At 37.3% G+C, this 120016-nt stretch overlaps 6 protein-coding genes, 1 long non-coding RNA gene and 1 other non-coding gene across 8 annotated transcripts; 3 read left to right on the top strand and 5 right to left on the bottom strand.

Moving 5' to 3' along the window:
• The first annotated feature begins 2029 nt into the window (after positions 1–2029).
• On the top strand, positions 2030–7465 carry LOC129279037 (muscarinic acetylcholine receptor M1-like). Its single transcript, XM_064095854.1, has 2 exons — positions 2030–2161; positions 4407–7465. Exon 2 carries the CDS (start codon positions 4428–4430, stop codon positions 5694–5696), a length of 1269 nt encoding a protein of 422 aa, XP_063951924.1. The 5' UTR covers positions 2030–2161; positions 4407–4427; the 3' UTR covers positions 5697–7465.
• Positions 7466–12273: 4808 nt separating this feature from the next.
• On the top strand, positions 12274–13404 carry LOC129279045 (5-hydroxytryptamine receptor-like). Its single transcript, XM_054915159.2, has one exon. The coding sequence runs from the start codon at positions 12274–12276 to the stop codon at positions 13402–13404; it is 1131 nt and encodes a 376-aa protein (XP_054771134.2).
• Positions 13405–20291: 6887 nt separating this feature from the next.
• LOC129279057 (5-hydroxytryptamine receptor 1F-like) lies at positions 20292–21587 on the bottom strand. The gene has a single exon (XM_054915171.2). It carries the CDS (start codon positions 21585–21587, stop codon positions 20292–20294), a length of 1296 nt encoding a protein of 431 aa, XP_054771146.2.
• A 3972-nt stretch (positions 21588–25559) lies between these two features.
• On the bottom strand, positions 25560–39637 carry LOC129279087 (snake venom 5'-nucleotidase-like). The gene is made up of 9 exons (XM_064095660.1): positions 39271–39637; positions 33827–34040; positions 33327–33474; positions 32862–32902; positions 30426–30632; positions 29281–29514; positions 28614–28769; positions 26357–26554; positions 25560–25714 (listed from the first exon to the last, which is right to left on the bottom strand). The coding sequence occupies exons 1-9, from the start codon at positions 39628–39630 to the stop codon at positions 25560–25562; spliced, it is 1713 nt and encodes a 570-aa protein (XP_063951730.1). The 5' UTR covers positions 39631–39637.
• TRNAS-GGA (transfer RNA glycine (anticodon UCC)) lies at positions 34489–34575 on the top strand. The gene is given in 2 exon segments: positions 34489–34525; positions 34541–34575. It is a non-coding gene; the product is annotated as a tRNA-Ser (tRNA).
• Positions 39638–50399: 10762 nt separating the features above from the next.
• On the bottom strand, positions 50400–62204 carry LOC129254171 (2-Hydroxyacid oxidase 1-like). Its single transcript, XM_064094910.1, has 8 exons — positions 61722–62204; positions 59516–59667; positions 56655–56922; positions 56076–56251; positions 55076–55167; positions 54462–54623; positions 52235–52304; positions 50400–51077 (listed from the first exon to the last, which is right to left on the bottom strand). The coding sequence occupies exons 1-8, from the start codon at positions 61886–61888 to the stop codon at positions 50980–50982; spliced, it is 1185 nt and encodes a 394-aa protein (XP_063950980.1). The 5' UTR covers positions 61889–62204; the 3' UTR covers positions 50400–50979.
• Positions 62205–66927: 4723 nt separating this feature from the next.
• Positions 66928–81033, bottom strand: LOC129271459 (neurogenic locus notch homolog protein 2-like). The gene is made up of 8 exons (XM_054908811.2): positions 79972–81033; positions 75739–76006; positions 75091–75324; positions 73856–74230; positions 73012–73128; positions 72300–72431; positions 70053–70103; positions 66928–68651 (listed from the first exon to the last, which is right to left on the bottom strand). Exons 1-8 carry the CDS (start codon positions 80038–80040, stop codon positions 68281–68283), a joined length of 1617 nt encoding a protein of 538 aa, XP_054764786.2. The 5' UTR covers positions 80041–81033; the 3' UTR covers positions 66928–68280.
• An 11020-nt stretch (positions 81034–92053) lies between these two features.
• LOC129271432 (uncharacterized) lies at positions 92054–99173 on the bottom strand. The gene is made up of 3 exons (XR_010292616.1): positions 99024–99173; positions 95986–96105; positions 92054–95621 (listed from the first exon to the last, which is right to left on the bottom strand). It is a non-coding gene; the product is annotated as an uncharacterized LOC129271432 (long non-coding RNA).
• Between the last annotated feature and the right edge of the window lie 20843 nt (positions 99174–120016).

Below are 120016 nucleotides of genomic sequence, written 5' to 3'. Positions count from 1 at the left end.
GACTTATATAAAGCAGTTTTTTAGCACATGTGCTATACTGTGCCCCTGGTTTTTTCTTTTTACTCTTCACGCTATACTGCCGCAAAGAATCCTGTTCACAGTGGCGTACAGACCACAAAAAAGAATGCAAAGAGAGAAGAGTGAAATATATTATTCTTCGGATATCATGTCAAAATCTATCACAAAATTTAATTTTTGTATTAGAAATGTCAAAATTATTGCTCGCTCGCAACTTTTAAAAAAATATAAATTCTGCCCGATATACGCAATATCTGGCCATCTCAAAATAGTCGCCTCCTCATTTGATTACGCCTGTTCATACCATGATATTACCGGGTAATCTTTGGCTCTTGCCCCCCACCCCCTCCCTCTCTGGCCACCGACCCCTGTTACGCCGCTGGGGTTGGGAAAATGTGTAACCTCATGGAAATGACGAAATAGAAGGGAAAGAAACCGAATAGAATGAAATTGAAATGAAAGGAGTTATATTATAGAGAGGTAAATATAATGGACATGGTAAGGAAAATGAGAGAGATTGATGAAGATGGTAGTGTATGAGTGATAAAGAACGAATGATACATGATTGACATGTTTACGAGATTACATAAATTATAATGAGGACTGCTGATTGAAGAGATTTATATTTCATCACGTGATAAAAAAACTGTCACTATCGAAAAGACGTCAAATCTATCAAACATAATGACTGGGTTTAGCGAACTGTTAGGACAATTTACACCTTGGGCATGGTACGAGAAAGATTTTGTTAATTGGCATAAGAAAAATACAGGGATACGAGGATACAGATTGAGATGAGAGGAGAAAGAGGTGACAGGTATTTAGTAGTCTGCAGGCACAGACCCTGATTGGAACTTTGATCAACAAGTGTGCCACCACGCAAAGACTAGCACATACAAAACTTGCTGTTCCTGAGCGAGAGGGCCTTCAGTACACAAGGCATGAGTAGGCTCAGTGGCGTACCTAGGATTTTCCACAGGGGTGGCAAAACCGTCCGCCAAAAAATATGACAAGCCCCCCCCCAAAAAAAAAAAAAAAAAAAAAAAAAAAGTTCTTCAATCACAAATAAAGGCTTTTGTACCAGAAAAAAATTTGACAAGCAAAAAAAAAAAAAAAAAAAAAAAAAAAAAGGTCTTCAACTTAAATCACAAATAAAGGCATTTGTTCCAGAAAAAAATTTGACAAGCAAAAAAAAAAATAATAAAAAAGAAATAAATAAAAAATAAATAAAAAGGTCTTCAAGCTCGTCAGGGGGGGGGGCAGGGATACGTCCTTTGCATGGGTTGTGGCTCGTCAGGGGGGGCAGACTGCCCCCCTGCCCCCCCCCCCCCGTAGGTACGCTAGTGAGTAGGCTGCAATTCAGACCCTTTACTCGAGTGAAGGGTTTGCCCAGCAGACTATGTATTTAGATAGAAAGGATGATATATATATATATATATATATATATATATATGTATAAATATACACACACAAAATTAAAACACGGATAGACCATATAAAAATTGTTTAGGTTTATTAAAAACTTGAGATGTATAAGAGCACAATCTTGACGCAGCACTTCTAAACCAAACAGTCAGTTTAATAAAAGCAAGCTCAATTAAAAAAGCGATTCTTCTTCCATTTTTAATTTCACCATAATGCCAATCAATAACTCCCCGACTTCGCTAGATTGAGTTTCATCAGTCATTTAATACTTTTATACTCCCAGATTCATTATGTTAGATTTTTGCTCATTCATGTTCACTTTTCAGCATGAAAACGAGATGCGCTAATGATAGCGATGTGTCAATAGAATCAGTGTTGGAAGCTCCTTGATAGAATATTTGCCTTCGCACAAAATCATGGTAGTCGGGAATGAGGGTGGGGGACATTACAATCAGATATCATATTCTGCAAAGTTAATCGCCTAATCATATCCGCAAAGGTTATGCCCCTTTTCAAAAAGGCATTGCGACTTTTCGACGAATAACTAGTATATAATACCTCTGTTTCAGCTCTCGAGCCAGAAGCTGAGTCAACGTGTGCTGGTCTTAAAACTTCATCTATTTCGGCGCATGTATTGCTATATAGCTTTCCGGCGAGAAGTTTTAAAGCATTAATAGGAAACCCCCGAAATATAAACAATATAGTGCTGCATCAAAAGGTAAGCTGTTATTTATTTGTTCAAGGCAAAATTCATATCGGTTTATTCCAATAAAATTGTGTTTTATGTTATGTTATCGATGTTTTGACGTTGCCGCTCGCATTTTGATCAATAATAACCCAAATTCACAGAGGTGGTTTTGTAAACCGTTGAACCAGTGGTTTATGCACATTTATTGAAATGTATGAATTACGCATACTTTACATCTTAAATAAAAAAAAAATATCCAATGCTGATGCGCGCTTTTGTCACAGTGTGCTTTCGATCTTTGCGTTATCTAATTTTCAAGAGGCACTTTATAAATCTGTGTCACCATGGCCGTACGCAGAATTAATTTTTGCTTTGGAGGGGGAAGGAGCAGGATCCAGGATTTTGCTCCCCGGAAGCCCGACCTGTGAACTTTTCGAAAAATGGCACCCCCCGCAAGGCAAACATACGTGTCTTATAAGGCACGTATGTTTACCTGGCGGGAGGGGGGGGGGGCATTTAAAAATGCGTGTTGGATTATCTTATTTCATTATCACGTGAAAAAATACAATTGAAGACCACGAAGCACGTTGTGAATATGTTTGATATTCTGACCTAAAAGTTGGACATTCGAGTAAGCATTTTTGGTAATCATGAACAGGATGAGTATCTAACAAATATTTCGACCGAAAGTTGGACATTCTAAGCAGTTATCTAGGATCTTCACCTTACTAAACACTTGATGCGAGCACGAGGAGCGAGATGAAAATTTATGATATTCTGACCAAAAATTTGGAATTTCTAAGCACTTTTGGTAATCATGAACCAAATGGGCGTCTAAAGGCCACCGCACACCTTACGATTGGTCTGCGACCCGATTTTGGAATAAAAACGTAGTCATGGTAGTAGTAGAATTTGATGCTAATATTGAGACATGGAATAACTTACTGTGTAATGTTTTAAATCATCGTTTGAATACCTATGTTCAAATCTGTGACTATGGTATCGTCCTTGCTAGAATAAAAGCGAATTTAATATTTAGTCGTAATGACGTCATTGCAATTGTACGATTGGCTTCGATTTGAAACTACTGTATTTTGGCCTTTGCTCCAAAATAAAGGATTGAAATAATTCAAAATTGCTATATTAGTATTCTTTCAAACAATTCGAACCTCAAATGAAAAATACTTTTCATTTACATTTTCAGAAAATCAGCAAAATGCGATTTATTCCCAAATCGAATCGTGGCCCAGACGTAAGGTGTGCGGTTGCCTTAATTTTGCATTTGATGCGAGCTCCAAACTCATGTATAACAGGAATTTGGTGCCCCCGGTCAGCCATCAATTTGCCCCCCCCCCCCCGCCCGCATGTGAAACTTGAATTTGGCGCCCCAGGTCAGACATCAAATTGGAGCCGGAAAGGTCGAATATGAATTTGGCGCCTCCCTTCCTAGGTTGACTATGAATTCGGCGCCCTAGGACAAACATCAAATTCACGCCCCAAAAGTCAAATATGAGTTTGGCGCCCCCTCCCTAGGTTGAACATGAATTTGCCACCCCAGGACAAAGATCACATTGTCGTCTCAAGGGTCAAAGATGAATTTGGCGCCACTCCCCCCTCCCTAGGTTGAACATGACTTTGGCGCCCCAGGATAAACATCAAATTGTCGCCCCTATATTGAACATCAATTCGGCATACCCCATCCCTAGATAGAACATCAATTCGACCTACCCTCCTAGGTCAACACAGATTCGGCGCCCAAATGTTAAACTGCAATTATGTGCCCTTAGATAGAACATCAATTCAACCCCTCCCCTAGGTTTAACTTCAATTCGGCGCCCCTAGGTTGAACTTCGTTTCAGCGCCTCTATGTCGAACATCAATTCGGTGCCACAAAGTCGAAAATCAATTCGGCGCCACCCTAGGTCGGACATCAAGTCGGCGCCCCTATATATGTCGAACGTCCATTCGGCGCCCCCTTCCCTCTCCTTTCTCCCTTTTTCTCTTCTTCTTTCCCTCCTTTTTTCTCCCCCTTTTCCCCTCTCTTTTCTTCCTCTTTTTGTCGCCCCCCTTTTCGCCTACACGGGGGGTTGGGTCCCGAGGGCCCCCCAGAATACGCGTATGAGGAGGGTTAACTTTTTGGCGACCGAGTAAAATAATTATTGGATTTCATGCATACTTTTGCTAAATTTTGCTGCGTACGGCCATGTGTTTTACCATCGTATCAAAATTTGAGAGTCGTTCAACTTGCATTTTCACGTTATTCCTTTACTTGCAGAATTTCGTGAATAAAGTGGATATGGAAGAAACAACAACGAACATCCCTCGTGGCTGGTTCGATGATACGACTATGCCAGCTTCTACACTATGGCATTTTCACCTATCCCCTAATTCCATTATTATTTTCTGCGTCCAACTGTTGTTGTCCGTGATGACCGTCGGCATGAACCTGTTGATTCTGAGGGCGTTTCACATCGACAAACGGTTACGTACCTACTCCAACCAGTACATCCTGAACATCACCATCTCTGACCTTCTAGTGGGGTTCGTTATGGCCATTCGGTGCTCAATTATCCTGAGCGACACATGGATCTTTGGGGATGCCCTCGGAATCATATTTGTTGGTGTCCAGAATATAGTTCTTGGAGTATCAGTCTTGGGAATTATTGCTATTTGCTTGGACCGTTACGTCGCGACGTATCATCCGATTCGCCATTTCCAACGTAAGAAAAAGAGAGTAGCATACATGGTCAACGCCATTATCTGGATGGTGTCAATGGCCTTTTGGTTACCAATTTCGGTGATCTGGGACTTTGTCCAACCACCTGCACCGAAGGATGAAAATGACCACTTTGCTCCTAATTACGGTAATTACATTTACTCTACTGTGGCGCTTGCAGTTTGTAGATTGGCAATTCCATTCATCATCATCGCGACCCTTTATCTCAAGATTTATATCCGAGTAAAAGGATCGGGAAGCAAGTATCTTTCAAACAAATTTGAGTTAAAGACAAAAGAGGAAACAAGGGAAACGAAAGGAAATACCGTGGCGACGATACAATGTCCACTAACTATAAATGCAAAGAACTGCGTGGCAAACCATGAGAATAACAAAATTGCAAACGACAACGCAGTCGACGATGCCAAAGATATATGCAGCCGGAAAGCTTCTGCAAGAGGACAACCTTTTACGTTAAATGATACCGCGGTTCTTCGACAAAACAATGTCCACTCGAGTTCAGCTAACCAACTAGAAAAACAAGGCGACGCCACATCAATGCCATCGCGTTCAAAGGGCTTCTCAAGAAGCCGAAAAGATCCCATTTCCACTCGTGACAACCATAAGATCATGCGGACACTCACCTTCATCACGGCTGCCTTCTTCATTACTTGGCTACCCAACAGTATTAATGTTATTTATATCTATGTGGCGTCCAACAATCCGGTCTTTGCTGAAATTTCCCGCTGGGTGACTTACCTCAACAGCCTTATTAACCCGATCTCCTATGCTATGGCTCAACCTCTTTTTCGTGAAAACATTCTACGGATTCTGAAATTTCGACGATAACAAAAACCAACAATAAGTTCTCAAGAAATGTTCTGTTATATAGCAAAAAATACTAAATTGGTCTTCAGAACGCCAAATTAGGAAATTAGCATACCTAAAAGGGGTGTGATTTTTCTTTTTCATGCTGTTAAAATTTGAAGTTGTAAAGTTGAATAAAAGACAAGATACAATGAATTTCTTTGACACTATAATTTGCGAACTGCAGTGTCCAAATCTCACGCTTGAGAGTACCCTGGACGTCAAAACTTGTTTCCTCCTTTTTTTGTTTTTTAAGAGATATTCTTTTAGGTTTATTGTTGATCAATATTGACAAGTTATTTTAAAGCTTAGGATGTCATTTTTCAAGCTTAAACATATATTTGTAAATAGTTGATGTTTCTTTTGGGGGTGTCTGGCATCCAATTTTCTTTTCGCATGCTTATATTAGATGGCGTATGATGGGGGTGGGCTTTGGCTATAAACCCCAATTATATATTTTAGCAACCACTGTATTTTTGGTGACTGGTAGGCCTATCGTGTTTTCGGAAAAATAATGAAAAAAGTTTGGGATTAAAGAAATAAGGAAATTGAATCATGTTAATGAATATGATAAACGTTTGGTGAATAACATAATTGTGATTTCTTATTTATATGTTGTGACTTCTCCAATGGCCTGATAAAAGGCAACATGAACTCTATAAATTGGCATTTACTTAGAGCGTTTTGAAAAATGTTGATATACGCAAGGAATGTAATGTACCATCAGAATATTTATCATCAGATTATTTTTGGTAACTTGCCATTTTGTCTTCACCCACTTTGTCTACTTTCGGTTTGGTCTCATCCCACATGGTCTAATCCAAGTTTGCTTTTCAACCAGGGGCATGTTGCATAAAACCTTTTTACCTTAGAAAACTCTGGTAAAAACTGAAAACCAAGGTTAGTCTGATTTTTGCCATTGACTTTAACACAGGGCAAAAACTCCGGTAAAATCAACCTGAGTTTTCTCAGGTAAAAAGTTTTATGCAACAGGCCCCAGATCATCTGGTAATGATTCGATAGGAGCAGCCCATGTACCACTTCTCATTTCCAGCTATAATATTTGGATGGCCGCGATGTGTTTAATAATTCACATGGCCCTGTGAAGCGGGGGGTGCTGCGTGTATTATTATCCATTATCGAACATCTGTCAAACTTTTTTCCGAGTTTTGTTCAGCTTGTCTTTGGTTATGCTTAATACCAGGGGTAAAATTCGACTCAATCTTTACATCAATATATTCTTCCCAAGGAACGAATCCATTCAATATTACTTGTATTGCATGTGCATTTGTGGAAAGATGGTTCTGAATTTTAGGAACGTTTTTGGTTACTTTTACAGTTTAATTTCCGATCAAACCAAGAAGTGAATACTTATATAAAACAAAACAATTACATACAGTGGTGCTCAAAAATTAGTGAACCCCACCAGAACATGTTTAAAGTGTTCAAGTTCTGCCATATTTTACATATTTAATTGTGAAGTCAGGTGAAACATTATATTCAATAAAGTTTGTTCCTTTGGACTCGCCAAACATTGTACATGTAGTGTTGTCTACATTCAACACTCAGCATGAAGGAGTGCATTTTGTGGTGGGGTTCACCAACTTTTGAGCACGACTGTAGCTGGATTGACGTAGTGCTCATTCGAGAGAATAAATAAGTGCAACTTACAAAATAGAGATGGTGGCTTTCTAGATATTTTGAAAATGAGAGTAATCAAAATGTATTATAATAAACTCATGCATTTGCACAAGAAGATCAAAGATAAAAAAACAAAAGATCGCTGTTTGTGTATGGATAGGAAAGGATAAGGAGAAATAAGATGGGCATGAAGAGCAAAAAAGAGAGATAGAAAGGGAAGGGTTGGAAAATGTGTAACTTCATGGAAATGACGAAATAGAAAGGAAAGAAACCGAATAGAATGAAATGGAAATGAAAGGAGTTATAATATAGAGAGGTAAATATCATGGACATGGTAAGGAAAATGAGAGAGATTGATGAAGATGGTAGTGGATGCGTGATACAGAACTAATGATACATGATTGACAGGTTTACGAGATTACAGAAATTATTATGAGGACTGCTGATTAAAGAGGTAAATATTTCATCACGTAATTAAAAAAACTGTGACTATCGAAAAGACGTCAAAGCTGTCAAACATATCAAAGACTTAGGTAAGCGGACTGTTAGGGCATTTTACACCTTCTTGCAAGATTTTGTTCATTTGCATAAGAAAGGTATAGGTATACGAGAATAGAGGATTAACCAGGGATTGAGATGATGAGAGAGATAAAGAGAAAGGGGTGGCAGGTATTTAGGGAGAAAGAATGGTATAAATAGACAGAAAAAATACAGAAAGACCTTTTTAAATTGTTGAGGTATATTAAAAAGTTGAGATATATAAGAACACAATCTTGACGCAGCACTTCTAAACCAAACATTCAGTTAAAAGCAAGCTCAAATAAAAAGCGATTCTTCTTCTCTTTTTTAATTTCACCATAATGCCAATCAGTAACTTTGGCATCTCCCCGACTTTGCTAGATTGAGTTTCATCAGTCAGTCGATACTTTTATACTCCCAGATTCATTATGTTAGATTTTCGCTCATTCATATTCACTTTTCAGCATGAACACGATCAGTCAGTCGATACTTTTATACTCCCAGATTCATTATGTTAGATTTTCGCTCATTCATATTCACTTTTCAGCATGAACACGAGATGCATTAATGATACCGATGTGTAAATATAATATTTGCTTTCGCATCACGGTAGTCAGGACGTGGGTGGGGCAACTGAGAATCAGGTATCATATTCTGCAAAGTTAATCCCATAATTACATCTGCGAAGGTTATGCCCCTGTTCAAAAGGGCATTGGGATTTTTTGATCAATTTATATAATACATCTTTGTTTGAGCTCTTGAGCCAGAAGGCGACGTGTGCTCAGGCCTTAAAACTTCATCTATTTCGGTGCATGTATTGCTATAGCTTTCCGGTGATAAGTTTTGAAGAATTATTAGGAAACCCCTCAAACTATAAACATAGTGCTGCATCAAAAGGTAAGCTGTTCTTTGTTAGTGTATATATATATATATATATATATATATATATATATATATATATATATATATATATATATATATATATATATATATATATATATACAGGGCGTCCCACACAAAAAACGAAACCGAGGTTTATCGATGATTTATCACAACTTAATCACAAATACAATAGACAAATGACCTATCATAGTAAAGCTTAGAATCTCCTCTTTCATCTGCAATTACTTATATTATTTCTCATTCAGGCATGAGTGAGCAAAAACAATTTGAAGAGGGGATACCGAAAAGTCATTTGGCGGGCTGTATCTGGGTTTCAAAAAGAAACCACATTTTTAAAAAGTTCAATATCTGCTTTTTAATTTGATACCTCAATTACAGAAAATGGTCAAGAAATAACAAAGTTCTGGTTATTTGAAAAAAGGCTTGAATTTCAATAATTTCATAAAATTAAGAGGTTCTACAGGCAAGCGTCCAAACTCACTTGACACTCCGATTTGTTGACGATCAGCCATGCAATTAAGTATTTTGTTAACCATGCGACAGCTTCTGTGGGAAACCGGTGAAAACACGTTTATTTAATGAAATTATGGAAATACAAGCATTGTTTCGAGGGAACATAACTTTTTTTACTTCTTGACCTTTTTTTGTGATTAAGGTATCAAATAAAAGAGCAGATTTTGAACTTTTTAGGCATGTGATTTTCTTTTTGAAATTCAGATACACCCCGCCAAATGAGTTTTTGGTATCCTTTCTTCAAATTGTTTTTGCTCACTCATGCGTGAATGAGAAATAATCTAAGTAATATCAGATGAAAGAGGGGATTCTAAGCTTTAAATTGGTAGGTCATTTGTCTATTGTATTTGTGATTAAGTTATGATAAATCATCGCTTAATCTCGGTTTCGTTTTTTGTGGGACGCACTGTATATATATATATATATATATATATATATATATGTATATAATATTATGGTGAAGGCAAAATCAATCTCGGTTTATTCCAATAAAACTGTGTGCTATGTTAATATTTCTAATAGCGTGACATGAGTGTGACCATAATCACTGGCGTACAAAAGGTCGGGGGGGGGGGGCTGGGGGTCACACCCTCGTCCCTCAAAAACGTTTCAAGACCAAGAAAATAAAATGATGGTGGTAATAAAGTTCATAAGGAAGAGTTGATTTATCGATGTCTCGGCATTGCTGCTCGCAATTTGATCAATTATAACCCAAATTCACAGAGGTGGTTTTGTAAGCCGTTGAACCAGTGGTTTATGCACATTAATTGAAATGTATGAATTACGCATACTTTACATCTTAAATAAAAAATAATAATATCCAATGCTGATGCGCGCTTTTGTCACAGTGTGCTTTCGATCTTTGCGGTATCTAATTTTCAAGACGCACTTTATAAATCTGTGTCACCATGGCCGTACGCAGATTTTTTTTTTGCTTTGGAGGGGGGAGGAGCAGGATCCAGGATTTTGTTCCCCGGGGCCCCGACCTAATTTTGGCGCCCCTGTGAACTTTTTCGGAAAATGGCACCCTCCTCCCGCCAGGCAAACATACGTGCCTTCAGGCACGTATGTTTGACTGACGGGATAGGGGGGGGGGGGGGGAGGGGAGGCGCCATTTCAAAAAAATGCGTGTTGAATTATCTTATTTTATTATCACGTGAAAAAACACAATCGAAGACCACGAAGCGCATGGTGAAAATTTTTGATATTCTGACTATAAAAGTTGGACATTCGAGTAAAATTTTTTGGTAATCATGAACAGGACGAGTATCTAACAAAACATTAAATGCGAACGCGAAGCGCGAGCTGAAAATTTTTGATATTTCGATACAAAGTTGGACATTCTAAGCAGTTATCTATCCATGAACGGGATCGTCACCTTACTAAACAATTGATGCGAGCGCGAAGAGCGAGATAAAAATTTATGATATTCTGACCGAAAATGTTGACTTTCTAAGCACTTTTGGTAATCATGAACAGGATGGTCATCTAACTTATCAATTGATGCGAGCAGGAGCGCCAAACTCATGTGAAACAGAAATTTGGCGCCCCCGGTCAAACATCGATTTGGCACCCCCACGAGATTAAGGTCATTTTGGTGCCCCTTTACTTCAGGTCAATTTGGCGCCCCTTGTTTCAGGTCAATCTAGCGCCTCCGGTCAGGTTTAATTTGTCGCCCCCCGCCCGCATGTGAAACTTGAATTTGGCGCCCCAGGTCAGACATCAAATTGGCTCCCGAAAGGTCGAATATGAATTTGGCGCCTCCCTCCCTAGGTTGACTATGACTTCGGCGCCCTAGGATAAACATCAATTTGACGCCCCAAAAGTCGAATATGAGTTTGGCGCCCCCCTCCTTAGGGTGAACATGAATTTACTGCCCCAGGACATAGATCAAATTGTCGTCTGAAGGGTCAAAGATGAACTTGGCGCCCCAGGAGAAACATCAAATTGTCGCCCCTATGTTCAACATCAATTCGGCGCCCCCACCCCTAGATAGAACGTAAATTTGCCCCCCAGGTCGAACACCGATTCGGCGCCCCTATGTTGAACTTCATTCGGCGCCCCTAGGTAGAACATCAATTCGGCGCCCCCTAGGTCGAGCACAGATTCGGCGTCCCGTATATCGAACTTCAATTCGCCCCCCTAGGTTGAAGATCAACCCTGCGTCCCTATATCGAACTTCAATTCGGCGCCCCTGGGTCGGACACCAATTCAACGCCTCCCCTAGGTTTAACTTCAATTCGGCGCCCCTGGGTCGGACATCAATTCAACGCCTCCCCTAGGTTGAACTTCGTTTCTGCGCCCCTATGTCGGACATCGATTCGGTGCCACTAGGTCGAAAATCAATTCGGCGCCTTTTATGTCGAACATCAATTCGGCGCCTCCCTAGGTCGGATATCAATTCGGCGCCCCCTATATATGTCAAACATTAATTCGGCGCCCCTATGTCGGACATCGATTAGGCGCCCCTATATATGTCGATCATTAATTCGGCGCCCCTGTGTCAGACATTGATTCGGCGCCCCCCCCCCCTTCACTCTCCCTTATTATTTCCCTATCTCTTTCTTTCTCTTCTTCTTTCCCTCCTTTTTTCTTCCCCTTTTTTCCCCCTCTTTTCTTTCTCTATTTGGCGCCCCCTTTTCGCCTACTCGGGGGACCGGGCCCAGAATACGCGCATGAGAAGGGTAAACTTTTTTGCGACCCAGTAAAATAATTATTGGATTTCATGCATACTTTGGGTGAATTTTGCTGCGTACGGCCATGTGTCTCACCATCGTATTATAATTTGATAGTCATGCAACTTGGGTTTTTCGCGCTATTCCTTTACTTGCAGAATTTCATGAATAAAGTGGCCATGGACGAACTAACAAACATCCCTCTTGGCTTGTTCGATGATACGACTATGCCAGCTTCTACACTATGGAATTTTGACCCATCCCCAAATTCCATTATTATTTTCTGCGTCCAACTTTTGTTGACCGTGATGACCGTCGGCATGAACCTGTTGATTCTGAGGGCGTTTCACATCGACAAACGGTTGCGTACCTACTCCAACCAGTACATCCTTAACATCACCATCTCTGATCTCCTAGTAGGGTTCGTTATGGCCATTCGGTGTTCGATTATCCTGTACGGCACATGGATCTTTGGGGACGACCTCGGAATTATTTTTATTGGTGTCCAGAATATAGTTCTTGGAGTATCAGTCCTGGGAATTATTGCTATTTGCTTGGACCGTTACGTCGCGACGTATCATCCGATTCGCCATTTCCAACGTAAGAAAAAGAGAGTAGCATACATGGTCAACGCCATTATCTGGATGGTGTCCTTGGCCTTTTGGATACCTATTGCGGTGATCTGGGACTTTGTCCAACCATCTGCACCGAAGGATGAAAATGACCCCTTTGCTCCTAATTACGGTAATTACATCTATTCTACTGTGGCACTTGCAGTTTGTAGATTGGCAATTCCATTCATCATCATCGCAACCCTTTATCTCAAGATTTATATCCGAGTAAAAGGATCGGGAAGCAAGTATCTTTCAAACAAATTTGAGTTAAAGACAAAAGAGGAAACAAGGGGAACGAGAGGAAATACCGTGGCGACGATACAATGTCAACTAAGTGCAAAGAACTGCGTGGCACACCGTAATGATCACAAAAGTGCAAACGACTACGCAGTCGACAATGCCAAAGATATATACATTCGGAAAGCTTCTTCGATAAGACAACCTTTTGCGTTACATGATACCGCCGGTCTGCGACAAAACAATGGCCACTCGAGTTCAGTTAACCAACTAGAAAAACCAGGCGACGCCGCATCAATGCCATCGCGTTCAAAAGGCTTCCCCAGGAGCCGAAAAGATCGCCTTTCCACTCGTGACAACTACAAGATCATGCGGACACTAACCTTCATCACGGCTGCCTTTTTCATTACTTGGCTACCCAACAGTATTAATGTTATTTATTTCTATGTGGCGTCCAACAATCCGGTCTTTGCTGAAATTTCCCGCTGGGTGACTTACCTCAACAGCCTTATTAACCCGATCTCCTATGCTTTTGCTCAGCCTATTTTTCGTGAAAACATTCTAAGGATTCTGAAATTTCGACGATAACAAATAAGACCAGCCACATCAAAACCAACAATAAGTTGTCAAGAAATGTTATCTTATATAGCAAAAATACTAAATTGGTCTTCAAAAAGCCAAATTAGGAAATTGGACATGATTTTTCCTGTTCATGCTGTTAAAATTTGAAGTTGTAAAGATGAATAAAAGACAAGATACAGTGGATTTCTTTGACACCATAATTTGCGAACTGCAGTGTCCACATCTCACGCTTGAGAGAACCCTGAACGTCAAAACTTGTTTCCTCCTTCTTTTTGTTTTGAGATTTTTTTGGGGGGTTTATTGTTGATCAATTTTGACAAGTTATTTTAAAGCTTATGTAATTTTTCAAGCTTAAAATATTTTTTAAATCGTTGATGTTGCCTTTGGGGGTGTCTAGCATCCAATTTTCTTTTCGCATGCTTATATTAGATGGCGTATGATGGGGGTGGGCTTTGGCTATAAACCCCTATGTTTTAGCAACCACTGTATTTTTGATGACTCTGTGTTCTCTGACTGGGCCGATGTAACCAGAGGAATACCAGAAGGGAGTGTCCTCGGACCCCTGCTTTTTTGTAATATACATCAATGATCTGCCAGACCAGATTTCGTTGTAGTTTCATCATGACTTTATTCAAGTTCAAAGACACTGATATAATATATATAAATAAAGAGACCAGGTCCACCGTTTCCATTCCAAACAAATGGCAGGTCAATGCATGGATTACAAAACAAGTAACACGTATATACAAATATAGAAAATTATTTAGAGTAACATAAATGCAGGAAAATAATCGTTTAAAGCTGTCGTTAATATCACGTTGAAAGAAAAAAAAACTTCATCAAATTTCCTAAATTAGAGTTGGATATGTAAATGGAGTTAATCAATTATTACGTATAATTTGAAATGTACAGATAATATTATGAGAGGTGTTACATATCCAATTTCCACTACGATATCGTCTTAATTATTATTATTATTATATATGGACGTGATCATAATATGTCTTTGTGTATTCAGATCAACTTAATTAGCTTTTGACATCACAAAGTTATGAAAGAAATATTAGTAAAGTACATTTGCTTTACGCTAAAAAAACATAACTAAGCAAATTATCTTGGGCCCTTGGGGATGGTTACGGGTCCAAGTGTCGTACCTTCCCCCAGGTTCGCTCTTTTCTTGCGTAAAATATCGAAAAAGAGGAGAGTATGGCGAGTTCAGAAAGGGTATGGAAAATTCGGTTGGTCGGATTTTTGAATTTGTTGTTCTGAGGAGTTTTTGAAGGCGGTGTTTATTATTCCGGTTTACTAGGCCCCTTGCCCCGACTTCTACAGCGTAGAATGACACTGTGTACCCCTTTTCCTTGATATCCCTAACGATCGAGTCATACTTTGTGACTTTCCTTTTCCAGTTGATTGTTTTCGTGACCATTGTGACTCTCTTTCAATAGCAGAGTCAATAGCTTGATTAAATACTGAATCCGCTTTTAACTCTCGATCTGCTAAAAGCGGTGGATTGGGATTGGCGGTAAATGTCGGATAGTCTAGGGATATTGAGACCTTGAGGTAAGTGGACCACAGCAATGCTGGCACCTCGAGAAGGGATACCTATCCAATTATTCAGGTATTTATCGGTTAGCACGTCGAGTTTATCTAAGTGGGTCTTTTGTAATGTATGAACTGTGAGTAAATGGCAACTTCAAACTCAGGACGTACGGATAATTCGTCTACTCTTTGGATTCTGTCAGCAATTTCCTTATTGACAAAATCATTTACTTCAGCTGGTTTGCCACTGAAACAGATATTTGACCCCAGAAATTCGTGCGGCTTTTCTCTGATTGAACGAATACTTTATGTGCCGATTGAGAACTTAATTTCTTTCGGGGTACCTCCACAGATTGACAGACTGCAACATTTGGCAGTGATATTTATTTATTTGCAGACGACACTGAGACATACAGGCTTGTAAAAATGACAATGATGCTGACCTATTACAAGCAGACTTAGATCGTCTTCTTTCATGGTCGGACAAGTGGCTATGAAAGTTCCACCAGGATAAATGTTGTGTACTTGCAATTGAAAAAAGGTGAATTTAATGACTGTACACTGACACATGATAATGCCACACATACTTTGTCACACATAATTTGATGCAAGTAAAGATTTATGAGTGATAGTTTACACAAAGCTTAGTTTTGGCCAGCACTGTCAGTAAAAGATAAATAAAGCCAATAGGCTAATGAATCTAACAAGAAGAACATTTGTTTATCTTCACAAGAACTTTTTACTCCTGTACAAAGCATTGATTAGACCTCATTTGGAGTATACTCTTGCCGTGTGGAGTCCATAACAAATGCACAAAGAAGGGCCTCTAAAGTGGTACCTGAGATAAAGAAGCTTCCATACGAACAAAGATTGATTCACCTAAGACTTCTTACATTGACATATCGCCGTGCGAGAGGAGATATGATTGAAACATACAAGTTATTTCACAGGTATGACCAGGAGGTAGTCCCAGATTTGGTTGAGGCGCATGGGCCAACTAGAGGTCATAACAAAAGAATTGTACATTCCGAGGTCAGTCACTAACAAACGTAATAATTTTTTTACATAAGAATGAGAAAACCTTGAAATAGAGTAATGAATTAGTTAATGCACCCACTGTCCACATCTTCGAGAAAGGACTGGATAAATATTGGAGATGTGGACCAGTTTGACGCTGACCTACCAGGACATGATCCAGCCAACCTAAAGAGGAGAAGGAATTAGAGTTGAATACAGAGACTTCGTTCATTATCATCCATGGGTATCCATAGGTATATGAATTTCGGCGCTGGCGCGTTGTGGTGCGTTGTGGCCCAGTGGATTAGTCTTCTGACTTTTAAAAAGAGGGTCGTGGGTTCGAATCCCAGCCATGGCGTAATTTCCTTCAGCAAGGAATTCATCCACATTGTGATGCCTCAACCCAGGTGAGATGAATGGGCACCTGACTGGAATTTATTCCTTGAAATGCCACCGAGCTGTAAAAGGCTTTGGGGCTAAAGCCAGGGTATATCCAAGTCCTTTGGAAGCGCATGACATAATGTGATATGCGCTATACAAGAACTGCGTTATTATTATTAAAACATCTGATGACGTCACTTCACCCACTAGAAGGAGTCAGGGCGTTACCTGCCAGGATCTTCGAACAGAATCCGAAGCATACTCAACATTTTGAGAATCATTACATTTCGGGCATTCAGACCTTGACATATGCGTAATCGTCGTATAACGTCGGTGTCAATGGGAAGCTGGCCCCATCCGCAGCGCATACGCATGTGAAACAACGCCCTCTTGAGTACTCGGGAAGGATTGTCCAGGGCCACTGATCTAGTGTCCAGGGCCCGTAACACAAAGGTCGCCGATTATTCGGTAAATGAAACGGCCTATCAAGATAATCATTGCGGTACATTTGTTGCTCAGCTCACTGAATAGGAACCAATTAGAATTACTCTTTCAAATAAGCGATTCATCGCTAACCTTTGTGTTACGGGGCTCAGGTGTTACTGGTTAACGCACTCATGTGTGACAGTCCCATTTAGGCACGATACGAAAGTACCACCTAACCTCTAATTTACCTTTTATGTCAAGAAACTTGATGTATTGTTTTCATGGTATTATTTGCATCTATTGAAAATAATAATAGTTATATAGCGCTTATTACACTTTGTTTCTAAGCGCTTTACATTGCAATTATTATTACCCCGGTCATCGGATCCTCACATCCCTGCACACAATATATGCACTATCTCCACTCCCGGGGTGGCATTACTACAAGAGTTCCAAGACTCAATTGCTAGGCATACTACATAGGCTTTCGCATCCTACCGGGTACCCATTTAACACCTGGGTAGAGAGTGGCAAAGTGTGGATTAACGCCTTACCAAAGGGACACTGGGCCGTGGAGGGATTCGAACACATGTCCCTCTGATTGCAAGGCGAGAGTCAGAACCGCTACACCACGACGCTCCTATTGATGCGAATCTCTGAAAACAAGGGATTTTGAGAAACAAAATTTACCATGTAGCCCATTACGGACGACAAAAAAAAATCCGATTGAGGGTAATTGAAAAATGTGTCAGTGATCGAACCTAATATTCCATAATTCAGAGATGTACCTATTCATGCACGGAAAATGAGTCGGAAAACATGTATGATTGATTTTTTTATGATTTAATGCAAACTAGAAAATGGCAAGTCGTACAATGATTACATTGTATTCCATCTATTCTTGATGTCATGCTGTTTATATTATGGGCCGCATAAAGATCTGATTGATTTCGTTTATGTATTTGCAAATCGCAAGTCTCATTATGTGTGTCCATCATACCATCAGCAACATTCCCATGACTACCACCACCAGTCCATAGATAGGCATATAATCTATCAATATCACCACCACCACCACCATCATCATCATCATCCTCATCAACAACACCACCATCACCATCTTCCTCTTCCTATTTTTTTCTTTTTCTGCGAGAGGTTTTTTCTTTTCTTATTTTTCATTGTATCATACATGGCATTTCATCTTTCTATCATTGAACCCCGTCATCTCTCTCTCTATCTCTTAGCATTTCTTTCTTCTCGTCAATCATTTTCATCTATTATTCTCCGGGGATTTTATCAATCTGAGAAGTTTTGGAACGATTTTAGGTCTTCGTGACTAGAGGTCTGAGACCAATTTGGGCGAGGATGGGCATGATTGATATGTCTTATGTATTACGTGTCCTGTTTCGTTTTGGTAATCATTATAAATTATTTGCGTTTTCAAGATGCACAGGTGTTGCAGCACTAGCGTACCTAAGGGGGGGGGCAGACTCCCCCCTGACGAGTCACAACTCATGCAGGGGACGTGCCCCCCCCCCCTTTTGAGAAGCGAAATTAATAATTTTTAATGTAAAAATGCAATAAAAACAGACGTGTACCCCCTCTTTTGAACCTGAAGACCTTTTTTTCCGGTAAGAAATCATTTTATTTGGTTGAAGACCCTTTTTTTTTTGCTTGTCCAATTTTTTCGCGGACGAAATATCCTCCAAAAAAATTTGCCCCCCTTCTGGAAAATCCTAGGTACGCCAGTGTGTTGCAGGCAGAGTTGTCGAAAAATACGTGAAATGTATATCTTCTGTTACCTTTATTTACGACAAAAGCGCTATTCAACCGATGCAAAACAACAAAACGTATTAATAAAACAAACAAGGAAATTACACAATTATAAAAAAGAATACATGTTTATGAATAAAAAAAAACATGAACGATGAGACAATTATTTCTAGTCAGTCCTTTTGCCTTCCAGCCTCCGGCAAAGTCAACTGGCGAGATGCGAGGGTCTCATTTTCCATTATTCGGTTTGACAGACACGACAGGGTCAATACTTGTCTTGTAATTTGACAATTTTATTTGATTGCGGGGATTCAGAAGCAAAGTCAATATTATTATACGTAACAAACTAGCACGATCTGTTTCGCCATTTATTATCAGGATGTCCCAAAAGGACGAGGGGCCCCCTTAACGATTCGCGCGATATTCTCGGAACGCGAAATCTTATGACCTTTTTTGTTTGAAGTCTTGTGTAAATTTTTGAACCGAGATGAAATTCATAAAATGATCATTACTCTCTTTCTAATTGGTTTGCTGAAATAGTTTAAGATTGAATTAATTGTTAAATGGTCTGTAATAATTTTCATTAAAAAACAATGTAGAAGAAACGATAGAAATAAATACATAACAAAGTTTAAAAACATAAATACAAAGGAAAAGGTTGTTTCTTGCAAATTTTTTTCTGTAAAAAGACATGTAAATAGGATTAGAACGATGACATATGGACAAAAATGAAAATTCAAAGTGAAATTGAAAATTGAATATGCCAAAATTGTTTTCACGAATAGATTTTCATATATTTTTCATAATGATAATAAAAAAAATAAAACGATTAAGATAAGAAAATTTAATGATATGTTAAAATTCAAGGCATAGTCTTCGTTGCACTGTATGGGGAAAAACTTCCCAAACCAAATATAAGAAATTGCAAACATTACAAAATAGAGCATTGAAAACTGATTACAGGTTGACTACCTATATCCATCGAAACTCCTTTATTCTTCGCTTAATATAGATAATCTAAAAATTCGTTGGGCCAAACACTTGGCCGTTGTCATGTTTAAATCCGTACATTGTCTTGGTCCACCATATCTTAGCGATATATTTATTTCCCATAAATCTATATACAAAACAAGGTCAGGAAAATAGCAACTGGCCTTGAGCTGCCCCAAAACTGAATATGGCACATTAAAGACGTTTCTTGTTTCAAGGCGGAAAGCTATGGAACAAGTTGATATCGTACATCCCTCCTGAAACTTATCTTTCTACCTTCAAGATAAAGCTTCGGACCACATTAGCTCAACACCTATTATGATTCCCCCTTACTGCATGCTACCATCCCCCCCCCCCCCCACCATCCCCCATCCCACTTAAAAAACAAAACATTTGTATAAGTTGTAATTTGTAGTCCTAACTATCTTGTATAGGATTGATTTATGTTTTCTTTAATATATGTATTTGTTTGTATATTGTATGTTTGTATTTTTAAACGTGTCCACTGGACCCCTCTGAAGAACAGCCTGTGGCTGAAGAGGGCTATCCAGCCCACGAGTGGAAAAAAATATAGAATCCGTTAATTCACATTCATGATAATAATTTCTTGTTTATGCTTAGACCAGTAAAATATGATGGATTTCACCGTACAACTGTAATTGTCACGAACACTTGTACCAAATCTACATAGTTACATGTATGTAGGTAAGTATCCAACGCAAAAGCAAATATTCGGAATCATGAAAGTTCTTAAACGTTGACGTTCATTTACGACATTTTACAAGTCTCGCGATTGTGGTACGGAACAACGGCTGTGCCATAGCGTAAGCAACTGGATTGAGCAAGCTGTTGCTGAAGGTGATCCAGCGAGTTACTTCATTCAACACGTAGTCACTGGTCAACACGTTATTATAGATTAAACTAACGGCGTTAGGTAACCACGTTACGAAGAAGGCTACTACTATGAATGTCAGGGTTAACATAACTTTGCTGTTTTCTGAAACTGGTATATGACCAGCATTGTTGTTTTGTTGATGTTGCAACCTTGCAGATATGGTCGTTGATACCCCATGATCAGTAATTTGACGTGCTGGCTTCTTTTCAGATGAAGGCGCAACAATAGAAATGCCAGAATGATCTCCTCTCTTACTTTCCTTAACCTTGATCTGTTCTCTGATACGACGTTGACCGAAATTTGAGGAGCAAGGAATCGTATGGTCGTGAGAAGAATGATTTACACCGTTTCGAGAAGCATTATTTCTTAAATCAATATCATCTCGTGGTTTCGTCCACGAATTTTTCATCTTATACTCCTTTACCGCAAGAGGTTCAGTCCCAACTCCAACTTTCGAAGACCTCTTGAATCTCTTCAAAATTCTTTCCCTTCGTCTAGTTCTGACTCGAACACAGATCTTCAAGTAAAGAACCAGGATCACAGCAAAGGGAATGGCCATGCGGCAGAGTGTGACACCAACAATAGAATACACGTGGTTACCATAATTTGGGCTGAACACAATGCTCTTTGACTTAGATTTTCCTCCGCTAACCAAGTCCCAGATTGTTGCGATTGGTATCCAGAAAGAAATGGACAAGACCCAGGTGATAGCATTAACGACATGTGCGACCGTTTTGCTTCTTCTTTGGAAATGATGAATCGGATACCAGGTTGCGAGGTAACGATCTATGCAAATTGCAATAACACCGAGAACTGAAACTCCAAGAAGAGTGTTCTGAACGCCGACAAAGACATAGAATAGAGCATCACCAAATACCCAGGTTCTGTAGAGGGCGAAGGTAGAACGAATCAACATGATGAACCCCACAAGGAGATCGGAAATGGTGATGTTGATGATATACTGGTTGGAGTAGGTCCTCAACCTTTTCTCGATGTGGAAAGCTATCAGAATAACGATATTCATTCCGATGGTCACAGTGGCCAGCAACAGTTCTACGGAGAAAACAACCTTGGATTTTACTGAAAACTGGAAAGTCGCCTCACTCGATTCTGTCATTCTTAGGTCAGAAAGATTGCGGAGAATCGACGTGGTTGTATTCTCCATCTTGAAAATCTAGACATAGAAAGCAGTAGGCCTTACATAAATTACGGAACAATATCGAGGGATCGTTGAGGTTAGAGTACCCGGTATAGCACTGTGATGGGCATGACGATTGATGATATGAAATATCCAAGAACAATTCAAATTTTTGCATCCGAAAAAATACTACACGCTTTCGTTAATTTCACAATGTCAATATCAAACGTGAGTGGTTCATTGTTCAGTGCAAACACCTAATTGTATAATCCCGGATCCTACTTCAGTGTATCAGGGGAATAACTTTATTACAAATGAGAATGGTTGAGAATCGAAAATTACTTGAAATACCAATTTACGGCGACAGCAGAGCTACCAAATAATTATTTGCCCAACACTACCATGACTACACGACACGTCTTCCAGTACACTGTAATTTGATGCTCAACTTTTAATGATGTCTTCGATCTTTATTTCGTCTGAAACATGTCGCAAAATGACGAACGTGCCTGTTTCTAGAGAATCCTAGACACCCAACCTCTCATTTGATTGACTGTAATTAAACGCAAACAACCCATGGTCTGTGGCAGAAAAATTGACGATGAAAAAATGAGAGATTGAGGAAAAACGTCGTGGTTTTTTGTAGGGGTACATTTTTACCGTTACTAAATCAAAACAAAACAACAACGCAAGTCTTGAAATGTGATTCGTTTTTAAATCTTAAGAGTAATTTCCAATTCCATACCATGCTCGTACCTTAAACATGTTAAAAGGAATACCTTATTAAATGTACGTCCATTTTCAACAGGATTCGAGCCATCTTTTGAAAAGCAGTCGGCCATCCATCCACCCACCTTGAGAAAATGTCAAATGCGCAGAAGAATAAGCGTCCAAGCATGATGTCCATCTTTTCTGTTAGGTTATGCATATCCTGCCCTTAATGGAGTGTATTTATTTCATGTTTGCACAACTCATCTTATACTCGGTAAGAGCGATACTTCTTATGTTTTAAAAGTTCTTTGCCAGACCATTTCTCCTAACAATTCTAAAATTACATGGTCTTCTTCTTGTTTGTTCAAATATGATAAAAATTGAATATTCTACATGTTCTAGAGAAAGATTTTCACTACATTCAACCTCGCATTATCTTGCAAAGTCACGTAGAAATTACATATACTGAATTATGGCCTAACTATATTTTATTCGGTTTCAACTAGATCAAGATATTTTCTCCTCTCTGTGCTCTTCTTCGTATTCTTCTAGGTCATTTTTTATAATTTAATGAAACGTTCCTGCAATTCTCAATATGAAAGTCGAATGATCAGCATGTTAATAAAAAAAAAATCGTTTGTTATTCCGAAGGTTATCTACTCCAACAATAGAATAAGGTTCGTTATTCTGAAGGTTCGGTAATCCGGAAATAAAGGTTCGTTGAGAACAGGAACTATACCACGTTATACGAAATACAATTTATGTAAACTTAATTTTTGGACTATCAAACCTTCGGAATATCGAACTGTATTTTCGGAATAATAAACATTTTTGATCAAGGAGCCTTCGGACTAATGAATATTCGGGATATACCGTATAACATTCGGAATATGACCTTCAAAATAGATAACCTTCGGGACAGACTGCAAAACAATAAATGTCTGTTTTATAAAAGGATGATCCTGATGCACAACAGCTCTGGATATTCACTGTTCGCGAAAGCTCATCGTAGTTCACTTCATTTTAATGATAGACAGCATTGAAAACACAACTTTCTTTCAGCATCATAAAAAAATAACAATGCTTTGCTCTTTACAAGAAACAGCCGCAGTTCTAGACTAACAATTTTGAAGGGGCGTCTGGGGGCTTGAGAAATTTTCGACGTTGGTTCATTAAAAACAATTGAAATGGCGGCCTATCGCGGGGCAGCATATACATGGGAGATTATACTGATCTGACCAAGCAGCCAGTTCCTCGTCCCTGGCCTTCAAAATGTTTCTAATATTATTATGCAAAGAAGCGTAGCGACCGAAAAAAATATCACATATGATTGAGAAAGTTTTTCATAACCATTTCATCTACATGATTGTATAACACCCATCAGACCCGACTGGTGCATGTAGAAGAATAACATAATAAATGTAAATCTACATCTTTAAATTCCTGAATGTGATACACAACATGAAGATCGGCGGCAAAAGAACATGACCCTAAGATCCTTGCCCTGTATAATCCTTGGGAGGGGAAGGGATTATCTTACCTATAAAAATATTGGGGACAAACATATTATTTGACAAATTAAAAATTTATAGTATTCAATGCAAACAAATCTTTGAAAATGCATCGGAAAACTCTACAAAACCATTATACCTGACATCAAAATATTATTAAACGTACAAAAATTGCCAAGGTTTGGACACTCTTCATGTGCAAAAATTCTGTGTTGAAATTTGGCGTGCAGAACGTATTAGTGTTGGGGGAGGTAGGGAGGTAAATTTGAAGAAAAAAAAAAGGATCATTAATGTATTCTGCATTTAGATGTTATTTTGTAAGGGAGCGAATAGCGACCGAGCGAGAATATTTTTAAATTGAATAGTAAAAGCTTTGATAATGAAATACTGCATTACTCAATACATATACACGCATATAAGGGCCTATATACATTTGTATATCTATTTTTTTATATTTTTCGATTTTTTTTTTTTTTTTTTTTTTTTTTTTTGGGGGGGGGGCTTCAGTCCCAAAAGCTCCCCCCTAGAACCGTGCCTGACAAGAAATTTCTCATTTGACACTATATTTCTCACACATCTTCGAGGATGTGAAAGTATCATCCATTCTCACGACAGTTAGTGTGGAACCATGTGATGAGCATGTGACTATGCCTGTCCGTTATTATCATTGGACCTCTTAAAACTACCAAGATCGTTGGATTTAACAATCACGGAGAGCAAATTTGTGATAGAGATTCCAAATTTGTTATTCAAGATGTCATGAAGGTGGACACATTCTCTTCTTGTTGATGGTAAAGTCAACATAAAGGGGGATGATGAAGGCAAATATATACACATATATGTCTTTGCCAACAAAATTTCTTCAGATATTAGCTCGTGAAAAGTGTGTGTGTGGAGGGGGGGGGGGCTTCAATGCAAAAACAAAGATAAGGAATGAAATTACTTCGAATGAAGATAAATAACAAAGGAACTGAAAATGCACCTCAAAGTTTTGCATTTTTAATTATTACTACATTACTTAAACAGTTGATAGTTAGATGATGAACAATTATCATCGTGAGACTAATAATAGAGATATACTATTTATAATAATAAATGATATATAATCATGATTATAATGCCAATAGGTGTTATTTAGATATTATCATCATAATATATCATAATTATCATCATTATTATCAGTATATATACCTCAACACGCATAATGCGTGCTCAGTTAAAGATAAATACCAGTTGTGATAACGATCTCCAAAGGAGTAAGAACAGAATCCAATGAAATTACTACCCAAGTGTTTGTTTGTACAAATAAAAACTATGTGCCAAGTGGATCTGGAAAAAAAATGTGTAAGTGCTGAGAAATGAGCAAAGTAAGCAAGGAATTTCATAAAATGTCGGGCATTTTTCCTAACAATATTAATACACTGTCCCACGTTTGTATTTTTGTGTAAGTTAATCATCAGAGTGATCTGTTATTACGTAATATTTCATGATTTCACAAACTAAGATAAGTTTATTTCAATGTACCAGAACTAGATATATGATAACATGGTGGCAATCAATCACCATGATCATGAAATAATTGCTGCAACTACTCTTACCTTCAATAATTGCTTTTAAAATGTGAATAATGATAATGATAATAATAACAACAATAATAATAATAATGATGATGAGGATGACGATGATTATACTAAAAACTGTAATTATTTTTTCATTAAAAATATCAATAGAAATATCGTTCTCATATTATGCAGCCAACGTTCGTAAGAATCTGAAATCAACCCGTCAAGCTACATAAACAAAGAAGAAACAAAACCCAAGGGATTGGGGCTTTGAGCATGCTCGATCCACTGAAAACGATACGAGGAATGCTGCTTTTGAAAGGATAATTCTCTCTCAAGAAATCCGCGGCTACGTCTACGTCCAGGTTACCTAAAGAATCCAATGATAGAATTGGTTGATGGTTTAAAACATTTGAGATCGTGTTTGCACCATTTTAGTAGTTTGAATATTAGTATAAAAAAACAAAACAATATTAAACACTTCTATTTTAAACGATTATATGAATGACTTGAGCGATATATTTAGTGGTGTACTGGCATAAATTAAATGTTTACTGCAAAGTCGATATTATCATTAAGGAGTAAAAGCAAAAGGATGGATAAAGTTAACTTAGAATCATTACCATGATTGTTACTTTTCTATGAATGTAAATGAAGACATGAAGAAATGTTATTTGCTATTCCCGCTTATCCCACCAGCTTGCAAAATACAGCATGTCTAAGGACGGTTTCGATAAATATTATTTGTGATATCGATACATGGGAGATTGTGTAATTAGTGGCTGATCATCGCTTCCAACAACCATTATCATGATTAGAAAATGAAACTGCAAAATATACCTACTTTAACATAATACCGAACAATAAAAAAATACAAGTTTGCCTAAGTCGCATCCTTTGGTACACAGGAATGTGTTCGACCTTAAGCATCTTAAAACACTTACTTCGACTAGGGCGAGTGTACGACTTTACAAACGGTCGACTTGTGAAAGTTTAATTGAACATTGCATACCTGTTTCTCGACTGATAGTTCTATCGAGGATGATCGTGTATCCCTCTTGACCCCCTGCAATGTAGCTATTCATGGCGACAAGGTAGACGCCATCGACGTCGATGTCAGTGTATCCTCCCTCACAAGAGTCACAAAGTAATTCGACACTCTCAACTCGCTCGCCGTTTCCACGATCAAGGTTAAATTCGACCTTCACTCCTTAATGGAGATATCAGTTGATAATAATAATAATAATAATAAACATTCAGTTTTATATGTTTACTTGTACTACAAGCGGTTAGCCTACTTCTCAAATACCACATGGGACTTACCCATTGCCATTTGGCTGGCACTTTACCTGGCGACGGACCGTGGAGGAACTTCCCACAGACCTGGGGATCGATCACTCCAGAGACTGGCCAAAGACTGACGGTAGTGGAAAGCTCTTGTTGCTGCCCTGCATACCAGGGGGCCGTTTCATAAAGCTGTTTGTAAGTTAAGAGCAACTATAAGAACGACTGGTGAACCTTTCTTACGCGCTAAATAATAAAGAATGAACATTAATGGTGAATATCATTTACCTTAAAAAAGGATCACCAGTCGATCTTAAGGTTGCTCTTAACTTACGAACAGCTTTATGAAACACCCACCAGGAGGTACTGTATAACGGGCAGTAAGTAACTTGCACTGCACTTAGTCTAATACTTAATACGAATATTATGTTTTTAATTTTGACTTACGCCCCGATGATCTAATTTCTACTTAGTCTACTGATTTTTGTTTATGGTTAAAAACTTGGATTATAAACAGCTCATCTAGTCACAATGCACTAAGTGGTGTTACACCCAGCGGATATGGGACAAAATATGTTGAGCTTAACTTTGGAATTAGACAATGTGATAAATGGGAAATTTACCGGCTTCTCTTCTGGATTCACCACCGAATAATATCAAATAATAGAATAGGATTTATATAGCCCACGTATCCACCTTTGATAGGTGCTCAAGGCGCTCCTATATTACCCGTGGTAAGCTACACACTAAGAAATTCGGGTTCAATTTTACACCCCTAAGGGTGCACAGGCTTGTCCCTATACGAGTACCCCTAGCGGTGTGCACCCCTATTTTGGGTGTCCATCTGCACCTTAGTACACTTCTACCCCTTAGGATGCATAATGAACCGCAAAATAAATGATCGTCGAGAATTCCGGTCCATTCACTTTCTGTATCGCTTTTTTTAATTACCTTAGTTGGGACTCGAACTCACCTCGTTTTATCTGTAGTCAAGATTCTTTCCGCTATGCCAGCGAGAAGCGCTGACAGCGAATGAGGTATCTAGCGATATGATCCGATTCTTTTCTTGATTTGTGCTTATAGTTGTGGTTCAACTATAGCTCTATTTACTGTTTCTCCAAAGGTATACGTACATGACGTAATCAAATGTGTTTTTGAAACAATCAACATCACATAAAAAAAAAAAAAAAAAAAAAAAACGATTTCACTTAGGTAAAGTGTGGCGTAAGTGCATTGTTATTTTGGGTAATCTTCGATCACAAATCAACTCTATCTATACCATACGTCTATCAGCGAGACTGGTGGAGTGCACGAAAGAGTACATGGGTGTACAACAGACACGGACTCTCGCAAAAGAGCTAACTTGCACCTCGATGGTATTTTGAGGTGTACGCATATGGGGTGTACGATACGTACACCCCATTTGCACTGGGATTTCTTAGTGTGTAGTCTACAGGATCTGGTGCTCACAGCTTTTTGAAGAATTACTTCAAGGTGGTACCCATTTACCTCAGCTGGGTCGAGTGCAGCACAATGTAAGTAATGTTTTTGCTGAAGGAAAACACGCCATGGCTGGGAATCGAACCCATGTCCCTCAGATTTAAAGACGAGAGTCTTACCGACTAGACCACGACGCCCCCAAGGGGTTCAATCCCTCTTCTACCACTTCTAAGGTACACATGCCTTTGACGCTGCCATCAGCAGTATTAGTTTTAAAACCCACCTGACGCTTTGGTAACGGGTCAGTTAATATGAATTATACTCGATTATCATCTGTCTAACATTCTGATTACAAAAGTAAAGTGATTTCAGAGAATTCAAATTCGGGCTTTTTTATCTGTTACAATTAAATTTGACACCTAATTCCCTCTTTCGTTAATGTTCTTATTCTTATTTTAAAAGGGCCTTTGAGCAATTACAATTTATGACGTGATTCGCATTTCAGCAATCGGACAGAATCATTCAAAGTATGTGGAAGACGATACCTGATAGCTGAAGGAAGGCAGTAGATGGAGTTGATATATCAAAATCTTCAACAGATCGTTCCAGAATGTCCATGATAGATCGACCAGTAAGAGAGAGAATGTCGATTGTGTCACCGTACGGTAGGGTACGCGTCAGATCACTGATAGTGATGTTGCCTAAAAAAGGGGTTTTAGATTAACAAGACAAAAACACTCATATATTTTGTTTTGATCGGGCTCCCAATATAAAAAAAATATGTATGTATGATGTAAAACCGGTAGGCTGCGTGGGCTAGCTGGAAAAGATTTTAGGGAGACTCATATAGGTGCACTTCACCCATCACGTTATGCTTATCAATGGGAATAAATAGCTCATATACACCATAACCTCATTTGACTGTCCATCGAGTGACCGTTATTTGAAATAAGTCAAATTTCTACTAAGTCGCGAGCTAATAAATAAAATGAGAGTTGTAACACGAAAATTTAGTTTTAATATAGATTATAGATTCTGACACTATATTTAGAAAATTATATATAAAAAAAATCTTACAATTTTAATTTGCTTTTCTCTATTTTTAAGTTTCCTTTTTTTTTCTTGGTCGTGAGATTTGTTAAGCCCCCTCCCCCAATATATACGCCAGTGACTAATATCAATCTTCGTAAAATAGAGTGAAACCGCCCTGACCCTGTTCTATCGATGAAGCAAAACTCCCGGCGGAGGTTATGGCGATGTCAAGCTCATTTTCAGTCCCGTGAAAGAGCCTCATTGAGTCCGAAAGCATGTTCCCCAGATTGCATTCACCGACACCGCATACACTGACGCGTCCACTTAACTCCACATCTGATGACCCGACTACTGTGGTTGAGATTTTATCCACTAGGACTTTGTAGGTTTCCACTTGTTCTAACACAAAAGGATCTAAGGTAAGAAACGATATTGATCATAATATGCCACATCTATAAAGCGATTCCTTACTGGTAAGAAAGCAATGTCCAACAGTGTGTGCCACAGTGTGTTCACAGTGTGGAACACAATGTGGAATCCCCTTCACATTTCAACAGTATGAATCACATATTCACATATAGTTGACCATGTGAACACGCTCTGAACAGTAACGCTGTCGAGGGGACCACAGTGTGACAATACCTTCACACTGTTGAATTTGAGCATTTTAACAGTGTTAAAATATTAATATTTTCACGTAGTCCACTATGTGAACACACTGTGATCAAACTATGTGTCACTGTGTTCTTTCCAGCACGATTAATACAATGTTTTAAGTGCTGCGGCTGGGTTGAGAGTGGCAAATGTAGATTGAACCCCTTGCCAAAGGGACGCACTTGCATGCTGAGGTGGGATTCGAGTCCCGGACCTCGTGGTTCAAAGTCCGGAGATTCATCCTATCACCTCTTCGGAAAGAAGCCAATTAAATAACAGAGGCTTGGTCGCAACTGCTTGAAATTCGCTAGCTCAAATATCGATCATAGACTTTGTATTGAACGTTCTGTCAAACTAAAATCTATATTAACGGCATTTTATGGTTTTAAGGTCTCAAAAACAAGGGAAACCCAGGTGTTTATATAGGTTAGAAGGCTGAAAAAAAATTCTGAACCACCTATGGTAGCTAACACTTGTTTAAACGGTTAAAAAACTACAGTCAATTGATTTACTAAACAGCGTTGTATAAACATTATAAATATCATTTTTACTGTCTATTAATTTGCATTCAGGCCTTAAGTTACAAGAGACTATTAATGCATTTTATACCCATGGCAGCAGCATGAAATTATGCAACAGCATGCAGCATACTAATCACAACAATGACTTGCCTTCCTCGACGTTTTTATCCAGGACAATTGGATTCCCCGCATATGACGTCACAACACCATCATCGTCGAATGTGACTTCGAGATAACCCAGGTACTTGCCCAAACGGTAGGCGGTAACGACGAGGACCTCAAGACTGTCATTGTAAGACGGGTTGATGACCAAAGGGTAGTCGCCTTTCTTGGCGTTGTCGTCGTAAGGTGGGTCACCTGAAGCCAGAAGACACATTCGGATAGGAAATGAGCTCCTTATGACGTTCCACGGTTAAAATGAAATCCATGTCATTTCCTCACCAAACCTTTATCATGTATTTTGTAAACCTTTCTGAACTAAAGTGAAAATGGAAAATTTAGCGAACTGGGCATGGGATTTGAACTCAACGCTATGATCCTGAGGGTTCTAATGGACCCTAAATCTCGTGATTGCGTTATTCTACCTTACTTTCAATTTGGCAAATTTGATAGAAAGCAAATAGGCTAAATAAATGAAGTTGTATCGATATGTTTCACAGAAACTTTGTGCATAGTGTGGTGAAATTACATGGATTCAATTTTAACTGTGGGTCGTTCTTCAGTTTTGGTAAATTCTCCAAACATTACTGCAATTATTCTAGTTTATTAGTACATTATGTTTATAAATACTTAAAACTGCTATACTGTGGGTTAGGCCTTCTTACGATTTGGCTGCAAGGTGCATTCTAGCCGGGTTCCCGATCAATATAAAATAATTGTTTATTATTTTTAAATATGTATATACAGTATATATATATATATGTATATTTATTTATATATATATATATATATATATATATATATATATTTATTTATATACACACTCACATACACTTTACACTATATATATATATATTAAAAGAATTTAATTGTTGGCATTGCAAAAAAATGCATTACTCGTGAATTGGTTTCGCATTTCTGATGTCTTATTATTATTATTGCCAATACGTGGAAAACCAAGATATATATATATATATATATATATATATATATATATATATATATATATATATATATATATATATATATATATATATATATATACATAAATATATGTATGAAACCATACCTCAAGTTTCATGGGCGGTGATTCCGGGGGGGGGGCAGGATTGTCCCTCGAATTTATTATATTCTGTTGTATCTTTTTAAGCTTCTATATCATGTATACGAACCGCCTACATGTAGCTGGTAAAAAAATGATTAAAACGGCCGTTTTTTACTCGCTGTACGGCAACCATGTTCCTGGACTAAAGCTCGGTCACAACCCGCTGCGGGCTAAAAACACAAACGGTGCCTTTACAGAACGGTCATTCTGCACTTACAGATGCAAAAGCGGATGTAAAACATTTAAAAATCTTACAATCCGTAGGAAAACGCTATGCATCCGTTGTGTACTCATTGCTTACGTGTTATATAGGCTCTATCTATTTAGCACCCGTCCACTGTGATTTCATCCGCTCAAAACTTTCCGCCGTGTACGATGTTAATCCGAAACATAAACGAGCACCAAACGTTCCATGTCCGTTATCATCCGTTAAAGTTAAACGTCCGCTGAATCCTCTCTGCATCCTCTGGGCATCCTCGCAACTCATATTTACTGCAGCTGAACGATGGTTCGAGGGAGGAAAGATAAGGTACGTGGAACGTCTAGACATCGTTTGTAGCGAGGAAATAGAAAGGATGTAAGCGTATGCATCTCGAAGTATTCAAAACCCCCGGTAGCCCTTTCGGAGCTGCCATCCACTTCCATCCGCTAGGCTCCCGATGAACATCCGTTTAACATCCCCGCTAAATACTACCAACGTCCGTTATTTTCCGTTATGTTTTCGAAAATTTCCCCCTAATTTTGTCAATTTCTGGAGCGGATGGAGCCACCCTCGAAATTGTGCTCGTCCGCTGTGTCCTTTATGAATACATTTTGCGTCCATCGGCCAGTGGGACCAGGCCCTTATATAATCTCCATCTTTCCGTGTTGTCGCTGGAGTGGATGTGCGTTGCGAGGATGCCCAGATGATGCAGAGAGGAAACAGCGGACATATTATTCTGTGATGCTAAAAAATTATTGCGGATGAAATCACAATGGACGGATGCTCGGTGAATAGAGCGTACGAGGCAGTTACACAACAAGAAGGCTACACAACGGATGCATAGCGTTTTCCAAAGGATGTCAAGAATTCTTTTTTTACGTTTTAAATCCTCGACCGGGGCTTGAAAGTGCTACGTCGTGTCTGCGTGCTCCCTGATTCGTACGGAGGTGGTACTCAATACTCGCCACTCACGGATACTCAAATTTGCTCTCGTTTTTGCATTGCCAAGTAGTCAGCCTGCACTTGCGAGTGCGGCCGGTTGGGACCAAGCCTAAAGGGAAATGTGACTGCGCCACTCGTCTCTGCATCGAAACTAAGTCTTTTGCATGGGATATGTTACCTGTGTAAAGAAAAGTATTGAAATGGCCGCCGACGACAATAGTGTGTTTTCGCCCAGCGTCGTACGACGCTATCAACGACGTAGAACGATCTCTTGGTTCGTGCGTCCGTCGCGCTCAACTCTCGCTTGTAAGCAGTTTCGCAAATCGCTGATCGCGGCCGGATCGTTTTGAAGCTTTCAGCTATCAGTGCAGTGTAGTCAGAGTAGAGTACAACATGTGCATATGCACGCGATGGGCGAATGTTTACATCGGCTCAGCTTGCTCACTCTACAAGCGATCTGATTGGCTGTTGACGGCTGTTGACAAATCCTACGTTCTAATGCGGACGCCCGCTAATTTGCGGAAGAACCGTCCGTGATTTGAGCTCAAGATCGCTTGGGCCTCTGTTTCCATGGAAGTTGGCAATTTTTGCACACGACCCTTACGTTCTACGTCGTACGACGCTGGGCGAAAACACCGTAATGTCGACTCCCCGAACGGACCTCGCGATCTCCTGATCAATATCAAAGCTAGAGTCACTGAGTGCGATGATCTTATTGACGCCCTGATCGTCTACAAGATTGTCAACGGCTGCCTGGACGGATTCGATGACAGGGAGGAATGTGAGGTTCCCTGGAAATTAATAAACGGAAATTTTATTTATTTTCGCTGTGTTTTCAGCAATCATCATCCAAAATTGATGACAGTGAACTACCTACGTCCCAATCATTTCATCATAAATTTCAAATTTACAGTATACGTGTATCAATTTTTTTCAATAAAAAACCAAGACTGTATCCCTTGAAGGGTCTTTATTTTTTACAAAACGATCTCATTGCTTCAGTATTCCCACTACATGGGCCTACGTGAAGGTACAATATTCCAACAGAGAGAGCGTAGAGAAGGTATCTATGTTGAATGAATACTTGTAAACGTCTAGAATATCAAAATAAACATTGATGATAGTAAATGACACTACCAATACCTGTGGGTGTCAACTGGGGAGTATCTGGCTTGGTTACTCCTACCACGCCCACTTTCTCTCCCCCTACAGTGATCACACGACTCCGGCTAAGAAGCGACTGCAAGGCTGGTTCGTTGGACGTATCAATATTAGAGCTTACGGCGGGAAAATCGATTAGATTTAAAAACGGTATCAGTCCCGGAACACCCCTGAGAAATTCATTTTTTGACAAGCCCTGAAAATTGAGAACACAATGAGTTCATAAAACAGAATTAATTCATCGCCGGGCATGGGCGTCAGCGCAGAGGATTGTCTTTTTTTTGGGGGGGGGGGGGCGCAACAATAGATGAACCCCCTACTGACGCCCTTGTCGCCGGTACATGGTGAAACTGTATGCCCGGCAACATCAAGGTCCGTCAGAAGGAATTTTGAATTGGGGTCGGGGTTTTTCATAATCATGATAATCGGATAAAACATTAGGTCGCTCGTCGTAAAAGATAAAAGTGCCAGTTGAAATCAAAGAAGATGGACTAGCGTCTCCTTTCTTTGAGTATGTCTAGCGACCATTTTCTGGGAATCAAAACTGTTGTGTTTTCAATCTACTGATACTTGTAAACAGATTTTCGACACTATACCACTTATCTGACAGTCAATCGGATCGGGGTCGCCCTTGCCACTAACCCATCTCTGTGGTCTAGTGGTTAAGGCACCAGCTTGGAACGCCGCGGCGTTCCAAGCTGGGGGCCCGGGTTCGATTCCCGGCAGAGATTTCGGCATCGCCAATTTTTCCAAAGGGCAGATAGCTCTGGGGAACCTTGATTTAAGCTACGCCTACCATTGTTCTCTTCATCCATTTCTTTCACAGAATATATTAAGAGTTGCCAAAGCTGTTGTACATGTATAATTTCACACACACACACACACACATATATATATATATATATATATATATATATATCTCAGCAGGATAAGGAGTATAAGTACGTCCATTATCCAAAGCGTCTGTCTTGTCTGTGGAGGCATCTAAGTCAGAGGGTCGTGGGTTCAAACCCACTAGAAGTGTTAATTTCCTTCAGCAAAAATTTAGCTAAATTGTAGTGCACCCTATCCAGATGATGCGGGAATTTATTCCCTTTACAGTATAGATTCGACAAGAAAGTGAATCCTTTACTTCTTTATATCACAAATCCAGTTGCCAAAACCAAAATAATTCAATTGATTTACAGACCCACGCAATGGCAATCTAAATCATTTTGTGAAGATCACAATATCTTTTTATCTTTAATGGAGGAGGAACAGAATTCTATTGTACACGTGACTTAGATGTTGCAGGGAGATGTCTTAACTCTTTACACAGATGTTGAAATTCTAGCCGCCACTAAAACACTAAGTTCAATTCAATTCAAATAAACATTTATTTTCTTCCATTTCAAAACATTTTTCTTAAACATTAATTCATACAAAAATCAAATTGTTATGAAGAATATAAATATGTACATGTTTGGTTTAAAAAAGAAGGCGTATACCCTAAAAGCCGAGGCTTGTGGCGGGATACGCCTATATTTTATATTCTATATGTAACTACAAGGATATTTATTAGGAGGCTGCACTCTACAAGCTCCGCTTTTTAACATCCTCCTCCTTTTCAACCTGATGTTATGTAATAATCTTGAATATAATTTTTGTACAGTGATACTTGAAATATGTTTTGTTATTCATATGTCAAAATGTACAAAACAAACTGTAATTGTTGAAAATGGAAATGAACGAAATGAAATGAAATGACAAAAATACAATACAATAAACAATAGGCCTACAAAGGAAAGGGCAGAGAAAAGAAGAGAAGGAAAGGGAACGAGAGAGGGAGACGTGAGCGGGGAGGCGGGCATGAATTACTGTATAAAATAGAATGCTCAACAAATGTATCAGTGGGGACAAAATATAAATGCCGCAACAACAATTGTCCATGGTTCATATTATCATGTTATTATCATGTTAACTTAAAGTCAAAAGGAAACGTAAGGTGGAAAATATTCATATATAAAATATAAAATATTCATAAATATAAAATGAGGTCAGTGCTGTCGTCGTGACGTCACTCCGCCCCCGCCTATTGAAAAGCCTACTAATTTAACAAGTACTGAAATGGAACACATCAATAAAGGGTATCAACAAAGAGTCACGGTGACCTGACATATTTAACTAGTCAAACGTAAATATAGCAAATGGAATTTGAACAACAATTTTCATTTTCAGCTTACATGATCAGTAAACGTCCTAAAATACCATGGATAGCAAAAGCATCTTTAGAATAAATACGCACACAAAATTACGATATAAAAATTATAAAACGAAGCCTACTGTACGTAATAAATACAACATGTATACCATCACAAAACCTAGCATGATTCGAATTTCTCGTAAAATGTATTATACGCCGACAAAATAATAGAATGAAATGAGATATGAAATCTACCTAGGATACTATCAATAATTCAGTCTGTAACAAAACGATAATACCAGTGATATTTTTCCTCTTGAATATTATGCCATTAAACTTGGAGATGTTGAGAGTGTCATTTCATTATTACAATTATCATTATTATTATTATTACAATTATTATTATTATTACTATCATCATAATTATTATTGGTAGAGAGATTATTATTATCATCATCATCATCATTTATTCTTTAGGGGACCAAGTTTTTTCTACAACCTTCAAAATGATCTGAATAATGAGTATTCAGATCAGTGTTTAAACCAAGGGGCACTTCCATTGACGAGTGGTTACCATGCATGACCACGGGCTTTTGAAAAGCACCCTAATTTTTTTTTCCATGTTCTGAAAATGCACCCTTTAACAAATACTGGCGTGTGAAATCCTACCCTTAACAAGTATTGGAAACAAAGCGGTACCCTTGACAAGTATTCCCTGAATTGGCCCCCTAAACAAGTACAACGATATCTTAGTTATGACACGGACACCGGCTTGACCTTTACTTTCATTGGCCCGTATTCTGAAGTCGGGTTTAACTTAGACTCAGGTTTAAAGTTGTGGTTTAAGTATGGACAGCCAATTGTTACATAATCACTAACAGTAGAGATATCATACTTTCAGCTCATTCGGCTCTCAAATCATTCATAATTGTGTAGGAAGTATAAATAGATGATTGTCTTCACCATCAATGAATCAGGAAAGAGCACAGTAAACATAAGAAACATACAACTTTAAAAAAATTTGGTACTTTTTGCTTCCCATACTTAAACCACATCTTTAAACCTGAGTCTAAGTTAAACCCGACTTCAGAATACGGGCCATTGGGTTTGGTACCACCCCACACACCTCGCTCAAATCGGACCCTAAACACGTAGTGCTGGAGCAAATAATACATCCTTTATGATGTATCTTAGTATTTTTGTACCCTCGCAAATTGGACCGTAAACACGTAGTTTTTCTAGCGAAATCTATTTACCTTTTTCATTATTTTAGTGTTTTGACGCCCTTATTACGTTACGTACGTAACGTAATAAGGGCGTCAAAAACCCTATCTTGAAAAAGAGATCCTTATACGTGTTTTTGGGTCATACATGGTATCCACTCGTCAATGGAAGTGCCCCCCGGGCTTTAAACATACTCTACTAGAATGAATGAATTACTAAAAATGATTACGCGAAGTCGTGCTGAAATAAGCACATTGTAAACAAATTATGCAATATATTGTTTCTCCTTAAACCCACATTTTAATATAATGATTTTTACCAGGAAATGTGCAGAATCTCTTAAAATTGCTGAAGGAAATTATATTTATACATAAGAAGACCACCATGACATAAAGAAATTACAGAACTATATATATTTTCCCACCATATTTAAAATCTAAGAAAAAATATATCAAAAAAATATCACATGTTCAATCCAAATCAATATGGTTTTAGAAGACATTACTGGCTCTAATGAAATTGTTCGATACACTAACGAGTTCGATAACCGAAAATGAACACAAAATACTGAGGAGCTTTACGCATATTAGGCCTATATGTCAATCCAAGGCGGAGTTCCACAATGTTCAATATTAATTCCTTTGCTGCTGTTTAATATATATACGGAAATGCCTCTTGTGAATTATTAGAAGTTACAATTTGACATTTAACTGGTGCTAACGCATGAATTAAAGGATCAATTTGATTTTTTCTACTTATTCATTTTGGCCAAAATCTTTTTTTATATCCCATTGGGATATTTTTTAATGTTTAGATATAAAGAACCTTCCGCCACATATATATATTTTTTACTTAATATTATAATGGCAGGGGCGCCCCTCCTATTGTTTCGCCATTGTTGGCCTACTCTATCTACTGCTATCAGACTATCTACTGTATTATCGACAATTGGATGGGGCCATCTTTGACTGGAGAGCAAGGATCCCGGGGCAGGGATACACCAACGATATCCATAAGCGGGATGGAGCTTGTACGCACACTCGCACGCACGGCCTTTGAGGCCGGAGAAAAGTACCCATGACAGAATAGACAGTCAGTATTATGCATAGAGATGTATACTAATTAGGCGTTATTAGTATATATCTCTATGGTATTATGGGACCATACCAACACATAAAGTACCCCACGTACGCACACGCAGGAGAAAAAAGTGTGAAACTTTTATGCGCGCTTGACCTTTAGGTTTTGTTTCCGGTGGTCTCAAAAGAGCGCGTGGAAGCTCTATCCACCTATTGATATCGATGGATTACACTTGTAATACCACACAAACTGACCGATAGTTAACATTCGGGAAATATCGTAATTTAAACTTTGGTCGGCCTGGAGACGGTTTCGCAGGTGCGACCGTAGCGAAAAGAATTTGACAAAAAGATATATATATATTAAGACTGCAAAATAACCAGATAACAAACGGTGTCTGGTCTGAAATAAAACACATAAAGCAGGGGATTGTAGACCATTCGAAATGATTAGTGATTAATGGTTTGTTATCTCATCAAACACTACACTTTAAAGTACTATCAAAGTTCATATGGTTGTGGCCTTTATTCGTTCAGTTGCATCGCTTATTGCCGTTCTTATTTTACAAATCTGATGTGACACTTTGCCTTTACCGTTTTTAATTACACGATCAAATATTCAAAGGTTGATGGCAAAGAACAAAAACAATAATGATTATAAAGATACTGATAAAGAGACTTTTAAATGTTACTATTGGTCTTGCAACTCTTGGTGACCGTTTCGTAAAAGTACATTTTGCACGCGATTGCAATGGTTTTCAAAACGGTCTTCACTTTGTAAAGGAACCTTTTTTTTTGGTCAAATTTACTTTATCACCCTCCAGCCCCAAAAAATCGTTATCATGGCCCTGATGAATTCCTGTAAGTTGATTAGAAATTCCATATTCCCAACTGTCAATTAATGTTATCATTTAAAAATTCAAAGCGAGTTATCAGCTTACCATGACGTCGTATTCTAATAAGTTCATGAAATGAGCGGTGCTGTTTCCTTTGTACACGTAAAACCAGTCCGTGCCTTGGAACTGGTCCCCCGTATCCAATAAAATGATGCTTTCATTACCGGTGCCCCCCTCACGAATGTCTTTCAGCACCGTAGATCTTCTGGCTACCCCTCCAAAGCATCCGTCGTCCGCCCTGATCTCTGGGGTGCATGTACTGCCCGAACCACTGAATTCTTCAATTCGATCTGAACAATCATTGGTGTGTAATATTGTCAGGTTAAAGAATCCAAAAGAAAGTTTAACTCGGGAGATCAAGATCCACAGCAGAACCAAAGAAGCACTGCGAAATAACAGAGACATCTCACTTGATTTCCTTTTCAGTATAGACACTGAACCGGTTTTATATCCAAAGGTATCTACACCTTGCACATCTGACGAGTTTTGCTGGAAGTAAATGGTACACAGCTAGCATAAGCATCCAGCGTCCAAATCACGAAATTAAAGTTTCGCAAATGAACCAAAGTCGCAAACAATTTTTTGTTTGCTGAATTATGTACGTGACGGTCTTCATTCTAGACTAAAAGAAATAATATTTCAGTGCTGCCGGTACATGGAAGGAATAACAGACAGTAATAAACCCGTTGAAGAATATGCAGGTAAATAAAAGCATGAGCCAATGATATTTACATAGTCAATAATATAAGATTTACAATGATATAAGTTTATGCCACAGCAAAACAAACGGAAGATAAGATCGTAATTCATTTGGTTGTTCCGGACCTGTTTCCACTGATGAAAGAGATTACATTGGGCAACGTTAATTCCACCGAGTCCGATTTTTTTTTTTTTTTTTTTGGGGGGGGGGGCGGGGGGGGTGATGTTAAGTATTGTTTTCTAGAAGGGTACATTCAGAAAGCTATCTTGCTCCTATACCTACAGAATCTCATTTCCAAGTTCCAATATCTCTCAGGTTTATCTACTCTACACACATTACTCAGTCTCCTTCGCCTTGTTCATCTATTCCATTAAGGTTAGCGTGCTTTTACAGACTCTTTGGAATAGCCTTGGCTAATAATATCCGTCCATACACTTCGCTTGAATCCTTCATATACCTTTAACATACTTTTTTTAATCAAGGGAACGGTTGGCCTACTTGATTGAATTGAATAACTTTATATGTTTATTGTCCAAAAAGGGGAAAAATCCACTGGTTTACACACATGTAGTGTACAATATGCCTATACTCAGAACAGAAAAAAGGTGATAACATGTCAACATAAGGAAATTATTTTAACTCAGTTAAACATGATTCATGTAAAATTACAATACAAAAGGACTAGAATAACGAGTCAAAGTTAAAGTCTGATTTAAGAATTATTCATTTATAAATTACTTACATTTGGTTATACACTGCAAAAAATCTATAAAACTGTATATGTCCACACCAGAGAAGTATTGAAACAACACCAGTTAGGAATCAAACCGATGCTGTTTTAATACTAATTGGTGTTATATAAACACCAAAACGAAACTGGTGTTGTTTAACACTTCTCTGGTGTGGACATACATGTATATAGATTCCGGGCTGATGTTAAATCAACACCGGAGTTTTTGCAGTGTAGTTATTGGCAAAAGATTAGTCAAGGATCGAAAGCTGGCATGCATGTGCAATGGTAACTGTAGTTGGGAGGAAGGGATGTGTATAGTGTGGTGTGTCTATTTCCATAAGAGAACCTCTCATTAATAGAATTATAAATAATCAATTAAAAAGAGTAGGTTAGACTTGTGGTCAATTATTGACCACAAGTCCGTCAATATAAGAGGCGGCCGTTCTATAAAACTTTTACGGAAGGGTTTGACTTCAATACTTTTGTTCTACTCTAACATTTGAAGGTCTTTTGTATTCATGGAAATGTTCGAGATTTTTTTAAAAGTCAATATGGCGCTGGGTTTTCGTGAGCAACACAGTACAATGTATTTTCCATTTTACAATATGTACTCAGGGCGGATCCAGCCTCCGCCAATAGGGGGGGGGGCCGAAATTTTGTTCACCCATATTTTCCCCGATCGGCCGCTCAAAGTTGATTTTTGTTTGTTTCTTTGAAGGGGTTGTCCCAGTGGCGTAATGAGCAAAAAAAATTGAGGGGGCTCGATATGGCGTATCGCGTAAAATTAATAAGATGTTACGAGCGAGCGAAGCGAGCGAGCAAAAATTTTGACATTTTATTACAAGAATCCAAATTCGTGTTAGATTTTGACATAAAAAATTAGATTTCAAACCTAAAAGAGGGACACTCTCTTCATAATTGTTTAATGATGAAAAACATTTGGTATAATTTTGTATCTTCCTACATTGATAATGCGAGCGCAAAGCGTGAGCAGAAAATTGTTGATATTCTGATCTGACACTGGTTATATAGGCACATAATGATTTAAATAGAGAACAAGCGGTGTATCTGAATAAACGTGCGTGCGCGTGTTTCAGATTTCGACCTAGAATCTGGGCATTCTAAACACCTTTTTTCATCATGAAAATCAATAAAGCGAGCGCAAAGCGCGAGCTTAAAATATTTGATATTCCGATCTGAAAAAAGGGTCAATTTAAGCTCTGTATTTCCTGCTTTGTAACAAAATTGTGAGGTGGATATGAATCACAGTAAAAAAAAAGATCTGATATGATTCATTATTATTACTTTGAGTTTTAACATAGGACAGGGACATTCTAAGAATATAATATCTTCCTATTTCTCTTCCTAAGCGGGAGATGAAACTTGTCGATATTCCATTCTGAAAAAGGGACAATTTGATTATTAAATTAATATCTTATTTATTAATCTAATAAGCCTAATGAGAGCCCGAAATCTGTTAATTTATTATGGCCTGAAAACCGGATATTTAAAGCACTTTTGTAATTATAAATAAGATGCATGAGTTAATAAATTTTCAACAATCAGTGCGAGCGCAAATCGCGAGCCGAAATTTTTGATAAACTCTCATGAAATGGGGCTAGAATTAATGTTGAGATATACATATCTAATGACCAATCGAAATGCGAGCGTCAGCGCTAGCTGTTACGTTTTGACAATTTGACCAGAATAGGGATATTTGAGAACTTTATGGAATACAGGAAAATAATAGGTACCTGACAAATCAAAGGTTGCGAGCGCGCAGCGCGAGCAGAAAAGGTTAATATTCAGAAGATAAAACATAATTTTTTACAGAGCACTTTTTAAAATTATATTTGTAAATTAAACAAATTAATGAAAGTTAGATTTCTGAGCTGAAATATGTTTTGTATATTAACTTCAAAATTTGATATTTAAGCTCGATATTGAGAAACATATATAAATCACCTAAAAGGCAATGCGAGCGCGAGCATAAATTTTATACTGTATAGTGATATGAAAGATTTTAAAAATTATTTTCCAAGTCTCCCCCTTATCTTATCCACTCGTCTTCCTCCTCTTATGTTTTCCCTTTTTTCTCCTCTCTTTTCCCTTCTTTTTCTTCCTTCCCCCTATTTTCTTTTTTTTTTTCGCTCCGCCATTAGGGGGGGGGGCGGGCCCCTCGGCCCCCCCCCTTGATCCGCCTATGTGTACTGTTTTATGGGCCTACATACCTAACGTATATATCTCATACATCATGCACATAATATGGTATGGCATACATGATTAAACGCCATCAAATGCTTTCAGTGTATTAATTTAATTTTTGAACAATTTATGAAAAAGTATTTTTTTCTTGTTGCCGGGGGCGTTATTTCTATTTTTGTCTCTATTAAATTTATTTTCTCAAGAAATCTGAAACCAACCATTTCGGGGTGTTACTTCTTTTCTTTATTTTAACGTGAATCGCCCTGTGTTTTCTGCATATTTTTTGCTGGTTTGTTCAATATTCCTGTATGCATATATCCATTTTTGTCAAGCCCTCGTTTGAACATGCCTAATTTTAGATACAAAAGTTACGGTTGTGAGGGAAATAGTCGGGTATTATTGATGTTCTTTCGATGTGAGTAGTTTTAGCCAGATCCTTGAGCGTCAAGGTATTTTTGAAATTCCCATTTGTAAAATGGGCTAGATCCACTTTTCATCAAAATTGATTTTGTTTTAGTAGCTTTATATGATACCGAAGAAAAGTTGAAATTCCCATCAGAAGGGGTTGGTTCCATTTTAGTTTGTTTGCAAAAGGGGCTAGATCCACAATGGTAATTGTTTGAATATAAAAATACTTTGATAATATGAATACAATTTTTTTAAGTTCACATGGTTCACATGGTTCACATTTTTTAAGTTCACATGCGAAACTAAATGTTAATGATATACTCTCATTAACATTTAGTTTCGCATAAGAATATTGCAATATGGGAAAAAATGATTTTCTCGGAACGGTGTAAAGTGGATCTAACCCATTTTGCAAACAAACTCTTCCGAATAACTCATTTGCAATTGGGGTTGGATCCATTTTTCATCACATTTGATTTTTTTTTTGTCTCAATGGATAGATTTTTAGCATGTTTAGTTTTTTTTTTCTTTTGGATGTGATTGTGTTTTCTAGGGTCAAATTATGTTTTTGGACTAGTAACAATGGCAAACAGTTGTCAATTTTTGCCTAAGAATCCGAGATAGCTTCCAATATGGCGTCTAAATGGCTCCCATCATTTCATCATTTCAAAATGGTCATTAATCATGCAATATTAGCCTGTGAAAAAAATAATGTGGATGTCTACGCTTAAAAACATTGGGAAAAGAAATCCTGTGTTTTCAGGAGTGGGTAACAGAAGCATTTTTACGCAATTTCAGATCCACCTTGGGTTTTTGGACAAAATGGACAATTTCATATCATTGTGAACAGTCCAAATTAATTATTTGACCCTTGAAAGTATAGTATAGACACCAAAATAATATCTCTCAGGAAGATATAAAATGAAGTATATTATTTTGTAACAGCAGTTATTTTATACTCCATTTTAGAAGCTGTTTTCGATTTTGATTTACATAATATACCACTGAACGTCCTTTTAACCTGTTCTTATGTATTGTTTGACCCTTTGAACCATGGTTTAGACACCAAAATCATATTTCTTATAGGCGTATATTAAGCGAATTGTCAGTTTTTAATCATCAACAGCCATTTATTTAGACTTCAGTTTTGGAAGCCATCTTGGATTTTGGGATATACTTACCATTTACCACTCCTTGTAACTCGTCCCAATGTAAAATACTCAACCTTTAAAACCGTTGAATAGAAACAAAATAAAAACGACACTTAAGTAATGGATTTTTAGACTTTGACAGCCATTTTTGGACGTTATCTTGGATTACGGAAAAAGCTCAAGGAGGTTATATGAGAATTTTTAGTATGTTACTCTAGACATATTCCTAGACCCATTCCGAGAAAAAAAAATCAGCTTATAATCAGACATTTCCACGTTTAAACCTATTTTGACCTAACGCTTTTGGCCTATATGAGAAAAATTGTAATTCCTGAATATTCTTACGTAAAATGTGTCAAAAGGATCTTGAAATACGGGACAAAACGGTGTTCCTGGAGCGAGTCGAAACTACTTTCTTGAAATTAGCTGTAAAAATAAGTCAAAGGACCCAAACCTTACAACCTGATTTCGAGGGAAATGGTTGCAATGCTACGGTGAGGCAGGCGAGTTATAAGTACAAATAATTATTAGGAAAACTTGAACATGTTGAAAGGTCTAACTTCAGGCCCTTCAGGCGAGGGTATACATCCATCATGAGCAGAGCAGATTAAGGTTCATTGTTTTCGTAAGTAAAGTTCATTTGGTACTGAACTTGTTACAGTGCCTGCCTGGCATACTGTCGCATTTTAGTCGGTTATAAGCTGATTTAATTTCTTGCAATAATTTTATATAAGATTTGAGAACTCACTGCTCTCCTGTCGTACTCTGTCAGAAAAAATGATTTCGTTGAGTATTGTTTTTATTGGGCATAATAGTTTTAATTGTGATACAACGATGTTTTGGAAATTTCTTTATGTATCAATATCAGAATCCACGACAAACCACCGGGTAGAGAAAATCGTACGATTCCAAAATGTATTTGTGACAGAGGCCTCAATAACAAGATAATAGAGTACCGAAGTGTGGCGTCACCAATTTTCCATTTTTGGATGTTAGCGTTTGTGATACCATATTGATACAAAATTTGGTGGGAATCGAAATGTTACTAACCAGGCCAATAATACACTGACTTCAATGGGGCTAATTATGTATTCATGAGGTTATATCTAAGGCCCCCATGGACAGATTTCCACCAAATATTGGTAGTGGGGTTTTTCATCATCCTCTTCCAACATATACTATAAAAAACGCTGATATGCAAAAAGCTTTTTGTGACGTCATCACTTCGGTACTCTTTTTCGTCGATGAAAGAGATTTAAAAAAAAGGGTAATGGGCAATTCGATCAAATATGTACGTCCGACCCCCTATATGTGGAACCTTCATGTAATTTTCTGTCATTGATTTCTGGTTCTTTTGACAGTCTGTAATGCTCTCAAATGACCATCATATGGTCAGTTTATGAAGTGAAGTAAAAACTTGAGAAAAATGGGGTCGGACGTACAAAAAGGTTGATCATTTTATGGAATTGCCCTGATGAATTTCTTGTTATGCTAACGGTTTTATTCCAGCATGAATGACTGGAGAAAGGAAATATAAATTGTTTGCATGCTTGCAGGGAGACAATGAGATTCCTTCTCGATCATTGTAAAGTCACCATGAATATCGACCGGTTCACAGCAGAATGACAAAAGGGGCACATGCTTGGGAACGGCAATATTTTGTGGGACAAATGGAATAGATTTATAAAACAAAAATCTTGACAGACAGTACAAAACAATACCGCATATGCCTTTGTGCCTCGTGTTTACTCTCTTTTCTAAAGTTTGTTAGAAGTCGCTCTCATGCATGTCGTTCGCTGTAAATTGCAACTCCATTGCTTCATAAATGATAACTTTACCCGATCAAATGGTTGAGTCGCATCGATAGCAAAAAAAAGCAAAACATTTTTTTTCAATAAAATCGCATGTTAAATGAATGATTTATGACATTTAAAAAAAAATTGTTTTTCTTATTGTAATTTGCACGTTATTGACGGTATGCGAATGAGGAATCCGATAATAACATACAGTGTCGTACCGTGGGTCACGGCATTGGGGGGGGGGCACCAGCAAAAACTTTGAGTCACTTTGTGAGCGCGCGAAGCGCGCTCAGTTGCCAGGTATACTGACCTAATAGAGACATTTTAAGAACAGTGCCATTAAATGGATATGTATTTCACTGGTCACATAATGCGAACGCGAAGCGCGAGCTGAAATTTTTTGATATTCAGACCTAAAAATTGACATTATAAGCCAATTTTAGTAATCATGATACGTACCTGTCTCGATAAATGAAAATTTTGTATATATTGACCACAAAAAGGGACATTTTAAGGACTATATTTTAGGAATCCATTAAAAGTATACATATCTTATCATAGTCATCTAAACACATGAAGCACTTGTAGTCATTGTTATCATGATTAACATAGCATCTCACTAATCAAATATTGCGAGCGCGAAGCGCGAGCTGAAATTTTACGAAATTCAGACCTGAAGAGGGACATAATTCTTGTTTGTAGGAATTCACGAAGACCATACGTATTTCACTAACCAAATGATGTGAGCGCGAAGCGCGAGCTGAAATTTTGTACATATTGCCCCCAAACAGGGATATTTTAAGGACTTTTATTTTTTAAGCAATCCTTTAAGAGTATACATATCTCACCATAGTCATCTAACGCGAGTGCCAAGCGCTTGCTAATTTTTTGACAGAATTACATCCAAACACATGAGCCCCTTTTTGTAGTCATTGTAATCATGATTATCATACGCATCTCACTAATCAAATATTGCGAGCGCGAAGCGCGAGCTGAAAATTTAGGAAATTCAGACCTGAAGAGGGGCATTCTAAGGCTTGTTTGTAGAAATCTACGAAGACCATGCGTATTTCACTAACCAAATGATGCGAGCACAAAGCGCAAGCTGAATTTTTTTTTATTCAGGTCAGAAAAAAGGGAGATTTCAAGGACTGATTTTAGGAATTCATGATGAGCAGACATATCTAATAATTCGAAATGCGAGGAAATATATTTGGTATATATTGACTTGAAAACGGGAGGTTTTAGTACAACAGGATTATATATCTTGTTAAACAGACAATGCGAGCACCTGGACAATGAAGACATATATAGACCCTGAGCAAATAACATTATAATGAACAATATTTCTACATTTCTCTCCCTTTCTCGCTCTTTTTCTCCTTTCCCCCGTTTTTTTTTGCCAGCCGATGGGGGGGGGGGGGCGTGCCCCCCATTCCCCCCGTAGTTACGCCACATATCTGAACATTGTTTTCTTGATTCTTTAATATGAAATGTCAACTATTTTTATCATTTTCCATTAATTTAAGACGTAGTTGGTTCCTCATGAAAAAAACTTTACGTCATCATTATTCAGCTTATCTTGACTCAGTGGTCCAGCAAAATATCATGACGGAGCTTTGACATATAGATGGGCTTTTCAATGTTTACCTGATTTTTTATCATGATCTATATACAAATCACATGACTTTCATTGATAATCATTTTACCAGCACAATTTTTGGAAAATTAGTAGATTTTGGTCAAATTAATGTGCAGTTATTGCAAATTCTATTCTTCACGGTTCAGAGTGTGAAATCGTATATCTTGCAATGCCAGTCCTGTAATCGAAAATTCCGTCGTCATCAAGCTTCCTGTTCCATCCCTATTAATTTTTTTTTACCAATTGAACAGCTCAGGTTATAGAGCAATACGTTGTAGCAGTATGAACTACACACACAACGATCATTCTAGAATGGTAAAATCCCACATGTCTGGGGTCGGATGCACTTTATCGTGTTTCATTTTATGATACAAATTTTCATATTATTGTAGCGTTGATGTTGTATCACTTTCAGGTGAGTATCCAGCACCAGATCCTACAAAGCATTTCAGGGGCCCAATATCTGGGGACAATAGTGACTCTATTATGCTTGTGCATGGACCCATACATTTCTTTGTCATAGCTGATATGATATGCTGAATATGCTAGTGACTTTACTGTATAGGTCTCAAAGAGGAGTAGAGACACCCATGACTCGATTCCATTCGATGAAAGAAGAATAGAAATAGGTCGCCGTCAAAGGCATATTTTGAAGAAAAAAAATCAACTAAGTAAATAAGGCTTCCAGCACGTCTTTGGTTAGAAAATAGATGCTTGGAGACAATAGAACGGAAGGTTAAAGTGCCATCGACTTGCCGAGATGTCAACATGGCAAGATAGTGCCTTCTGTTAGATTTTTTAAAACAATTTTTTTTAATGCATTCAGCAACACGCATAAGGGCATTGCGTAAGGGCGTTTCTGCACCGATTGGGTGCCCCAAACTATTTTGCTATCCATAAGGCGTTCTTGCACCGACACGGCGAATTAGCCGATGGGCCATTCTGCTCATGATCAGAAGAAGGTCATTGGTACTAAAGTGACATGGTGGTTTCATATTTAATGAGATAAACATCAACTTTGATGTCTTGATGATTCATATATTCTTTTGAATTGTGTTTTTCATTATATCCACACAAAAAACAAGAATAGGTATCTCACCGTTGGCCACGAACATTGTTATAACAACATGTTGGTGCATTCAAAGTAGGAATGCAACCATAGGCGGCGGGGGGACGGGGTGACCTTTCCCCCCCTAAATTTGAGGTGGGGGGACGATCCCCCCTAAAATTTTAGTTGATAACCTTTTTTTTTTTTTTTTGCTTGTCAAAATTTTTTGCTGGTCCCCCTAATTTTTTTGGCTTCCGCCGCCATTGAATGCAACAAATACCTTCATAGAGTGTTCATTGGTGTGCTATAATTCTAGTCGACTGGTCTATTCAATTTCTTCATCGTGCTATGTAAGGCATGCTTAAGTAATATCTTGCTTTGAAATCTGCCTATCGTAATGAAAGGCCATTTGACCAAAATTGTCCAGGAAGTAACTACGAACTGGTTTATTGTTCAAAAGGGCAATTTCATGCTAGGAAAATTAACAATTTTCTCAACATTTTTCAGCCTGCTGTCCAAACAAACGAGTAACTTCAATTTCTTTTGTGGTAATATTAAAGTACTACTAGGTAGTCATGTAAAAAAAATGACAACCAACAAAAATATTTTTTCAATTGATGAATTAGGGGTGAAAATGTTTGAGTACGTGTGAATTAAAGGTGAACATGTAGTGTGTCGTACGGGACTCAGAAATGTCCCGTACGACACACTACATGTTCACCTTTAATTCACACGTACTCAAACATTTTTGTTGGTTATCATTTTTTCACATGACTACCCCTTTAACTTTATCATTGACATAACAAAAGAAAGTTTTATTGCTCAAGCATTCAGCTAAAAGACTATAAATTGTTGTCAAAAATTCCCGTACGACATGTATAGAATCGCCCATAACAATGTTAATAATTAAACGTCATCCCCCCCCCAACGGCACGTAGATATAAAACTACAGTGAAATCAAATGAATATGACACGGAAAGTTCCACTAAAAATTAGATTTAAAAAATACAAATAGAAAGATATTTGAATAAATGGAGGAAAGCAAACAAGGACATGATTGACAAATTACATCGAAATCGGATGCATAAGAAAATTATTGAAACTGAATTTCGCTTATTTTTCACAAATCGCATAACACAGTTAGATGAAAATATACGAGTGATGTTACTCATTCTCAACTTCTTGTGATTTCAAGCACGGACTATTGCAATTTTTTTTGCAGTTTTGGCAATAAAGAAACATCTTCATGAATCACGGTGTAACGTTGGCAATCTCACTTATTTAAGGAGTCAAATCTGTTTAATATTATAATGGGGAGAAATTAAGATACTTTATAATACAAATAGGGAAGATCGGGGTTAGTTGGAACGCGGGGTAAGTTGAAACTTTGTAATCTTATTTAACGCCTGTAAAATGAATTTATGCAATACTGCCCTCAATTCATTGCTATTAATAATACAACAAAAAATACAAATAAAATAGTAAGTGTGTGATGTCATTGGTTGCCTTTATTTGCAAATCGACAAGGATGTGCATATAAATGTTTTGTGAAATTATTATTTTTTTGGTTTTACAATTTGTCAGTAAAAAAAAATCAGTGTTATTCTAGTTTGATTTCTCTTTTTCCATTAAAATCAATATTTGGTAGGGTAAACTGCTTTAATCACAATCTTCTTATTTTACAATCAAATTATCATGATATGTTCACCAATGTCCTTCAAAACAACTTATTCGCGGGGTGGATTCGGGCTTTAAAGACGCCTCACATTACCTGAGCAACTTCTGTCAATCGTATATTGGATAGGTACGTACATTTTATAACACTATTTTGTCGTGAAAATACTGCACCTTCATTGATTGCAAAACCGGCTTTTTCAACAATAAACACTCTGAATTTCTAAAGATTCCCATCGAGGGAACCCCAAACCTATGACCTTCTTAAGTGAAATTTATACTCGCACGTTACATAGTCAAGAAAATAATTCACATGCAGGAGTTTTATGAACCGGAAAATAAAGGGAATGCCTATTTTCTTTGCTATATAAAAATCCTTCGAAGTCCCGGTGTATCATAACTTGCTCTTGTCTCTTTTCCGGTTTGGTTGACGATGATAATATGATTCATGTACAACTGTACCCTCAGGGATGGTATTGGGTGACGTGCAACCTGAAATAAATCAATGAGAATAAATATCATATGAATAGAAAATCAACATGAATAAATATAGCATAATACTTGCAATTCTTAAAATGTCCCTTTAAAATGTCAAAGTAAAAGATCGATGAAAAATATAGTCAATATACCCAACAGAAAAATGATTAATTTACCCGTTGGAAATTTCTAACCCGACACATGCATCGTGTTAAAAGATATTCATTAATGTAGTTTTATCATTTGCGGGTTAATTTTCTTGATATGATGTAACATCAAAGTGAGGAAAATTAAATTTCTTGAAATGCGAATTTCTTTTTGATATTCAGATATTATTTGCAAAATCATATTTTCCTACCTATCCATGTTTAAATATTTACATTTTCGGACCCTCTAATCAGATAAGAGGGTACTAATCTTTACTTGTTCATGTGTAAATTGACGTATGGCACTGGGAAGCACGAGTGATGCGTGTATAATTCCCCATACGGCAGCACCCCCCCCCCCGGAAATCATGTAAGGTAAGCTAAATAACAGAAATGATCCAAAACAACAAAATGACCTTCATTTTGTAGTGAAACCTTTTTTGTATCATTTTGTTTGTTTTTATTTTATTTTATTTTTATTTTTTGCTTGTCAACCTTCATTTTGTAGTGAAAACTTTTGTTTTGGCTTGTCGAATTTAAACCAGCTCCCCCTGTTGAAATCGTTCCCAGGGCCCTGCGTATGCAACGGGTGAAAGAAAAAGATCTGGGGCCCATCTAACAGAGAGTTGCGAATCAATCGCAACTATCGCAACTATGGAAAGCCAGCAAAGTCAACATATAAAATGTTTGTTTAACAATTTTTCTAGATATGAATGTATATCCATAAATTCATTGATTTCTTGACAATTTGGTGTGTTCTCCTTTGTTCAAAAAGGACATTTTGCAAATTTTCTGTAGAAAAAATTATGACACTGATGGATTTCCATAGAGTTACGATTGATTAGATCAATCGGAACTCTTTGTAAGACGGGGCCCTGATCTCTTTTGTGTCACTAATTAATGATTATCAGGATTATAACATGCAATATATAAGCACTGAAAATTCTCAGTTTTTTCGGGGACATACTGTATAAAAATAACACTTCGAAGGACTCCACAAGTTTGGTTGAATAAAAAAAGTCTTACCGCTCAATCCTAACACGTCACTTAATTGAGATCGGAGTATACTAAGAACGTTTTCGACTCCTTCTGCACCCTGAATGATATATGCAAACACAGAATCTTTGTGAAAAATTGTGAATCGTCTTTTAAAAAAATGAAAGCCTTGAAAATGTTTTAGCTTGTGTGAAAACACTTGTACAATGTATCATTTTCAAAATAAGTATAATCAATAAATATCGGCGTAAATAATCACATCTGAATGGTCTGCGCCTTAAAACCCCGCAAAACAACAGTAAAAAAAAACAAGTGGAACGCCTCTGGCAGTCTCGCCTGCATTACGCGATTCGATATAGCAGCAGTGCCGACTTTGAAAACAGCTATATAATAATTATTCACAAAAGAAAACTCTCATATGATAATTCAATACTATGTCCATTGACCCAACATGACCTTGACCATGATCATGTGACCTAAGACATGTGCAAAACATATTTGATTACCCTTATGTCTATGTTTCATGAACTACATGTGTAGATCCATAAACTTTCTAAGTTATGATGCCAATTCAACAAATACCCCCAACACGGCCAAAGTTCATTGACCTTAAATGACCTTTGATCTTGGTCATGTGACCTGAAAGGGGCACAGGATGTTGAGGGATACTTAATTAATCTCATTAATTAATCTTATGTCTAAGTTTCATAAACTAGATCCATAAATTTTCAAAGTTATGATGACAATTCCACAAATACCCCCAATTGGTCAAAGTTCGTTGACCCTAAGTGACATTAGACCTTTGTCATGTGACTTTAAACTCGGGCAAGATGTTCAGTGATGTTTAAGTTTCATGAGCTAGGTCCATATACTTTCCAAGTTATGACAACATTTCAAAAACTTTATCTTGGTTAAGATTTCAATATTGATTCCCCCAGCATGGTCAAAGTTCATTGACCCTAAGTGACCTTTGACCTTGGTCATGTGACCTGAAACTCAGGCAGGATGTTCAGTAATACTTGATTAAACTTTTTTTAAGTTTCATGAACTTTCTAAGTTCTGATGACATTTCAAAAACTTAACCTTGGTTAAGATTTCAATGTTGACGACGCCGCCGTCGCCGTCGCCGTCGGAAAAGCGGCGCCTATATAGTCTCGCTCTGCTATGCAGGCGAGACAAAACATAGAGCACGGGTCAAAGAAAGTTTGAGAGCAATTAAGAAAATTGTAAGCATTTTAATGCCAGGGGAGTATCCAGAATGCTCTTTTTTTCAATTCAATTCAAATTGTGTCCGTATATGATTTATATTGGGACTTTTCATGAAATTTAAATCATACATTACAGGATAAAATTGTTTTTTTTTAATACATGAATGAAATACATACAATTTAGAAAGGATAACATACAGAATAAAATGCACCAAACAAACTCATACAATAACAAGATATCAACGTACAATATTAAAAGCAAAATTCTGATTTATTACCCAGTCATATTTATATACCCTCCCGCGTGCTTGCCCTTAAAAACATTGAGAGGATGAGTGCGTGAGCATGGTGAGAGAGAGATAGCGAGGGAAAAAGAAAGAACGAAAGAAAAAAAAGAAAGGGAGGGAGAAAGAAAGAAAGAAAGAAAGAAGAGGGAGGGGAGAAAGAAATAAAGAGAGGTGAAAGAGTAGACAGCAAAAAAGGTAGGACAACACTCATTTTCAAGATATGAATATTACATACTGCGTTGAGATGAATTGATATTAGAGCTACATTGGCATTTTGGTATTCTGAGAATCAATCAAGGATGTACCAAAGTTAAAATGAAATCAATGTCATTTCCACCAAACTTTGCAGATAAACCAAACAAAAAATCATATAGGCTAAGGTGATTTTATCGGACTTTGAAATTCACCAAATGGAATGTCAGGTAGACGTACATAATCTAGGGCTTGAAACTCCATTCAGTCTCCATTAGACCATGCGAGATCACAACGTTGGGTTAAAATTCCTACTTATCCTTCAAAATCCATACGAATTGATGAAATTGCCCAGTTCAAATCAAAATCGAAACAAAGTACTCGCCTACTCGGAAAGTATTTACACTTTGGATACACGTTCCTTTTTACGCAAGTCATTCAAGTAGGTCTCTCATTTCTGAAAATCTGATGAGAACAATTCCAAAAACATACTGCTAAATTTTGAATTTTACATTAAAATCATTACCCCGGTCCACTGAAAAGCCACATTCTTCGATGGTGATTATTTACCTGGCATGCTAACCCCCACAAGATAGGCCTTCCAACGAACACCGCTCGTGCACCTCTCCCTAAAGCTTTAAAGACATCTGTTCCCGTCCTCACCCCTCCGTCCATATAGACTTCAACGTCGCTTCCACGGACAGCGTCAACGACTTCAGCCAAGGCGTCGATCTGTCAAGATTCATGCAACAATCATATAGAAGTCAGTGTGGGTCCGAATGGGAAAGCAAGCATATTTTGATTATTCGTTTAGGTCTGAGAGGCGCGCCTCTTCCTCCTTACATTTTCGTTTAACTTGTCTTTTTTTATGTAACAAATAATCTTTGACACTTGAAGAAAAAGTAAAGTCATGTCTAATTCGATTTTTTTTTCTTCCATCATCGAACCTGTTGGACATGTTGAATGGCATCATTTATGATGTATTGTATATTCAGGGACGTGAGAGGGAGATACCCATTATGAATGAGTGGCGTAGTTGAGCCTTTTTGAGAAGTTTGCGAATTCGAATGTTTCCAAAACGAATACCCGACTGGAAGGATTCTAAATGCATAACACTTGCACTTTTGTTTACCAATGCAATGATATCATATGAATTTATCAATTTTACTTCCATCAATATTTACCGGTGCTGGGGCGCCATCCAACTGCCTTCCTCCGTGAGCTGACACTAATATCCCATCGACCCCTGCGTTTGCAGCAGCTTGCGCAGATTCGTCTATAGTACGAGAATAAGTAATTCCTTAAAAAGCTGTGTGCGCTATGAACGCCTAGCTTAGCCAGGTAATATAGGAGCGCCTTGAGCACCTAACAAGGTGGATATGTGCGCAATATAAATACCCTGTATTATTATTATTAATAAACAATTTACCTCAAATTCATTTCCTGCCTGTATTATTTTGACGAAATTCCACGTAATGTAGCACGACTCACATTCCCGCGATGTCTTTCACAATTAAAAAAAAAATCCATAAACACGCCTTCTGAGCGTCTGAATAGTCATATAAATATATGAAAGTACATTACATTGATTTGGCGCGTTTGTACATTATTTATTGTTTTAGTTTACAATCCTCTGGTTTATTGTATGTAGAGTTTACGTTTTGAAAAGCCCTATTTTAAAACCGCAATTCCAATTTCATTTGACCTCGACAACATACAAACTTGCCAGACATTGCATTTCATTTATTACCAACCGATCAGAATGTTTATATTTTCTCTCTTGTCATTTAATACATCTTGTTAATATTTCATTTTGTGATTGTTGAAACGCATCAGTATCTACAGTATTAATTTTCAGTACAAATAATTTATAATCATGTTTCAAATAATTTGTACAACTTGTTTATGGAAAGTGAATATGTTTTTTTGATTTGAGAGAATACAATAAAACATCCTTACAAAAATATTACTACTACTAGTCTCCCATGGAAGCAATACCCTTGATTACATGCAAGTAACTGTGTATCTGTTATGACTCTTGGCGCATTTTAGACCTTCATGTCAAGGAATCTAAACCAAACCATGGACCTACTACAACCAACATTTCTTGAATGTGGGTTTATTTATAAAACTTATATACATACTCGGGTTTGCTTTCAATTTAATATCCAGTGGAGTACCTACACGTTAGTATACCCTTGCACACGACTGGTAGAGTAGTCTTGCTTCGGATCCATCTTATATACTCCCAGGTTGATTTCGGATTATACAGCATCTCCCTCACATATTCGTAGAGCTTGTGATCACCCCTTTCTAAGGCTTCACGCGAGGAAGGGATATCAACTTCCAAAGCCGCCATTCTGCATAATTCAATTCAATTCAAAATTTACTAGTATATAAACCCCGAACATTCCAAAACCTTTATAAACCAGTTGAACAATATATTCTAAAAGCTAAATGAAGGTGCACGATCATTCTCAAATAAGTTACTTTACAAGAAGTATGGTACAGGGATTTCAGATACTTATGCTGAAAGCCCTATCACTTATACTGCTAAAGAATACAATTTTACTCCGTCTTACATTTTTTGTCGGACAGATTTAGTCCGCAAAATGACTTTAAAGTTTACACAGTAGGCCTATATCAACGTCTATCTATATCAAGACAGGTCTGTAATCTGCTAAAGAACGATTAAAACAAAGTGAAACATAGCGCGCGCGCGTGACTCGTGTCGTAAAAGTTGGCCTTTAGATGGTAACTTACCGAGCATCTGGGTTATTCACAAGGTCAGGGTGGCTGAACGCTTCCGATATTCTACTGTCTAGTCCTCGTACTGGAGAATCCACCGTCACGACAAGGGCTTTGAACCCCAGACTCTCCGACCTCCGAATAAAACTTAACGTGAGTTCTTGATCTACGTATGGATATATCTGCATCCACCGGTGGCTATTAGGGGCTGCAGCGGCCACATCCTCCATTGGAAAGCTTGAACTAGCAGACATCACCATCAACGTTTCCGCAGCTTCGGCGCCTGTTTCAAATTTCAATGTAAATGTATCATCTTTAGTTTGTTTGAATGTCATTAATCACTTCGTAAAGTATTGTGTCATATCTGAACAACGAAATACATATTTAAAAATAATCGCTTAGTATATGAAGCCCATCCCCTCTCCCCTCTCCCCGATATTTCCTAAAATAAAGGAGATCAATCCAATAATACAGATAACGCTGGAAATACAATCGAGACATAGTTATTAAAACTAATATTCATTCCTCTTTTTTTCGGATTTGTATGCGAGGCGAGCGGTTAACGCAATTGAAAATGCAGATGACAGTACCATTTCAATTGTAAGATTTTACTAAAAATTACATTTTCCCCGAGGTGGAACTAACTTTAATAGCTTGCACCTTCCTATATACCGGTTTTAAATCTCTACTCAGCAGTTTGATGTTTTGAAAAATGCCAATTAAACAAGTGGAATGCCTCTGGCGGTCTCACCTGCATCACGTGATTCAATATAGCAGCAGTGCTGACTTTGAAAACTACTATAAAATAAATATTCACAAAAAACACTATTCATATAATGATACAATACTACATTCATTGACATTTGACCTCGATCATGTGACCTAAAACTTGTCAGTGATACTTGATTACCCCTGTATCCACATTTTATACACTATATCATTCTATAAACTTTGAAAGTTATGACAGCAATTTAATAATTACCTCTAAAATGGCCAAAGTTCAATGACCTTAAATGACCTTTGACTTTGGTCATGTGACCTGAAACTCGCATGAGATGTTCAAAGATACTAGATTATTCTTATGTCCAAGTTTCATGAATCCGATCCATAAACTTTAAAAGTTATGATGGTAATTCAACAGATCCCCCCCCCCCACATGGCCAAAGTTCATTGACCTTTGACGTTGGTCATGTGACCTGAAATGCGCACATGATGTTCAGTGACATTTGATTACACTTATGTCCAAGTTTTATGAACTAGACCAATAATCTTTCAAAAGTTATGATGGTAATTCAACAAATACCCCCAAGTCGGCCAAAGTTCATTGACCCTAAATGACCTTTGACCTTGATCATGTGACGTAAAACTCAAGCAGAGTGTTCAGTAATACTTGATTAACCTTATGTCCAAGTTTCATGAACTAGGTTCATATATTATAATGACATTTCAAAAACTTAACCTTAGGTTAAGATTTTGATGTTGATTCCCCCAACATGGTCTAAGTTCGTTGACCATAAATGACATTTAACCTTGGTCATGTGACGTGAAACTCGGGCAGGATGTTTGGTATTACTTGATTAACATCATGGCCAAGTTCCATGAACTAGGTCCATGTACTTTCTAAGTTATGCTGTCATTTCAAAAACTTAACCTTTGGTAAAGATTTGGTGTTGACGCCGCCGCCGCCGTCGGAAAAGCGGCGCCTATAGTCTCAGAACCATCAGAATGACAATGAAAAGGCCGTCAAATCAAGCAAAGAAATATAAAGAAATAATATAAAAGACCCCCCCCCCCAAAAAAAAAAAAAAACAATAATTATGATAATAATACAAATAGCAATATAATAATCTGGGTTATCAAAACAAAAATGGCAGTAACATGAAAAATGATACCTTGCGGAGCCTTATCTGAAGACAATCACACAGCCATTTTGTAATAATGTCAGCCTTGCAATAAATTTGATGATAATTGAACTGAAGATGCTGGAGACCTTCCTTTTGTGTAAACACATATACAGATTTTTGCCCAATAGTTATCTGACTGTTCAAACACTGGCCCATAACCCTAATCTAAATCTTTATGAGCAATCGAGTTCAAACAAGTCATGCGAATTTATCAGGGGTGTCCTTAGAACAGTGATCGACACACCACCTAAAACACAAAATTTGAATGCTATAATAATTGGTTTATTTCGAAACAATACTTGGTCAATCTTTTAATCCCACGATTGATTTAATCATATGTCGATATGTCTTGGTTGTTTTTTCTTCTGCACTCTTAAAACACTGAGTAAAATTTTACCCAATATTGTGTAAAAAGGGAACATGCATGTTTGCAGGGGCTATTTCAACGCAACATTGCGTAAAATGTACAAAATATTGACGCGATCTTTTTACCCAACCAATATGCATGTTCCCATTTTACCCAGTATGGGTAAACCTTTTTTTTCTAGAGTGTGACGTGTAAGAAAGTTCAGTGCAGTACTGTGCGCCTCGATGCTAAAACGTATGTCGTTGGCCTTGTCTTTGAGATTCGGACGTCTATTTATTGGCCTTGGTCTTGAGGTCGAACCTCAGAGATGGCCAGGACGAAGACAAGAGATATTTCAAAAAGTGAAGGCAATTATATGAGTCGAAAATTGATGTATGGAGAGTTGGGTATGGGTTTAGACCTTGAAACATACATGTACCCTCGATTTACTGTACCCCCTCCAAAAAAAAAAAAAAAAACTGAATATCCATAGGCCATATTTATATAGGGCAACTCCACGACAAGTGCCCCGGATAGATAGGGCCTTCTCTTCAGACAATAATTTTACTCGCGGGGACATTTTTGGTTATTTGACTAATGATTTGTAGTGTACACAAAATGGGTACCTTTGATCGTCTCCTTTTCGGCCCCTCGGTGTGCAAAGGTGTGGAGTGCTGTGGGGGCGATGCATATCGGGTACTTGAGGGGCTGTCCAAGGACGGTGGTTGCTAAACTCCGCTTCGAAACATCTTGAAGAACTTGACTCCTTATCCTGTACCTTTATGAGTATTTGTTTATGAAAACACAAGTGGAGAGCCCGCATTATGCAATTCAATATAGCATCAGTGCTAACATAATCTAATTTCATTGACCCTTCATGACCTTTGACCTTGGTCATGTCACTTGAAACTCCATATATCCAGGTTTAATGAACTAAAGTCTAAGGTCTATATACCGTATACTTTCTAAGTTATGATGACATTCCAAACCTTACGTTCGATGTTGATTCTCTACACATGGTCTTAGTTCGTTGACCCTAAAGGATTTTTATCTTGATCATGTGACCTGAAACTTAGGCAGGATGTTCAGTAATAATTGATTACCCTTATGTCAGAGTTTTAGGTCTATATACTTTGTAAGTTATGATGATATTTCCAAAACTTAACGTTTAATTGGGTAAGATTTCAATGTTGACGACGCTGCCGCCGCCGTCGGAAAAGCGGCACCTATTAGTCTCGCTCTGCTATGCAGGCGAGACAAAAATGGACCACAGTTTATTGCTTCAACATAACATCTTCAGCTAGAGAAATGAAAGCTGTCATTTCTTACCCACCGGATTTTCTCTGGGCCACGACCCTCGTTTGTCACGATTCTTTATTTTTCATACCAAATCATTAACGAAAGGCCCCTAGAATGTTATCAAGAAATTTTTTTTTCATTATCTACGCATGACATTGGTCAAAGGGGACATGCAAGCAAAATTGGCACCCGGTGAGCACAAAAGAGACCTTAAATGAAGAAACTATAGCATCATAAGCTTAAAGAACAAGTCCACCCCAACTAACAATTTATTTGAATATAAAGAGAGAAATCCAATAAGCATAACACTGAAAATTTCATCAAAATCGGATGTAAAATAAAAAAGTTATGACATTTCAAAGTTCCGCTTTATTAATTTCACAAAACAGTTATATGCACATCCTGGTCGGTATATGCAAATGAGGAGACTGATGACATCATCCACTCACTATTTCTTTTGTATTTTATTATATGAAATATTCTAATTTTCTCTTCATTGTCAAGTAAAACAGTGATTAATTCCTCCCTATACATGTGGAATTAGAATTAGAATTAGAATACTATATGGTTCAGTCGAGTTGGTCCCTTTGGTCAAATCTGTAAATAATGAAATATTGTATAATTCAAACAATAAAAACCAAAAGAAATAGTGAGTGATGGACATCATCGACTGACTCACTTGCATGTCACTGAGTTGTGGATATCACCGTTTTGTGAAAAATAAGCGAAACTTTAAAATGCCATAACTTTCTTATTTTACATCCGATTTTGATGAAATTTTCAGTGTTATGCTAGTTTGATTTTTCTCTATTTATTCAAATCAACATTTTGCTTGGGTGGACTTGACCTTTAAAAAGGTGGCGCGATTATCTTTTTAGCACTCTCGTCAAACATGTCGAAGAATTTTTTTTTTGGGGGGACACGGAACAACAGGTTTCTCGCCAACTTATGTCAGCACATCATTGCATGTACGAGTCATATGCACAAAATGAGGCATTATTACGCTGCCGTATAGGACTCCGTCCGCTGCAAGGTTCAAGCATAGAGCTATTAACAGCTGCTCCATGAATATGGTTCAAGCTTTTTCAATCGCACATTATTTGTACATAATAAACATCCCCGTAAACATCACAAAGCGAGTGCACACACGAGCAGTGATCGATTTAACAAGCTGCAGTGATGTGAATAAGGTATATAGGTTCGTATACGGTTTCGCGGTTTTCGCCTGGGGTTTTCGTTTGAATTCGTAACTTGGGGAGTATTAAGACTTCAATTAATGTAGACTCCGGTGAAGACTATGAAGTTATGGATTATCACAAGATAAAAAATAATGAGCTAATAATATGACATGCAATTGATTGAATATCATTTTTAGTTGTAAGGATGTTTCGACCCGGCTAAAACGGGTCAATGTTTTGACCGGGTGTTTTGAAACTGAATATGCATGGATGGTATGTCTAACTCAGTAGCTCTAGGGCTTAACTTTGGCCTAAGTATAGGGGGAAAAGGGGATAAAGTAAGACGTTAAGTTACCTTGAAAATGCTTTGACACTGTCTTCGAGGCACCATCGTCGTTCCCTTCCGTAATCGTAATACACCCATGCACTATCAGATATAATTTCTCGTGCACGTCTTTCGTAGTCAGCTAGAGTGTGCAGTCCCATAGTAGCAGGTTCATGTTCGTAGCTAGCTAGCTCCATGAAAGTGCAGGTAGCTAGTGTAATCCAATAGGCGGAAGTACACAAATGAAACGCGAACTCAGCCTTGTTGAATTAATAGCTCTATGGTTGGACTTCGGGCTCTTGTTTTCATACACATGAGTGTAATAAGCGAGGCCTAGCGGATTTGTCATATGACAAAGGGTGCTATAAAAAGGCATAGGCCTACACCTGCAATAAAAAAGGTAACCAAACTCAACTCTTTCTGTTTTTACTACATGGCTTTATATAGATCGTTAATATTTTAGCTCCCGGGTTCAGCTCCAAGGAAGCTCAAACAACGCTGCATTACAGTTATGACTTTTTCCATTTCTTTGTGCCGCGCCCCCGGGCGCGCCAGGGGGCACAGGGTACCGCGTCGCCCCCTCCCCTCCCCCATTCCGCCTATAAAATGTGGGTTGTTATTCAACCCCCTGATCAAATGTATTGTATATGTTTTATAAGATAGCAATGTGGTTTGATTAACCATTGTCATCTAAAAACCATAGCAGGTCAAAGTTATTAGTATAGTGTGTCAGAAGCTTATTCAAACTCCCCTTTACTAGCCAGTGGAAGAGCCTATTTGGTTGAGTAACTCCTTAATTTGTTTATGAATAGACCAAACCTAACTGCTAGAGTAGGCAACCCCTCACTGTGTTTGATAGCTATTGTGTGTGTGCACTGCATAGGGCAATGCAAGCAAATGTTCAGCAGACTGATAATATTTAGAAACTGTGATGTTAATTTGTATTACAATTGAACATGACGAAGGATAATTATGCTATTTGAAGATGTAAGACATACATCTACATGTAAGATATCAGATATTATGCCGGGATATTATGTCTTACACTCTATTAAGAAATTCATGATACATTTATATGTCTTACACACGTCATGAAATTGTTATTTTAGGAAGTGACTTAACTATCCAATATTTGAAACTTGAAAGCTATTTTGTCATTTATCAAGACAATTAATCTATTTATTACAAATGTTGAATCTTTTGTTTAAACGCTTATTATCTTAGGAGAGTGGTGATTTTTATATGACACTTTATCAGAATTAATGTTTCACTTGTTCAGAGTAAGAACACTGCTAATAGGTACTCGAAAGCAAGTATAGAAAGTTCAGTGACCTGCTTGAATGTACTCAGCATTTACCTTATTATAAACCATTTGAATAACAGAAATGATATGGACTGTAGGCTGTCAATCTTTGCGTATTCTCTTCCAGACGGCCGTTTTCTCGATGATTTATCCACGTCTCTTGACGTTTACGTGTCTCCACGTTTCCATTTATCGCCATGGTTCTCCTCGTTTGGCAAAGGTTATCTACGTCCTACGTCTAATTGTGACGTTCACGGCCTCTTCGACGTCTTACGACGTTCTGCGACGTTCTGCGATTGCTACGTTCTCCACGGGAAAGTCCCGAGTTCTTGGTTATCCGGTTTCTTCTTCTGGTTTGGCAAGTTCATCGCATTCGCGAGTTCATCCTCATATCGTCTTCCGTTCGGCACTGCTCATCCATTTCTTCAGCATCGCATGATCACTTTGAACATTGATACATTTGACGTCTGACAACGGGTGATAAGTGAAGACTTGAGAAACTGAACTTTCCCCATAGTCGGTATACGTATACTAAATAGATTGTGTTCATAAACACAGCATTTATGCTCTTTCCTTGAATAGGAATTGCAGGTCACTATAATTAGATTATACAGATCATACTAATTTGAATTGAGACAGATTGTTCCAAATTTGATACTGGTTTATTGATCTTTATGTTTTGACAGCTTGTGAGCCACGATAATGGCAATATTGATATATATAATAAATTCATTTTGATTGAAATGTACAATCCTATCTTATAGTTTAATTCTTGGGTGGTCAAACAGCCTGATTAGACTAATTAGTCAAGTTCATATCAAACACAATGTGACATAGTGCCATGATATAGCTTTCAGCCAACCAACTGATATGATATCCTTATCAAGGGCCGAAATCTCTCCCCGAAGGTAGGGGGGGGGGGGGGACTAGGGGCTGGACAATTTGACAAGCCAAAAAAAAGGTTATCATGCACCCCTTAAAGCATGGACATATAGGTCCATGCTTCAAGTAAGGTCATCTCGTCCAAAATACATGTATTATTTCGATTTTGAAAGATGTATTTATTTCCATAATAAAAAGCCCAAAAATAGTAGGGGGACATCTGATATTGTGGCCCCCCTATACTATTTCGGGTAGGGGGACGCGTCCCCCCTTCCCCCTGGGATTTCCGCCCATGATCCTTATCAATATTGTATGATTTTTTTTCAGTTCTGTCCTCAACTTCTCTCTTCATATATTTTGTGGTTTACTGATGTAGTCAGTACTGAACTGGCCGGACTGTGACAGACACTGTGGGATTTACTTAAATTTAAGAGAGGCATTTTACTAGTACATTAACAGAAGACACAATAATCGGAAGCAAACAGAATAATTCATTTGATACTGTACATTAAATTAGCAAATTTAATGTAATTAATAGACAGAGTTGATTACAACGAAAACATTGTCAGGTTCTGATAATAACATTACATCCAAAATAAAAGTATCATTGCATCAAATATTGTGGATTAATAGTTTACATTTTTATAGCAACAAGAATCGTAAGACTACGTTCGGTTTGAAATACCTACAAATAGACCTATTGTCAGCTATTGTATATATTCAACAGTTTTAAAATATATACATAGATATACATAGATAAATAAATGAAATACAATTTCCGTGTCAATCCTAATTCCCTTATCTTACAGACTCTAAAAACTGGATAAAGGATCAATAATATACATCACTCCAATGGTTGGGTGTTGCGAGATCCATCTTTTGACAACTTACTGGTTGTGAACGAAGTTCAACGAACCCTGCGAACTAAAATAAAAAAGCCCGAATCTTTCGATGATCGAATCGATGGTCATCATTAATTTCATTTTCAGCATACAGATTCATTATAAACAAGCAAGACGCGATTTCACATTGACATTTAGTTATCGATGAGTTTGTGATTTAGCTAGCGTTGCATTTTGACATGTGCTGATTGCGCTGCGCTTAGCCATGTAAGCGGACCGTACCCTGATAAAGCGTCTGCGCTGTCGCATCACTCCGGACCTTTCGTTGGAGAACGCGAGCGCTTATTTACGACGTTAGTTGATTTTGGAAGAGACTTTTTGGGCCCGTCGTCATGGTCGTAAAACTCTGTCCTGCAATGCAAATTGTGTGACATGATATTTTTTTTTGTTTCGCATCTGCAAAGGAAACATTCAATATGCGTTTCGTGTGCAAAATTCTGGTTCCTACTATGGTAACAGCGATTTATCCGATTTAGGACGACTTTCCAAAGCCACATTTGGTTCCTCCCAGAGCTCGAGAGGCCGCCCGGGGGGCCCACTTCCATTGAAGAGTGGATACCAGGCGCGACCACGCGTAAAAAGGGAAAGAGTGGGCAAGTACGTTACGTATAGGCCTATGTAACGTTATAAGGGTGTCAAAAACGATGTTTGAAATACTAAAAAAAAGGATATGTTTTCAATACTTGTAGGGTTTCACAAGCTAAATACTTGTTAACAGATGCATTTTCATAATCTGGAAAAGACTTGCTTCCCGTGTTAAGGGTGCTTTTTGATACCGCATGGTCGTGCCTGGTATCCACTCATAGATGGAAGTGGTCCCCCCGGGAATTCGAATCTAATCCCCCATTTCTGGGGAAAGTAAAGCATAATGCCCATTACATTGTGTGCTAGAGGCATATTGTTTGTGTAGGAGTTAACAAAAGATAAAACACCGCACGTATACATGCTGTGTACATAAGCAACGCATGCGAAATGGTTTCGGCTGGAGAGGTGATTTGACCCATGGAATCAATTGCCAGAGATCCACCAATATTCCACATTAAATGCAATATCGATTCGATTGACTGTAATGATCTATATCTAAGCCTTAATTCAGTAACTTTTTCCTCACTCAATATGTACTCGATTTGTTTGAAAAACCACTTTCTTATCCATGTCATGATCTATTTTAGGTCCTGCATTTCGAATATCTCCAGCCATCAGTCGTAATGTACATGCATGTATGGTGCGGGTGTCGCGGGAAAGAATTTTGCACACGAAAAGCAGATCTGTAGGGCCTGTAACCCCCCTGTTACACAAAGCTTAGCATTGATTGTAGAGCAGTTTTCTACGTTTGATTCTATTGACTATAATGTACAATCAATCTTAAAAATCAAGTGTATGATTAAGCGTTAACTTTTGTGTTAGGGGACCCTAATATGAGCGTCCGTGAGGATTGCGAAAGGTGGCATTTATCTTGTTGAATACGCATCTTGTTCAGGATCACAAACATTGCCCAGAATGTTACATTTTGAGGGGAAAATACATGAAAGATAAAATAATTCGCTCGCACTTCGCGCTTTTTATGTAGGCTTATGAGATTATTTCATATAAAGCTAAGTGACTGATTGGGAAAATATAGGTGAAGATAATTTCGGGCCCCACCCCCTATTGGCGAAAGTCGGATTCGCCCTTGTGACACATACACACACACACACAGAGAAAAACAATGTTGCCCCCCTGAAAAAGCAAGGACCCCCCAGGAAAAAATCCTAGCTACGCCATTGATCACTAGACTTGTCAAGTGACGTGGAGGCAGCCCGTCGTACGTTGTGCCCAAGTGATGGCGTGGTTTGCGGCCGGACGCAGAATAGTAAAAAAAAAGTTATTCTACTCTGACGTCGCGAACTATTTCGATCTCCGATGAATTTCGTTATTCTGTTGAAATTGTGATTAGTCACGTGAAGGTCTCTCGACCAATCACAATAATAGAAACAAATTTTCAGTAATAGGATATATAACGGAAAGTATACTCAGGGTTCATCAAATATGCAAATTTTACAGAAGTTAAATGGTCTTTTTTTTTTAAGGTAAATAATTGAATAGTTGAATAAAATTCGATTACTACCGGCCATTTTCTACAATTTTTTTTTATTTTTCTGTTTTCTTTCTAATTTACCTAGAAATTTGATATCTGAAAGCTACCGAGAAAGCTTACAAATTATTTTGAATTATTCACAGTTTTTTTACCCGAGCTCCCTAATAGCCTACTGTACAAAATCCAAAATTGTTGGTAAGGCTCCGAAGTCTATCAAATCAATAAGAAGAAGTGCAGATGAAAATTAAGTAAAGAATTAATTCAAGGAAATCGCAAATGTGACAGTCAGCGATCAGAACATAACAACCTATTCTATCTTAATTTTATAATTTTGATTTAGATGGCAGAAAAATATATCATTGGTTTCTCTTCCTGACCCACACTGTGTCTTGTAGATCTTCTGGAATGTACATGTATCATATGACTACTGGACTAGAAGCCTTGGCGAATAAAGTTAGAGTAATATCAGACAAAACCATTCAAACATTAAAACAAAATACATGACATGGCAAGATGTTAAAACTGTTTTTCGGGGATATTACCTTTAGAGACTGTACTGGACATTTTAAAAATGATTTTGAAGTCACGATAGCTATTTCCAGATCATAACAAGAATAACAACTTTTCAAAAGTTCAAAAGTTTGCTGGAGGATTAAGTACGGTGGCGTGAGGCCGCAAGTCGAGAAAAATTGGACTCAGAAAAGAGATGAGAGTCATCGGCCGCCCTCCCGAAACATTCACGTGATGGACCTTGGTAATACACATCTTGAAAACCGTCAGTTCCTTTCGATCGGTTCGAAGAAAGTTAGCCGACTGACTCTGCTTACATACAGTCCAAATTTCGAAAACACGGAACAATGGTTATGGCCTTTTTTTCCATAGAACGGAAGCCCTTGAAAACCCATCGAGACCACTGAAAGGCCAAAATTGAAAATGTCAGTTGCCATGGTGTCATGGCGGGCTGGTTCTAAACAGAGTCGCAGCTGACGGTCGTCTGTACACATTGGCTCGTCTTAAAATAGGTTGCAAGCGATCAAATTCCGATAGCAGCCATTTTCTCCCATGAGAAACACACGCTTTCATTCGGCGGGTTCATTTGTTTAGAACCAGGCCGCCATGACACTATGGCAACTGACGTCATCACTTCGGTAATCTATTTCCAAAATCACAACAACAAAAAATTGGCCATCTCTGTAGAATGACCCCAAAAATAAAACTCTTAAAGATCTCTGAAAAACTGATTGATACTTCTTGTCTTACTGAAATTGTACTATTCTAGAGTGAACTTTCACTGGTCTTCCAGTGATCTCTCATGAGTCTCTCAGATTACTATATCGTGCAAGCTGCGAACGCCGTCTTTGATTGGTGTTTGTCATAGACCGACACAACATTTGTGACACTACAGGGGTATAAGGGAAAATTAATCTAATTGGAATCCAAACATGGCATTCCAATGGAATCGTTACGATTCTTCAGCTTTTTACAATCAATGTATGGTAGATTGAGGACTTCGAATGAATATTCGCAGTCGCGTTTCACTCTTTCACATACTTCTTTACACACTTCACCGTATGCAATCTGAGGATCCTGTGAGCAAGTTGGATACACCGTCGAACAGAAGAGAACACGAGCCGCTGAAGGGCTGCAGGCTACGTACGTCTCGATCAGAGGCCATGGAGAGAAGAAAGTAGTTTGACTACCAACGAGTATTCCATGTGATCTGTTGTAGGACAAGATGGAATGGCACTCTTCAGGGATGACTTGGCAATTGACTGACACATCATTACTTGCAGTACCTGCATTTGACAAGAAAGAAACTTGAGTTAATAAGTATAAGGACGCCAAATAAAGTCCATCTCTTTGCCAAATTGAGATAAACACGGGAGTATTTGTAAGTGAGCAGGCGCGCGCGTGTGTGCTTGAGTTTTAATAGACGTGATTTAATAATTTACATTTTGGGCCGACATTTAATGTCACCATACGAAAGACGTGACCAGGACTCGAACCTCTGCATCAAATTGTAACTTCCCCCAATGTAGCTTGGATTACAGACGCACGCCACAACGCCCATTTGTTGCCAATACCTAAGCCTATCTAGTATGTCATTCACATCAAGAAATTCCACCCAGTTGTGCCCGAAATGAATGAAAACTGCCAAAAATCCTCATTCGACCCCTTTGGACGACACAAATAATTTATTACATTTTTTTCTTTGATTATTAGAAATAAACTACCATGAACTTTGGTCGTTTCATATTCCTATACTCAGCCGCGTATAGATGATTATTTAACAAAAAATCAACGTTTCCCAAAGGCCTAATTCTGCATCACGGGACTTTTACAGATTTTTTTTAAATCAGAACATCCCTGATTACCCTCAAAAAGCAGCTTACACATTTGGACCGTTGCTTGAGCATGCACCCTCACAATTCAACGTTCCAATTAAAAAAATAATAATCAGTAGTAGCATTCTACTAGTTTCTACTGTGTGTATGCTGGTGAACCAGTAGAGATTGTAAACATGGTAAATAGCCTGAAGAGTCAACTGGTTTAGATATCCATGCAGTCAAAACCATGAAAATCCATCGGTACTAGTATTTAACGACAGCATGATGAAGAAAAGTAAAACCGATAGAAATCAATAGAAACTGGTAAAGTATAATGGTTCTGACTATCTATATACCATTACAAACCACTCGGTGCTATTGTTACCAGCACCATAATTCAAGAATAATTCTCTGTTTTGATTTTTTAATTATTATTCTTATATTATTATTATAAGGATTTTCGACCTGGGCTACCAATACGAATCAACCACGAATAGGGCAGTGACATATACCCCCTGTACACAAGGTGGCTTACACTTAAGTTTTTTTTATTCTTATGCACCACTTTCTCTAGATCTCGTCTTGTTCACATGGTACTCCCGACATATGGGTTCGAATTCGGGAATGGATCAATGGATTGCCTAAAAATTATTGTGAAAAATATTCATAATGCATCTACGATTCGGTGTTTGCCGCGCTTTGAGGAATTGGAAACGCCATTTCTGTCAAGGGCCATATGAAGTGCATGTATGAGACCACACAAAGTGGTCAACTTTGTTCAAAAGCATGACAGTTGTCATGGTGGTTGACCCCTCCATTATTGTGTTTAGTCCGGCTAGATACGGAACTGGATATTACAGTTATAATTACCTGGAAGATGATGTGCAACAGAAGTGTCTCGGTCAGGATATGTTCCTATCACTGGATAAAAAGAAATACCAATTAACGGATTGTAATGAATAAAAGTAGTTTTTACCTCTACAGCTCCCCCCCCCCCCCCAAAAAAAAAAGTCTCTCTGGTATATGGGTGAATTAATAAAAAAAAATGAAAATTACTCTCAATTAAATGTATGGTAATAGGAAGCTCATCTCAAGTCCTAACTTCTATAAAAAAAGATTCATCGGTCTCGCTTCAGCGGTTTTGAATACACAGTATATTATGTAATAATGGTGCTTTTTCAGCCCATTCCAAGTTTGCATACATGCAGTACTGATACCACTGCTGGTTCTGCACTGCCTAGCATATCACCCCCCTTTGATCATTCAGAATCGGATCAGTTACTTTCCTGAGCTGTCCAGGAAATCTCCATGTTCTAACCAGGTTCATCAAATCCCAACCTTGAGCAGGTTATGAAGGGCAGCAAGAGTACTTGACAATTAATATCAAGTTTGATAATGGGAAATGCACAATGACAGAGACAAAATGTCACGTGTGTTTCATGCCCAATTCCAACAATAATGCATTCTTGATTTCATTCCTTTTTTATCATTAAGTTAATGGGCTCAAATTAATTCATTGCACCTTTTTGAATGAAATAAAACATCAATTTTCACAAGTAATGTTCGTTTTCGCAAAGTGTGATACACTTGTAGTTTGCTCTTCATTGTTCAGCTTATTTACCTATCCATCATTCATATTTTCTTTTAAGTTGGTGCACTGATCCCCTATCAATCATTAAAAAAAAAAATTTTGACGGTTATTACCCTTCTGCACATGTTCAAGTTTATGATTTGATGAGTCTGGATTGATCAGGGAAATATCCCTGCTCAGATCATGGATGGTAAGGTGGGATTTAACATGTTAAAGACAGTGCAGATATACAGCAGTGTTGCAAACTTGGAATGGCCTGAAATGCATCACTGTTGCGTAACACAACGTTGCCAGAACTGGCACAATTATGCTTTCTGGCATAATTTCGACCCTTTCAGCATAATTTATTATGCCGGCATAATTCTGGCATAATTAGACCTTTTTTCTGGCATAATTTCGACCCTTTCAGCATAATTTGGGGCATAATTAGACTTTTTTAAGCAAAGAACCTGGCATAATAATAGCATATTTAGCATAATTTTGATCTATTTGATGATTGAAGACCTTTTTTTTTTTTTTTTTTGCTTGTCAATTTTTTTTCTGGAACGAAATCCTTTATTTGTGATTGAAGACCTTTTTTTTTTTTTTTTTTTTGCTTGTCAAATTATTTTGGCGGACGGTTTTGCCCCCCCCCCCCCTGTGGAAAATCCTAGAGTCCAAAACGGTTTGGCATAATTTCGCTGCTCCTCTGGCATAATTTGATATTTTTCACTGGCCACGCTGGCGTAACAACATGAACAAGGTGTGTATTCAAAACCGCCGAAGCGAGACTAATGAAATTTTTATAGAAGTTAGATTATGAAATACGCGTTCTACTCTTGTACATTTTGATTGAAAATACTACCACATTTTGGCATTACTTCAGCCTATGACAGAGGGGCTTTTTTTTTTTGGGGGGGGGGGAGCTGTATGAGGGTGTATGAGACGTTTTTCGATATGATTTACTATACATGTATATGAAACTTAGATACATTAAAGCGAGTGATTATCAGTATATTTTTTGCAAAGAAAAATGGATTATAACAGAAATGACATAACATCGACGTTATCCTGCTGATTTCATGTTACAAAACTTGAATGTAAGATATATTCCTCGGCCGCATAATTAGAAACTGTTCTAAAGAAAAATGAAAATGTTACTACAGTTATTTGAAACTAAGTCCCATTATACATGTGTCAATAGCCACTGGTGCGGTGTTTAAATTGTGACATGGTCCATGTGGTATTGCAATTGACAAATGAACAAAGTCCTCACAATTTCGTGAAATATTTGTTTGTAAGTAAGTAATACAGATGACCGACGGTAGTAATCTTTCTGAAGGAAGTGATCAATATGATCAATACCTTCAGTGTAAGAGGATCGACTTGGTTTCAAATTGCACTGATCGACCAACTAATTAATTTGGAAAAATTATGATGCACTCCGAAATCGAATGGACACATCAATTTCGCAGTATCAAATCTTTGAGCATAGACTTTGTATTGTTTTTAACATCAATATTCAATGTTTAAAGTGACGCACTTACCCTTTTCACACTTGGGTCCGTGGTAGTTCAGCGCACAAAGACAGATATAAAAGGAGAAACCAAACGGGGAGAGTTGTTTCTCGCAGGTTGCTCCATTAAGGCACGGATTCACAGCACATGGGTCTTCAAACTCTGTATATCACATGATAAAACTCTTAAGATATGGTGATGCCCAATGGCTGTCGGAAGCAACGCTATCCTCGCCTCATTTTCACAGATTACAATATATACAATCCCTCATAATTATTTTAGAATATTCATCAATCATCACTGAAACAGATACACAAATTGTAGACAAGTTCGATCGACCAGTCATCATGTTATGTTTGCACATTAAACATTTTCCATTACCTCACCATTCATAATTTAGTCCTTAGATTTCATTCCCAATATCTTTTTATCCCAAAGCTAGACATGTACATATCTTTAATGAGCATCCTATCTATAGGGATAAATTGGACAGGTCTCATGTCTCAAGTTTGTATGTCTACCAGACAATTTATTGATACGTCATCTGGTCATGGAAACTATGGGCATGTAAGAGATTTGAATCAGCGCTTTTGATTTATTTTTTGTCGCAAGATCATACTTTGATCTTATCGTTAGGAAACAGCCCACATTTAACAAATCCAATTTCGCGAGAAAAAAATCCTCGTTGTAAACTTAACTGTTGTAAAAAACAACCAAATAATTAAATAGTTGATCGTCTTACCATTTTGACAACTGATTCCATAGAATGGGTCTGGGCATCGGCACAGAATATGATCGTTGACCTCGAAGCAGATCCCACCATTCTGGCAGGACGAGTTGGAACACAAATGATGTGTGTCTGTGTACAAAATCATTGCAATAAACAGGAGTAGTTGTAAAGTTATGGTGATGCTCCTACTATTTCTTTAAAAGCAGAAAATGGAAGCCCAGTCTCAACCGTTTGTTAAAAGTGTAGAATCAGTGCTAAGAGCGTTCGGGTCTGCTGAAGCAACTAGGTTGCACAGTGGTGCATGATGGAATATGGTGGTGATGAGGTAGAACAACGAGTAGTGCAAGAAGTAGAAGTACATGTAGCAGCTGCAGTATACTAAGTAGAAAGTAGAGGTAGTCATGGGGTCGTCTTAGCAGCAATAGACATGAAAGAAGTACATACATGATACAGTGGTCAATGTGACTGTTGCTCCACTGGAAAGGTGGAAAGGGGGGGGGGGGAAGAGAAAGTAGAAAAAGGAGGAGGAGAAGGGGGAACAACAACAACAACAAGATGAAGAAGGTGAAAAGGAAGAAGAAGAAGAAATTGACGAGATGATAATGATGATGATAACGATGAGTGATGATAATGGTGATGATGACGAAAACAAGGGGAAGAAGAATCAGAGGAAGATAAGCTAGAAAATACAAATTTAGTACCAGAAACATATTTCATTACAATATCTAGAACTATAACCTCACCTCCCTCGCACACACACACACAAACATTCCTTCCCTCAATACTCTATAAAAAAACTAGATTGGTCTGGAACAAATAAAACAGGAAAAGTTAGTCTCTAACTTCGATAACCTACCTTGGTTGGATGTCAAGGAACTACGGAAGCACACATCTTCACTATTTGATTCGGGCATTGTCTCGCAGATTCTATTCCAAGTCTCGTTGAAAGATCTATTCTCGACGCAACGGGTCCCGACGTCTTCGCAAAGAGAGCGACAAGGAAGAGGAGCGGGGTCGACCAAGATGAAAGGCTGGTAACAGGTCGAAAAGAGGATGCGGCACAGTAGTCGTTTGGCATCAGGATGGCAATGTGTTCCAATATCAAACGAAAACTGGTAGTAAAGATTTGCGCCGTCACTCGCAGTCTCCCCAAGGCCAAACCGATTTGGAAAGAAAGTGGTGGTGTATCTGAGGTATCTGCGACAGCTAATTATTGGTATTGGGACACAACCTATATTTGTTATAATTAAAAAATAGTACAAACGAAACAAAAAAGTGGCAAAAATCAAACGAATGGTACATGAAATTAGTGGTAGGGTTGTAGAGGTGGTGTTGGTGATTACCTAGCTTGCATTAGAAACAAAAAGGATAAAAATCAACGCTACACAACAACTGTTGTTTACCTATAGTGTTACAGGCGTATCCCTACACAATACTGGGTTTGATGCATTCTCCTCGCATAATTTAAATTCTGTATTCATATTCAATGTTTTGTACTTTATTATTGATTTATATACTACGTATGAAAAATGAAAGTTGGAAGAAAAATAAATATTTACTTTACAATGATATTTAAATCCGCTAACATGTACATGTATATATAGTGCTTAAAACAATGGAACGACGTCTCTTTACAAATGTATTGAACTAAAACCATAGTAATCAAGATAATTATACAAATTACAGAACCGATGACGTTACATCTGTATTATTTAGGACAAGAAAAGTTTAATGAATGTAGACCTATCGCATGATATGTAGGCCTACTGTACCAGAACTCATGCGAGATTATTTCCAGTTTCACATATTTGAAAAGAGTCAATCAAGGATTTTGATATAATCATATTCAAAAGAAATTGATATTCCAAAAGAATAGTGACAGATAACGTCGTTATCTCTAAAGGCCCGTTTGAATATTACCCACATTGTACTTGCAAATTGATCAACACCTTTGTGAAAGTTCACAATGTCATGACTTTATTATTTTACAATAAATTGCATCATTTGATATTTTCAGTGACTTGCTTGTATGATTCGTTTTTCATTTTAAGAAAAAAATAAAATAAACTGTTTTAAAAATACGTTCCTTACCATTTTCCTGCGTAATTTCGAATGGAGTTGTGGGTAAAACGGTTGCTATTGCTTCAGCATGATTGGTACTTTCGGGTCTCGAAGAGGTTGCAAAATTGTGAACCGAATCTTCGGGTGGTTCAAATCCTGGAGTTTTTGACGAGTTTATAGGAATACCGGTTAACGAATCTGAAATCGTTGTGGCGTCAAATGGCTCCAGACCTGGAGTGTTTGCTTCTATCTGAAAGTGTGATCCTCGAACAGAAAATAAGAAGTGTGAGGGGGAACTTATATATACTTATATTTCAAGAAAATGTTGTTCTTGATACTCTTTAAAGTAACATGTACATTTGTGATACCTACGACAGAATACGGGATATTATGAATTCGAACCATTTGAACAAAAATAAACAAAACGAACAAATGGCACTGTAGTATCATAAACAAAATAGGCTATCAAGCTTTAATATTTCAACAGACTTCGCAGTTCAATATTTCATAATTTCCAGTTGTGTCCCAACGGCAACAGCATTTTTGAGAAAACGTTAAATGTAATTATTGATCATATATTCTTAAGTGTTTTGTCAGATTTCTATTGTTTTTTAATACTTTTTCTTCTAACGTTGTTAATCAGATTCCTTATACGTCATTCAAAACATATATACCTACTCTGATACAATGCTAGAACCAGAAGAGAAACCACAGTAAAAATGAGAACCAGTGTAGCAAGAAGTACGATGTTGAAAGCAATAGCAGAACCTCGGGATCGACATTGACAGTACGAGATACATAACCCTCCTTCCGATTGGAGAATAGTAGCTCTCGAGTTCTGAACTTGTCTCGTACGTCTCCTATGATTGGACGGTTTGTAACTGTTTGAATTTATAGTTTGAATCGTCGGTGGCGTAAGGTCACATTCCCATGGCAATACATACATCTGGATGGAAAGATGGAAACCAAAACAAAATGTTCAAACAATGAATTTATTTTTCGGAAATGAAAATAAAATACCTAACAGATAAAGAATGACGGATAACAAAACCTTGCCGAATTTCTCGATCGATATCTGAAAATTCACTGTTCTCTCCTCTATCCTGGTATGGATTTTTTTATATCATCACAAGATTAATATCATTCATAGATCATACACATCCATGTGATCTATGTATAATCTAGTGGCGGATCCCATAGAGCTCTTGTTTTATACTTGTGGTGTCCTGAATAATAAGTTTGTATCAAAGTAAATAGCCATTAGGTCAAATGGTATTTATACTGAAAAACGAAATGGTTATTTTACCATTTGACCATTCACTTATCTGACGAAACATGACTAGATGAATTAATATCAGATCAATTACAGTGATGAAGCTATAGACCGAATCATCGATATAGAGCAACATTTTATCAGGGATTTGATTAATTAAGACATGCTAGGTGCCTTGCTGACTGAAATTGGACAAATAGATTGTAAACCGAATAGCAGACATGGATGGTAGATGAACGGACAGATCATAGACTAGATTGGTTTAGACGAAACGGTTATTTACTCTTCTGGCTATTTTTACGAAACGTCGATGAATGGATGATACGATGGATAATATATATTGTTAAACAATTACTATTTGACACACGAAATAATGTGAGGCGATACGAGTGTTAAGTAGCGTACTTCTCAACTAGAGTAGAAATGGGGACTTGGGAGCATAAATTCTCAAAAAGTTTCACGACCAAGAAATATTAAATTCAATTGCAATTCAATTCCTTATTTCATTTGCATGCAAACATAATACCGAGTAATACAATAAAATACAAATTAAAGAATTTACTTTTTTCCAAAACATTATTTTAAAATGGAAAATATTGAAATGAGGGTGGTGGTCACTAAAAGCAATGCTTGTAAAGTGTGGGTCCCCCTTGAAAATATACAAATCAATTATTGGGTACTTAATACACGAGTATATAACAATAAAAAAAAAAAAAAGTAACATGGAGTAGATCAAACTAAAGTTCAGATTCACGGGGGGATAAGAATAAGAAAAAGAATGGAAAGGAAAAGGGATGAAAGTTTATATCATATTCTGTATTATTTACCAAAACTATCGCAAAAATTGATTTTGTGTATTGAAAAGATCACAACTTTTGCTCGCTCGCTTCACTCACTCGAAGCTGTTAAGAAATTTTGCCCCATACGCCATGTCTGGACCTCTTAAATGTTTGCCTAATGACGCCACTCCCACCCCCCCCCACCCACACACACAAACGTGCTCGCACATCCACGCTTACGTTGCGTACATTCATTTAAATATGTAAGATCTCTAGTGTTATTTAAAAGATGATTACCTACTGGTTTATTACATTTTGACTGCAACTTTTGACTCGCGCATAAAAAAATTGGCTTTATTAAAAATCTCATGTCATTTTATTTTCTTCCGGATCTCTACGTGTGTTCGTTTCAGACCGTCCCCCCCCCCCCCCCTCTTACGTTATGGGTCAAAGTAGACATGGCTTACTGATAATTTACGATTATGTAGACATGTAAAAGGTCGACCCCTGTTCGTGTCACTAGCACACAGTCATCTCCCCGTTTCCCCGCAGAGATGAACAATGAAAATAAATAAAGAAGATCACTTGATCTATTGCCATATTTTTGGGGAGGTGGTTTTGTCTTGTCATTTGGAAATAAGTTTAACTTGTTCATCTTTCGACGGCTATATGAATCACTGAACCACGAAAGAATCAGAATCGGACATTATTGATTTGGGAAAAAAGCGTCACGCAGAAATAAAAATAAAACAAACAAACAATCCCAATTTTGTGTATTCAAACGAATATCTTCATATTTATTCTTTTATTTAGGGCCATAGAAAAGACGTATTTCCAGTTAAGGATATTGAAAAATTCTTTGTTAATCAAATATTTCTGTCAGGTTTACAACTTAGCCCTCCATGTATTGTGTTTTTATGGTAGGTTCCTTTTTTGCGGGGTGTTTTTTCTTTTTCTTTATTTTCTTTTTTCCTTTATTTTGTTTTGTCATCGAGTAGGTTAATTGGAACCCTTCAGAAAACACAAGATAGATAAAGAAAATTAATGTGGTGTCTGCGTAAAAAGACAGATTAATTTTCATTGGAAATAATATAATGTCAAAGAAAATTTTGATTTTTAAGACATGTGTATGGAAATTAAATATTTCCTTTATAATATCAGAAGTCAGATTTCTTCCTCTTTGGCTCGTTTATGTTATGCAAACTGGTTATAGCAGTGTAGTGATACAGAGTGGGATTAGGATAAAGAGAAAATTCGTTATGAAATGAATTCTGAAACAAAATCTCGAAATGGAAAGATAATTTAGATTACGAATGCCATAACGATAAATGGTGAAAGTATAAAATATTCCTAACGTCGCGTCGGTTCTCTTGGAGGTGAAGTTTATCAGGAAAATAGTGAAATACAATCTGTAAATAGAACATTCAAAACAAAAAAAAATATGTATGGTTTACTCTAAACCAGGTGTTTTACGTCACTCCCGAGTGAATAAAAACGGCGTGAAAATATTGCTTTTATCACTCACTGGCGTGCAGGTGGGGGCCTAGGAGTCATGCCCCCCAAAGAAAGTTCCATGATCCCCCCCCAAAAAAAAAAAAAAAAACGATTAAAAGAAAGAAACTGAAAGGAACATGTGTAAGATATGAGATCATTTTATTATATGTCAAAATATCTCACAAAATGTCATTTTCGTTTTAAAATGGTAAATTTTGCCCACTCGCTTCTCACTCTCGGACATTTTATTTGTCAGACATGCTATGTTGCGCCCCCTCGATATTTCCGTTTCATTCTATTCTTTCAAAAAAATAAAATCGCTTTGCTTTCAGCAAGGATTCAGAGACATGATTCAACCCCCCCCCCCCCTCTCTCTTATCTTTTTCCCTTTACTTTCCTTCGTATGAGAGCAAGGGTTATTATGGAATTATTGACAACAGTGGCGTAACTACTGGCAAAAAAAATAGGGAAGGAGAAAAACAGGGAGAAAGGAAAAAAAAACGTATAGCGGGAAAGAAGAAATTATTGTTCATTATAATTATGTTATGTTATATTATATTACATAAGAAACATTTTTCATAACTTTATGAAACATTATTTGCTCAGGGCATATGTCTTCATTGTTCCGGGTGCTCGCATTGTCTGTTTAACGAGATATATGATCCTGTTGTACTAAAACCTCCCGTTTTCAAGTCAGTATACACGCACTTCGAGTTATTATTGTTTTATGTAGTGACATATACTTCTTTTTCATGACTACTTAAAGTTATTGCCCCATTTTAAGGTCTTAAAGTGTCCTTTTTTCTAATCTGAATATGACAAATTTTCAGCTCGTGCTTCGCGTTCGCATCATTCGGTTAGTGAATTCCTACAAACAAGCATTAGAATGCCTCTCTTCAGGTCTGAATTTCCTAAATATTTAGCTCGCAATATTTGATTAGTGAGATGCGTATGATAATCATGATTACAATGACTACAAACGGTGCTTCGTGTGTTTAGAAGTAATTCTAACAAATCAGCATGCGCTTGGCTCTAAAAATATCCCTGTTTGGGGTCAATATATACAAAACTTTCAGCTCGCGCTTCACGCTCGCATTGTTAGTTTAGCAAGACAGGTACGTATCATGATTACAAAAACTTGGTTATAATGTCCCTTTTTAAGGTCTGAATATAAAAAATTTTCAGCTCGCGCTTCGCGCTCGCATTATTTGATCAGTGAGATGCATATCCGTTTAATGGCACTGTCTTAAAAACGTCTTAGGTCAGTATACCTAGCAAATAAGTGACTCAAAATTTTTGCTGGTGTCCCCCCCCCCCCTCCAATGCCGTGACCCACGGTACGCCACTGATTGACAATGCACTTACCTGAGGCACTTCGAATCGCTCTGTATCCCCTATGGAATCAGAAATCAGTTTCCATGGCGAATTTTCCATCCTGGAATGTTTTTCCCAGCGAAAGTTCTTTCCTCTCCAAAAAATTATTATGAAAATATCATGTTATGTTCAATCTTTAACCATGTTTGAAGACGACAAGCCGTCAATAACGGGTCAAAAACTTTCGGCGATCGAGGAAGGTTTCATGTAGGAGTTGACTGAATGATGAGCAAAGTAAATTCCCCAACTGCTTCTAACACATCCAAGACATCTACCCCCAAATTAGGAGTCGTGTGGGGTGGACACTTTTCATGAATAATTGAAGTTGCGGAATGCGGTGCGTCCCATAAATCATTTATTCTGCGAAATGAGAGATCGAGATCGTTAACAGTAAATCAAATTGTTGTGCGTTTTATTCGAATGCTGTTGTTTTTCTTCTGTTCTTAATAAAAACTATAGAGGATTATTTGCTTTTTACCTCCATGAAAAGACTAATGACGTTATGGAAGTCCCCGTCTCAGTCCTTGAAGTCCATTGATAAAACGGATGGGAAAAGAAACAGCACCCACATCCCACAATGCGTTGTTGAATGGATCAAACCCTCTCGAAGATCATCGCTAACGGAAGGTTGCGAAGAGACGTTGATTCATACAATCAGCAAGACCATCTCAATACCAAAAAGAATTTAACTTTTAAACTACTGTAGAGAGAATTGCCACTCATCCATCCCAACCACCCACGCAAATATAGACATTAACCATGCCAATAGACAGTCGGGTAAATAAAACATGACTGCATGATGTTGACGAATAAACAAAATCATGCCGGAGAATCAATCCATTCTACAAGTGTGGTTATTTTTTTTCCTTCTTGGCTAAGCCTTCTTCAAGCTGCTGATACCATCCAAACAGGAGAATGCGAGGAAGAAAATAAATCCAAGTTCAACGGCATACACATCAAACAAAATACCTCCTAAAACTTCCGGTTGGGGCTGATTCTTTCCTTTCACAGCGAGATCATTCATGGTCATATACTAATCTATCATGTGTATGTGAAACATAAAGATTGATAAGGGAGGGCCGACCGAATATAGCTGTGCTATTTGAGAAGAAAGACAGCACGCGAGAAGAAAGTTGGACGAATCGTGGGTAACACTTCATGCACCGTCCGTCACCATGGTTTTGCCACGGTCCCACTGGTGGAACCGACTCGGACCGATCAAAAGCTATTACGTTACTTCCAATGCTACCATCGGTCGGTTTAGAGTCGGTTTCGGTGGTGTGACTGTATCAGTTCATCGATTTCCTGATCGCTGCCCGGGTCGGTTTATTTTCAATTCGTCTAATGCCAATTCGTCCAATTTCCAACTCGTCTACTATCATTTGGTCTACCATCAGTTCGTCCACTATCCACATGGTCTAATTTACCGATTCGTCCACTCACCATTTCGTCTAATAACCTGTTGGTCCAATAGCCATTTAGTCCATATGCCATTTGGTCTAATTGGACAAAGTGTTAATTGTGCAAAATGAATGAAAATAAAATGGATATTAGACCAACTTGTTATGAGACGAAATGTTCATAGACGAAATGGTGATTAGACGAAGTGATGATTGTACCAAATGTTTACTGGACCAAATGGTTGTTAGACGAAATGTTGATGGACGGAATGGCATCAGACTAAATGAAAATCGAAGATGTGGTGAGTGGACGAGTTGGCAGTAGACGAATTGGCAATTTACCCCTTTTCGGGTGAAAGGTTGCCGATATCTCACGGACATAAATGGGCCATTGCCTCGTGAGTGTCAGTGTAATAGGCTAATATCATGAATGTGTTTATCTTAAGTCTAAACAATAAGATAGGATGATGATGACGAACTGTGCATGTCGGGCCTTGGTGTGACGTTGCAAAGAAATCCATCTCTGCAGCTTTTCGAAGAAAACAATACGGCAACAAAATCGTGACAACTCCCCCCCCCCCCCCCTCCTTCGTGTGGAGTCGTGTGGGGAAAAAACTTCTAATATATTAAAGAGCTATCATTTTTTTGGAATCGTTAATGCAAATATCAAATTTTGTGATAGATTTGCCATAATATTTAGAAAATCATATTATATTCCACCCCCTTTTTCGTTTCTCTTTCCTTTCTTTTTCTCCCTTTCTTCTTGGTCGTGACTGCTTTTTTTGGGGGGGAGGGGAGTAATGGCCCCAAGCACGCTCCCCCCCCCCCACTCAGTACATCAGCAGTGGGAATAAAGAGTACGTAATTATATTTTAATTATTGTCTTTGCCTTTTCGAAGCCTAGAGTTGTTTATTTTCCCTCCATTTCGATCTAGTTGCTATATTTTGTAGTAAACTTTCTTCGTCCATTCTTGTCAAACACCTGTTCCCCCCTGCTCGTATTCTCCCAGATCCTTGCGCTGCGTTGCCCAAATCAAGCTTTTACATATGGCTACATATTAGCATAGGTTAGATTATAATAGAAAGAAAAGATGTAAGACAAGCTCAAAATTTAGTGTTATTTCATTACGCATATCGGAAATCAAATAAATACCAATTGGGGTGGTGGCCGTGGTGGCTATCCTCCTTCTTGAGTGTGGATAGAAACCTTAGGGAAAATGGTCTGGGAATATGAACCCCAACATTTCGTCTATGATGAATTCGGTAACCAGTGATTCCTGACTTATCCAATACCCCCCCCCCTACACTGTTAAAAAACCCTGATTTTACAGATAAAAAAAGAAGATTTTGCAGAAAGCAATTACAGAATCATTCTGTAAATTCATAAAACAGGAATTTTCTGCAATTTAACAGAACAGGTCTGTTTAAAAAGTGGAAAAGGATGTTTTTTTTAAGAAAATTTGTAAGTTCCATACACCAAATATTACCAATTTCCTGTAAGATTACGCTATCTGGTAAGATTACAGGTGTTGTACGCTTTCCCCCACTAAAAGGACAGATGAAATTGGACAATATGATGGAAATATCAATTTTTGTATGTATGGGTAAATTCCGAAAAACAGTTCGTAAAATGAGATTCTTTCTGACGAATGTTCACAGGACTCCGCCCCGGTCATTTTTTTTTCAATTCTTGAGTTTGAGTGTAATCGCCTCGCAAGATGTCAGGTGGGTTAATTCGATATATCATGACACCATCCCAGAGTTTAGTGACCTATTGTGATGGTAGATATAAATTTTCCGAATATAATTTCACTTTCTCTTTTCTCATTCACCCGTCAGTGCAGTGGCGTGATGAGCCAAAATGTTTTAGGGGCGCAACATAGGGAAGCTAATTTTGAAAATCTAATTTTGCGGTAAGTTTTGACATTATATTCAACAAATAATATCACATGAAGTGAAAATGGAACAAATTTATGAACTAAATTAATAAACCAAGATGTCTAATTGTTTGATTGAAGAAAAAACAACAACAATCATTGATTTATTAAAAGAATTGAAAGAAGCAAACTTATCATTCAATTTATGTAACAATAGAGACCATCATAATTTCCCAATGACGTTTTGAATAACAACTATCCATCAAAATATGAATATACAAACCCTTTTTGCGCATGTTCAGCTTACTGTTGGGAATTGAATATGTTAGACTGTAGCCATTGCAGCCAACAATACACATTTAAGTTATCATTGTTTTTTTAATGAAAATATGATCATGTTGCTTGTTGCTACATAAAAGTCATTCGAAGGGAGCTTGACGCCTCCCCCCCCCCCCCATCCACGACCCCACCCCGGCCCTTAGAAGTATAATTCAATGCATTCGGTCACGTTTCATATTAGCTAAGCAGGGGGCCAAAGTTTGCCGTTGTCACCAAACCCGGCGTATTGAGCTGCATGGACGACGAGGGGAGCTAATCGGGTCACTTTATTCCTTAACTATCCCATCATTCGGAGATGTCACATTCATTATAGTGAGTATGTAAACAGCCGTGACAGGGGACGAATGAGAAAACATGAATCTCACCTCTTGAGGGCGAGAAGCACAAGTTGTTTTGGTAAGAGATATTAAAAGTGAAGGCTTTTCTCTCTTCCCGTAAGTGAAAGGGATTGTCAACCATTGTTACATCGTTTTTATAGGCTTATGATAATTGTATCTGAAGATGAAAGATAAAGAAAAAGCAGAGATTTGAAACTTGATTGATGAGAAGTCTGTCAGGATCAGGATCATCACCAGTTACGATAAACACACTCTTAAAAATTAACAAAAAATTTATAAAAATGCTACAAATTTCAAGGAAAGGGGAAGGGATTACAATTGTTTTGCCTAGTCTTTTACTGATTGCTTTGCCAATCAGTGGCGCACCGTATGTCACAGCAAGGGTGGGGGAGGAGGGGGGGGGGCAACGAGTGAAACAGAAAAATGGACATCCTGAACCATGTCTCATAAAATCATTCTTGCTTGCAAAGATAAATTGTTTCCCTAGTTGAGATTGATTCATAAAACATGTAAAATTGCTCAAACTGGTTAGATAATGTAGGAAACATGATGAAAACTAGATGATGTTTAAAATGAAATGCAGTGGTTTATCGCACAGAGAAAATGCATTTTATCTAACCAGGTAACTTTTTTCTGCTTTTGAGAGGGGTGGGGTGGGTTCGAGCTCTAGACAGGTCTCGAGCGAAAACAACGAACTCTAACAAAGGCTCGAAACTCATGAAATTCATCTCCAGTACGTCAATCAATGAGGGCGGGTGCAGCGTATTCAGAACTTCTATCTCAAAATCATTTTAAGAAAGATGTCTCATCGTACCTTCGCCGACCTATATCCGATGTTGGGTTTCTGGGTGCTGAAGGAGCCAGATATTCTTCTCCCTCCCGCGCGAAGAGCGGGAGCTTTGACAGTCATCCCTTTTTTATAGAGTCAGTGAGCGATAGCACACGCAGTGAGATAGGGGTGGTCACATGAATGAGGTAGTTCATTCTCGTGCGAAGCGAGAAAGCTTTGACCTTCATTTATATTTTATTTCCTTTGTTTTTTATAGAGAGGGTGTGATAGAGATGAGAAAAGAAATTCCGTAGCTTCGTCGACTAAAATATCCCACAATGCTTAAATGTATCATGAATAGTATCCATACAATAACATGATAACATAGGCAGATTGTCCGTTTACGAAAATACAAATTTGATGATTTTGTTTCTTCAGGAGGGAGGACGGGGGGTGAACTATCGCCATCCAGATCCTAACCATCATGAACATTGCCATGGCGAGCGTTCAGATTCAGCTTTGATGTTGGTTTGTTCATATTTTCTTTTCCTTCTTTTTCTTTTACTGAGAAAAAAAAACATGTTCGACATGCCTCCGTATTCAAGGTTACATTTTTTTATATTCCACATGCCCATACATAACACACATGCAAGCTATCCATTAGTAATCCCATAATTTATACCAGAACATAGGCCTACATAGGCTGTGCTTTATCTATCACAATGTTTGCTTTTCATGTTTTAACAAAATACAAATGTGGATAAATCATGGATAATATACAAAAACTGTTTTCAATGGGTGGTCTGCATATTTTCTTTTCTGGGGTAGTCACGTTTGAATGCTTGAATGATGAAATGAATTTTGTCCCTTGCAACTCTGCAATTATTTCTCATCTACCCCCCCCCTCTCTCTCTCTCTCTCTCTCTCTTATTCGCTTTTAACTTATAAAAAGTTGTCTTATTCAATAACAACAAAACTAAACTACACCATGTACACGTAGATTACAAGTAATGAAATAATAGCACATGTCTCATATACACTCTTAAAAATATTGGGCAACATACTGTCCACACAACAATTGGTTAAAACTTTATCCAATTCTGGGTAGTTTTAAACCAATAATGTGTGCTTTGGGTGAAAACTACACAGTATTGGCTGAAAACTACCCAGAGTTGGATAAAACTTTTAACCAATATTTATGTGGACAGTATGTTGCCCAACATTTTAAGAGTGTATGGGCTGACTAATTTCCTATAAAAGATAAGAGGCAACTTAATGAAAACTTGACATGAAATCATATAGTAAAACAGTGTTGTAATAAAAACCGAATGGCGTTTTTTTTTTACTGTGTAAGACAATGCTACACTAAAACTCTTTTATACCTTCTTTTAATATCTGTGTTGGTAGTCTCCTAAGTGATTATTGTTATTTTCATCTAAAAGAAATAAATTGATACAATAATAAATACATAAAACCTGTTTTCATTCTGAGCTGATTTCTTTGGTACACTAATGAGAATCCAGTTTAAAAAAAAGATAATATATTCAAGACATGATAAAAAGTGGGACATAAAAAGAAAACTGAGGTATTCTTAACTGACAAACGACAATAACCTCAGTTTTTTCGTGGAAAACTTCAAAATAAAAATATAACTTACCCTGCGCTTGGAATTTACTTGTTCTCCCTCCATTTTCGCAGATTAATTTCCTTATCTATATATGTAATGTAATGTATATCAGCTTGTCTTTTATAGGTTTGTCTGAACTACTCAAACCACCATGTTGAAACTATAAACGTGTTACACGCGTCAACCTGTCGGGGAAACTGTATTTGTCGAAGTTTATTCGAGACTGTTCTGAAAATAGCATCTGACGCTGAATGACAAGGTATAAACCATCTCAGGTCTTCCTCGCATTGTAGCTTGTTTGACAAGATTTAGGAAAAAATATAGCTCTGCAGAGTATTAAAATCATGAAAAAGGGTTAGCTTGTTTATCTTTTGTCAGATTCGTCTTTATAATACTGGAGGAACTTCAAGGGGCTAGAACCCCCCCCCCACGAAAAAAAAAATCATAATGTAAATAATGATTAAAATCCGAAGAATCAAACTAAAATTCAATTTTTACTCATTGTATTCCATAATTGTTAATCGCATTAAATTTTATCAAACATCTGGCAGATTGATGCTATGGAAATAAAAGACAGAAAAGTTGTTCTTGATTCACGGATGATAATATCGTAGCACTTTGATATAATTAATAACACATTTCTGTCAAGACGTTACTAATACTGATCCCTTCTGTCCCTAAAAAGGACAAAGCTTCAAAAAAACGTAATTATGTATTATACAATTTGAATCATTTTCCATTGATAAAGATAAAGAAAATATTACAATCTTATTAGTAATCGATGTAGGCCTGAATACTGATATAATTTTTTATTTTGTATATTACAACGAAGAAAAACACACAACAAATAAAAAAGAAAAGCACATAGATCTAGGCCTATACGTTAGTTCATGACTATGGTATCCTTTCTAAATGAACTAGAGAAACATCGATCCAACAAAACAAAGTTATTGAATAACAAGTACGAAGCGGATAGAAGTCTTGAAACTTAAGAATAAAACTTCTAATAGTCGGATTTCACAAAATATAAGAATAAAAAATTCACTAATATAACCTTGTTTGTGATTTGCTTTATTTTCCTTTTGTTAAGAGAATGTAATGTCAATTGCAATATTGTCAAATTTTCGGTATCTAAAGAATTACAACCTGCCCGAAAAACGGGTACACTCGACTCTATCTTTAAATTCGTGTGGGATGGGGCGGGTACTTTTCTTTATACACAATGTCCCCGTCTCACAAAGAGTTGCGCTTGGTCCGATCAATCACGACTCCGGAAAGTCAGCAACGCCAACATCTAGAATGCATACATCCGTTTAAACTGTTTTCTTCATGCAATGTATAGTCGTACACACATCACTGTATTGGCAAATCAGTGTGCTCTCGTTTCCAAAGTGAAGTTAACAATAGAGACCATCATAATTTCCCAATGACGTTTTGAATAACAAATATCCATCAAAATATGAATATATAAAACCCTTTTTGCGCATGTTCAGTTACTGTTGGGAATTAAATGTTTTTAGGTTGTAGCCATTGTAGCCAACAATACACATTTGAGTTATCATTGATTTTTTTTGTTAATATGATCATGAATAATTATGACATTGATGGATGGTTTCCATAGATTGATTTGATCGATCACAACCCATTGTGAGACGAGAACCATCTTCCATACGTTTATACCCACGTGTTTATACCTCCGTCGGACCTCCGTGCTCATGGTGATAGCGGAGTGCGCTTGCCCAAACTCGTTTACTGTATGGTAGCTATTACAAAACGATGACAGAAATGAAATCGTTGTTTGATTAGTCTGTTATTGTATTACTAGCTTCTTCTGTCATCATTACCATTGGTTGACTATATTTTCTCACAGAAATGGGCATGGATGCCAGTCACCTCATTTCTCCACCCCACGCCGACACCCCCCCCCCCCTACCCCGCTTAAATGGCATTCTTTTCATAATACTGAATGGACTCTTATATGCTTTTCATGTCGGAAAGTGGAATTTTCATTTAGGTTACTCGAGAAGAATGTGCCTAATTTGCATATTATTTTCGTACAGGTGTTTGGAATTATCTTGATCGGCCGGATCACTAGATAGGGTTAGGATGATCGATGTATGTACGCTCGAAAAATATAATTCTAGTTATTTTCTAATCCTTGTTATGTAATTTACGGATTTTAAGGATTTGTTTTCTCGTAATATTGAGTGAGAACAATTTATATACTTATATCTTTTTCATACTGGCTGTTTCAAAGTTAACAAATCCTTAGCGGAATTATATTTTCTCGGTGGTTCCGCGACTCCACTGCTTGTTGGCATTTTACGTTAGGTAGATCATTGCACGTCCTGGTTCTGGTGCAGGTCGGACTGCAATCGAAGCAGGCCTGGGAAAGGGCTGATCTGGTCCGACTCATTTGATCCTCATCGAGTCTGAGACTTTGAATATGTAGAAGCTGCTACTCATTTGTGGTATCCTGGGTGATGTAGGTGGTGTGTAACCACCAGTAGCCTCTGACTTTGGGGTTTTTGTTGTTACTCCTTTCATTTTGTTGGTTTTGGTAAACCTCAATAAAGTCGAAGAAACTCAGATCTGTTGTCCCGCAGCATCTGTAAAGTTGCTCTGTTACGGTCTTAATTGGCTAACTCAACCCACCCCCCGACATTCACATTGCATTTCCTTAACCCCATACTATCCTCAACCCCATACTATCTTTTTTTTATATTCACACTGTCTTTCTTAACCCCATACTATCTGCTTAGCCGGGGTTAATGCCTTAACCCCGGACTATCCCACAGCTCATGAATATTGATGATTTCACCATACAGAGTGTGATTAACGTGCAATTTCGACTTCTGTGATTGGCTATTGCTTAGCCCCACTTTTCCTTAGCCCGGGTTCGTTTCACACTGCATCTCTCAGCACCGCAATTGTGGTGCTAGCACCGCAATAAGCCAGCTAACCCTGCTTTTTTTTGCAGGGCCAGATAGTACCGTACTATTTACCGTGCTAGCCCACTTTGCTAAAACGTAGTGTGAAAACGAAGTGGGCTAAGGCTTAACCCCGGGAAATTGGTCGGGCTAAGGCCCCCCCCCCCCCCCTTAGCCCCACCAATTTCCCGGGGTTAAGGAAAAAAAGTACAGTGTGAAAAGCATATGACTGGGATGTAGATGGAGGGGGGGAGGTCACACCAACCCTTGAAATGAAAGGTGAATGAATTGAGCGATGGTGTTTCCTACACTTTGTGCAAAAAGTTAACACAAACCTTTTACGTACATCAGTAAAATTATATATATTTGTTGATTAAAGAATATTGTTGCTTACACTTAATGCAAAGCTTTATTATTGTATCCCACAGGGAATACTTAAACCATATAATTTCCCTTCAGTGAGGTCTGGTGCAGGAAAGTTTCGAGTTTCTATCTCAATATTTAAAGGAAGGAGATTTCTGATTGTATCTTCGCCAACTTCTGCCCGATGTTGCGTTTACTGGGATGCCGAGAGAGGCAGAAATTCTTTTCGCTACCGTGCGGAGAGCGGGAGCTTTGTTAGTTATCACTTTTTTAGAGAAAGTAAGTGTTAGTCATGTTGGTGAGCAAATACAGCGAGATTAGTCTGCTGTGCAAACCCTTCAATCGAGTTAAGGGTCTGAATGTGCAGCCTATTAATGCCTTTTGTACTGAAGGCCCTACCGCTCAACAGCAAGTTTGGTACGTGCTAGTTTTGGCGTGGAGACCCACTTGTTGATCAAAGTTTCAATCAGGGTCTGTGCCTGCCGACTACATTGAGATAGGGATGGTCACATAGAAGAAGTAATATTCCTTCCTCTCGAAATCGGTAAATTTTTTAACTTTCGTCAAGTTTTTTTTTCATTTTCATTATTGTGTTAAAATGAATGCAAATGTTTATGATGTGTCAAATTGGCTAGGGTTATAGTCCCACACTGTTAAAAATAAAACTGTAAAAAACAGTATTCATTACTGGCAGCTGGGACTCAAACACTGTATGAACTGTTAAATTACGATGGGCTGTAAAAATGCAACAACAACAAAAAATTGATAAAAAAAAGACACCATTTTAACATTCATTTAACATGAAAATCGTCGTTAATTTACAAATACGAAGACTATTTATACGATAGATACACTGCGATCAACGCAAAAACACGAGAGTTCGTTGGTATTTTTACAAATATTATCATATTTTACTTTGTTTTACATTTAACTTGTAATTCTACGTTACACATCACTGCATAAATACGTTTAGTTTGTTAAATCACTGTGTCGTCTGTTAAAAGGTTGTAAATTTACGATTTTTCTTTGTAAAATTGCTAATATTTTTAACAGTGCATGCACTCCACAGAAACACCAGGAAAATTTGGGCTATCTTATTTTAGCATGCACAACATGCTGAATCAGAATGGATGTATGTGTATGTGAATTCATATATATGTATAAAGATAGATGTAGGTAGAGAGTGTGTGTGTGAAAACGAGCAAGGGGGAGAATATCTTCTTTTTTTTTAATAGTAATTTAGATGCACTCCGAAACACACCTTTAATAAATATATGTATTCATACGAACAAAAGATTTGGTAGTCTCTATAAATAAATATATAGTAACCCTTACAAAAAATTCCTGTAGTACTCTGTGATATGTACTGCAGGAAGTATCGCAGGAAAGTACTGCAGGAATTACGTGCACGTAATTTGGGACGGTACTACAGAAATGTACAACAGGAGTACAACAGGTCCGTGTCCTGTGATACTTCCTGTGGTAATAACCGCATAAGTATGGCAGGAAGTATGACAGGACACGATCACCACAACCGCTACAACCGCTACAACCACTACCACACTACTATTAGTACTACAGGACAGTATCACAGGATAGTATCACAGGATAGTATCACATGATAGTATGACAGGACAGTATGACAGGATAGTATGACAGGACAGTATGACAGGACAGTACTACAGGAATACCGCAGACCAGTATCACAGGGAAGTACTACAGAACAGTATCGCAGGACAGTACTACAGGAGTACCGCAGGCTTCTGGTACTGTGTCCTGTAGTACTGTCCTGTGATACTGGTCTGGTATTCCTGTAGTACTGTCCTGTGATACTGGTCTGGTATTCCTGTAGTACTGTCCTGTGATACTGGTCTGGTATTCCTGTAGTACTGTCCTGTGATACTGGTCTGGTATTCCTGTAGTACTGTCCTGTGATACTGGTCTGGTATTCCTGTAGTACTGTCCTGTGATACTATCCTGTGGTGATAAATAGTATCACAGGACAGTATGACAGGACAGTACTTTAGGAATTCCGCAGACCAGTATCACAGGAAAGTACTACAGAACAGTACTACAGGACAGTACTGCAGGAATACCAAGAGACCTTACCGCAGGACAATTCCTGCAGTACTGTCCTGTGGTATTCCTGTGATACTGATCTTTGATATCTTCTGTGGCATTATTGGTCTCATCCTGCAGCCTTCTTGTGATACTTTACTGTGGTAATCCTGCAGGGGTATTCTTGTTGATTTCCTGTGACAATCCCATGGTATTGTCCTGTAGTAGTCTGTGCGATTTTCTCACGACACCGTCCTGCACTGGTTTGTTAGGCGTAGTAGTTTGTAAGAATTTCCTGTGATCCAGCACAACAACTTTGACATCTTGACTAATGAAAAGAGGCGTGAAAAAACCCACAAATTTGCAAAGACGTTAAAAGCATATTCACATACCTTTATTATGTATGAGCTGTACTATGCACAGTATAGAACATCTTTGATATCATAAATGACTGCTAGAATAATGCAGTAACATTTCATCTTTAGGATAAGACATGTACAAAGATTTATATCCATGAACATTGAGATGCCACATGAACTACTTTCACTATTCATACATTGCTGCCATTTTGAGATCACATAAAGAAAGCTAGATTCGACCCAGAATCCTTCCCTCTAACACAACAATAAGCGATTATTATTAATACCTTGGTCACATTCCTTGACCGGTTGCCTTACGGCGAGGCAAAATCAACAGTTTTAGGTATTCCTGTACAAACCACCCACGTGTAGCTGGTAGTAGCTGGTACAAGGATGATTAAGACTGTTAATTTTGACTCGACGTAAGGCCACGAGCCGGCGAATGTAACCAAGGCTTAACCAGTATTATGGTTGCAAAAAAAACTGTAATAGCTGAGCAATTGCATTTTCCCCTTCTTGTCAACACCCGATTGGCTTAATACTAAAAGCAGAACATCCTTTACTCAACCATGTTATGAAACAATGGATAACCACTTCTGCATGTACAGATAATGCATGGTGCACATACAGTAAGGGATGAAATTATGATGTGTTGATCACCAGTATAAACTTAAAGTACATGAACGTAATCATAATCACTTCATTTTGCTCAGAATTCACTTAAGTCCATAAATACTGAAATATATTTTTGAATGAATTTCACATGATTTAGAACGTTCACCATAGGTTAGAAAAAATATGAACATAAGATTACTTTGCCAAAACGTAGATCAAATCTATTGAGACATTAACCTTTTTGACATTGAATAGGCATATCATTTTACACAGTCTTCTTGTCTAAGAATTGCTCCAACTACGTATTGAAGGGTTATATATGAATGTAAGCATGAGCCCATCATAAACACGAAATTGCGGCATGTAATTTGATTTGCTACATGTCATAATTGATAACTAAATGACGTTCAATACTTGATGTTGCTACATAAAATAATTAAGGTCATGTGGCAATGTGAATTCATACCTACTCGAGTCATTTAGTAATTTCAATTAGTATATGACCTAATTAATTATGACATATAGCTCAAAATTGACTTGAATAATTATGACCAATTTGATTGACCTCAATTATTTGAAGTAGCAACATCAATTATTTAACATAAGCACTCTCAATCGAGTAACTCTTCTTTAGGTCATGTTACTATTCGAATTGGAACATGTCATTGTTTAGGTCATGCAGCAATTCAAATTACTTGCTCAAGTAAACAATTACAATTGTAATATCACGCAAAATGAATTAGCTGTACATGACATAATTCTGTTCTTTGATGGGCTTATGCTTCCATATATTAAGTAAATGGCTTTAATTCTTAATGATTATCCAAAAATTCATATACATAAAATAAACCAATATGAAGAGCATCATATCCAAAGTGATCACCAGTTCACCCAATGTTACAGTACAAAAATAAAAAGCTGATTTTCTTATGTACTTTCACACATGTTATACATGTGCACTGTATGTCACTTGACCCTGGCAGACAATAGAATTGACAAGCAGTGAGTCCTACATGTACATGTAGCTGCCTGGTTTGCATACTTTAATGTTATATGAATTTCAATCATGGCCATGTGCTGTTTATACACTAAATGGAGGGATCTTGTCATAATGTTATGTCAATTAAAAACTGAATAAAATCCCAATTATCCTGAATAGCTAGACTAGCCCCCTTGCAATGGACATTGTAATCTTGTTTTCTTTTACCTTTCATTATTTTTGAAAATTTTCATACAACTAGGGCTGGGACTAAAACCCGGGTACCCGAGTAGAAAAATCAATACCCGATACCCGAAAATTGCTCACCAGTATAATGTACATGTATTTGATTTGTAATGCGTAGTGTAAGACATGATTGTAACTCATTACAAAAGTACACAAGCCTCATTTTGAATTTCACCAATTACCCTCTAAATATCCATAAATATACAAGTTTTCAAGTGATGATGATGTGACCGAGATCGTTCAATCATCGCCATGTTTCTTTTGCAGCGCAGTGACGTCATCCAGCCACTGCGACGCAAACCAATTTATGAATGAAAATATAGTAAGCATGCGCATTGCAAGCCTCAGCCCCACGCAGTATTACGTCAAAACAAGTCTGCAATACTCTGTCACCTCATACCAAAATCGACCTACGAAGCACCAGCCAATCACGTTCTTGTTACCATTTTTAGTTCATCATAAACCGAAAATGGGAACACGATCGTGATTGGCTGGCGCATTTGACGCTCCGAAACCCGGAAATCAATTGACTTTGTTCACGTAGCGATACAAACTCACGAACACGATGTAATATCGATGCTACTTCGTAAGATTTTGACGGAAAAGCAAGAATAAAAATTTGCTTACCTGTGCAGTATCGGTGAGAAAACCTTTTATAATTCATATGATATATAGGAAAGTGGAATTCTAGGTCGATTTTGGTACGAGGTGACAGAGTATTGAAACTTGTTTCGATGGAATACTGCGTGGGGCACGGGAGGCTTGCAATGCGCATGCTTACTATATTTTCATTCATAAATTGGCTTGCATCGCATTGGCTTGATGACGTCACCTATGGGGTTTTTCCACCAGTCATATTTCAAGTGACATGATTTTCAGGTACCCACCCGAAAATTACCACGGGTACCCGAAGAGAAAAAACCCGAAAGTCCCAGGCCTACATACAACTCTTTGTTTTTTTTTATACTTTATCAAAGCTTTTATGATTATAAATGTAATTAAATAATTTGACTTGATAAATGTATATTACTGGTATACTAATTGTGAATTTTTAGCAAGAAACAGTATTTGTGTTGGATTAATACATAAAAATGTTGCGAAATTTCGGAACAGTGTACCCAGGCATCACAAATTTGGTCTCAAAAGATGTGCAAGACTTGAAAGTAAAAAGGCAGCTAACAGCCTCCCAGTTATTAACCCTTAGTTAAATTGGACCAATTTGACCCCCCCCCCTTCCAAAAATTTTGCGACCATGCTGTCGCACAATTTTTTTAAAACATGCCTCTTTCTAGTCTTGTGCATCTTTTGAGACCAATCTTGTGTCACCCGGTACGTGGTTCTGTAATAACGTGACATTATGTAAGTACATGTCATACCAAAAATTGCTCAAAAACGTGATTTTGTGTACAAAGTCAATGCAATAGAGGAAAAAGTATGATTTTGTATTCTAATTACGCATAAATTAGTATTATCACTTACTAACAATTTGCGTGAAATAATTTACAATTTAATTTTGTAAATTATGCCCTAGACAACCCATGTGCCAATGTTAGACGCGATTGTGCGGTCAAGATCTCAAGGAAGGGGGGGGGGCCCTGGAAACCCCCCCTCCCCCCTTCCCCGGCCATATCAACTCCCAAAATACCCTGGCTTTAGTTGACTTTCTGGCTCCTCTTGAGTAGTCACCATTCATTGGACAGCTTGTTTTTATCCAAGTCTGTATAGCACGAGGCAGCTTAATCTGTAGAAAAAAAAACACATACCATTACGATAACATGAACAACATAAAAATACAAGAAATAAGGTGTTTTGCCCCCATCTAGATCTCTTTTCACAAGTACACATCTATCGGATAATGAGGTCCTTGCGGCTATCTCTCTTAGCATATTCTTGCTTATAAAAGCAAACTAAGCCGAAGAGTGACAAACAATTTATAATGCAAACAAATTGTCATAAGCACATATTGAAACTCTTTAATAAAACAATGAAGAATAAATCTACATCTTCTAACAAGGATTACACTGTATGCCACTGCATGAATACAATCTGCTTAATTTTGTAATTATAATATCTACTGAAGTGAATGCCTACCGGTATATAATCACCTTTTATGAACTCCAACCGTGTCTTGTACAAGAACATGGCCTTTTCTGTGTACACCTGTAGTATCTTTCCCACATAATGCTGGACTTGCTGCTCGATCATCCAGAGATCCCTCTTTGAATCTTTAATGAAATGAAATGAATTTGAGTGACATAGTAAAATTTTATTTGCAGGTTAATACAAATACATGATGTAATAAAAATACATGATAAAACTTCTTCATTTCCATATTTCAGTGTTACAATTCAGGTGCAAAGAGTCATATTCTTTAATAATATTCAACATAAAATCAATGAAAACTAGTGCTGTTGTCGATAGGCCTCATATCGACATTGATGTCGACATACGAAGGATTTTCAAAATTCCGACATGTCGACATGCACGCACCCACATCGACATGTAAACATAAAATAAAAAGGGGTCTAGCCTACAATCACGAGTGTAAAGATTAGCTGAAAAGTTAGAAGCATTTATCCACAGTAATTGGCGCGATTAAAAGGTTTATTCAGCTTAGCAGCGCATTAAATGAAAAGAGAATATCTGCGAGCTGTGCGGCAGTAGAAATACGTCAGTGCAGGGCCGGCCTGCCCGATCGAGCCGCCCTCGATATCCCGTTATAGCGAGAGTAGCATTCACCGTACCCATCCACGGAAATATGTACCCATCGCGCGCTATTCACCGTGCTTGATAATACGTTGCTCCTCAATGCATTACTTTTCACATAAACGTGAGCAGCAGCGAACACGTGTTTTTGTCAAAGTTGTGACTGCCGCAATTGAGCGCTTACTTCATATCACGAAGTCACAGAAAACTTCCCTTCATTCGTTTGGAGATCGTTGCACGGATCGCCGCGGAAGTGATACTGAAATTATCGGTCGATTTTCATTACTTTTCATTGTCAAATTGAGGAGCTTGCGTTTGCAGCAATGATCACTGTTGTAATTGGTGATTCTCAAATTGGCTACGAGTGTTATTGAGCAATGCTTTCGAAACCGGATCCTGGTACAAAAACTTGATTCTCCAGAAAAAAAATGTGGATTAAATCGGTGATTTTGGAAGCTCAATTCCCGAACTGAGCCTGTATTATATAGATCTAGTGTGGGGATATCACTCGTGTCAAGGTGAATATATTTGATTGAGAGTGTTGTTCCACGATCGAATGCTTTTTTTTTATGTTAGGGAGCCCAGGCTAAATTACGGTCCCTTTTTCATGTCGACATTGTCGATGTCGGGATTAATTTTTAAGCGACATGTCGACATGGATTTTTGTTCCCGACAACAGCGCTAATGAAAACATTAAAAGTAGAGGAGCATTTTAACCTTACTCACAGTCTGTTATTGTCGCTAAAGTCTTTACAATAAGAAGATTGGGCACTTTGCCGACATCGCGTAATGCTTTGCATCGATTTACATGTATAATAGTCTTTGTGCCTAGTCTTTTCTATGTAGTGTCTTTAATATGTAGATAAAACATGCGTCCTTTAGCTAGTTAGACGAACAATTTTGGAAATTAAAGACGGATCCATATTTTATCAACCGGAAGAGAAATTAGTGCTTAAATGAAGCTATTTGAGGGATATTGATGATATTTAGGGTGAATTGACTTCACATCTTTTCGTAAGTTTGTCATGTTCATAGAAGGCCGGACTTGATTTTATAGAAACCTCTTTTAAATTTGTGGGATTGCCTACCTCGAGTGAAGTTTGTGCAGGCTCCACTCCACTTCACTATTGCTACACTACGCTCCACCTACCCAAACTTTGAGACCGTGAACTGGATCTGTCTTATTCCGAGTGACAAAAAGTGGGATCTTATGGGGGGGGATATCAAAATCATGCAACATCACGCTCTTTAAAAAAATTAAAACTAATATTCTTCCTGCACACAAAGTTTCAGTTCTTCTCCATGCCTCTATCCGTCTCAAAATTGATGATTTAGAGCCAACATGAAGTTTCTCACACGTATCAATATTCAATACATCGCATGCGTGTGAGGTCGGTCGGGTCAGACCAGGCCCGGTATCTCGCGAATATTGCATCCGCATGCAATGTTTTGAAATCGGCAGCGAATTATAAATATGTGTGAGGAACTTCATGTTGGCTCTAAATCACCAATTTTGAGACTGATAAAAGCATGGAACTAAATGAAACTTTGTGTAAAGTAAGAATATTAGTTTTAATTCTTTTTAAAAATCAAGATGTTGCATGAATTTTATATTCCCCACCCCCATAAAATCCCACCTCTGTCACTCAGAATATCAGATCGAGTTCATGGTCTCGAAGTTCGCGTCTGTAACGTTGGCGAAGAACAATAGAAAACAAGATGGCGGCGTAAACATCGGGCAAGTCTCTTCCGTCTAATCATGATATTTTTCGCATTTTTTGGAATGAATTTCTTCTTCAAAAATAACGACGAGAGCGTAGAAATGTTGGAAATTAAGTTTTATCCCATCATGGGACCCATGTACATGATTTAGGTCTAACGTTAGGCTAGATCTTTTAGAAGGAAAGTAGAAATCTCGGGGCCGGGGGTGAAAGTTTCAAGTTTTGGCTTCCTCTGTGTGGGTATATGAGAAAGGATCCCTGGCTTCATATGAGAGTGACCTTACGAAGTTACGTTAGTAAATGATTTTCACTCTCTAGAAGCCGCCTGGCTAGGCCTACAGCCATTCCCGATCACGATATTTTGAAAAGTGGTGGATATATTGACTTCAAATGTGACTGAGAGACTTGTCATGACATTTGGGAACAAATATTGGTGATGAGGTATGCTGGTATTAATCGGCCGGTGCGAAACTGCATTAGCGCCCACCCCTGACCTGGCTACAATCATGACAATACAAACATCCTCACCGCCGCCATCAATATACTACTAACTTAGCCAGCCGTTGGCCGTCCCCGGCCGCGCACACCGCAGATCAGCCCCCACCCGATAAGCGATCGGGAACAACGGCAGTGCAGTGGCCGTACGGTAATGATTAAAAAGTCGAAGAAATTTAAGTGCATGCCGCGCCAAACTACGAAAAATGGATCTAACTTACTGTTTAGCCTGTTGTGTGAATGTCTTAAGAAGTCGTTGTCCGAATCTGATCCATATTCTGTTAGTTTTTGTTGAAATATTGACGGCCTTCTTCATCAAGCTTCGGGTTCAGCTGAGCAGTTACGAACGTTTTTTTTCAAATGGCGGAACCGGAAACACGTATACGGTACAGTCCGTGCGTTTGTACGGGGAGCTCGGAGGGGGGGGGGGGGGTCTTACTTTTTACTTGGCAACCAGACAATTTGACTATTTTCGCCATCATTTATATATCATATTATTAACGTAAAGGAATTGAATAAAGTAAAATTCAAATATTTATTTCTTCTTCCTTTCTTTTTCTTTTCTATGTCTTTTAATTTTTTTCTTTCTCTTTATTCTTTTTTTTAATATAAGGATAGGATTTAAAAACATGTCTCACAATTTTACTGAAAATATGTTATATAGGCCTATAGTATGCAAGTAGGATGACAAAGAAAGCAATGAGGAAAATCACAGCTCCAATCCTATGTATTTTTAATTTTATTTCTTTTCAAAAACACACATTTTATCCTTTCTTGCGATCGAAGGAAAGATCCCTTTATAAGGTTCAAGTAGTAAAAGAAAATAATCTTAGATCAAGTGCCGGCAGGGTATTTTGATAAGGGGTGGAGGAGCAAGACAAGCAAATATAAAGATACCATTTTGAAGCGAAACATAAGAAAAGATAATAACTTTGCCAACGAGGTAAAAAATAATATGATATCGGTTGTGACACTTTAAGGATGGAAAATAGTTTGAAAATATATAGATACAAACTTCATACAAATTAGAAAAAAAGAAGCAAAATAAACTGCCATCATATGTGAACAGAGATACAAGATTGTTCTTGCAATTAAAAAACATATTTACAAACTATATATAGCTTCGCATCATAAAAATAGATTGAAAATATCCAATTTTATTTGATTTAAAAAGAAATAGATATAAACCAGCCTGGCTAACATATTGCAAGGTGGCAAAGATATAAACCGGGGATATAAAGCAAAAAATAGGCCTTAAAATGGAAATTAAATATCCTATTTTTAGTTTATCCTATTCCACCTGTAAAAAATATTGTGAATAGGAGAACAAATATTGAAGTAATTTTATTTATAATAATATATTTGTAAGAAAATAGGTCCTTTTTACTAAAAAAATAAAAATAAAAAAATAGATGGGAAACTTGGAAAAATGTATTTTCTCGCAATAAAAACTTTAAGGGGCCAGAATCGCATTAAAACTTGGTTATGAAACGTGTAAAACAAAATCTTAGATAGCATTTTAACTGAGATTTATTTTTTAATCAACATTCAACGCTGAACTTTCTTATGTTAATTGTTTATCAATATTTTGTGAAAACAGATAGTGTGCACATCGTCATGAATATTCATTTGGTGGGCTGATGATGTGACATTCCCATTTTTCTTTTTTAATGTTAGATATGAAATTATGATTATCTATTTTTTCAATACATGTGTAAATAATGTGTCCCCATTGTAAAGTTGCTGCATTAAATAACTAATGCGGTTAATTAGTCGTCATTCCAATTGTTTAAGTTCTTGGTAGAAATATGTTGAATAAATCTAATTTCATATATTGTACAAAAGAACATGGGATATGACATCATCAGCCCACCTAATGAATATTCATGAGACATGCCTAAATAAAACTGTTTCATGGGAATATTGCAAATCCTTAAAATTCAACTTAACTTCGTTATTTGTCATCCGATTTTGAATAAATTTTAAGCATTTTGTTTTGTGAATTTTACTCTATTTATTGATTATCTCTAGCGTTGACCTCCCCTTCAATTATTTTCTTGTATTGTTAGAAAGAGATGGATGAAGTAGAATAATACGTTCATGCTTATATTTTTATTCATTACAATATCTCTTTGAAATTCAACCCGGCTTCCTCACAACCATTAAGCTCTAAGAGTGTTAGGTGTGTCCTGTATATTTCAACACGTACCCTTTTAAATATAGTCATTTTTTTATTATTCATCCTGTTTTTTATGAAAAATAAGTGGCGAACAAACAAAACAAAAATGATAATTAAAATTTAAAAGAGCGCATGAAAAAGAAATAACCCTGAAAACGAACAATAGTCCTCAAAATATAAGTTGCCCATTTTGGGGTCAATAATTTTTCGCATTTTTCAGTTCGCGCTTTGCTCCTAGTTTTGATCTAGTACGTATAGTACCCTTTCTCGTAGAAATAGAAGCTATCAAACTTAAAACCTCTGAGTCTCAGTAGGCATAACCCCCCCCCCTCGCTGATATAGACCTACACAATGGGACAGGGTGAAATATAATTTTGAAATAGGGCCTATATGTCACAATCTAGCTATCACAAAATTAAATTTTCATATAAAAAATTGTACTTTTTAAAATGAATGGTGCCCTTTTAAGCCATATGGCCTTCTAAAAATATAAGACTCAATACGCTACTGACCTCTCCCGAAACTGAAAAAAAAGATAAATCCCTCACTGGAAATAAAAAAATTAGTCTGTGGTACAAACAGGGCTTTCATACAAGTACTGAAGGAAACTAATTTTTTCATGTACTGTACCACAGAAAATACACCAGTAGCGTCTGTGATACAGTTTCAGTCATATTTCTGGGGTGGCTGCATGAGAAGTACCGCAGGAAATTTTGAAAGTATAGCACTGGGGTTGCCATAGAATTTTAGAAGTGCCTATATTGAGTCCTGCAGGAAATTTCAAAATTTTCATTTACCACAGAAGTATCACAGGGTTTTCATAGAAGTGTCTTTAATAGGATCGAGTACTGCAGGAAATTTCAAAATGTTCATGTACCACAGAAGTATCACAGGGTTTCCATAGAAGTGCTTAGTAATAGGAGTACTGCAGGAAATTTAAAAAATGTTCATATACAACAGAAGTATCGCAGGGTTGTCATAGAAGTACTGCAGGATATTTTAGAATTTTCATGTACAACAGAAGTACGACATAACTATCACAGAGTGATATTGTATACAGTTATGTACAACAGAAGTATTACACAGGTACGACAGAGTACCATTACGGTATTGCATGAAATTTTCATATTTTTATGTACCACAGAAGTAGAACTATCACAGAGTGATACCACAGGAGTCCTGTAGTAATTCCTTATACAGTTTTGTACAACAGAAGTATCACACAGGTACGACAGAGTACCATTAAGGTATTGCATGAAATTTTCATATTTTTATGTACCACAGAAGTATGACAGAACTATCACAGAGTGATACCACAGAAGTCCTGTTGTAATTCTATATACAGTTTTGTACAACAGCAGTATCACACAGGTACGACAGAGTACCATTAAGGTATTGCATGAAATTGTCATATTTTCCTGTACCACAGAAGTATGACAGAACTATCACAGAGTGATACCACAGAAGTCCTGTTGTAATTCTATATACAGTTTTGTACAACAGAAGTATCACACAGGTACGACAGAGTACCATTAAGGTATTGCAGGAAATTTTCATATTTTCCTGTACCACAGAAGTATGACAGAACTATCACAGAGTGATACCACAGAAGTCCTGTGGTAATTCTGAGGTACCGTCGTGTATGACAGAAGTATCACACAGGTACAACAGAGTACCACTAAAGTACTGCAGGAATTTTTTGTAAGGGAAGAGAAACCACTCTGCAACCATACATTAACCTTTCTGCATACCGCCCATACACACCTGTCAAGCAAGTGTCTGTTTTGAAAACGAAAAACAAAGCGAAAAGTATGTTACTGTTCCAAAATCCAATAAGCTTCAAGCTGATGTCATTTGTCAAAACGTCCCATGGGGTCCTATTTTTACGAGGGTTCTAATCAATCCAAAATTATCCAATCATAAACTAATAAGTGAAATGCTTCGCTTCTCTGCATGTTTATCTTGTCTTTGGATTGCAATGTCACATGTTAATATGTTGATTGGCGTCGCCCCCCCCCCCCCGACGAAAATAATGATATTTTTGTCACCGAGGTATCCATAATTCACTCGTGGGTCGAAACGCTGAATCACATCTAATTCAACCTAATCATTTACACATTCCACTTGCAAAAAAATCACGCTATCTCATATAAAAAAATTTCGATGTCTTATTCCAGAAGGACCCAAATCCAAAAATTTTCATGAAATAGTAAAATTCTGCTATTTTCATCAGAATTTTGCACTGATGATGTGAACTTGTATCCACAACATGTTCCTGAAACTATTATTAATATATTTGTACTTTATCTTTCTTTCACTGCGCCTTGGGTACTCTGCCAAGTGGATTTGGCGCATTACAAACCACATATATTATTATTATCATTATTACTTAGAACTTGAATGTTTAACTTTATGCCAAGTACTAAACTTTGCCAAATTTAAATTACCATAATTATATAGTGGGTTTAGATCTGATGTAGAAGAGGAACAAAACGTACATTTAGCTTCAACAAAGTGTATTGGAAAATTTGGTAAAGCATCAATCAATAACGAGTTTCTATCGTTATCTCATGATATCTAGCTACACTTTTAGAAAATATATCCTTAAAATAAATGAAGTTCCTGCAGCAGAGTCTCGAGAACACATGTAATCTTACCAGATTGCGTAATCTCACAGGAAATTGGTGTATGGAATCTTACAAATTTCCTTAAATAAAACACCCTTTTCCCCTTTTTATACAGACCTATTCTGTTAAATTGCAGAAAAATTCATGTTTTAAGAATTTACAGAATGATTCTGTTATTGCTTACTGCAAAATCTTCTTTTTTCTGTAAAATCACGGTTTGTTTAAACAGCATACCATTCCCGGGCCGAGGATGTAAGAGTGCAGGGCGCAGGGTGCGGTTTGGCAAAATAAAAAATGTGAACGAGAGAGGGCGTGCAATATTGTTGCAGTTTGGCCACCCATACAACGAGCAAGATTGGATTTTGTTGATATTGAACTAAATCACAAAATTTATGTTAAATTGTTGGAGGAGCAAAGTTCCTTATCAAATATCCAAGGGTGGATGATAAACTGGTAGTATTTTATCAGTTAACTGAGCAAATCCACATCTTACATGCATGGGAAAGAGACTCACGCGAGACCAAATCATCAATCCATCCATCTCGTTCACATACAGTTTTTGCGCATTTTTGCTAACATTTTGTAGAATGTTGTGATGTAGGTCAGCGTAACTACGCTTTAAACGTCTTTTTTTTTTGTTACATTTTTTAAAAAGAACACTGATCCTCAAGTGAAAATTTGTGAACTTTAAATAGCGCCATCTACGAGGCAAACCTATCGGCTCTGGGAGATCACTAGGCTTACCGCGCCAAAACACGATGAATAGATGGAAATTTGAAAATATCCATATCAAATTGAATTTAAATGGATACCTATAACAAACTTCCATTTGACACGATGCATAATGAAAAAAAAAGCCATCTAAAAAGCATTAAAAAACCAGTGGAAAAGGCGACAGACAAGACATAGTTATATATATTCTCCCCAAAAAATGAAATACTATAGGAGACGTTATATGTATACACACCACCAACCTCCAGTAAGATGTGGCATGGTGAAAGGACGGACAAAACAAAACACAAATATTCTACGTAGCGAAGGAAAGTAGCATTTTGAAAAGTCAATAATTTACCCAGAACAGGACGGAAACGAGGATGACGAGGACAATGACGACGTCAATGATGACGATGGTGATGATGATGATAATACTGAACAATGAAGATAGTTATTCTGGTGAATATCAGAGACGGTTATTGTTAACGGGGTCGGGGAAATTTTCTCCAAACTTGTACACGCAAAAGAAAAATGTTGAATTTTCAACATCTGTATTGTTATCGAACTTTTACATAAAAAAATAAAATAAATGCGTGAGTTATATTGAAGTTTCATACAATATTTCGATCTTCAAAAGAATAGTCCAATTAAAAAAAAATGGCCATGTAATTATGTTTTCATCCGTGAATTATTGATGAAAATACATTTTCTCTATTTTTCGGCATTTAGCGCCCTCTCCCGGTAATGTCTTTAAATTTCCTTTACAAAATATGCCCCATGAACACATGTCTTCCAAAACAAGTGAATGCAATTAGGAAAACTTTTAATAAAAATCATTCCCAGATATTAATAAGTACATACCATGCTTAAAATGTTCTTATACCACAAAGAAAAGTAAGCAGTTAGCGGTATCCCGACAAAGTAAATGTTTATCTAAAATCGCAAACAAATTCCTAAACACAAATTCATACCCCCATCCACTCCATTGCAAATTTAGGACGGCGCGTTAATTCATTGTAGTATACAGAGTAAAACAGTGGGAGTCAAACATTAAAAGTGGCCTGATAATGTTTTGATATCCGTCAGTAACCTATGATCTCAAAACGATTCAAAATGTTAAATAAGTTTAGGTAAGTTTCGACCGCAGTACGTGACGCCTAAAAATAAACATCCTATCGAAACTCATTAACAGTACAATCATCAGAGGAGCTAAGTGGCTCATTATTAATTTCACAGAATCATTTAGAATGATGCATACCGGTTACACAATAAACATGAACTTATTATACACTCATGAGCGAAGCTAAATATAGGTCACTAATGGTTTCTGAGAATATCTTAGAACAAATTCAGATACAACAATGGGCAATGAAAACAGTTCCCTGTTTATTTGATATTCAAAGCTAATTGAACTATGAAAGGTCTTGAAAAGTTGAAATTAAATGTAATTAAAAACTCTCGCGCCGAAAAAAAATCTTTGCCAGATGCAATTATGATAATAACACATAATAAACCCCGGTGAGTCATGGCATCGCAACGTCCCTCTCAATTCCTCATCCATTTTCACACGGAAACTAGTCCAGCGCAAAAAGAGTAACAAAAGAAAAGAGGAGAAAAATGATCTTTTTGGATGTAAAAATCAACATCAATCACACGCCCGAATTGACGTTCTTCTAAAGGTACATCTGTCAAAATGTCGCCCATAGCACCTCCGCCTCTGATTGGCTGTTAAATTGTGCCAATCATTCTGAGGTATATAATATAGAGACGATGAACAAGCATCAAGAGAAATAAAGTAAGAGCAGAAGAGAGCCGGGGAGGGGGGGGGGTATAGGGGTGATGGTGGAAGGGGGAAGGATGAAAGGGATAGAATGCTGCTTCACAATATTTAGTTTTCTAGTCATTGTCGAGTACTTGTGTATTCATTTATTCGAAATAAGTTTGATTTTAATAGAACATTCAGATATTAAAGATAATTAAAAAAATTATTGATATTTCTTTATCTTGCAACTCTCTAAACGCAAAGGAGCTAATTTGGTCCTTTATCATACTCCTCTTTACACTCTTAAAACAAATCAGTCAAATTGACTAGAACAGTAGTCAGCTGGATGCAACTAATATGGCAATTACTGATAGTCACATTTCTGACATAAAATTCTAGTCAGAAATAACTCTGTTCTAGTAAAATACGACTAGAAAATAGTCAAATATGACTAGAATAACAGTTGCACCCTGCTGATCCTATTAACTAGTAATTTTTTACTGATTTGTTTTTACAGTGTATAGTCCGGGTCCAGACGACACAAATTTTATAAAAGAAAATAATATACTCTCTTAATGCAAAAGAGCAAAGAGCTATATTAATTATGGAGAACTGTTTAAGTTTAACTGTTTAATCTGTTTAAAGTCAGCTAAAGGAAGGAATGAAGTAGGCAAGTAAATGAGAGAATCGGACTTGGAGTAAAGAGTGGGCGACAAAAGAAGGAAAGCGATGAAACAGTAAGGGGGAATAAAGAGAAAAAAGGAGAGAGAGGGGGAGAGGGAGGGAGAGAGAGAAAGAGAGACTGATACGAGGTAATTTCGTGAGTGTCGTTGAATGAAATTTGCAGGTGTGCGCTGTGGAATGCAGTGCAGGTGTGAATTACCAGGTGAGGCAGGCAGGTGCGAATCCAACGACTTTCAAAAGCGATCGTCGTTGAATCAACGTTTTATGTACACTTCGCTATCCTAAGAAACAAAAGGAATACGGTCGATGAACTTAAAGTCTTTATTTTCACTTCTACATATAGAATTAAGAGTGCACACATCCCATTCATATTATTTGCATTAACCTTTCTCTTCTATGTCCTAAATTTAGAATTACCATTGCAAGAGAACAGACAATCGTAGTTGTTTATATGAACTTAATCTGTTTGAAAAGTCTTTCTCGTTTCTAAATAAAGCATCAAAAGAGCAAACAGACAATTGCATTTCTTTAATACACGAACTTATCAACTTTGCTTTTGAATTTTATGTAGCCTAAAACGTAATACACAGTACATGTTAATATCAGCTCAATTTCAGATATTATTTATTATGATTTCCAACAAAACAAAATTGTAAACTGATTTGAAAAAAAATGGATACAGATTATACTTTTAATTAATTGGATTTAAAATAAATCCAAAACAATTTCAAATTGAATCCAGAGTTCGAGTAGTTTATAATCACAACCGATCTGGATTTATTTCAAATCCTCGAAATTTAAAGTGTGGAAAAGAATAAGTTAGAAGAATCGGTAAACGTTTCAGTGAAAATATATATTTTGTTAATTGCTTGGAACTATATCATGTATATAAACTGCATAAAAGCAATACGTTCGAAGATGATCAGTGTTTCATATGCATTTTATTTTAAGATTTCTTTTCTTATTTTCTGCTCTTCGTCTCACTGAGGACTGGTCGAATTTCCAATGTTGTTTAAACATAATTATTCACGATATTGCGTAATATATGCAAGAGAGAAATCGTTAAGCGTATTTGTTTCCTTATCGGTTACATTATAAGTAAAATAAAGTATAAGACATTTTGCCTGGCCGGTACCATGAGAACCGCAATAATTTCCTTATTTATGCAGCGAAAATTTATAATTGTCTATCCGATTTTACATACGATGCACCATAAAAAAAATTGAACAGTAACGTTTTCATATTAATCCGAAGTTATTAATTCAGAAATTTAATTCCACTCTTTACATGACACCCCCGCCCCCCCCCCCACCTCCGCGCGCCATCCATCCCCCATCCCTGCATTTAAAACAATAGAGATGCTCCGATGACACATCTCATCGTGAAAGTACGTGTAACTTTCACTTGAATAACCAAATAAGTTCACTGAACTTCGTGATATATTTCCTTGATCATAATATGGACCCGTTTTCTCCGAAGACGTCCTTACGAAACAATACCAGTGTATAATAAACAATAATGTACTTCACGCTGATCAGAACATCTATCGATCTATTCCACGGTGAATGCCCTCTACATGCTCTAAGTCGAATCACATCCGATTTTTGTTCGATGCTTTTGTAATTCTGTCTGCCTTTTTTGTTCTCGCAATTTGGTGTCTTCCAAATGTGTTCAAGGGTACTGGACTGGAATGATAATTTTTACCAATATCAGTAAAGTGCCCTAATAGGAAAATAAGCGTGTGGCAGAGTTTTGAATTAAACACGACTCTCTGTATCGCAAGGCGAGCATCAGTGTCGTTCCTGTCTGTGTGAGAGGGGAGCGTTTCATTGAAAGATCTTTTCCAGTGATTTTCACTGACAGATGTTACAAGCTACTGGAGATTCTTGCATCTGATTGGCTGAAAGCATTTTAATCAGTGAAAATGCATGGTCTATCGAACAAGCATACCTTTTATGCTGAAATTTGAAACGATTGATATAGTTATATATATATATATATATATATAAATAATTTTCACATACTATTAAATAAATTTGAAAAAGATGATAACAAGCTCCTCGTTTATCGTTATAACACAGATATCAACACGGCAATTATGAATATTTGGAGTTTCATTGCAATATTACCTGAAATTCGATTATATTTCATTATTAATTAATGTCTTATCATCAACTCAAGGTTACAGTACAATATTTTTATATTATAATATTATCATGATTGTTACTTCCAACAGCATGTCATCGGTTAGTTTGAAGTTGATTTTGCTGGAGTGACAAGAGCATATCTTGCCATGCATCCATCTTTTTTTTTCTTTTTTTTAATCTAATCAGAGTCATCTTTCTTTACATGACGCTTTTCTCTAGGGTAATAAACCCCTTCTGTTTCATCAACTCTGGCTAATGACTTCCAGTGTACCAGTCGAAGTAAGAAAGGTTAATGGTAAAAACTATTGCACTTTCAAGTTTATTGAATACAGGAAGGATTAGCAATCAAGGGAGCGGAACTGTCCAAGGGTAAGAATGGGGTTACTCTCGGCGGAGAATGGACTGCGATGGGGGTAGGGCAGCATAGGGAAAAAAAAAAGTCACCGAGTAATCAAGACGTGACTCCTCCTTCGGGACGAAAAACGAAAGGGTGAAATTTTATTAGTTTTCTGCTTCCATTTGACTTTTTAAGCATACTCTACCATGAATTCACCACTGTAAACTGTATGTCATGTAATACCGAGTTTTTTTACCTGACTGCTAAGAAAGCACGAATGCCTGTGAGCAAGCAACCAGGGGACCAACGGCTTAAGGTCCTCTCCGAGGGACATGCATGGTAATGAGGATAAATGCCTTACCAAAGGGCACTAGCGCACCACTTGGGAATCGAACCCGGGTCACCGGAATCCGAAACCCCCGCTCTACCGACTGAGCTATCGCGCCTCCTCTAAAATTCATGGAGCTTACGTCCCAGATTTCAAGGGACGGTCCCGTATTCCAGCAATTTGTCCCGCGTCCGTAAGTACCTTCCCGTGACCATGGTGACGCCGTTTTGTCCCTTATATTTCACGACATCGATTACATTTATGTAAAAATATTCAAGCATTTTTTCTTCTTAATATGCACAGTAGCAATATGGGAAAGGGTGATATAGGATACCGTTTTTGTTAATAGTATGTCAAAATCTATCACAAATTTTTTTGCTCTATCGCTTTGCTAGCTCGAACTTTTTTAAATATAAATTTGAATGATTGTACCCTTTACGCCATGTTAAGCCCTCTGATAATGATTGGTTCATTGCACAACTGATCAGATCTCAGTATTTCCACTGTCCAAATCTGGTCACCCTGGATGTAACATAAGAGCATCGTAGACGTCTTGCTCAAAGTACGTATTTACAAGCGACCACTTTGAATATCTCATTACATACATGTATACCATAAAAAATGTATCTAAATGTCTTTACTTTTGTATCTAAATGTCTTTACTTTTCTCTATTGTACCCTTTTATTGAACATTTTTTTTGTGTATTTCTGCCCAGTTTAATCAACAGCATTCACATTGTTTAATGTTGACAAACCTCTCACCCCCCCCCCCCTCTCTCTCTCTATCTTCGCATTTTACTTATCTCACTTTTCGATATTTCGTTATTTTATCTTTATTTTTTTAAAGAATATTTCGTTGCTGTATTGGAAGCTATGGTTTCTCTTTCTAGTAACATCATTAAATACATATCTTCGATATATGCCCACATACTTCACTATTTAAATTCCGAATTCTTCTTTGTCACCATCCATCTCATCGAATCTCCAAATCTGTTAAACGTGATCGACAATTCCTCCTTGGTCTATCTCCTAGGCTCGTGTGAATAAAGCATCTTAAAGGTTAAAGGACAAGTCCACCCCAACAAAAAGTTTATTTGAATAGAAAGAGAAAAATCCAACAAACATAACACTGAAAATTTCATCAAAATCGGATGTAAAATAAGAAAGTTATGACATTTTAAAGTTTTGCTTAATTTCACAAAACAGTTATATGCACATCCTGTTGGGTATGCAAATGAGTAGACTGATGACGTCATCCACTCACTATTTCTTTTGTATTTTATTATATGAAATAGGGAATATCCTATTTTTCTCCTCCTTGTCAAGTGAAACAACGATTAATTCTTCCCTGAACATGTGGAATGGGCATTGTTTAATACTATATGATTCAGTCAAGTTGGTCCTTATTGTCAAATCCATAAAAAATGAAATATTGTATAATTCAAACAATAAAAAACAAAAGAAATAGTGAGTGAGGGACATCATAGACTGTCTCATTTGAGTTGTGCATATCACTGTTTTGTGAAAAATAAGCATATCTTTAAAATGTCATAACTTTCTTATTTTACATCCGATTTTGATGAAATTTTCAGCATTTTGCTAGTTTGATTTTTGTCTATTTATTCAAATCAACATTTTTGTGGGGTGGACTTGACCTTTAAGTAAACCCCAGAAAATTGTTGATTTGAATCGATATACAAAAATCAAACAAGCATAACGCTGAAAATGTCATCAAAATCGGATGTAAAATAAGAAAGTTATGACATTTTTAATTTTCACTTATTTTCGCAAAATATATACACACAACTAAGTGACATGCAAATGAGAGAGTCGATGATGTTCCTCACTCACTATTTCTTTTGTTTTTTATTGTTTGAATTACACAATATTTCAATTTTTACAGATTTTGCAACAGAGACCAACTTGACTTCACCATAAACTGTTAATATAATGGTAATTCCACAAGTTCTGGGAGGAATAAAATTTTGTTTCACATGACAATGAGGAGAAAACTTGAATTTTTCATACATCATTTAATGAAATACAAAATAAATAGTGAGTTGGTGACGTCATCAGTCTGCTCATTTGCAAACCGACCAGGATGTGCACAACAGTTTTTTAAGTTAAGCGAAACTTTAAAATGTCATAACTTAAAATCTTATTTAACGTCCGATTTCTCTCGCTCGATCGACCACCTTTAGTCTGCCTCGTCACCACTCTGTCTCTCTTCATTACTCTCCATTGTTTTCAATTCGTCATCTCACTTACAGAAAGTTCCTCGGCTTTAGATTTCCTTCAAAATCTTAACGAGCCTTTAGAAACAGTAGGCACACTAACAACTAAACCACCTCGGAGGATAGATGAGCGAATACGTAAAGGTGAATGACCGCTACAATATACAATTGTGTACTAGTATTTGTCCGCCATGTACGACCATGCAATGACTTATTATGCGAGTTCGTGGTCGGAGATAGGAAATCGATGATGCAAGCCGCTCTCAATAGTATCTATTTTCACTTAACAACAGACACACCTTAATCACGCCACAACCTAGAAACTTAATTACTCTTTCTACCCCCCCCCCCCCCCACCCACTCTCTCCATCTCCTTATATCTATCTCTGTCTCTCTCTCCATTTCTCCAGAAAGAAATGAATATGTAATTCATTTTGAAGAAAAAAAAGGGAATTTACGATATGAAGAAAATCTCAAATAGATACGTTAAAGTGGGAAGATATACATAGATAATTAAAGCTCACAAAGACACCGGACTAGACTAATTTCTCACAATCGCTTTTTGGTGCATTTATAAATATATACTTATAAGAAATAAAACAGGAAAAGATTGTCGAGAATTTAATTTGGAATATTTCTTTGAAAAAGAAATATGTAAACATGTAGTGTGATTTTGAATGTTCAATATGTATATAATAAATGCTCATGGTGGGGGTTTAATAATAAAAAACATAAAGAATTAAACAAATAAAATAGGAGTGATGAATTAATCCGTAAATTTTATTAATGAAGGTAAAGTGACAAGAAAAAGGAAACTCCTCAATCAACGTATCCGAGGAACGCAAGATAGAACCCCCCCCCCTCTATTGATCTAACTTCAACACTCTCGGAGACGAGGTTGCTTCGTTTAGTCTTCTCAATTTTGGGGATGGTTCGGGTTCGGTGAAACAATAGACACGAATAATCTTTTATCGATTCATATACCACTGGCGTATACATGTACGTGGAAATAAAATGGAAACGTGCCAAGTCTGCTCTGATTTACTTACACATCGACTTTTCATTGAATCTCAGACAATGAACTTTTCCGTTTGGGCTATTTTTTTTTCAGTGATAAAGGTGAGTGCCCACTTTTCATGGGAGGAGATTCCCTTTATACGTCGTTGAAATTTAGAAACGCATCCGTACAACGTTGTGCCAACTTCGTTGTTTTCCGAAAAAAAAAATGAAAACGTCACACACGTACTACGTCCTCCTTGCGACGTTCTTGTTGAGATGGCAGTGTTCTCACTAAGTTTATTTTGCACTCAGAAGCAGTCCATGCTGCGTCGAAACTCTTCCAGCTGCGTTCTTGATACGTCCTTACAGATTGCGACTTTGACGCAGCGAAGACTGCATTGACGCAAAGCGTTTGTTTGTGTAGAGGAACAATGAGTCATGACACAATCAACTTTGCCCCCAAAAATGCTTCAGTGAAAAGGCCTTTGAACCAAATATTCATGAACTTTCAATGTGGTGTCTCTTCGACTGTATTCAAAATGAATGTCGCATATACTCATGCATGATGAAACAACTAAAGAAAGGGAAACTTTTTATTTTTGAGCGAAACAAAAAGGCGCAATCATTATAGAGGAGCAAAAGAGAGAGAAAAAAAACGGAAGAGAGAAGTGAAAGTGTCCAAAAAAGTTATTGGTTGCTTAACCCCCCCCCCCCCCGAATCAAAATTCCCTGGCGCCACCACAAAGAAAATTCCTTAGCGCCGCCTCCATGAGAAATATTATTGATGGCCATTAAAGAAACCCATTTTAGTTTTCATGGTAGTCAAGTTAGTCGTCAAATCTACCAAACTATAAGTTTATTTGAATAAAAGGAGGAAAATCCAACAGTAAAGTCACACTTTGTAAACAATTATTATGCCTCTTAGGATTCGAACCCTCGGCTGGACAGTTGGCTCTGTCGTGCCGTAATCTAAAGTAAATCGAAGGGGAAATCTTTAAAAATCATGTTCAGATTTGGCACTCCGTTTCCTTGTTCTCCTTTGCTTCAAATGATTAAATATTCATGCTGAAAATTTTCAGGGAAATGTCATTCTTCATTACTTTCACTGGCTGGTGTAGTAGGTTTCACGGTACACCATGTATCTTTCTTGGGCAGATGTTGGTCCTGAAAAGAACCACCCAATCTCGACGTTTCGACAAGTGTGTTCTTGTCGTCCTGGCTGGGGAAAAATATGCATCACTGCAATTATCTTTTCAATGAAATAAATCTAATATACCAAATACTTGCTGAAGTTGTCGAGTGCAATCGTACTTTATCTGTGTTAATTTTCCTTATTCATATTTCACTTGATTTGTCTGACTAAATTATGTAATTTAAGTACAACCAAGAACAAATACTCGAAGTCTGTAGTATGTAGACAGTGTGAAAATATTTTCATATAATATGGGGTAGTCAGGCAGGAGTCTAGCTGCCACCGATAGAACAGTTGAAGGACAAATTCCACGAACATTTGAAGGCACGGCTAATTGAAAAAAAAAATGAATCGGAAAAACGTCCGATATAAGGGTTATTTCAAGAGGGAAGTATGTGAGAACTTCAAAATGTCTCGCTCAATTGGCGCCATATTGCACCAACAATTTGAAAATATTTTTTTCCTACACTTCCCGTAGCTTTTCGTAGTAAAAAAAAAAACATGGTAAAATTATGATAGCTGCCTTTCTTGTCCTTTATGTGATTATACAAATCACATATCACTCTTCCACGGGATTTTTGTATTAATGATGACGTCACACCAAAATTCTTTGGAAGGGCAAACTTTTTATAGCCGTAAAATGTGTTCATCGAAAGACGGGAGAGAGGCGTCTGGGTGGTCTCATCAAAATAAAGCAAACACTTCTTGAATTCTGTGAATTGTGGACAAACCTTCCAGAGTTTTTTTTTCTTCTTCTTCTTTGAAGTAAATAAATATTTACGCTCTCGATAATATGAACGTTTGTTGATAGCATAGCCATTGGATGGCACGGTCAACAGTGAAGACCGTAAAACAAAAGACACCTTACGCCATGCGGGAGGGCATCTCCTTATTCACTCAGTTCCCGTTGCCTAGCAACGTTTCCTCTCTTCGCTTCGGTGATACATTTGTCGCTGTGGTGCTAATGTGGTTCGTATACTATTCCAACAGCGCGTATTGCTTCCTCGTCTCGCGAGGGTTCCACGAGATTTGCTCCGGCGACAATTGCTCCGCTGTAAATTCCACACACTAATGGAATGACCATCTTCAACCCTTGATTTAACACTATACCCTATCCTAAGTCTAACCCTAAACCTAAATTAAAACCATATTGTAACCCTTACCCTAACCCTAGTAGATTAGACGAAATAAAGCCCGGAGCAATGGTCGCCGGAGCAAGTGTCGTGTCACCCTCACGGGCGAGCTTGATATTCCAACTGTCAATTTTATTCCCCGTGCCCCCAACAGGATGTTTTTCTTATGCCTCCTTTTCTCTAACCTCCCTTTATTTCTATACAACGTCTAAAGTGTCGCCTGGCTGTTGGAGTTGGGGCAGAGAGAAGAGGGATAAACACTGCCCATTCTTTCCGGTGAAAGGTTCCTGTGTATTACCCGCTCTCTGCCCTACTCAGGTTGACTTGATGACAATGGGCGGCCACAAAGGCTGAATGGGTCATCAATTGGAGTGGCAGGTGTCTAGCTCACCCATGCTGCCCATCAAAGCATCATTTAAAGGGGCAATGTAGCACTTACCTGAAAATACTGATGTGATGGATAGTTTCATCAACGTGGTTGATAAGAGAATGGGATGAATGCTATAACAGAAATAAGCTAGAGGACCTACGGCTTTTACTCCTCCCTGGAAACCTGTGATAATAATCTATTCCATGTGTTACCCAAATTTCACGAACCCTAGACACACAAGTCGTGTTCGCTCTCTCAACTAAGCTAGCACCCCTATCCTTCATCACACGATTCTATTCGTTCAAAGGGGGTTCCAGATCACACATTTTCTTTACGTTACATCTACCTAAAACAATGGTCAAATATTTCCCCTTTAAGTGTTAAATCTCCCTTCACTTCTCTAAGTAATGGCAAATCAGTATGAACTGGAATCTGTAAATAAAATTTTGAAGTTTATTGGAAGAAAAACAGAAAATGCAACAAAATAACATTTCAATTTCAAGTCGCAAATGGAAGCAAGAAAGTTGCCCATTCGTGCTGAAGTCTATAAACTTTGAAAATTACGGTTTAAGAATGGCAAAAGACTCAGTAGAATCAAGACAATAAAAAAACATATTCTTTAACCCTGACAAAATTTTAGCGTAAAAATAAAAAAAAAATAGATCCTGTATTCTTAAAAAAACATGGGAAACTACATACAAAATTAGAAATAAAAAAGAAAAAGAAGCAAAGTCTAAAAAAGCGAATCTATACAAACGACAGACCAAAACACTTGATTGCTAATGTAAACAAGAAAATAAGAATAGAATTGAATTCGAATATGAATTTGAATTTGGGTTTATCATAAACTAAATATAGCATACAGAATTTACAAAAATTAAATCATGAAACTACAGAAACATTAGAACATGAAAAAATAAGGTAATTACACATCGAAGAAAAGAATGAAATTAATTGAAATGTGAACAGCATTTAAAAATCACAAACGTTAAATAAAGTGTAAAATGACAGAAATAGTATTAGAAACAACTAAAAATAAGACTTTGAACATTAGAAGGTTAAGCTGAAAATATAAGGACAAAAATGGAATATTCTACAACCTTGATTATCTTAGCGATCTTTTTCAGGAGGTCCACAGTTTACCAATCGGAAGGTCGCGGTGGTCATTATACAACAGTAAATCAAAAGACTGAAATCAGATGAAAAACACAAATAGAAGACCAAATAGGCTGTTCGACACCAGATCCGGAAATAGAAACCGTCTTAAACAAAAATGAATTGAAAGGCTATTGATTGAATTGCCTTTTTTGCCTGAACATCCCAGTAACAGCAAATAAAATAAAAGAAGTATAGCATTTCGCATAAAATATAATATTAGACTGATAGAGGTGAATTCAAATGGAACTACCTAATACAGTGGGTTTTCCCAAGAGAAGGATTTTGTTCTAAAAAAATAAGAAGAACAGAAAACCTTTTTCCGCTGACTGACATATACCAACTTCTTTCTTTTCTTTCTCAAAGTATTGGTTTAAAAAATCGCTTTATAAACAACATTTCCTTCCGATGTGTCTTTGATTTCAGTCACAAATTGTGTAACACAATCCAAATCTCCGAAATTATGGGTCTTCAGAATGCTGGTCATATAAAACATAGCTAAGAGTGGGAGGAAAAGAAAGAAATAGACAGTAGAAAACGGGAGAATTGTTTTTTTTTTATTGAACCTTTATTGGGATTGAATAATGGCCAATCTCAAATATCACAACTGTCACTCATGGGGCTTGCAATAATTTGACAAAGAGTTTACTCGAAATTTCATCCGACTCCTCTGCCACTAAACAATGCAAGACTTTTGCAATCCGTCGAGAAAAAAAAAAGATTTTCCTAAATATTTTGTCACTAAACACACAGAATCCATGGCGACCACAAAAACTCTTAAACGAATGACAGCAAAAAGTTCAGTTACGTCTGCACTTTTATTCCGACAACAACCCAACTTATTGAATCTTGCTTTGTTCCTAATCTTGGCACTTGGAGGCAAACAAAAGATTTATTCATTTGTAACTTATTTAATGGATTTGTAAATATTCGAAAAGTGTTGAATTTCCAATGAATATGTGTTTATTTTTACGCGAAAAACGTCATGTTTTGAAAACGTTTCCGAGCTCAAAAGAGTGGGGTTTTTTCTATGTAGAGAAAACAATTGAAAAAAGAAAAGAAAGTTGTTTTTATCAGAACAGGGAAAGTTCATTTCTTTGACAAAGGTCCATTTCACCTTGTTAAAACGATATGCATTACGCCTTAAGGGTGCTCGACTTTTTTGAGAGAGAATTAATTCTAATTGTATCAAATCTTCTTAGCACAAATCTTTCTTAAAATCAATTATTAAGCCCTCAAACTATAAACTGCCAGCCCAACAAAAGAAAAATAAAACGTTTTTGATAGGTTGCTCTTATAAGTTGAATTAAGGCCATGCATCGATAAATACGCACAAAATATAATGTATCTGTATAACTATTAATTGATAAATGCGTATATAGATGACTCGATGAAATAAATCAATCAAGAAAACGACAGAGCATCGTCATTAAAACAGTTTGCTACATGAAATTAATTTGTAAATTCATAAATAGATGAATAAATAATTAAAAAACAAATGTATCAATAAGATCTATTGATGAATGGATCATAGAATATAAATGAGTAATGAAGTTGAAGGGATGGACTGAAATTTATAATTCAATAACTTTGTTATTTGTTATCCGATTTTGATGAAATTTTTCGGCATTTTGCTCAGTGCCAATTCTACTCTATTTATTAAGCTATAAATACTTTCAGCCCGGACCATCCCTTTGAGTATATGAATATAGAATGATCCAAGTCCACGAGAGTTCATTTTGAGCAAATATAAATGGAAAAAAAATTATGTTAGTCCAAAGAGAATTTGGTCAATTTTTCATTCATTGGGGGCACTCCAAGATGGAATTTCGTGATCGGATCTACATACAAGATGTATTCACATATAAGTAATAATTTCCCATATTTCACTCCACTTAGATCAAGAAAAGAACTTAGGTGCATCTAATATTCATAGCGCCATGCAGATGTGATGTTTTTTGTATTCATCTCGATTTAAATCATATCAATATTTCGCATTCATTGTGTTCAATCCAGTGAACTTTTTTATCATTTTTTAGATTGGGTTTCCATTATTTCTTATTTTTTCATTATCAAAATTACCCACATCGCCATGACGAAGCAATAAAAATTGAAGAGTGTTTTGATCGTTGCGGTATCCCGATTAATTGTTCGGGTAGTGCCTGCCAACTGGTAGTACGCCCTTATAGATGTTTTTAAACCATGGGTAAACCAGCAAGAAAGGCGCGAAGGGGACTCGAGGCGTGTCTTGAAAACCATAATCAGTGGCCCACTAAAGAGCTTGGTTACTGATGAGGTGTTTCGAGTGGATTAAGAGGATTAATAAGGGTAGTGTTGATGTCTCAGGTAATCTCTCTTGACATTCCTGGAAGATATAGGGCTCTTGAAACATGTGAAACCGGGAAGGTTGAGTGGCTGGTATATAGCGGGGATGTTGACCAGTACAGTGATGTTGCGTGGCGCCACAGATACCAAATACCCCTATACATCCTTAGTTGCTATGGTGATGGCGCTCGAAAGGATTTTATAGCCGTTGAAATTGACTTGGTGATGGAAACGCTTTTAGTAACCATGGGGGCATTTCATAAAGAGTTACAACAATTTTGACCGTCATGGCAACTTGTATTTACAGGTCTCATCAGCCAATCACAACGCCGTCCATGGTAGTTACAATAATGACAAAAGTTACCATAAATGATGATCCCCAGGTGTTTTATATATATATATATATATATATATATATATATATATATATATATATATATATATATATATATATATATATATATATATATATATATATATATGTATGTATGTATATATATATGTATGTATGTATATATATATAAATATATATTTATATATACATACATATATTTTGGACTGAGTACCACATAATACAATAACCTTTAAAAACTAAAATGACTATGATTCTCCTTACCTGCCGAAACAACCATGCCGAATATGATTATGAAAACCAAACAACAATATATATATATATATATAAATATATATATTGATTGATTGATTGATTGATTTTATTCGTCAAGAATAGCACAGGAGATTACAATGAAATTGAAGTATACCTTGACAGGATAGCCCATGAAAGCCGAAAGGCTTATTTCCAATGGGGTCCTATAGTTAGTATAAAACATTAACATATTGTAACAAAAAGTATAAACTACGACAAGTACTGGAATATGGATAAAAAAATAATAAAATACATACATATCCATCAGTCAAATAATATGCAAACATCTGAAGCAAACAACAATCTTCCTAATATATGAAACAAGATTATATTTTCACTTACCCTACATTATCTACAATACTAGAAACCAACTGTATAAAAT

Source organism: Lytechinus pictus, chromosome 2 (genome assembly GCF_037042905.1).
Source record: "Lytechinus pictus isolate F3 Inbred chromosome 2, Lp3.0, whole genome shotgun sequence".
Lineage (NCBI taxonomy): Eukaryota > Metazoa > Echinodermata > Echinoidea > Temnopleuroida > Toxopneustidae > Lytechinus > Lytechinus pictus.
This window is presented reverse-complemented; position numbering and strand designations above follow the sequence as displayed.

Excerpts from the sequence above, each read along its gene's own strand:
- LOC129279057 (XM_054915171.2), bottom strand. The coding sequence starts at position 21,587 with ATGGAGAATACAACCACGTCGATTCTCCGCAATCTTTCTGACCTAAGA.
- LOC129279045 (XM_054915159.2), top strand. The coding sequence starts at position 12,274 with ATGACCGTCGGCATGAACCTGTTGATTCTGAGGGCGTTTCACATCGAC.
- LOC129271459 (XM_054908811.2), bottom strand. The coding sequence starts at position 80,040 with ATGGAAAATTCGCCATGGAAACTGATTTCTGATTCCATAGGGGATACA. Across the intron at positions 76,007-79,971 it reads AGCGATTCGAAGTGCCTCAG|ATGTATGTATTGCCATGGGA; the intron begins GTAAGTGCATTG and ends CTTTCCATCCAG. Across the intron at positions 68,652-70,052 it reads TGTTGCACATCATCTTCCAG|GTACTGCAAGTAATGATGTG; the intron begins GTAATTATAACT and ends TGTCAAATGCAG.
- LOC129254171 (XM_064094910.1), bottom strand. The coding sequence starts at position 61,888 with ATGGAGCTAGCTAGCTACGAACATGAACCTGCTACTATGGGACTGCAC. Across the intron at positions 55,168-56,075 it reads GTGCAAGGGTATACTAACGT|ACGAATCTGCGCAAGCTGCT; the intron begins GTAGGTACTCCA and ends CTCGTACTATAG. Across the intron at positions 51,078-52,234 it reads TGACGTGTTAGGATTGAGCG|GTTGCACGTCACCCAATACC; the intron begins GTAAGACTTTTT and ends GATTTATTTCAG.
- LOC129279037 (XM_064095854.1), top strand. The coding sequence starts at position 4,428 with ATGGAAGAAACAACAACGAACATCCCTCGTGGCTGGTTCGATGATACG.
- LOC129279087 (XM_064095660.1), bottom strand. The coding sequence starts at position 39,630 with ATGTCTCTGTTATTTCGCAGTGCTTCTTTGGTTCTGCTGTGGATCTTG. Across the intron at positions 30,633-32,861 it reads CAATACTTTTCTTTACACAG|GTGACCCACCTTACGACGAC; the intron begins GTAACATATCCC and ends TTCTGGCTTCAG. Across the intron at positions 25,715-26,356 it reads AACTATCAGTCGAGAAACAG|GTAACCTGGACGTAGACGTA; the intron begins GTATGCAATGTT and ends TGGATTCTTTAG.